Source organism: Passer domesticus, chromosome 12 (genome assembly GCF_036417665.1).
Source record: "Passer domesticus isolate bPasDom1 chromosome 12, bPasDom1.hap1, whole genome shotgun sequence".
Classification (NCBI taxonomy): domain Eukaryota; kingdom Metazoa; phylum Chordata; class Aves; order Passeriformes; family Passeridae; genus Passer; species Passer domesticus.
In genome coordinates, this window is record NC_087485.1 from 3,266,733 (window position 1) to 3,410,911 (window position 144,179).

At 42.2% G+C, this 144,179-nt stretch overlaps 1 protein-coding gene and 3 long non-coding RNA genes across 6 annotated transcripts; 3 read left to right on the forward strand and 1 right to left on the reverse strand.

The window, feature by feature from the left end:
- The first annotated feature begins 11,485 nt into the window (after positions 1 to 11,485).
- Positions 11,486 to 14,029, forward strand: LOC135279207 (uncharacterized). The gene is made up of 2 exons (XR_010346498.1): positions 11,486 to 11,579; positions 13,785 to 14,029. It is a non-coding gene; the product is annotated as an uncharacterized LOC135279207 (long non-coding RNA).
- An 895-nt stretch (positions 14,030 to 14,924) lies between these two features.
- On the reverse strand, positions 14,925 to 16,779 carry LOC135279205 (uncharacterized). The gene is made up of 2 exons (XR_010346493.1): positions 16,064 to 16,779; positions 14,925 to 15,310 (listed from the first exon to the last, which is right to left on the reverse strand). It is a non-coding gene; the product is annotated as an uncharacterized LOC135279205 (long non-coding RNA).
- MLYCD (malonyl-CoA decarboxylase) lies at positions 16,689 to 32,702 on the forward strand. The gene is made up of 5 exons (XM_064386367.1): positions 16,689 to 17,212; positions 22,633 to 22,745; positions 23,762 to 23,918; positions 24,398 to 24,547; positions 31,390 to 32,702. Exons 1-5 carry the CDS (start codon positions 16,730 to 16,732, stop codon positions 31,921 to 31,923), a joined length of 1,437 nt encoding a protein of 478 aa, XP_064242437.1. The 5' UTR covers positions 16,689 to 16,729; the 3' UTR covers positions 31,924 to 32,702.
- An 18,690-nt stretch (positions 32,703 to 51,392) lies between these two features.
- On the forward strand, positions 51,393 to 72,178 carry LOC135279206 (uncharacterized). 3 transcript variants are annotated; one of them, XR_010346495.1, is made up of 5 exons: positions 51,393 to 51,869; positions 52,580 to 52,679; positions 55,697 to 55,831; positions 59,893 to 59,960; positions 72,059 to 72,178. It is a non-coding gene; the product is annotated as an uncharacterized LOC135279206 (long non-coding RNA). The 3 variants fall into 3 exon arrangements; XR_010346494.1 differs by lacking the exon at positions 72,059 to 72,178 and adding an exon at positions 60,658 to 60,754; XR_010346496.1 differs by lacking the exons at positions 51,393 to 51,869; positions 52,580 to 52,679; positions 72,059 to 72,178 and adding exons at positions 54,705 to 54,838; positions 60,658 to 60,754.
- The last annotated feature ends 72,001 nt before the right edge of the window (positions 72,179 to 144,179 follow it).

Below are 144,179 nucleotides of genomic sequence, written 5' to 3' on the forward strand. Positions count from 1 at the left end.
CCATGTTGGATAAAAAAAATACCCATTTAATAATAACAAATGGCCAATAAGATAGGTAGGAAAGCAGCTCAAAAGTGATGATTTTAGTGGAATTTATTTTAAATGGCCCTACAGAAAACCAGATTATGGGGGTAGAAAAACAGGATTGTGCAAATCGAGAGCAATAAGTTCTTTCCCCAAAGTAACATCTGAAATAAAACTGCTCGAAGGGAAATATCCAGCCATAATTTTGCTGAAACACTGCATCTCCAGCTTCATCCTTTTATTTCAAATAAACGTGATTAAAGTTGGTGTTTATTCAAGCTTAAATATTTCAGTGTTTGAGGCATTTAAATTTTTTAAAAGTACTTAACCAGAAGTATTAGTTTTAAAAACTGCCACACAAGTTCTGAGTTTTCATGTCTGTAGAAGAATAACCTATAGAAAATATGCTGCATTTGTTCCATGCTATTGCAAAATATCACAAATACAATTAGCAAGGGAGCTGGCCTTCTGCTTTAAAGGAATAATATCATAAGATTACAACAGAAATAAACAAAAAGCCAGAGGTTGTCTGCTCCGTTGTCTGTTCTGCAAACACAACATTTTTCCTTTTATAAATCAACAGTTTGTCTTAATCTAATAGAGAAATGCCTATGGATAAATGTGTTTATCACATCACGTAAATATCACATTGTCTGCAATGTACTGCAGTATCTCTGAACTCCCAAATGCCAACGTGCAATAAATAGCAAACATTGTTACAGGAATTAATGTCTGTCACAGCCAGGAGGATTTTACACCAGATTTGTATTTTTCAGAAAGTTGCTTTCATGCAATTGTGCAGAGAAGCTTCTTATTTTATCCTGTTTTAAGATGCTCTGAACTGGAGGAGTGGTGCCTTCCTCAGATATGGCATTAACAGGGTTCAAATTGCACAGGAACCAGAGAAAGCAGCTTTGTGGGGCTGCTGGACCTACAGAGAGCAAAAACCCCAAAGCAGGGTGCAGCAGGGAACTCGCCAGTCCCATGAGAGCCCAGCAATATTTTCACAGCCCTCTGACTTCCCTGCTCTGCAGCCAATGAAAAATCTCAGATGTAATCTCTGATTAGCAAAATCTCTGACCTGCTCTGGGGTTGGGGTGAAAACCCTTCAGTTTGTGCTGCTAAAACCATGGGGTGTTGCTTTTTTGGATTTTTGCATCATTAATCATCCCATGCCACGTTCAAAAGCAATGGGAAAAAAATCCATCCAGAATCTCTCTCAGCTTTTCCTGGGAGTGCTTTTAATACCTCACTGTGGCAGTCACATTTTCTGGAAAAATCCCTTTGCCAGGATTTCTCTCCTGGGAAGATGAGAAGCCTCAGAGAAAAAGGAAAACAATAATTATTTAATTTGCTTCTCCTGTGTTTTGCTGCTTTGGAATGTGTTTGGAGATTGTTTACCCACAGGTGATTGTTTCGTTGGTTTCATGTGAATTATTTTGACTCTTTGGCCAATCAGGGCCAAGCTGTGTTGGGGTCTGGAAAGAGTCACGAGTTTCATTATTATCTCTTTAGCATTTAGTAAGTATCCTTTCTGTATTCTTTAGTATATTTTAGTTTAGTATTCTTTAATATAATATAGATCATAATAAATTAGCCTTAAGGACATGGAGTCAGATTCATCATTCCTTCCTTCATCTGGGAACCCCACAAATACAAGACCCCACTGTTTCTCCACTGCTGCTTTGTGATTCCAGATGCAGCCCCAGCATGTACTCATTTTAGGAGAATGTCATACAATCACATATTCAGGGTTCTTTCAGAGCTTTTGGGGTTCCTCTCACCCAGCACAGGCTGCAGGACATCCAAACCTCACCTATCTGCTCCTAATGCACAGCCTGAATACCTGATGGAGATTTCAAATTAACTTCCACAGGTCTTTCATCTCTGAAGGAGCCCTTGGCCTCTTTGCTCTCTTTTGACAGGGATGAAGTCAGAATCTTCTGTTTCTTCTTTGATTGGTTTTGAACTGGAACAATTTTAGGTTTTGACAAGAAAGGGGAAGAAAAAAATGTCCTTTCAAGTAGTAATTTTCTACTTCATAAGGATCAAATTCTTAAGATTCCTGCTTTAAAAGAGAGGAACACCACAGGAAAGAACAGAGGTAATGAACATTTCTGTCACTCACCTCACAAACTCATTTTTCTTCTACATTTTATTAGATGCTGCCTTGCTCTCCTTCTTAAACACAAATGACAGATTATATTAGATGCATAAATTATATGGATTATATTTCTGTCACCAGTAAATTAGCTGTTAAATTTAGTTTGCATGATGCTATTGACAGGTCTCTGATTTAAGAAGGTTTTTTCTTTTTAGTAATCTTTTTTTCCACCTTTTCTTCTTTTCTCTTTTGTCAAATTCTCCATCACAGTTTGGAAGAACCCAGGAAAAGTTTTTAATGTATGTCACAGAGTTACAAGGACAGAAAAGTTGTGTTTCTCTCACAGAGATGGGGAAATGAAGGCTTTGAGAAAATATTTAAGCCCAGGGAATTTTAGGACTTGCCATCCCTGGCAGTGTCCAAGGCCAGGCTGGATGTGCCCTGGAGCAACCTGGAACAGTGGGAGATGTCCCTGCCATGGCAGGGGGTGGAAATGGGACTTTAATGCCCCTTCCACCCCAAACCAGTCTGGGATTCTAGGATTGTATAAGTTAAATAAATATGACACAAGCATGCTGGCCAATAAATACAGCTCCCAGTGCAGTTCCATGCTTTATTGAACTCATTTTCTTACATTTTGTCCAAAATTTTCCTAAGCCCAAGGAGTGTTTCTGTCCCAAGTAGGAACCAGACACCTGACACACTTAAAGACTTGTTGAGGTTTAATCTTCACTGCTGGCTCCTCGATTTAGTTTTGTTTCCAGACCTCTCAGGAAATAAACCCTCTCCTAAGAAACCATTTGTGCAGACCACGAGCAGCTGAAAAGTTAAAGCTCAGTTCATCCAAGCTCCAGAGTTCCAAAGCTCTGCCATGCAAGGTGCAAGTCAGGTCTGATCCAGAAGGATTTTCACTGGGACTTGCCTTACAGGATCAACACATCCATCCCCATCACCACGGTTAAATGTCACAGATGCTGTTCCTATTTGTGTGATTTCTGTAACTCCTTCCAGCCTGTGAGTACTCAGCCAGAATGTCCCACCCAGAATTCCAGAGGCACAGCTCTGTCCGCATCCCAGCCCAGCTGGACAAGGGTCAAACCTCAGGCTGCTGTTTTAATAACTTATCAGGAAACAGACAAACACTTGTACAAAGAGATGTGATTCCAGATGTGCAGTTTGCTCAAGTTCAGCAACTTGGAAAAGCTGATTGTTCAAAAAATTCACAGATCCAGCTCACTCTGCACTCCTGCGTTTTCATGCCAAATCTTCAAATCACCTCCCCTTTAATTAAGTTGTTGTTGTGGAATCCCCAGGAAGTTATTGACATAATCAATGTTATTATTTTTGCAAACTAGCAGAGTTTCTACAGACACAAAATTATAACCAAAAGATCAGTTTGAAGATGAATAGTTCTTCCTGGAGTCCTCTTTATCAAAAGTCCTAAGTATTCCATCCCAGGAATTAGCCAACAGATATTTCATGCAGCTCTCTCTTCACTTGCACAGAAATATTTATTCGTCCTGGACTTTCCATGAGCTATTGCAGAGCCTGAGGGTAACTGTGATTTACAGATGCCATGAATAAATAGATGTTTTTGTGTCTGGGCTGTACTCAGCTCCAACATGCAATAACAATCTCAAGGCACTTTATGCTACCAAGTTTCTTCTCCTGGAAACAGCCACATATTCTCAAAATTTTGACAGCACTGGTATTCCTGAGCAACAAGAGCTATCAACTGCTCGTTTGATTTCTTGGTGATACTTGGAAATATTTATGCTGCTTATGGTTTTCCTAAGAAGGGAAAATCTGTGGCACAGCAGAGCAGAAAACCAAACAATTCCCCTGGTAACACAACATGAAATTGGAACTTTCAGCGTGATGATGAAGGAACTGGGCTCCAGAGCTCTTTGTGCAAGGAAGGGCAAAAATGCATCATGGAGTTCACAGGAATAAACACTGGAGGGTGAGAAGGAGCCTGGTTTGGGGCTTTCTAATGGACCTGTAAAGAACTCTGCTCTAAAGGATTGCTCAAGAAGGATTCATTTCAAAACATTTTAAAGTTGGAAGCTTAAATGTGGTTTTAGCATGAAATAAGTGCAATAAAATTTTAAAACAAAGCAGCCCAAGCACTGTTGTTCTGTTAATGCTCTCACAGATACTCCACAGACATTTGGCAGGCTCAGCTGTTTAAAGATCATCTCTTTTTAGCTTTTATGTTCTTTTTTATCAGGAGTTTTGCTTGAACTCTGAACCAGAATACAGTCTCTTGTTCCTGCACAGAAAAACAGGGGCAAACCAGCAGAACCAAGTGCTAATCAACACTTTCCCCTCGTTTAGCTTCCTGATCTTCACCGTGTTTCACTGGATAAATAAAAACCAACCCCTGAGGAAGCACCCAGAGAACCACTGGGGTTTAACCCCTGCAGCTCAACACCAATAATCATCTCACTAATTACACACATCCCTTTCAGGGCTTGGATTTTTTTATTTCAGGACTACTTGGATTTTTTTTTTTCTGGGAGCAGCTCAATCAAATGCTATTTGATTGATACGACCAGAATCAAATGGTATTTTGGCAGAGAACCAACTGAAATTATCAAAGCAGACTTCCAGACAGCCATTTCTTAAAGCCCTCAGATTTCCACATCCACTCTAATCTTCTCCCAGCAGCAATTTATAGGAAGGTTAAAAATAAAGCATGCAGAACTGTGAATTATGAGGCAGGCTCGTGGTTTTGCCTTCCCCTTTTATGCAAACATGAATTCCAAGGGGGCTGTAAGAAAAGAAGCTTTGAAGAGTTTGGCCCTAAGAGCTGATTTGAAGCACCACAATTTAAAGAGGAAAGCCAAAAGAGAATGAAAATGCCATTTCTTTTCTTGTGTGCCCACGTGGTTTGCTGTGGACAAGACGAGCTCAAAAGAAAATGTTTCAATTTTGCTGCAATTCATGAGAGATATCCCCACATCCACACTTCAGACCTCTTAAAAACGCTCATCTTTTAGGATTTAAAAAGTAAGTTTTAATCCTGGCTCTGCCAATAATCTTCTGAATGACCTTGAGCAAATCACTTTGCCTCTGTTCTTTCAGCCCGGCTGTAAAGCTGGATTAATTCTCACCCACTCGTGGTGGTGGAAAATAAAGATTGGCAGGAATTCTGAAGCACCACGACATGCAAGAGATAAGCAGGACAGACACCAGGCTTTGCATGGACTTTGCAAAGATAAGCTCAGACTCTACTGTCTGTGAGGTTGCAAGGGAAAATATCAACATTCCCTTTCAAAAAGGTTTTTCATTCCGAATGAATCCTACCTGGAACTCACCCCAATTTGATTACAATTTAAGACAGTATGTACACCTATGATTTGTGTCAATAGCAATGAAAAAATTAATTACCTTTCTTTCATATTTTATTTCCTTCCTTTCACGACATAAGGCTCTAGACATCATTAGAAGTAAGAAAACATTGAAATTGCTCAATTTTGTAAAACTGGCCGTGCAAAGGGAGCACCTGTAGCATGGCAGGACACCAAATGGTGCAGGAGGATGGCTCACACACCCACTCATCTCATTTTTCTAGCCAGCAACCAATTAATTTATGTTTTGAAACACAGTCACACACTTGTTTTGCAAAATATTCCTATTAAACGCAAAGCTATATTACCTAGCGTTCCCAATAAGAATTTTAATTAAACTGTCAGCTTTTTGAAGGCAGAATTATCTAAAGCCTGTTCTTCCTACTGCTCTCATTACAGCTGGATTTTGTTTTCATTAGTTTCTTTCTTGTGGTGCCTTTATTCTCTGCTCTCATTACAGAGAAGATTCATAGATCAAAATGACAATTTTTGCAGGAAACCCCCAATTCAGCCAAGGCCATGGTTGCTTACAAAAGATACAAATCTGCTTATCAGGAGCTGATTTCCTCTGCATAAATGAACATGGGACAATCACAGTGACCCACAGCAGTGAAATCATTAAATATCAGTCATTTGCACGGGCAGAGGAAAACTGTTCCAATGGATTGTAGAACCTCTCCAAGGTTCTGAATAATGCCCATTCCCACACAGGTTTCTGCAGGAATTTTCATGAATTCAAGGTGATCACCTTCTGCTCAGATATTGTTTGTTTCTAACAAAGAAAGCTGCAACAAATACCTGAAAACCAGCCCCAAATTCCCTGCACACGTGGGGCATGGATTGTGAACCAAAGAGTTTGAGCACATCTTCTGGGGATTTTTGAAGGAGTGTATTTCAAATGGAATTGTATTTTGAAGGAATTCAGTTGGTATTCAATGTATTTTGAGGGAATGAATTTCAAATTCCAACAACATCTCAGCACACAGGACTGCCAGAGATTCCCGTTCTGGAAACCAAGGAATTGTCTTTTCACTGAAGAATCCTCTCATAGCCACGCTTCATTCCCACTGTTTGGCTCTGTTTTGGTGTCTGTTCCCAAACCTCAGGGATGGTTTATCCACGGCAGGGCACTCTGAACACACTCAGGGTACAGCTGGGAGAGTTTGCTGAGGGACAGCATGGAAACATCTGTAAGGTGAAGAGCTTCAATCATCAGCCTTCAAACAGCTGCATCTAAAGGTCTTAAAACTACCACAGTGACTGAGCGAGATCAGTCCCTAAATTAATACAGCTTTTATTTAAAACTCCTTTAACCTGATATTTTTCTTGGGAATAACAGCACTGAAATCTCGTGAAGCTTCAGATTCTACTTGAAAGTGTTTTAAAATCTCAAGCAAGAGCAATGGCCTAGGAGGCCCCAAAAGAATGAAAAATGTATTTTTGACATCCTGTGTGCATAACAGCTTTTATGGTGGCCCTTGAGTGCAGGCACCATAAACCACTGAATACCTCACAAATTATTTATAGCCAATAAAGAGCTGTGTTGACCTGAAATGCAGCACAAACTTACGTGGTGTCCAAGCTTGCTTGCCAAAGCGCTGAAAGAGTGCTAAAAGTGGTCAAAACAATTTAAAAAAATAAATAATACAGTTTCACAAGCATTATATGAGGAACCCTATATTTTTCAGTTATATGAGTTTGCTTTGAAGCAAAACCCATGTTTTTCCTCTAGTTTTTTTTAAGCTGTGTCCTTGGGCTTGAGCAAAACCAGTCTGTGTGTCAGTGAGTTACTACAATGCCCTCATTTTTTTAGATTAGTGCAGTTAATGGTGCCTGGCAGCGTAAAAAGAATAAAAAATGATGCACATTTACCAATTGTTCTTTCCTGTGCAGCACCCAGACCATCTTCACACATTTCAGCCAGGGCCACTTCCCATGGAAAGCACCCAAAGCACCCAGGAAAATCAGACTCCAGCAGAGTTTCACCCTCCCTGGGTGAAAGGAACCCTCCTGCTGCTGTTACCATGCCCCGACACGTGGCTGGAGTGAACACCAGCCCTAATAAAATATTTAACAGCCTGGATTTCACTTGCCTGGCTGGAGGGTGCAATGAAGCTTTTGACTTGATGGAATATCCCACTTCCAGTGTGGGATGCAGGTTTAGCAGTTTTTAATTCTTCCCCAGAGCACCATGCCAGGTTTTCATGTAATTAAGTGGGTACATCCAGGCTGTTTACAACTGGGATCCCTGATGGGACTATTGTCTGAAAACTTTATGTTCTTCTCAAAACTACATAGAGGCTGTCAAGTTCCTTAATAAATTCCCTTCTAGTGGCTGTTCCAGAAAGAATTTTAAGCAATTTATGATTAAGGAAGTCAAATAGGGGTTTCTCTCCCCTGCTTTTTAATTTTTGTTTCTACTTTCTTATTTTATTCTCTGCCATGGGTTAATGGGTCTTAATTACAGGAGTAATTGAGAAAAAAGCTGAAACAGAGCTAGCTTAATTTGAGGCATAGAAATGAGCCCATTTTCAAGATATTAATCCGTGGAATAATTAAAAAGCAAAGGAGAAAACTTTAGTTCATGACTGACAGAGCTGCAGCGAGAAAATTAAGTTTGATACATTAAAAAGCCACTAAATCTGAACCAGTGTCACCAAAATACCTGTGACTGTGAGGAAATAATCTAATAGCATATGAAACAGGTCTCTCTGGTTTTTTTTTCCCCTCACAAATTCAATAAGATGGAACAGTTCCTTTATTTACAGGTCTCCATGCTTTAGCAGTCTGCTATCCCCCTGTCACGTCTCATTAGGATGCAAGCAAAAAAATCAAATGGGAAAGGGGTTTCAAATAAATATTTCATTAAGGAGAGCACAGCAGCAGTCAAGGAAGTCTGTACACAGAGCAAGTTCTGCATTTAGAAAAAAGGAAGTTACTGCCCACATTGTCCCTGTTCAGTGGCACAGCTGACCCAGCCAGGTGACATCAGGTGGATTTTCCTGCTCCCACACATTTCCTCAGCATCCACGAGGAAACAGCAACCATGGAATGAATTACACTTCAATTGCAGGTGATGAATTCACAGGCAAAGAGAGGGAAGCGGAGCAGAATACAACAAACACTTCCACTAAGCAGTAACAAAACATCCACCAGAGAATCAGAGCACTGAGCCTCCTTCCCTCCTCTGGGGCACACAAACAATGGCACGCTCTGAACTTCCAGAGAAATTCAGCAATTCCTGTTGAAACTTCAAACTCCAGCAGCTCTTCCTACAACCATCTATAGTGTAGGCATTGGCTTATTGAGTATGTTGAAGATAAAAAGTACAGTACTATTAATTTTAAAAAGATCATATAATTCATTGTTATTCGGCTACTTAATCTTTTGAGTGTTTTCTCGTCCTGAATGAGCATTATACAATGTATTACACTTCATATTTGCTTCCAACTTCCATTCTAATCTTTGTTAATCCATCCAAACTCAACTTAAACTGCTGATAAAGGCTTCTGCTTTGAAGGAAACATCAAATAGTACAGCAATTAATATGTAAAACAAGATTATTTCACTGGATCAGCCTCCAGTTCCTATCCCATAAATCACTCCTAACCAGAGCATATGGGCACACTGATCCACACACATCAAAGGTGATGTAAATATTCCAGGAAAGGGATCTCTGGGTTGCCCATGGAAGCACCTGAGCCCTGTGGACACACCCTGTCACCATGGCCTCATCAGGGACATGTGCAGCATTGTCCCTGGAAAGCTGGAAAGTTAAAATCCTGCACTGTGACTGCAGAGAAAACCCAAAATCCATCAGCCCCACCCTCTGACCCCCGGGAAAGGGAAGGGCAGTATGGGAATAAATCACACAGACTCCATTTTCTTCATGGTGGAAAAAGCCCCTTCTTTATTCACAAAACTCCTTTTTATGCAGTGTTACAGACCTGGTGTGGGACTCCAGTTGATCAGGAGCTTTCTTGCCAATTACTTTATTGGTCAGTAAAAAATTGTTATTCTGTGGTCACTCAAACTCTCAGTGTGTACATGCAGGAAAAGTTGTTTGTGAGAGATAGTTTTCATTTTTCTAAGGTGTAAAACCAGTTTATACAGGTGTAAGTTGTTTTTTTTTATCCAGGAATAGATTGTTATGTTACACACCAGGATTCTTTCATATGGCAACCTGCAAAGTGCCAGCTCGACAAGGCCAGCCACTGATTCCAGGAGAGCAGGCCTGACTTTATGAAGCTTTTCTTTATGATTTTTCTACCTTGCTGCAACAGGGAAGCACCACTGCACATCCTCAGGGATTTACACACTCATTTACAAGGGCAGAGACACAGACACACAGCAAGACTCACAAAATCAGTGCCTTCCCAAAAACCCTTTCCATTTCTGACTTTGTGTGCTGTAAATTGAGGTTGTGGCCCTCACTTATTTTATTCCATCCTTCAGAGATTTCACCAGCCACCAGTACAGTATTTGCAAAAAGCCATCTGCAGCATCAGAAAAGTCTCCTGAAGATGCTTCTCCCCTCTGATACAACTGTATTTGCTATCACATTAAATGAAATACAAATCTCCACAGTAGAGATTCTTGTGTTCCAGGCTGTGGGCAATTTCTTTGGGGTCAATAATCAATAAAAGCTTAAATGAAAACAATGAACTCTAGTCCAGCAGTATTTAGATCTCTAAGCAGTAGCAGAGCAGCACTTTCATAGATGTTAATTTAAAATTCAGAAAATTTAAAATTCAGAAAAAAAAATATTTAAATTAACATAGAGGTTAATTTAAAATTCAGATGCTATTCATCCTTAATTTAAAATCCAGAAAATATTAATTAAAAATTCAAAAAATACTCCTTCTTTCCTCACATCCCAGTGCTGCTGGATGCCAGGCTGCTCCTAAACTCTGCTCCCTGTGGAGCACAGAGCACAGGGCTCAAGGGGAAAAACTTTGTGGAAACTGGGGAGAAGCCCCAGGCATGTGCAGCTCTGAGCTGCTGCAGGAGCTCCTGGGATGGGGACAAGCTGACAGCAAATTCTTCACAGCAGCTTCTTCCCAACTCTTGGGGGCTGGCACACTGCAGCACTTCTCTGAAATGCATTTTATTAGGACATAAACTAGGGTGAGATCTGTTACTGGCAGGGAGAACAAAGCTACTAATTAAGAAAGATGGAGAGGTTTGGTAATAATTACCTCAGCAGGGCCCTGGCTGATGGCTCCACACCTCCAGTGCTGCTCAGGCTCAGGAGCTGTCCCAGAGCTAAGGGGAAGCTCTGCCCGCTCTCCATGGGCTGTGTCCTGTCCATGTCATTGTGGATTTTGGAAGAATTTCCTGCCCTGCCTGAAGGTGTAGGGGAATAAAGGCTGGCTGGTTTGCTTGGAGAACACTGACTGAGACAGCAGCACTTTCCTACACTTGGTGGGGAGAGAGGAACACGTTTTGTGACCTTCTAGAAGAAGGAACTCGTTTAGAGACCTTCTGGAAGAACCTCCTTCCTACCACTGACTGAAAACAAACCCAGAGAGATCAGCTGAATGTATTTCCCATTCACCAGGAACAGCTCCTCTGCAAACATCATTTTAAAAGGTTAGATGAACTGGCTGACAGAGCATTGATTTAATGTTTGGTGGGTTTTTTTTTAATTTCACACTTGTAGAAATGTTAAGAAACAAAACAAGGTGGAGGAAATGCACAGAAACAATCGAAATGGCCAAAATAAACATCACCTTTTTCTCACCATGATTCACTCCTGCAGAACTGTGGGGATAACGTGGAGACACCTTAGTGGTAATTGAGCTTTTAGAGGCCTTTAGAGCTGCTGACAGATTAATAGGCTGCTATCATAAATTCTGACATCCTTGCAATTTCTGCATTCCTGGATTTACACACAAACTGAACACTGTAAACACTTCAGTGCCTCAGCTGCAGCATTACACATCTGTTAAGGCTGCTGGTAACTTTATGAAATAACACCATGTCACAAAGCAAGTCAGCATTCTGCAATTAAACTGAGTCCAGGCACCACAACGATTCCAAGAGATAATTTTCCAAACTAATTGCCTCAAGGAAACTCCAGCAACACTAAAAATCAGGTCTGTTGAAGACAACAATGTAAAAACAGTACTTTCACTGCCAGCAGTATAAACACAAGAGGTTTTACAGAGTTTGTTTCCTGATTATTAAGTTGCATGCTGTGTAAAGCAATTATTACAGCTCTCGATTTCCCAATCTTTGTGTTTATTAAAACTAATGAACGCTTTTAGCATACAGGAGACTAAATAAATTTGCATAGGATTATAACAGGCAACATATACTCATCCCTGTAGGCTTAAACACGGACTGTAAAAGAAACATTTACCCAGTAAATAAGCAAACTGAAAGCTGAACTCCTCCTCCTTTAACTCAGTCCATGCCTGGAGTTGATTCGAAGTGGGCTGCAAAAATTCTGTAGTAAACTTCATAATCTGATGCAGATTTGTTTGACATAAGCCCTAAAATTGTGCTAAAATTAGTCTAGTAAGTTTTCCCATTCAATGAAAGCCTTATGGGCCAGCTTAGTTTCTGGTTTAGAAATTTCTAGAAGCTTAGAGACAGAAACATCAGATAGTACAGCAGACATCTCTAGCTCTACATCTAGAGATAGAGATGCTAGCAAAAAGCACAGAGAGGTTGGTTAGCCAGGGCAGTGCCAAGGTCTCACAGGGACAATCCAACACTGCCCAGGTGTTCCACAGAACAACATTTTCCTACAAAAACCAGGCACCGACTCCAATAAAACACCTGGATTGTCAGTGCTGCAGGTCAGTCATTTCCCTGTGCACGGCCCAGCTCTGTAACGAGCTATTCTTCCACTCCTTTGTGATGGAGAAGGTAAAGAAGAGAGCAGTGAAAAATGAAAGTTCCCTGGGGCTCTGTTCTGTTCACAGCCTGAGGCACAGCCCCAGGGAGTTCAGCCCCACAGCAGATGAACAGTTATGTCCTTTCCTAAAGAATCACAAATGTTTGGTTGAATTTCTCATCAGTTTCAGTGAGATTCCCTCCATATTTGAGTCTTGCAGCTTCCTCTTCCTCCTTGCTCTCTGTTCCAGGGTGTTTAAAAATCTAATTTTTACTGCAAGCTGGAGAACAGGGAGACAGCTTTTCACTCTTACACCCAGCCTTCCTCTTCTTTTTTCTGCAGGCTGGAAAGGAATTTCATTTAATACTTAGATGTCCAAATTCACACACACACACACACACACACACACACACACACACACACACACACACACACACACAAAATAAATCTGTCTCAGTAACGAAGGAGAAAAACTACAAACATCAGTTTGAAAAAACTGTTATAAGGAAGAATTTGCTACTATACTGAATGGGTTGTGCTATAAGCATAAAAGTTTCAGGAGAAAGTAGCTTAATATTCTGCCCTGTAAGATTCTGTCCATCTTCTATTAGAGCCAGACATAATTAAAAGTATCTGCTTAAATCTTTAGCCTCATTTTCCTCTAATGTGCCATCTAAGCCTGAACAAGAATTAATATCAAGGAGCTGAATGAGCTGGTAAATGCTAATAGAAGATATATCTAGGAATTGAATCACTAATGAAGACTTTTCCAGTGAGGAAAGTACAAAATAAGGAAAAAAGGAAGGGGATATTTGTAAAGAGGTGGTGGGGAAACAGCTCTGGCTAACATTTACCTTTTATTTTTCATACTAAAAGATAAATTAGGGGGTTTTTGCTCTTTTTCATGACACCAACATAAAGAGGGGAGGAAGAGTGGCTGGAAGCCTCTGTGGGAGCAATCTCTGTGCTAATTACAAGGATTCTGTGGTACCAAGGGGGATGTGCTCTGACTTGTAAATTCATGTACCACATTTCACTTTTATTTACTATCAACCCTCCAATGGCAAAATTGAGTATCAGACAATAAAGCAAATAAATTCAATGTTCATATGAATATTGGCATCTTTCAACATTGTATTTAGGACCCATGGCTGAAAATAAAAAAGTCTTACAAAGAGTTTAACTATGCCTTGAGATATTAGGGACATTTCTTAAAATCTCCAAGATCTTTGGTTTTCCTTAAAAAAAAATTGATAAAATGTTAGAAATGGTCCACTGTCAGTTATAAATATTCCTAAATTTGGTAGACAAAAAGGCATAGAAACCAGAGTTTTATGAAAAAAGTTCTGATTCTACAGCACCCTAAATAAAAACGCACAGGTTCATAATTATTTTAGAGAACTGCTGGATAGAAAGAGGTTAATCACTTGAAACAAATATTGCCATGATCTGATTTCAGGGGCAGACACCTCTGCTGTTCAGCACTTGGTGCCATTACCTGGAGAACAGCTCAGTGCAGGCAAATTAAACAAGAAAAACTCAGGAATGAAATCCTGAACCCAGGTAGAACTAAAGAAAACTGCGGTTGTGAGCACAGAGCTGATCCTGCTCTCATTTCAAGCCTCCTGTGCCTAAAGCCAGGTAATTCTATAAAACAATGCTGTATTTATCTAAAATTAAGATTAAAGCTGAACACTGCCTACAGCTCTGACAGTGGAATGTTGCTGTCTCATTTTAAACACCAGCTTGGGGAGCTGGAACAAAAGCACCCTCAGAAATGCCTGTTTGGAGGGGCTGAATAATTGAGGAGCAGAGCAAAAAGCTGAAAAGATCCTGCTTTTTACCCAGTAACTACAGCAAGTTTGCTTTTTCCAGTATCTTATGAGTTTTATGAACTCTTCAAAATGGGATACTCGCTCATTTAAAGTAATTTTACAAACTCTGTTCCGAGCTATTACAAAATGTGTTCAGAGCTTGCAGCTCAGCTTCCCACTCTGCAAGCCCTGTGGTGAAAACAGAACAAGAAACCTTTTATTTCCTCTTATCAGCCTGAAAAGGGCTGGTTTTCAGATGATCACATAGATAATTTTAATATTTTCTAGTAGATATTTAAAAAAAAACTTTAGTTTGAGAACTCAAAAAGAGAAAATTTTGTGTAAACTCTGTTATTACAGGAATAAGGCACCTTCAGCATAGGTAGGGTTTTGTCAGATTTTGTTTCCTGACAAATCTCCCTTGCATGAACACTTTGCAGGCACAAACACAGATTTATTGGAAATCATTGGCTCCATCTTGCTCCTTTTGAAGTGAACTGAGGCTCTCCTATTCTCTTGAATAATAGCACAGTCAGTTTCTCAGCTCAGAGTCCTGTCCTAAATACATTTTTGTGGCACTCTGCATGCAAGAGCAAATGCAGAAAAGAAACAAAACAAACCCCAAGCCACGGGACTGCCTTCATTTCCATCATGAATCAGTTTGTCTTTGCTATGGTGGCATTATTGAGCACAGAATTCAGGGCATGTATTTCATTTTTTTACCTAACATTCGAACAGATTAAAGACAAAAAAAAAATGAAAAAAAAGGATTAGATTGAGTAGGCTCAAATTGACTTTCCATCTTTTATTAGCTTGTCTTTTTGCTCAGAGACAGAATTTACAATTACTGAAGTGCAATTAGGCTCTTTCAATCTCCACTTTTCTAATAATAACATCCAGTTTTCAGAAATAAACGTTTTCAAGGATAAAGGTCCATGGTGGCAAGGCAGATCCGGGGGAGAAGGGCAGGAGTTTGGGATGAGGGGCCCCTGCAGCCTGGGCAGGGGTCTGAGAGCCCCAGGCTGAGGTGGAATGGGGCTCCTGAACCATGGAGAAGGTCCCAGGTGAGGCTGGGCAGGGCCACTGACATCTCGTGGTGCCCTCAGGTCCCGACAGCCAGAGATGTGTTTTCATTTTCCAAGCAGCAGCTGAAGCAGATAGTAAGTTTTCCCTGGGGGAAAAAAGAAAAAAAAAAAGTAAAAAAGAAATAGCAGAAGGTTTCAAAAGAAATGTCTTGCTTGACAAAGCCTTACAAGCTGCACCACAGAGGGTTCTGGGGATGAACAGCGCTGGCAGCTGGTTTTCATGGCCCCGGGTCATGCAAGAGAGCTCTGTTCTTGCAGGAATCCTACCCAAGGCCAATCTCAGAGTGCTGTCAGAATGGAAAGAACAGAAGCATTTCTATACAGGAGTTTTAAAAGGAATTGATCCTGAGAAATGCTGACCATTTTCTGGCAGGCTGGAGCGTTCATCTTTCATCACCACTCTTCCCCTGTGCTAACATCTCTATCTCAGGCTTCCTGAAATTTCAGACTCAGAAACTGAGCTGGTCCGTGAGGCTTACATTGAATAAAAAAGACTAACTAGACTAATTTTAGCACAGATTTAGGGCTTATGTCAAACAAATCTGCATCAGATTGTGATTAAGTGTATTACAGAATCATACACTGAACAAGCACAGCAGATTTAAGATCATTATTAAATATATAGAAGGAAAGTTCATTTTCTAGCTTAAAAAAATAAATAAACTCTGTCCACTCCTTTTTATAAAGCATGGCTAAAAATGTTTTTATTTTAGTTTTCAAGTAGAAAAAGCTGTACTTGTCTAATGCATCCCTATTTGAAACTGCAGAAGTGCTATTAAAAAAAAAAATCTATATTTGCATATGGAAATATCATCATGATTTTTGGTGGAAGCTCTTACCTACTCCTGTCTCCAAAGACACTGCCCTGGGAATCTGACACAGACAGAAACATTTTATCCCTGTACTGTCAAGGCTGCCCAAGGATGTGTGGGGTCACCACCCCTGGAGGTGTTTCTGTGCCCACATCTGGCATTCCTTGCTGTGGTTCAGGGGTAACGCTGCTAACTTGGACTGGATGATCCCAAAGGTCTCTTCCAATCCTGATGATTCACAGAATCACTGAATCAATTCGGTTGGAGAGGCCCTCTGAGATCATCAAGTCCAACTTCAGACCGAACTTCTCCATCAGAGCGCGGCACCAAGTGCCACCTGCAGGGAGGTGACTCCACCGCCCAAAGTCCAACCACCCTTTCTGTGAGGAAATCCCCGCTCACGTCCAACCTGGCCCTCCCCTGGCGCAGCCTGGCACTGTGTCGATACGACTCTACGGTTCCAAAGTGCAGCGCGGTGAGCTGCGAGGGCAGGGCGGTGCCGTGAGGGTACAGCCCGTGACCTCTGACCGCCACACTCAACATGGCGGCCGACACACCCCTCACACACCCCCAGCCCCGCCACGCTCTCCTCACTCCCCATTGGCCGGGCGCGCTGTCACTCCGCCGTCCGAGCCAATCAGCGCGCGCGGAGCGGCGCGGCGGGCGGCGCCGCGGCCTGCGGCGGTGTGCGGGATGAGGCGGCTGTGCCCGCTGCTCCGGGCCGCGCGCGGCCCGCGCCGCCTCTCGTCGGGCGCTCCGCCGGGCATGGAGGAGCTGCTGCGCCGCTCCGTGCCGCCGCTGCCGCCCTACGAGACCAAGGAGAAGGCGCCGCCGCCCCCCGAGCTGCGCGGCGCGGAGTTCGTGCAGTTCTACCGCGGGCTGCAGCCCGGGCCGCCCCGCGCCGAGCTCCTCACCCTCCTGGCCCGCGACTTCGGCGTGGAGCACGGGCGGGTGGCCGAGGCCGCCGCCAAGGTGCTGCAGGCCCGCGAGCAAGGCAGGGAGCCCGGGGCGCTGCTGCAGGCCGAGGACCGGCTCCGCTACTACCTGAACCCCCAGTACCGAGGGCTCTTCCAGCAGCTGGGCCGCCTGGAGGGCGGGCTGCGCTTCCTCGTGGAGCTCCGGGCCGACCTGGTGGAGGGGCTGGCGAGCAAGGCGGTGGATGGGCCGCACGTCAAGGTGAGGGCTGGCCTGGCCGGCTCCGAGGGAGTTTGGGGGATGCGGTTTGGGGCCTCGTGCTCGTGGGGCCGCGTTAGGCTGGGAGGCAGCCCCGGGAAGCCAGGTCACTGCTGGGGGCTTCGTGGTGCCTCAGTGCAGGGGGGACATGGCAGTGCTGGGTGGGTTCAGGGGACATGGCAGTGCTGGGTGGGTTCAGAGAAGGACATGGCAGTGCTGGGGTGGGTTCAGGGGACATGGCAGTGCTGGGGTGGGTTCAGAGGAGGACATGGCAGTGCTGGGTGGGTTCAGAGGACATGGCAGTGCTGGGGTGGGTTCAGAGGACATGGCAGTGCTGGGTGGGTTCAGAGGAGGACATGGCAGTGCTGGGTGGGTTCAGAGGACATGGCAGTGCTGGGGTGGGTTCAGAGGAGGACATGGCAGTGCTGGGTGGGTTCAGAGGACATGGCAGTGCTGGGGTGGGTTCAGAGCACATGGCAGTGCTGGGTGGGTTCAGGGGACATGGCAGTGCTGGGTGGGTTCAGGGGAGGAGAAGGGTCTAGAGGCCAAGTCCAGTGAAGAGCAGCTGAGGGAGCTGGGAAGGGGCTCAGCCTGGAGCAAAGGAGGCTCAGGGGGTCCCTGTGGCTCTGCACAACTCCTGCCAGGAGGGGACAGCTGGGGATCTTCTCCCAGGGCACAGGGACAGGAGGAGAGGGAACGGCCTCAGGCTGGGCCAGGGGAGGGGCAGGGTGGACATAAATAAGAATTTATTCTCTAAAGGGTGATTAAACATTGGAACAGACCCAGAGAGGTGGTGCAGTCCCCATCCCTGGAGATGTTCCACACACCACTGCTTATGGCACTTAGTGGCAGGGTGGTGATGCTAAAGGCTGGACTCGATGGACTTTTCCAACAGAAATGATTCCAGGCTCTCTGGAGGGACACAAGTGAGCCTGTGCCCAGGCCATGGCAGCAGTGGCAGCTGCCTGTGCTGACGCTCAGGAAGGAAGTGGCCCCAGCTATGAAGAAATACAGCGGCACTGGGAAGTGCTGGCACACAAAACATTGTTTTAAAAGTCAATTTGCAGTAGAGCTAGGCTTGATTATTTTTCATGGTGCTGTTTCAATTTTTGTCCTCTCTCTCTTATGTTCTTTTCATGTGTTCTGTTCCTTCTTTTCACCACAGGACATTGATTTTCCACTGTCTTTATAAACAGTTGAATTTCTGATGAGCTCTTGCAATGCACAGAGTGAAATTTGCTGCAGATCTGTTTCGTGGGTGCAGTTCTTCCTCTTGCTGTTCAGAACCCTCTCACCTGCAACATTTTACTTTTCCTGCATCAGCGTTTTCCTCTTGAGATTTGTTACTTTTTGCTTGCTTACTTCACTTTACTTATTTCAGCCCTTGAAATATGACTCTACTGAAAAATTTACAACATTATGATCTCAGGTAGAAAATCATTCAACGATTGCTTTTAAAATATTCTTCTTCTTTCCATAGGATTTAGAAAAAGTCAGTGAAAAGTTCAATTTGCTGACAAAAGATAATGAAAAAGAGAGCAATTTTGTCAAATTGATTTATCTATAAACCTCCTTCCATAATTAAGCAGTGGTTGGACTGTGTTTGTAATCTTGCTCTTGTGTTGATCTACTGGAAAAAAAAACAACAAAAAACCATCATTGTTAAAAATGTCTCCATCAAAAAGTGTTTAGTGTTTGCCTATCAAAAGTCCTGTGTAGCCATTTCATTAGTGCAGAGTTGATTTCAATTCTAACATAAAGACAAATGTGCAACAAGAGTTTTATAACCTCTGTATATTTGTGTCTGCACTGACAAGGAAGTGTGGGAATAAAATTAAACGGATCTCCGTGATGCTGGTGGAGAATTACTGAATGCATTATGTGGCCTCCTGGGATTTTGGTTTTGCTCAAACTGTCTAAAATATTTCTTAGTCAGTCCTTAGTTTTTTACTTTGTAATTGGAAAGGCTTATTAAAACCAGGATTGCCCATTGCTGTGTTGTAAATATGAAATATTTTTCTATTTTCTCAGCATTATCAGCATAAAAGCAGCTCAGACTGCTCCGATATTAGGTGATGAATGATTTCTATGTTGTGTTTGTTCAACAGATTGCAGTGAAATATCATATTTAAATCATATTTAAGTGATTAAGTCACTTGAAAGTGCTTGAGCACAATTTACTCATTGTCCAAATGAGCAGAAATGGGAGGGGGAAAGAAATAATGATTTTAATTTTAAGATGTCCAGTAATAAAAGCCACGAGAGCCAGTGCAGTTTTCAGCACTGCCATTATCACTGCAGTAATTACTATTAGCAATAAAAAAGCTGAAACCAGTCCCCTTTAATTGGTGTCACTACTGAATCCTGTTTTGCTGGTGGGAATATTCTTCGAGCATCTCACCAGGGATATTCTCTGTGTAGATTCTGAAGGTAATTTGGGGGGGAAAAATAAAAAAAAAATAAAAAAAAAAAAACAACAAAAAACCAACAGAATAAAAATCCCTGAAACCCCACCCAAAACAAACCAGATCAACCCACCCAGCACAGCCACCTGCAGATCTACTCTGATACTGCCAAGTATTTCCAAGTCCCAAATTAAATAAATCAAGTTGAAAACTTCAAACATTCCAAAAACAGGGGAAAACTCAATTCTTGTGAAGGGTATTTTATTTGGTAGTTTGAGAGGGAAAATGAAATAGTTTCCTCATCAGAGAAGTATTTCTTCTTAATAAAAAATAATTAATTGGAGGTTTTTATAAGAGTTTTCCCATTTGTTGCCCAAGAAATAGGTACTTGATGTGAAGATTAAAAAGGCTGTAATTTGCTGTCTCGTAGCAAGAACACGGAACGAGAAAAAAATAACCACAATTTATTAAACTTGGCTAGCAGAAATTGAAGTATAGCTGGTAATTTGAAATACTAATCTGAGTGTGTCTTATTGCTCAGATTTAACACTGGGATGCTGAATAATGAATGTGTTTGCTTTTCTTTTTAATGAAGTGTTGCAGATGTAATTTTTATGACTAAAAAGGCATCTGAAATGAAAATAAGAATTTACATACCACTAAATTTATAAAATAAGAGAAGCTGCCACTAAATCTGTAAAATAAGAGACCCAGACTTGAGCCTGGCCTTGTTGGGACAGGACATTTTAGGAAATGTCCTGTACATTGAGATATTAAACATAAGTAAGAATCTTGTTTAGATGACTTGAGTTAAACACAGTTTTGGATAGGGAAAGCTTTGATGTCTTTCTGCACTAAAAAGTTTTGTCAGCCCAGAATCATGGAATCCTGGAAGGGTTTGGGTTGGGAAGGACCTTAAAGCCCATCCAGTGCCACCCCTGCCCTGCCACTGTCCCAGGGTGCTCCAATCCCCAATGTCCTACCTTGGGACATCCCAGGGATGGGGCGTTCCCTGTGCCAGGGCCTCCCCACCCTCTCAGGGAGCAGTTTATTCCTAATGTCCCATCTAAACCTGCTCTCTTGCAGTCTGAAGCCACTCCCTGTGTCCTGTTCTCCAGGCCCAGCTGGGGCTGGACTCAGTGATGGTGGCAGGTCCCTTCCACCTGGAGCCATTCAAGCTCCTGCACAGTGCCCTGTTTTATAAAACTTTATTATTCACAGCTGACAGGTTGTTTGACTTGTAATTCCCCATAAACAATATTTATCATAACTGAAAGCACATGTGCTTCTGCTTTGCTTACAGCTGCATTGCTTTTGTCCAGCTGCACCCTGCAGTTAATGAAAACAGCCATTGGTGTCCCTTGCTAAGCCTTCAGAGGAGCAGAACTCATGGCTTCAGTGCTTCCCACTGTCCCATTCTCCATGCATGTCCTGAGCTCCTCCTGAGCTCGTGACTGCAGGAGATGCAGAGCAGAATGTGGGAATGCTGCCAGCGGGAGTGCTGCCATCCTTTCCCTCTGCCTGCTGCACTGCAGCTGAACTGCTGCTCAAAAAGCACGTGCATGGCAAGAGAGCCTGAAGAATCTGTTCCTTTGCCCCCACATCTCACAACTCCAGCTTGTTTTTCTGGTTTACAGTGTGGCCCTACAAAAGAAAACAAACCAAACAATCCTGGAGTGCCTGGAGACTTCCACTACACCGTGGGGTATTTGACCAGAGTGATTTATGGTTATTGTCAAAAAACTTCAGAGCTGTGCAGAAAGAAGGATTCACAGGGGAGGTACCTTAAAGTCAGAATAAACAAACCAATCAGCATATATTTGTTTAGAAAAAAGGTATTGAAAATAAGTTATCATGGAGAACAGAATTGTTCAGTGCAGATGAATGGCTGTTTCTTCTGGGTTTGAAAATCTTTTTTCTAGTATGTTAAGGAATAAACCTGTCCTTTTATTCAGTCTTGGAAAACTTGCAGCAGTTACTTTGGCCAGCAGAAACCAGCTTTGATGTTTGTTTTTTGACAAGTGGCTCTATAACCTAACTTGATTAGGTTACAATAGGAAATATTTTTACTTTTTAGGACAGTCCTGAGACTACATCTGAGCTTAGGGAAAATGTTTTAGGTTTTCTGATTAGATGTATATATTTTTCCAGTTGTTTTTCTTTAATGTAGCATGCTAAAGTACATTGGAGCTTAATTTTTATCTCTTCTTTGTGCAGCAGTAGCCATTTAATAAAGTTTGAATGGAAGATGAGGAGTTTTTGTTTTGAAGTAAATGGTTATTAAGTTAGTTTCAGGTAAGCCCAGGTTTCTATCAGGCTGTTGGTAAGTTGGTATCACATTGTGTCTTGTGTACAAGGCAAATGGAAAAAAGCAGAACAAGCTCTGGGATCTCTTTTAGGGATATTCATGCTGTGCTGAGTTCAAGAATACTTGTTAAATTCAAATAAATTTAGACAGGAAATCTTTAATAATACAGGCAGCAGGGAATTGGTAGGGAATATAAAAATCACTATTACAGTGAATCACTGTTACAATGAAAGGGTTTGACATTGCAGTTGGGTTTCATCTCATACTGTTCCAAAGCTGGTTTGATTTTCCAGTTCTATTGTCTTATGCTGCTGGGTTTTATTTTTCTTGCTCAAATATTTTCATGTTTTTAGAGAAGAAAAATTCTGTCTGCATCCTATTGAAACATATTTCCACTGTACTGAAATCTGAGCCACCGTGAGACTGCAGCCCATGGTCAAATTTGCTCAAAACCTTCTACCCATTGTCTGCTTTTTGTCCACAGTGTTTTTCCTGATCTTCCCTGTCCCTGCTTGCACTACAGACAATCCCTTCAAGGATTTTCCTGGTTCAGTCCTGGACTATTTTGTGGTTAATCTCCTCAAACAGATCTATAAGTTTCCTTTAAGCTCCCAGTGTTGTAGTTGGAGTCAATCAGGGTTATCTTCACTCACATTTCCATGTTCTGCCTTGCTTGTTCAGCAGCTCATTCCTTCTTTGTTCTGTTACAGGAAATGAATGGAGTTCTCAAGAACATGCTCTCAGAGTGGTTCTGCACAGGATTCCTCAACCTGGAGCGGGTCACGTGGCAGTCACCTTGTGAAGTGCTCCAGAAAATCAGTGAGTAAGTGCTAAAGGCTGCAAGGAGTCCCTGATGGAGAGTTTGGGACTTCTGTTTTCAAGACTCTGCTTCTCGGAGCTGAAGGCAAAGTATAATTATGAAATATTTGCATTAACATGCTGAGAGCCCAATTTAAAAACAGATTGAAGTAAAGAGTAAAGGGATCATTTGTGCCATAATTTGATCCTGTAGCTCCCACACTGCTCTGGTAGAGTGTTGTCTTTCCTTCCAACTTTCTCAGTTACTCTTCCCACATTCCCAGAGGTGCTGCAGTGGTTTTGGCTGGAGCTGGTGAGGTGCACAGGATCACCTGTAAAATACATGTGAAGAGAGCACCTTGGTTTTTATGCAGAGTGCTCTACAACATTGATTTCTGAATCTGTAACATTGATTTCTGAATCTGTAACATTGATTTCTGAACCTACAGCATTGATTTCTGAACCTGTAACTGATTTCTGAATCTGCAACATTGATTTCTGAACCTACAGCATTGATTTCTGAATCTGTAACATTGATTTCTGAACCTACAGCATTGATTTCTGGATTTATACCAAATAGTCAAAGTTGTGAAGTTGAAAATTACTACATTATGTAGTGGACTGCCTTACTGTATAAAATCTTGAAGAAAAATAATCTCTGGGATGTTCTGAAAGTACATTACTTAAGTGTTGATGAGACAAAGAGAACTCGTACAAGCTGAATATTCCAAATAAAAATAATTAGTAATATTTAATTAATATTTGAGATAATTTGGCAAACACACCAGTGAGTGGGTGTGCAATATTCCTTTACAATCCACTTTGGCCCAGCTTGCTGACAATTTTACATTATTCACAGCCTGATTCTTGTTTTTTGATTGGAAAGTTTTTGTCACTGACATCAGCGGGAAGAGCACTGGGCTTGTAGGGCAGCTGACCTCTATTTTAAGTAATAATGACAATAACAATTTTAATAACAATGATAATAATGATAATAAATTAATGATAATAGTAATTTTCTTTTTAAATTCTCTCCTTGAGTTCTGAAGCTGTGCACCCTGTCAGAAACTGGGTTGATATGAAGCGTCGAGTTGGGGCCTACAGAAGGTGCTACTTCTTCTCTCACTGTGCCATCCCAGGAGAGCCACTGATTGTCCTGCACGTGGCACTGACCAGTGACATCTCCAGCAACATCCAGGTACAGCCACTGAGGCATTTAGGTCACAGCAAAGTGCTCAAATTGCAGTGTGCTTATTTAAAAATCCACAGTTCCCTATAATTTGGCAATGTTTGCTTTTGTTTTATCTTTTTAGAGATGAGAGAATTAGCTCGTAAAAATTACAGGGATATTTTGTCTGTCTTGTGTATTATGGAAATTGAAATTTTGAGGGTTTGCTCAAGAGCAAGAAGAATAAGAAAAGATAAGAAATATATAGAGAAAATGAGACCAAAATTTCAAAGTGGTTGCAATTACTTCTGAAAACTTTAAACTATGTTACAGTTTTTCTCTTCACTTACTAATTAATAAGAAGCTGTTCCTACTTTTTTATCAGATTTTTATTGTTAATTAATAAAACAGTGGAAAAAGTGTTAATGCATTTAAAAGTTAAAAACCTCCCCATAATGCTGATGATAACTATTATTAACATTTTTTATTTTTAATCCTTCTTTTCCCAGACCATAGTGAAAGAAGTGCCACCTTTAGAGACAGAAGATCCAGACAAAATCACAACAGCCATTTTCTACTCCATCAGTTTGACCCAGCAGGGCCTGCAGGGGGTGGAACTTGGGACTCACCTCATCAAAAGAGTTGTCAAGGAGCTGCAGGTGGGTGTGCAGGGGGGCTCAGGGCCTGTTTGCCCAGCTTGGTTTAGTTCTCAGGGCTTCCTTCCCTTGGAACTTCTTCCCTGGCAGCTTTTGGAGATGTGGAGAGCTGGAAGAGCATTTCCTGCTCTTGGCTGATGTCTGCCAGATGTGGATTCTGTTCCACAGCTGGCATGGTCAGTGTGAATTCCTTGTGTGGTTGCCTAGAGTAAGGTAAGAACATTTCTGCTGGAGGTGGCTTTGGCAGAGCTCTGTTTGCTCTGATTCAATTCAGGTTCTGCTCTGATACAATTCAGTTGCCTCTCAGTTGAGTGCTATGAGCCTGATCAAGATATTCTCTCTTCAAAGTACCTGACTCTGCCTTTTCCAAAATCTTACAGCTGCTCCAGGAACAGAAATACTTCCTGTTCATTAATTAGTTAATTGCTTTGTTTGTTATACTGAATTGCCACTGGTTATTTATGCAGTGTGCATGTGTGCCCTGAATACATCTATTGAGAAAATAAACAGGAGAGAGATTTCTTTGCCCAGATCTGTCTTGCAATATAGTACAGAAAATGTCTTTAAAGAATCTTTCACTCTCTGCCAGCCAGTTCTGTGAATTTAGATAATATCATTGCAGGCTAAGGGATTATTGTTAATAGCTTTAGTACATGGAGAACCTTCTTCCAAGCAACTGGAGAAAGGAATGAAAATCCATGTACAGAGTGGTGTGAGAGAGCCAGTCACGTTCCTGCACTGAGCACACTATTTTATTTAATAGTCTTTACTACTTAAATTGCTGACAAATCTAGCACTTAAAAGTAATGATCACTACTTGTGTTTATATTCATTGTTTGACATCTGGATTAGTCATGATGTAAACTGTCTGTGATTTAGAACTTCTGTTCTACTTACAAAAATATCTTTAAATTGGATGCTCTAAACTTCTACTGCCAGAAAGTGATAGATTATTTAATTGCTGAATCATAGCTGGCTGCCCTGAAGTAGTTTTGGTTGGGTTTTCTTTTCTTTTCTTTTATTTTTAATGGATATTTTGGCTGAATTTTGTTGCTTCTTGCTTTTGGAATGGTTTTTAGATTAATTGTTGAAAGTGCAGTAGTCCAGGTATAATTAGGCCATGCCATCTGTCTGATCTTGACTGAGGGGAAATTGGAATAAATTCATGCAGTTATCTGCTTTCACATCTGAAAAATAATTTCTGGATAATTGAGTTGCTCTCATAAAATAACCCTATTGACATTGTATCTGTCCATCACTAATTGCTTGCAACACCAGCAGAGTTGTGAGTTACAAAGGCAAACAGGCACATCAGGCTTAGATAACCTAATGCAGGTTTTAAAATTCAGTGTGTCCAACAGAAGAGTGTGTTTTTTATTTCTACTTAAGCCAAAGTTTTTGTATTTCAGTGTTTGAAACCCAGCCCCTCTTTAGTGTTCATCAAAGGAAACCGCTTGCTGAGGTGCCTTTAAATACATTTTAATCATAAAATTAATCCCTCAGTCTTTAACAACTTCTTAATATTGAAAACTTGAGTGCTTTCCATGCAATGCCAAAGGTGGAGATCTTCCTCCCTACTCAAATTTCCCACACTGCTGAAAGGTGTTGTGAAAAACCTGCTGGTAGGACATTGTTGTGTGACAAATTGGACGTGGACTGAGGTGTTTGTGTGAGGTCTGTGTGCACAGGTTAAAGGTACAACAACCTCTGCATTGCCCTACACCATTCCTGTTTGGAAGGGAACCACCCTAGGGCTGAAGAAGATAGAAAGAATAACCCAGGAATATTTATTCATTGGGGATGTGGCTCTCCAATAGTTTTTTCTTCACTGTTTGATGTTCACGTTTTTCTTTCTCCTGTTCTTCACACTCCTCCATGCTTTCTCCACCTTCATTCCAAAATGTTGTCCTTGAGTTTGTCTTGAGTGGTGCAAGAACCATTTCCTACTGCACATTTTGCATCTGTGAAGTGAATTTAAATCATTTTTCTGTTCTTCCCACAATGGTTTCATGCTCTTCTACAAGGCCTCCTCGTTCAGCTTCCGCTGCAAACCTTGTGTCTCCCATCTCAGGGGACCTCACCCCTCAGAGGAGAGAGACCCTCTGCATTTCAGCTTCAAAATACTTCCACTGTGGAATTTCCACAAAGTCAGGGTTGTTCAGGCCAAAGGCAGGGCATGCAATGAGTAAATACTCTTGGCAGCCTGTTTTGCCTGGCTCCCAAAATTCTGGAAGTCCTTTTTCTGTGGATTAATTGCACACATGTGCTCCCTTTCTCTCTGCTCAGGTGCAGCAAAGGGCTTGCCAAGGTTGTCTCTATTCAGGCTGGACATAATTCTTGGGAGCAGAATTACAGTCACTTCAGGAGGGACAAATGGTGTGCAGGAGTGCTGAGTGGACTTGGTGACAGCAGCTGAAACAATCCAGCCTCAGCAAAAAACTCCTGGGTCAAAAATTACATCTCATTAAGCCAGTGTCCAGCAGCCTTTGAAAAAATAGATGGGTGAGGTCTCTGATAGGAAGAGGGTTTTTTATATCACCTTTGCATGCCTTTGCAATAAACAAACCTTTTTTTCAAGTGCTGATAAATCTACAAGTGTTCCAGGTTACAGAAGCTGAGACTCTCTCTAATTTAACTGGTAATAAAATGCATTTGAAAGGGTTGAAGATTTTGTTTTTCATTTTATTTAAATTGATGATTGAGACACTTTTATAACTTACCATTTGAGCTAACTTTTGTGGGTATCTGGTCTGCAGAATTCTGTTTGAGTTGTGCTGTCCCAAGGTGCTGCAAGCTCTTAAAACTTCTTTTATCCTCCAGTAAAAATCTTTTATCTGACTTCTACCTTAGTGTAACCTGCTCTGACACTTCTACTTGTAAGTGCCACTGTAACCTCCAGACTGAAATCCCAGCTGTCATTCTTCATGAGGAAAACTCCAAATTGGACCTGTCATGAATGTATATTAGGTCAGGAAAAGACATGTACAAAGTTAGGGTGTGCTGAGAACCCCTCTGCATCAAAGCCTTCATCTGTCAGGATTTCAAAAAACTCTACTGAAACCTTGATCTAAAGTAGAAAATGATGGCTGTAAATCTAGTTAATACCATGCTCCTTAATGTCTCATTAATGCACAATTAAAATAGAATTTAATTTTTTTTAGAAATCTTCTTGCTAATTTGCCTGAACTGGACACTGCTAAACATGAGCATGTGTGGGGCAGCACTTGTCACCTTCAAAGGATGCCAAGCACTGATTCCCTCCTGAAGGCATTCCTTAAAAATGGGTTTTTCCTAGGATTATTGGGAAAACTGGTGGGGATTTCACGTCCCAGGTCTGAGCACTGTTAGTTTGAGGCACTGAGTACAAATTGATGGCTGCTGCTTTTGAGTCTCACTAATTTAAGCAGGTGGAGGATGGATGAAGTTGAGGCACACAGTGGGGTCCTCAGTTTCCCCTCTGTGCACAGTTTGCAATTGGAATCCTTAACCTTTACCTGGACATGAAGGTTTGGCATTTGCCCCAGGAATTGTTCTGTATAGTTGGGTAAAGGGGGGATATTCTGGAGATCAGAATTGGGCCTGGTGTCACCTACAAGGGGCATCCTGGGAGAAGCTGTGCTGCTCTCAGGAGCAGATTATTCTGGTTTTGGCAGTTTCTTGACAAAAGTTTGCTGCACAGATAATATAGAAGGGGTTTGTGTACAGGCTTCTGTTGTTTCTGAGCATATCCTGTTGGGATTATTTTGGGATGAATTCATTAGGCCACTGATACCACTTTGATCCCAGTTCTCCCTGCACAAATCTGGGAATAGGCTGTGTAGGCATTCTGTGCAGTCTCTTGTTTATATTAATGTATATAAAGCAGGGAGCAGGCAACAAAAAATGATCTCTTGTATTTCTGAAATTGAAGCTTGTGTTGTTCCCAGAAATGAATTGGATTTTGAAACTATTTCAGACAACTACAAAAAAGCAAACAAACCCCAAATTGAGTGCAGGCAGATCATTTCTAGCAAGCTGATAGGTGCTGGTGAACGAGGAGGTGGATGGATTTCTCATTAGCCAGACATTTAATTCCCAATGTGTTTATAGCCACTCTAAGCAGTCTGTGGCTCTGCAGAAGGTACATCATGGCAATTCAGTCAGCAGATGACAGACACAGATAACTGTGCTGAAGCCTTTGAGAAAACTGCTTAGGATTTTATTGCCTGTGGCATTTGAGGGAGAAAACTGATAGCTGCTGTGTGACTCAATAGAATGCTCAACAATTGGTGGCAGATTTTAGCTTTCTGCTTGGGCTGTTGATAATTGCTACCTTAATTTGATCTAGGTGACCTGGGGAGATCATAATTTCCAAAACAGGCTTTGATTTCATTGATGAAAAATGTGACCTTGGACTGCAGCTTTCAGAGTGCAAGACAGTTTCAGATGAGATAGGGATAATGGGAGAAATCTGTCCTCTTCTGCAAGGAAAGGAAAAGGAAAACAACAGCAAAAAACAACGATCAAACACAGAAATCTACCCCGAACCAAAACTAGCAGCTGTTTCTTAATGGTGTGTGGGTTTCTGACAGGAAAGTAAACATTAATGGATTTCCACCAATAGCCCTAGAAACCAGCACATCAATTTAGCAAAACATAAATGTGCCCACTCCAGTGCATTTATTTATTTTTCCATTAGAAATGGGTGCCTCAGATAAGCTTCTGAATAAAGCTTTTATCAGATATGTAGTAGCTGGTACTGTCACTTCAAAATGGGGTCACTTCCCCATGTCTTATCTGTCCTGAGAAGTAAAAAACCCACAATTTGCCATTTGGTGTTTTTAATAGAGTAGGAGCTACTAACCTGTGAAGTGTTTGGGGCTGTCTTGGTGAGCAGGTCACTCCTGAAAGGGGTGATGAACAAGGAGCAGTCACTGTCCCCAGGAATCCCTGTCAATTGTTTCATTAGGAACTTGGCAGAGGTTGTTATTACCACAGGAGAGGGGAGGAAATAATTCATTGTCCCTTTTGTCATGGTGGGTGGTGCACAGGTGTCCTTGGGCTCTGCAGGCTGGGAGGTGGGATTGGAATTGGGATTGGTACCCTGTGGAAGCTCCTGAGTGAGAACCCTGTCAGCTTGTTCAGGAGCAAAACAGAAGTGTAAGAGATGGCTGTAAAGGAACTTTTTAATTTTATGAAATTCACGTGCAAGGAAACCTGATGGTTGGATTGCACAGATGGTGTTAAGGACATCAGCTTTGGAATTACTCTTAAAAATAAACTATCATCATGTCTTTTAGTGGAAACCTGGAAAAAGCTTCTATTTCTTGAATTTCACAATCTGAGTGTGGCAGTTGTAGCAGTTGTGAGCATGACCCAGTCAGGATCTCCTGGGAGCTCTGATGACAAAAATGCTGTTTTGTTCAATAAGATATAGAAATGAGTGGTTTTAGGAAATAATTTGCTTGGTTTTCTTTATCTGTTCTCTGAGATGAACTGAGGTGTTTCTTTGATAAGGTGTAACTTGATCTGCTCTTCTTTTCCTGCCTGGTCCCAGAAGAATTCTGAGGCTGACATGTCTAAATAACAAAGAGCTTCATCTCAGGGCAGGTGACCCAGCCGTGCCACCAAGCCGCAGGGCTGGCTGTGTGTCACACTGCTGGACGGCACAGGACAGCAGGGCCGTGTTTGGGAAGCTGCAGTGGCAAGGGAGGAGGTTGTGAGAATCCAGAGATGGCTGCAGCCTCCCGGAGCAGGCTGCAGGTGGCAGCTGTGCAGCTCAGCAGCAGCCAGGAGCTGCAGCTCTCACAACCTGGCAGCGCCAGCTGAGCCCTGATGGCTTTTTAATGGTTACCTCGGTAATCCTCGAGGTAGAAAAAGCGCCATTTGTAGTCATTTAAAGACAATTTTCTGCTGACATTAAGATGCTTCTGTAATGTTGATGAATGTCTTGGTTCTTACCATTTCTTCTGTTGGAACAGTAATTAAACCAGCGCTGGGGTGGTTTCAGTTCAGCTCTGTTTTCCTTCTGTTCCTGGGCTCCTCACTCCTCCAGGAGGGTTGCCTGATGCATTTCGTGTTCATTCCAAGTGACAGTGACTTTATTCTTCACACTGGTGAGCCCCAAAGCTAACACCGTTTTCCTTATGTATGTTTTGCTTTACATGATTTCATAGTTAGCAAGGTTTAATCAGAAATTAGCAGGAGTAGAGAAGAAGTTTTATGTGGTTAAAACAAGTGTTATATTTGCAGTAAAAGAAATATTCACACACTTTGTATTTCTTGCTGGTTTAGGGAATATCATTAAAGGCACATGGCCTTTATAAAGAACTTCATTCAAAACTTCAGGAAATACTTCTTTCCATAAAAATCTAAAAATAGTACCTCTTGATTTTACAATAGACTAAAATAATAAACTGCCCTTGATATATAAAAAAGTTATAGATGAAAAATAAATAGTATTTAAATGGTTTTCCAAACTTGCATGTCTATTAAAAAAATACTCTCCTCAGAATCACTTCTTTATGGCCTGTGATTTTATGTTTATTTCTGCCTGTAAAAGGATAACAGCAGAACCCAGTGGTGTTAAGTACTGCAAAAGTGCTTTTATAGAGATGGTGTGTGAGGAATGGATTCAGTCAGTGTTAAATTTTTCTGCGTGCTCCCAGTGCCTTCTCATCACTAACCTGTTACTGCCAGGGGGATTTTTTGCCATTTTTTTGTGTCCATGTGTATCAGTGGCTTCTCAGATTCCCTGGTTTTCACTTGCCAAAAACCAAAGGCCAGCAGCTGCCCCTTGACTCAAACTTCCCTGTGCCAATCATGACCCAACTCGTGATTTATTTTTTCTCTCCTTTTGCCTGCAGAAAGAACTTCCTCAGATAGAAACTTTCTCCACACTTTCACCTATCCCAGGATTCACAAAATGGCTCGTTGGTCTCCTCTCCTCCCAGACAAAAGACCAGGGAAGGAATGAACTTTTCACAGAATCTGAATGGCAGGAAATCTCTGAGCTCACAGGAGACCCCACCAGCAACACCCTAAAGAAACTCTTGAACACCAACGAGTGGGTGAGGTCAGAGAAGCTGACTGAGGTGCTGCATTCCCCCCTGATGAGGCTCTGTGCCTGGTACCTGTACGGGGAGAAGCACCGGGGCTATGCCCTCAACCCCGTGGCCAATTTCCACCTGCAGAACGGCTCGGTGCTCTGGAGGATCAACTGGATGGGGGACACCAGCCCGCGGGGCATCGGGGCCTCCTGTGGCATGATGGTCAACTACAGGTATTTCCTGGAGGAGACAGCCTCCAACAGTGCCCTGTACCTGGCCTCCAAGCAGGTCAGAGCCTCCGAGCAGGTGCTGGCCTTGGTGGCCCAGTTCCAGCAGAACAGCAAGCTCTAGGGGGACACCCTCAGCACTCACAGCGGGTGCTGCTCGCTGTGAGGAGCTGGGCTCACCTGCAGTGTCTTGCTTCACTCAGAATGTACCTTGTGGGACAAATGTGCTCAGTGTTACCTGGGTTATCAGGTATGGCTCACAAGGCTGTGTACTCCACCTGCTTGGAGTTGTGTGTTAACGGAGAGTAAAATCCTCTTCATCAGGTACAGCCCAGGGGTAAATAAAAAAAATAAATACCTGAACCGACATTATTCTGTTGGTAATAAATTGTATAAGCTGTCTTTGAAAGGAGCTGCACTTTTCTGTCAAAATGCTGCTATAGATTGTTCAGAACCAAAGTACCTGGAATAAAGGTAAATTTGGGGTCAAATATATTATCAAAACAGCAATCTACAGTTTTATTTCTATAATATCTGTCTTTTGCACCCTCCGAAAAATCTCATGTAAAACGTCCTGGTATTTTCCTGTTTAAATCTAAAACTCACTGAATCTTTGCTTTGCTGGAACGTGGAAAAGCCTTGCACTAATGTTGAAAAATCAGGATCTCAGTGCAGCAGGTATGTTATGTTAGATTTGCATGTTTTGGCTGCTAAAATTTAATGAGCAATAAGGAAGTGTTCAGACAGGAGAGAACGAGCCAGACTGTTATTGGGAATCACGTGAGGAGTTTCTAAATATGTATATTATTTGTTGGCTCTGGTAATGTTTTAAGTTGATAAAGAGCTTTTTTAATAACGAGATAGGTGTGATTTATAAACCAATAAAACAAACTTTCTCAATAAGTCATGTTTGTGGATTTCAGCATCCCCCTCCTTCACTCAGTGATCCTCCTTCACAACAGTTTCACCACACAGTGAACACTCAGGACACTCCTAATTTTAACAGTGAGCAGGGCTTGGCTCCATTCTCTTGTACTTTCTAATCTTTCTCAACTGCCTTAGAATTCAGGTTTCAAAATTTAGCTGCTTGTATAAACATAGTCAAACCATTCTTGGCTGGCAGGAATAGAGCAAGAGAACCCTCTCTTTGTTAAACTCTTCAGGTTTGAGGGAACCAGGTCACTTACTTCAAGTGAAAGAGTTCTGAAAATGCAATGATTTTGAAATATGGTTTTATTTTGAAGCAGGAGGAGCTATGAGGGCAATTAAATCTGCATCCTCCTGGCCATAGTTCAAAAAGAGCTAATGCTTCTGCTGTATTGCAGATGGAAATACAACATAATCCCATATTCTTAACAGCTGGACTCGAAGGATAATGAGTTTTTTCCACTTGGAGCCTCAGACAATTGTATGAGAATTGGTTCAGTGACATGAAATGATAGTAGCATATGAGGGAGGGAAAGCAAAGCTGCTAATGCTTGGTTAACACTTCAGTTATTTCCCAGACCTGCCTGCCTACATCTCACACAGCTCAGGGGAAGAGGGCTTCTCTCTATTTTTATTTCTACCAACCTTCAGATCAGGAGGATGGATGCTGGAATTTGGGCATGGCAAACAAATTCCCACCTGCACCCCGTGGCTGCAGTGTCACCCTCGAGCTAAGAATGACACAAGAACAGATGAGAGACTCAATTGCAAGAGGAGAAAAAAAGCTTTTATTACAAAGGATTCTTTGGTTTATATAGACTGATATGATATATTCTACTTGATTGGCTAGTTAATAAAAAACCATCTTTTTCACACACTGGCCTTGAGAAGAGCAGGGAAACAAAGTGGAAAAATGCTACCTGTAGATTGTTTAAGTTACCACATTCCTACAACTCCCTAAAACCCTCACAAGCTGCTGTGAGAAACAATTGCTGTTCCTGTCTCCCTGACCAGGCTGGCATCCCCGCTGCAGGACTGTTTTCCCAGCTGCTGACCCGTGTGGTCACAACCAGGCCATGTCCCAGTCAGCTCTGTCCCTGTCCCCTGGTGCAGCTGCCGCCTTCTCTGGGTGCTGGATGAACCACTCCCCTGCACCAGCAGCCAGTTCAGTCTGCTGCTGCTCCCAGCAGTTGTGGTGTGGGGCTGAGGACATTGCAAAGCTGCAGCAGCTTCTTCCTGGAGCTCTTGTGGACGGGTACATTTGTTAGGTGACATCTGGTCTCCATCAGAAGCGCAGCACCTGCAGAGCTGTTTCCTTTTCAGCAGTTGTGGTGGTTGTGGTTGTTGGTTGTGTTGTGCTTTCTGAGGTCACATCATCTGTTACATTGATGGGTTAGCAGTGTGAGGCCAGAGCTCCTGCAGGGAGCTCTGTGTCAGAATCACAGCGCCAGCATCAGTGCAAAAGGATCCTTTGGAGATGGAGGTGGGACAGGCTGCCCATAAAAGCCATCAGCTGTTAAGTGCTATTAGTTTTCTTTCACTGGCCATTGATTTTTGTCTTTCTGTTGCATTTTCCAGCTTGCTACTGAAGAGAGATTTTAGCATGAAAGATGCTGAGGAGAAAAAATTAAATATTCACCATCTGCACTACTTACCAGGACAATAACTGTCCCTGGAGAGGAGTGTGCTCTGTCACAGGGAATCTTCACAGCACTGAAAGGAGAGAGACACCCAGTTCCTTCCTGTCCCTGTCAGGAGTGCCACTGCAGTGCCATTTCTGAGGAGCACAGAAGGGTGGAGAGGAAAAAGAGGAGGCTGCTTTCAGTGCCTCTCCTCAGCGAGCAGTGGGAGCTGCTGTGCTGGAAGGGGCTGCCTGGAAAAGCATCTCAGGTTCACAGCTGCATCCTGCCTTTGGAAGCAAATCAATAGAAATCATGTTGCTCTGTCACTTAGGCTTGTTTAAGATCAACTGAGGCTGGTTTTTGTGTCCCAGGAGTGGGGCTGAGTGGGAGCTGTGCCCTGTGTGAGCAGTGAGAGCCCAGACACTGCTTGGCTGGGGGATGTGCAGTTTTCATTTCATTTACAGGTGCTGGGCCATCACAGTCCTGCTGAAAGAAGGAAGTGCTTGAAGCAGACAAACTTTCCATGTGTGTCTCTGCAGTTTATTTTACTTATTGACTGTCACAAGCTACCAAATGTGCTCCCTGTGGGAATTCCTCCTTGGGGAAAGGGGTACAAAGGTGTAGTAAAGATAGAGTAAGGTAAGGGCAGTGTGACTCTTCAGCCTCTTGGTGAGGAAACTCCTCTAGGAAGGAGGGATCAGGGTTATGCTCACATGCCAGGAGCAGTTAAAACACTTAGCATTGTTTTCTTTAGGAAATAAGGAATGAGCCATCACATTTATTGCCTGGTATTTTTAGTGCTTCCAAAAGCGTTTGAATCTTTTCAAGGAATTTGAACCCAAATCTTTCTCAAGTGAGGGTAACAACCACTGGGGTGTTGTATAAATGTTCACTGTGGAGTACAGTGAACTGAAAAAAGGATAAATGGACCTCAAGGGATGTCATGAGCCTGTCCAGGTGTGTTCCTGCACTTACCCAACTTTCTGGCAGGTAATTGGCAGTTTTCCACATTTTTTTCCACACAAATCTTCCATCAAGGCACCAACCACAGGTTATGGGGAAAGCTGGATTGCCTTGGTGTGTCCCTTCCAAGCTAAATGCTTACAGCCAGGGAATTAACATAGCATAGGTGGGTTATATTCAAGGTCTTTTGTAGTCAGTCTTGAGTTTTGGGTTTTACTGGATACCCAAAACTGTTCAGAAAAAAAAACAAAAACAAACAAACAAAAAAAAAAACACCCAAATCACTTTTCACCACTTATATCTAATAAATGAATGTATACTCATAAATCTGTAGCAGGGCTGGGAAATGCTGAGGCACAGCAAGATGTAACCTGACGTGCACAATAAGTTCTTAAACCAAAAAAGCAAACAAAAAAAAAATCTGCTGCTAAGGCTGTAAAGATTATGTGCAAATGCAGATTTCTGTGGTTTTTTTCCTGGAGATGCCATAATTGCCTGCAGGATGCATTAGCTCACTGCAGCAGCTCAGCATTGAAAACCAGAAGGTTGTATGGCATTTTTATATTATGTGTAATACTAATCAATATCCGTCTCTTCCTCTTTATCATCTCTTAATTGTGGGCAAAATTAACAAAGATAATCTCTGGAAGGCAGCAGCTGTAGCTGAAAGAGATCAATTAAACAGACCTGGTCAGATGGTGAGGAAATAAAAGATATTCTGTTCCCATTTTTAAGAAATGGCAAGAAAAAAGTAATTTTTACTAAAGTGTTTTAGCTAATAGGCCTTTTTTTCTTTTTAAAGAATGAAAAGTGTGAAGGAAAATTAAAGTAACTCAGTCACTGAAGCAGATTTGCAAAACTCTGAGCTAAATGTGACTTTGAAACAAGACAATTCATTAACCCAGCTACTGGGGATTGGATTGGAATTATTTACTGAATCTCAGCCAGAGTCAGAATTTGGGACTGTTGAGGGGAGTGGTGGAGAAAGAGAAAGACTGAGAATTAAAATGACACATGTTGTTTCTGCCTAATTACAAAAGAAAAGGAAATTATGCCAGAACTTTAAATAGGGAAAAAATCATTACATTATTACAGTCTGTATCTCAGAATATACTTCGATAGACTTCATGTTCCAGAACAGTATTTAAAATGCAATTTAAATATTTAAATCGTGTTTGCTTAAATTTTTAAAATAAATGTTGTGGGTTTTTTTTCAGAGAATGTTCTCCTGATGAGATGGCCTTGAAATTTCATATTTTTACTGCAACTAAAGTTCTCCTAACGAGTTATGTTGGAGTTAAGAGGATGCCTTTAGGCAAAGGATAAACTTTTAATTGGATTTTTGAATAATCATCTTTTGAGTCCTACTCAAACTTCAGATTGTGTTTGAAACACATTTTGCACCGCAGATCTTTGATGTCACACTCCAAATGTGCAGCTCTCTGCTGCATTTATGGCACAGCCACCCTGCAATGGGAGAGTGCTGGGTTTTGTAGGGAGGGACCTTAAAAAATCACCAGCTCCATCCCATCCATGGCAGGGATCCCTTCCCCTGTCCCAGGGTGCTCCCAGCCCTGGCCTGGGACACTGCCAGGGATCCGGGGGCAGCCACAGCTGCTCTGAGCAGGAAACAGTGCTGGGTTTTGCCCAGCTCTTTATTCTGTGTTTGAATCACTCCAGGCTGGATTTGCTCTCCTGACTCTCTGATCCTCCTGCACTGCCAGATCCCTTCCTGCAGGGATGCTCCCCAGCCACTCTCATCCCAATCTTTAAAATCTAAATTAAATTTTAAATAAAATCTTCTCTTTTATACCCCAAGTAAAATTCTTCATCAGGTCTGTGATTTTCATCTGTTGCTGATGTTACTCCACCACTCTCCTTGCTGCTTTTCTCTGGTTTATCTCCCATCCCCTTATGCCCCCTTTATTCTCTTGGTGAGCAGCAGCAGGACTGGTGTCACAGTTTGCTCTTACCCAGGGGAAGTTCCCAGAGCTTTACCCTGCTCTGGGTGTCAGGGACACAGCTGGAGAGGGAATTCTTGCTCAGAGCCTGCAAGCCAAGCAGTGGAGCATGCAGGGGACAGCTAAATGCTCCAAAGGATTCAGCTGTCTGATGGTATTTCCCCTGAGCCTGTGCAAGCAAAGACTTTCAGAGGCTTCAAATCAGGACAGATTTGTCCAGCTTTCACAAGAACCTGGTTATCTCCAGTTTCACCACCAAAGCACTGAGGGAAAAAGGTGCCAAAGCATCTTTGTGAAGCTGCAATAACAGCAGAGCACAGTGACACCTGATCCTCATAACTTTGTCCTCAGATAATGAATGTTTTCCTCCCTGCTGAGGTGCACAGGAGCTTTCAAGCTGAATGGACTAAATTTTGAAATAATATCAGGCTGGTCTAACTAGGGACAGCTGTCCTCTGCTTCTGCCCCACCTTTTTCCCAAGCAGCCTGTGGAGGGATTCTTGGCAGATCCACCATGGAAAAACACAGTTTATATTTGATGATGAGGAGCTGTTCTGTGAGGCACAGCAGCTTAGGTGTGTTTCTCTGGTTTTTAACATGCAGCTGATTCAGATAAGATCACTCAGAGAGCCCATAAAGCCAATAAAATGTGGTGTTGTAAACTGCAGTTCCCCAGCAGGAGCAGAAGCCTGAGCAGCGCTGGGTGAGGGAGCCTTAACAGAATGAATGATGTAGGAGTGAAAGCTTTTAAAACAGAACAAGGCTCTTCTTGCTGCTACACAGATTCATCATTTCTTTTCCTGAAGGAAATAATTCTGAGGATTTGAGTCTATTCAGTCTGACACAAGTGGCTGAGAAAGGGAGTATTGAAAGAACAGGTTTTTGATATAAAATATATTGAAGTAAGATATGTGAGAGCTTTTCCCCTGAAGTGTTCACTCCTACGCTTAGGCCATTGTTAATGTGATAAAATTTATTAATTAAGAGGAATTTATTCACTATGTTGGCACCTCTTTTGCTGTTTCTCTTCCTCCCTGGTACAGAGTGTGTCTCTACCAGTCTGTGTTCCATAGGCTTTGATGCACACATAAAGGTAGGAGGTAAGAAAACATTCATGTTGTCATGTTTATAAAAACATTCTCAATGAGAATAAGCCAGTGTTTGAGGCAAATCCATGTTTGATTCTGTTCCATGAAGCAATCAGTTCCTTTTCTTTCCTTAGCCCATACTAAACTCCAGGTTACAGGTTTATATTGGGAAAATAAATATTAGAAAAGAGAATGAATGAAATCTGAACTATTAACATGCTCCACTTCTTTTTTTCTTTTTTTTTCCCCTCAGTGAATTTATTTATTGGTATATCAGTGAGTGTAATTCCCCATAACCAAGTTCATAAAGTGAGGGAGAAAAGAGCACTAATTAGATAATCTCTGACTTTTATAGGATTAAAACCTTCCTGCCCACAGACAGACAGCTGAAATAGTGGCTCTGTTGAAATCATCATTGAAACTCCTAATGGCTTTCACAGAGGCACTGGTGATTTGTCAGCCTCTTTGCTCATTTGGACTATCTTGATTTATCTCAGGTTTGCTCTTCCTGTGTGTGTTTATGGCTCTTGATGCAGCCTATCAAGCCATGCAGCCCCCTATGATAGCTCTGTGGAGATATATTTAATTTGATTTGCTGCTGTCCCCAGGAGTTTATTCCCTGTCAAACAGCTGCCTGTTGCAGAGAAACCTCAATATAGAAGCACATAATGGTTTATGGATGGAGCATTTAACAGCCACCAGTGAGTGGCATATGTCTGGAAAATATGTCCCAAACAAAGGCATGTGCAAAGAGCATTGTTCTGCAGCATTGTGGGATCCATCCACAATGGAGAATTAGCTGACAAGTGTATTCAGGAGTTTATAAACACCTCTGCTGTCTGAATGCCTCTGTGCTGTGCATTTTAGTCCGTGACTCCTGAGCAGGTTCTTAATGGAAGGAGAAAGTCCTTCAGCATTCATTGCTGTGCTTTGGTACTCTGCCATTCTTCATCTCTCCACATCAGGGCTTGTTTCTCTTTCTTTCCTCTTCCTCCAAAGAAAAAAAAAAATAGACTGCTTAAATGTCTACTGGGCATGAAAAAAAAAAATAAAATCTGTGTTAACAGGGAATTAACTGAGGTTGCTAAAACAAGAGACACAGCAAGGCACATCATTTGCATGTGTTAATGGGAGTAAGGGAATGAAAAAAGAGAAGTGCCTGTGCTCCATCACTGCCAGAGCAGTCACTTGGAGCCACCCTGACACTGATCCACTGCCTCTGGCCCCGTGCCAGAGTACATCCAGTAAGTGAAGTCCTGCCCTTGGTGAGAGTGCCTGCGTATTCACTTCCAAGGGCCTGGCTTTCAGGCACTTCTTTTAATGGAGTGATTAATTTCTATTATTCCAATGTGTGTGTGGCTCCTCACATCCTCTCAGGATCATGCAAATGAGCAGAAAATCTGAAATAGACACACGGGGATGTCAGGTGACAATAACATCTTCCACTGGGGTTAAAAATATTATCTTAAACCTTAATGAGGCTTCATGGGAGCTGGATGCCACATTCCCTAAGAACTGCCCCACTCACCTGTTGGAGTCCTGGATGATGAGAATTTTAAACTTTCTGTGCTGAAGGGCACAGACCCACAAGAAAATTCTGTATTTGACCTGAGACGGTATAGAAGACTTCCAGAATTGATTGATAACACTGGGATTACAGGTGTGGAGTTTGATTAGAAGTGTGTAATGTCACAGGGTGGAAAACTTAGAATTTGGGGTTTTAGAACATAGTAATATATATGGGACAAGATGGAGGTTTTAGGGTGGAGGCTAAAACCTTCTTCTTCACCTTCCTCTTCATGGGTTTGGGTGATGTTTTGTAATTGGACAGGGAAGTCCACATTGCAGACTTTGAGTGATCAGCTATTGGGTTAAAAATAAAAATAATTTAGGTGTCATTTCTTAATCGGGTGGTTTAGCCTTAAAAAACCTGGTATAGGAAGATAGCCATTTTGCAGCTTGTTAGTGGAATGCTGTAGAACTCAGGACTTGTAATATAGATAAGAAATAATAAGACCTTTTTATAGGATTATTTGTTATTGTCATATTTAATTTAAGTGCAATATTTTTTCTCCTTGGCTTACCTAGAACATTTTAATTTCAAATGCTCTTTCAACCTTTTTTGCAACATTATTTAGGAGCCAGGTCAATTTTGTAGTTAGATGTGGAAAGTAAGATTCAAGTAAAAGTAAGATTCAGATTCTGGGCACTGAAGCCCCCAGAAGAAGACTACAGATCATTACAGAGTTTGCAGTCCATGGTAGCCCTTAAAATTCTCTCAGATCTGTAGATTTTTGCTGTGCACTGTAAAATAATGCTTTGCTACTCTTTAGTCATTGTTTCATACAGTACTTCAGGCAGTAAATCCTTCTGTAGATTCAGTACATCTCACTGTGTAACAGTAATGCAGTGTCATATTCTGGGAAATTATTGGCTGTATTTTAGTTCTGTGGGATGTAGGTGCCCCCTGAAGAACAAGACTCTGCTTTGTGTGTTTTCAGATGTGTTTGGTGCCTTTCTTGCTTCTTGGATAGTACAGAAACTTCAGGGAATGGCAAAGAGAAACATTTCAAAATACAAACCAAGTTATTGACAAGGAATAATAAGCAGTAGGTGAATGTAGGAGAAAACTGGATTAAAGTGAAATTATCACAGGTCTCACTTCTGCTGGGTCAGTACCAGCCTGCCCTGGATCTTCTCATGTCCTTGAAGTTTTTCTTGAGGAATTGGAAATGTTGTTTTTTTCATGCTCAAACAAGAAATGTACTTATGTATTTTTAAACAAGGTGTGTTCTGTCTGGGTGTATTGTTCTGAGGAGAATGTTGCTGTGAATTTCCAATGGGCAAAGAATCCAATTAGAGAAGCATGAGGAGGTCTGATAAATACTGAATCCTGCTTGAAGTGGGAAATCAAAAATGTCTGGAGGCACCAACCAAGCACTCTTTTGAATGCTAACAAAAAAGACATTTAATGCTTTATGGTAAACCCATCCATGTAGACAAGATGCTGGAGAGGACATGAATACATGCTCAGGTTTTCTGTGTTTGTGCAGCTCGTTAAAGGAGTGATCTGGGCTGTGTTTTGAAGCCTTTCTTGTGACTAGAGGAATGCAGAAGAACCCAATAAGTTTAGTTTATAAAAATACCAGCTGTAGAGTGAAAATCAGCCGAACCTTTAGAAGAATTAACACCTTGGGGCACTCCTCCAGCTTAACCTGGATATAGGATATAATTCCCTGAGTGCAAAAGCCACATCACAACACATGGAGATATGAAATAAAGCAGCACAAAGATGGTTCCTGCAATCCCTCTGTAAGTGACTGGGGCTTCCAGTTTTATGAGAGAGAAGGAGTTTATCTTGAACCTTGTCCGAAGGGAAGGAGAGCAGCTGAGCATGGAAATCATCAGAAGGGAACAAGTAAGGCTTGCAATCCCTAACCTCCATTTTCCTCACCAGGTTCCCCATCAGGAATCCAGGGCAGTCTGCTTCTCCACTCGTTTCTGCACCATGGTTTTGTTGGTAGCTGTGTACACTAAAAATGCCTGTTTTACCTGTTTGCAGGGGATTTACTTGTCCAGTAGTGTCTGTAATTCTTCCTAATCTACTTAAGGGATTTACCAAAGCACCACCATGAGTGAGAAGGCATAATGCTGTTATTGTGCCATGGAATAACAGGAATATCCTTCAACATGGGTAATGTCTGTGCTTCCATTCCTCAGCTGTTTCCTGCCTTTCTGCTCTTTGTTTTCCCTTTGGAAATGTGTCAGTTCTCTCCATCTCTGTTTGTTTACATCCTCAATAATCCAACACAGGATATTTCCCAAGGAAACCCCTGAGAGAGGTCCAGGTGGGACGCACCACACCGCCAAGGGATCTCTCAGAATCTTCATTTCCTCAGCTGCAGTGCCACAAGCTAAGCGTGTGTGTGCAGAGCCTTAATCCTGGGGGTGCTCCCATTTCTTTCACCTAATTACTGATTTACCCTGATGAATGATAGCTACAGCCTGTGTCAGCTGGGCATGAACTGACAGGGATCACCCCAGTGCAGGATCAGGCTCTTGGCCTGGTTAAATCCCCCTTCAGAGGCAGAAAACACATTTTTGCTCCTTTTCAGTGCCTCTACAAAAGGTTTACTATTGTCTTTGTAGTAGACAAACATGCCCAAATATTCCAAGGTTTGGTTTGACCATTGAATTTAGGAACCACCTAACTCAATCCCTCCGTCCTCCACTGAGCAGCTGGAGCAAATTTATTAAATGGCAGCTCTGTTGTGTTTGTGGCTGTCCTGCTCCCTGTACACTCCTGCTCACTCCACATCTTCCCTGTTTCCAGCAGCCCTTTCTTTATTTACTCATTATTTACACTTCAGTGCCTCCTGTTTGGTGAGATGTTTGATGCCCTGCTTCATGCAATATTACCTTTGATCTAAAGCCTGCTCTCCCCCCACGCTCCCCCCTCTTTGATATTCCTGAACTACTTTTAAAATCATAATTGCACTCCCTCCCCTGCCCCACTGCTTTGGAAAACTTCTGTTCTGATTCTGGCAGCCTGTTTTCCTGGCTGCTCACTTTCCTCTGAGGTCCCAGCCTGTGCCCTGCACATTTGGATACAAATAATCTGGGTTAGTGTTATTGCTCCCCTGTGACCCAGCTGATATTTAGAAAGCCTTCGTGCTCAGCTTTCCCCAAATAAAAGCAAGAATCAGCTTACATGGATATTTTACAGCTCCTTGAATAAAGAGTTCTTTCATATATTTGGACAAAATTAGAAAAAAGTATAACTGTGCTGTTGAATGGTTCTCCTATAGCAGAGTAAGTATGGGTGCAAGTGTGCTACTAAATATATAAACATAAATAATTCTTGCTTTCTCTCTTCTTCCAGGCAACATATTTTTCCTTTATAACTCATCCCTGGAGAAAGGTTCATGAGTGAAAAATCATTGCTAACTTCATTTTTTGCCTTCACTGTGAACTTCTTTCCTGGAGCAATGATAAGAAATAATGGATGCAATGTTTTCCTTCAGAATCCGTACTGTGCAACAAATTGTCTGGTTTATTTGTTGTTGCCATATTTAATTTAAGTGTAATAATTTTTCTCCTTGGCTTATATATTACATTTTAAGTTCAAAGGCTCTTCCAAACCTTTCTGCAACATCATTTTAAGAGCCAGATCAGTTTTGTAGTTAGATGTGGAAAGTAAGATTCAAGTCTCGAGTCTCCCACTTCCCCCCTGGATTGCAAAGCAAAATCAGTCAGAGGCTACAATCTCAACTGGCACAAGAAGAGAGGTGTTTTCTTGGTGTCCCCAAAAAGCAGGCCAGCTGAGCCACAGAAATTCAGTGTTTGCAGCTCTTTATCCCTGTATGTCTCAGTTTCCCTCTCTGTAATATCCACTTCCCAGGGAGAAATGTTCAGTTTGTTTAAAGGTGCCAAACCTGCCCCAGCTCTCAGTGGATTGCACTTGGTGGGTGCTGAGATAAGTGGTGATGTCTCCTGTTGTTGTGAGATGGTTCTGCTCAAAACAGATTTGGAGAAAAACCCTGGCTGGGCAGATTCTCTTGTCTTGCTGAGCAACTTCAGCAAATCTGAGGACAAAAGAATTTCCTCAGTTACATCTTTGTGACCCTGTTTTCTTCATTAGAGGAGACATTTGTAAGAGCACAGGGTGTGAATACCAACCTCGTGTTCACCTTTGGGTTTGTGGGTCCAATTTATTTTGTCAGGTGAGGAGTCTCATTAATTAAGGGTGGGAAAATGGAGATTAGGGACTATTAAACCTGCAGTGGCTGGGTCAGGCTTGCTGGCCCTGGTGTGTGCTGATAGTTGGTGCCCACCTGGACAGAGTGAATCCAGGTGTGTGAGGCAGTGCCAGAACTGCAGCCATCCTCATCTGGGGGTGAAGTGGCACTGGGGTGTGACACTGATCCTTGCTCTGTGTCAGTGGCACAGGACAGCCCTCTGTGCCCTTTAACTCCAGCTGGGCACCCAAACCATCCATCCTGCTGGCATCTAGGCATCCCTGTTGCTCAGAAAACATCAAAACACAGCAGATCTTTTACGTGTGTTAAAAAAACGGGTTTGTAGGAGTACAAATTACCCTTTGAGAGCTCTCTCAGACCTCTTAAAGGCAAAAAAAAAAAAAAGAAGATAACACAAAAATGTTGGTTTAAATAGTCTTTCCAGTATCTCTTTAGATGTGAAGAGGATGTATCTGTTGTCATTTTCTATTCTGCTCCTTTGGGTTTTTGAAAATACACAACTGCTTGCTCACCCACGGTAAGGGATCTGAGGGCAGGCATTCCTGATTATGCTGCAAATAACTGAGGGCCTTTCTCCCTGTCCTGGAAGGTTCAGTTTGACAGAATCTCTGTGAATACAGAATCACTGCTTGGTTGTTTCATCCAGCAAAGGGGAGCTCCCATTTCGTGGACATATTGGGCAGGGAAATGCAGATTTTGGAGCATCAGCATGGGCGTGGTGACTGCTGAGCCCTTGGCCTCCAGGTTTCTTCTGCTTGGCAGGTTGTGTTTGTTTCCTCAGTTTTTCCTGCCTAATATTTGCTGAGTGATTTTTCAGAAATAGTTTCATCTCTTTTGGCTGCTTGGCAAAGAGGGAAGGGTTCTGGTTGCTGGGATCCTGGGATTAAAGCTGTTTGTAACCTCAGAGCATCACAGTTCAGCCAAACCTGAGGCAGCACCACGGGGTGGGGATGGTGCTGCAGATGGAGACTCCCACTTTGCAAAGGGCTTTTGCTCTGCTGTTCCAGGTGTAGGTGACTTGTACAGGCCCCAGTGGATTGCTCCAAAGCTGACAATATTCCAGTGCCTCATCCGAGCAGATTCTGAATAAAGCAGGAGGATTTGAGGTCTTTATCTGCAGCATGGTGTTTAGTATAGATAATAATTTTTTTTAGTATAGTTAGTATTTTATTTCTTCTCCTTTAACTTCCATCCCAGGTGGAAAAGTTCTGCCTTGCCAGCTTGGTTTGTCTCTCCAGGTAGGTTGCACATTCCATTTTTGATGCTGGTAATTGTAGTTTATACTAAATGAGATTATTATTATACTCTGCAATCTCTTTAATTTCTAAAGATCTTCTTACAGCTGCAAATCAAAAATACTGTCTTTCTTTTCTTGTGGGAATTTGAACATGTATTTGACTGTCTGTTATTAAATGCCACTTATGTTACTCCACTTGCAGTAAGCAAAGAACAGAGCCTTTTAAAAATAATAATGATGAAAACTAACCTTCCAATCCAACCTATGTGTCATCTATCTTTATTTGTTGTGAAAATATTTGCAATAATTAAAACATTTACACATCCTGCACTTTTCTTTTTCCTGTCACCTGCAGGTATGTGAGATATTTTGTGATTTTTAAATCAGTGTATATTAGACCAACAAGCCCCCAGCTGCTCAGAGCAGGCTGGAACTGATGGTCCTGGCCTGTAGCTAACAGGGTGCTTCTCATGCACACCAGGAACAGTAAATAAAAGACAAAGAAATAACCTGGGAATACAATCAGGAGAGCAGAAAAGAACCTCCCTTAATAAAAAAAGAGATTGCATTACACAGCCATGCCTCCAAGTGCCATTAGCATGCTGGGGCTCCACTATCAGTAATTCCCAAAATATTTAATTTGCAGCTATGAGCAATCTTTAACACACAAGGAGGCAGGGCTCATGCAAAAGCAATTTGAAAGTAGCTAAATGCTCCAACTTTCAGTCTCTCTTTATTGCCTGAGATAGGGCTGCTGTACTTTAGAATAAATTTTTCACACTGCCATGTTCCTTATTTGCTTTGCTGTGTAACTTTGTCCTCTTTCCTCCTCCTTTTTTTTTTTTTTGATTTAGGTGTGCAACAATCCAGGGCTGGTGAGTTGCCATGAAGGGAAAGAGTGCAGTGCCAGAAAGGAACCCCTGTGAAAGCAGGAGCTGTCAGGGCATTAATGAGAGGGTTGGGTATGAAATCAGGGGTCCAATCCATGAACTCACCTCACCAGAAGGATGGGGAACAGGATTTTCCATCCAGCCTTTTATGTGCACAGCCATGAAGAGCTGATGCAGCCTGAAGTGCTTCATTAAACTTTTCATTCTTATTACTGCTAATAATTTTTTTTCTTTTTACCCTTTTAAAGTTTTAAACCTACTTTACGTTTCTCCTAATCCTTCCTCACAACAACAGCAAAAAATACATTAATAATTAACCAACACTAAAACCCACCACAATCATTACCACAATTATCCAAAAATCTCAAAATTAGTGAAATCTCAACAAACCAAAACCACTACACCCAACTGTGCTATCAGTGGACATCTACTGCAGATCAGGACAGTGAAATGTTCTCACAGAATTCCTGTTGGGCTAAAATATTCCAGATTTTACAAGCTTGAGTGCATGTGGAGCAGGGCACCCTTTGCAGGAGTGAGCAGGGATGTGTGAATGGGAAATACAGAATTTCCTGCTGCAGCCCAGGCAGGTTCTGTGGTTTGGTGCAATGACTGAGCCAGTTGGAGGTGTCAGCATTGAAAAATGAACATTGAAAGATTATTGTGTTTGCAGGGGCCTCCGTGGCAGGGAGGAATGATGAATCTGATCCTATGTTTTCAGAAGGTTAATTTATTATTTTATGATCTATATTATATTAAAGAATGCTATACTAAACTATACTAAAAACTATAGAAAGGATACAGACAGAATGCTAAAAAGATAATAATGAAACTTGTGAGTCTTTCCAGAGTCCTGACACAGCTCGGCACTGATTGGCCAAAGAGTGAAAACAACTCCCAGCAGAATCCAATGGAACAATCACCTGTGGGTAAACAATCTCCAAACACATTCCAAAGCAGCAAAACACAGGAGAAGCAAATGAGATAATTATTGTTTTCCTTTTTCTCTGAGGCTTCTCAGCTTCCCAGAAGAAAAATCCTGGGCGAAGGGATTTTTCCAGAGAATGTGAATGCCACAGGAAGATGTTCCAGGCTGGCCTCACTGTTGCTCGTGTCACCTGAATTACACGGATTACTCAAGCTGGGGATCAGATCCTAGGACTTGGAGGGAAGATTATTCCCCTTTGGTGATTTAGAGCCACACCAGAGCACAGCAGTGGCAGTGAGAAGCTGAATTAGCCAGAGGTGATAATTCAGGGGCACTGGCCTGAAGCTCTGCTGGGGGATTAGGGAAGAGGCTCCCTGCTCCAGGGCATCACACAAACCCTTCTGCAAGTTTTGCTGCTGGAAATAAATCTGTGCTGGGGATGTTGTGTGCTTTTAACCCTCAGAACACTGATGTGAGAAAGCAGGGGGAAGGAAAATACGGAAGTGTGCCTGTCAGAAACGTTGGTCAGTCTGTGAGGTTTATAAAACGTGCTATTGTAAAAATATACTATGGGCCATGGGTTTATGTGGCAGCTCTTAGGACAGAGCCACAGTTTTTTAAATAACTGATCCTTAAGTCATAAAGAAAATTGCATGAAGATAATTTTCTCCTGCTAAAAGGACTTCAACAAATGAAATGTTTCAGCCTCCATCGGGCAGCCTCTGATTCTGTAGGTATTTATTCATCTGCTTAACCCTGAGCTCTGAACTGTCCCATTGAGAGCCCCCCTGGTACCCTGCTTTAATATCAGTGAGTTAAGCTCAGTAACAGCAAGAAACCCTGGAGAGAGATCAGGATGCTGCTGCACAAAATGCTGCACAGACACACAATAAAAAAGACAGACTCTGCCCCACAATCTTCCAGGTAAAGCCAAGAGAAAACAGATGGGTACAGGAAGCAGGCTCAGAGGAAGTGCCAAAATGTTATGAGCAGTCTGAAAGTCCAAAGTCTACCCAGGCCTGGCTTTTGGCAAGGCTGAGCTTACAGAAGGGTTCAGAAGAAGAGGAATAAGAGGGGCGCATTAAGGGTGAAGCTGTGAGAAGACAAACACAGGCTCCCCCTGGAAAACTTTAACCAGTGGGATGAAAATGATGCATATACAGAAATCTTTGCAAGACTGGAGCCCGTGTGTTCAGGGTGATTTTTCATTTATGTGTTTGGATTGTACAGTCAAATCCTATGTGCTTGTGTGTGGGAAAATAATTTAAGATTAATGGATATGTTCAGCACAAGAAAATTCTAATTATGAATAGGCTGAGTTCTTCAGTTTAAAAAAATGTTAAGGACACATATATAGGACAATGTGAGAATAATTTCCATAGCATTGGCATTGCTTAAAGGCAAATATAACTTTCAGTATTTATGGCTCTTCTTTTGGATGGTTGCTTCAGGGATTTTTTTCTACTTTTTTGTCTGTTTTTAACAATATTTCCTAATTTCTTTCCTTTTCTTCCTATTCTCTCTATGCCATGGTTGAGGAATTACCACCATTAATATTTCATAACCTCCAGAGTATGTGCTAAAAACGTGGAAATGTAGAAACAAATCACCTTTTGGTGTTAATGCAATATTGTACAAAGGAGGGATGAGACTTTTCGGGGGGAGGAAAGGGACAGTAAAAATGTGTCTGGCGAAGCACATTGAGAGTTTTTAACCAGTTTAAACAATTTTATCACATCCTGTAGTGACTTATTAACAGTGCCTTCAACCTTTATATATTCCAATAACAACCTGATGTCTTCATCTTATCTTATGGAACTATAATTGGCTGAATCCAGGTACCAGTGCCTGGAGGCCATAGAACCTTATAGACTTTAATGGCTCATTAGATATTTATTCACTTTAACTTAAACAGCTCAGCCATTTGTGGAAAATGAGCCCTTAAAATAGAATTAGGGGTTTTGGTTTGGGCTTTTTTTTTTTTTTTAGCTAAATCTAGTGTATAACTTGAACTGCCACCGAGTTTAAATTTCCAGCTCTGCCAGTTTAATTTGGCTTCACTCTCTTCCCTTTTCAAAATGGGTTTTGGCTTTGTAATAACTTCTCATGCTGAAGGACTATGCTGGTGGTACTGAGCCCTGCTTGAATTAAACAGAATGCTTCCTTTAGTTAAAAACCAAGCCAACCCCCACTAAATGTGTGCTTAATGTCTTTTGATAACTCACACTGACAGGTGTCATCTCTGCAGGCTCCTGCAAGCCTTTAATCATCAGAAAGCAGGGACTGGAGGAGCCCTAATTAATCTGAATTTTAGCCAGGGTGGTGGGTGGTTCTACTTCACTGTTCAAAATAGCACGAGCCTGGTGCTACACACATGGTGCACCTTGGGCTGTGTCCAAAACCAGGAGGCTGGGAGAGAAGAAGGCTGCAAAAGGTGACAGAGAGTGGGGGGATGTGATGCTGAGCTCCTTTCATGGCTCCAGCTGAAGCCTCACTCGGTGTGAGGAAAAAGGCAAACAGGAAAACCCCATTCTCCTCTTTTACCCACTGATCTGCAAGGCCCAGCACAGAGAAAAATGTGGGTTTTTTTCGGAATAGAAGAAATATAGTTATGTCAATGAAAATGTACCGTAACCACAATGTTGTTGAGTGGTTTTGTTGCAAATTGATCTGCACGGAGAATTTCTCTTGGGCTTAAAGGAAGATCATTTCTATAATGGGGTGGATCATTTCTTTATGTGGCAGCTCCTGGTAGGTTCTAAGTGCCTGCAAGTTTTGCTGAATTTTACTCTTGTCCTTCACTCCCAGCAGTGCCATGTGAAGTGGGCATGAGCTTGTGAAAAAGAGAATTATGTGCAGGATGCCATGGAGTTTATGGCTGCATTTGGCTTTTTGGGTCTCTTCACAGGGTCGCTGTGGGAAAGGAGAGCTCCTGCTCCTTGGCACAGGTAGGTTGGTGATAATGACAGGTGAACATTCTGTTCTGGAGCCAAGCTGCCCAATTTTGGGCCCTAATAAATCTATTTCTTTTCCATATCATCAGGCCCAGGTTCTGCAGCCCAAGAGAAGTTTTACATCATGAATGCATAACAAAAAAATTTTTGGAAATTGCTTTTAAGCTGCTGTTTTTTCATCTTTCATTTTGTTCTTTTCCATTATTTGGAATGGTCTGAAAATGTCTGTATTTGCTCTATTTTGTTGAACAATACACTGTATATTTTGCTGGGGCAGGGTGGCTTTGTAAAGGGAAAAAATTACAGAGCTCTTAAAATACTCAGGAATGAAAATGGTGCCTTTAGTATGATCAGATTGTGATGGACTCTGAGTGCCAATGGCTGCTGAGGGCTAAAATAAAGCATTGTGAGAGTTGTGGTCTAAAGAATGAACAGAATGAAGCTGAGGAAAAGCAGGAGCTGCTTGTTCCTCCATGGAGAATTGAAGGAGCAGTAAAATACTGAAAGGCTCTGTCTGTTCCAAAGGGATCATTAAGGCGAGTTTGTTACTTTAATTCACTTCGAGTGGTGCTTAAGGACAATTTGTTCCTGATTCCCCCTGCCAGCTGAAGCAAATGGTTTTCTTTTCTCTCCCCGCTATGAGACCACAGGAGGGTTGTGAGAGGGAATGGCCGGAGACAGGAGCCTGGCTCCTGAGCCAGATCCCCTCTCCATCATCTCCTGCTTCTTTCTGCACTGAACGGGGCCCACAGCTTCTCACACCCCATTTAAATTGATTTCAAACCAGTGCCAGGGAATGCATGAGCCGTGGGGTCTTTTTATGATGGGGGCTTGGCTGCCCTTTCCTTTAATTGTGGGGTTTCTCCTGCTCTGGGGATCCCCCACTGCCCAGCACCTTCAACAAATTGTCTACATTGTCTGTGTGAAATGTCCTTTACTGTCTATGTGAAATGTTCATTATTGTCTATGTGAAATGTCCTTTATTGTCTATATGAAATGTTCATTATTGTCTGTGTCAAATGCCCTTTATGGTCTATATGAAATGTTTCTTTGAATTTTTTTTTTTTAAAAACAATATATATAGATAATTAATACAACTGGACAACTCTCAAGACTGTCCCTCACCCCCCATACCAGTGTTAAATTTAGAAAAGGTGCCTCAGCGTTTAATTCCTGCAGACTACTGGCAGTGAGAGTGGGGTCAGGCTGAGGTTCACCTCCATCCTGCCCCATCCCACACGGGATCAGACAGAACAGGCCCCACACCACACAGGGAACGGAGAAACCACAGTCCCTAAACCTCCTCTCCTTCCCTTCCATTATTTCCATTCCAATAATCTTTATTAGGAATATGATTCTTCTGGGACAAGGCACCACTAAATCAGCATTTCTTCCTAAAGAATCCTGGTGTTCCATGGAGCTCCTGAGCTGGGCCTACCCCTGCTTCGTGCACAGGAGCCGTGTTGACACAATATATTTAGACTTGTGTAATGTGTTTGACTCAGAGCTGCACAACATTCTGATTAAAACCAATTATCGCTGCACAAAATCGGCGTGGCACATACTAAACACTCCCAAAGTGCTGCATGGCAGCTTGCAGAGGGGAGCTCTAAATCTGGAACCAGCACTCAGGGGAGGTTTCCAGGTCCCTCTGGGGACTCACCATGAGTTGGGCACAGAAGATCCAGTGACATTTTGGTGGCTGCGCTGGTTTGGGCTGGGATGGAGCTTGTTCTCCTGTGTATGGAGCTCAGAGTGAGGGTGGTGTGGGCAGCACGCTGGTGGGTTTGGTTGTTGCCGAGTGGTGCTGGCCCTAAATCGAGGAGGTCCCTGTGGCTCTGCAGCGAGGAGCTGCAGGAGAGACCATGAGGGAGCACGGCTGGGACAGCTGGGCCCGACATCCCACACTTCAGAACATTGTGGGAACTGGTTCTGGACAGCTGAGCCAAATATCCCACACCTCAGAACATTTTGGGAACTGGTTCTGGGACAGCTGAGCCAAATATCCCACACCTGAGAACAGTATGGGAACTGTTTTGGGACATCTGGGCCAAACATCCCATACCTCATAACAGTGTGGGAACTGGGGAACTGGTTCTGGACAGCTGAGCCCAATATCCAGTACTTCAGAACATCCTGCCCAGTATGGGAATTGGGGGAACTGATTCTGGGGCAGCTGGGCCCAACTGGCCACGGGAACATCCCATACCTCAGAAGATCCTGCCCAGTACAGGAATTGGGGGAACTGGTTCTGGGACAGGCTGGGCATTGCTCAGAGGTTTGTGGGCAACTGTCACTTGGGCATCACTTGGTTTTGTAGGGGCTTATTTCTTTCCTTTGTACTACAATTTAATAAGTAGTAGCAGCACACTTTGCCTTGTTTCAATTATTAAAGTGTTTATCTGTCTTCATCTTGATCTGTGAACTTTTCCATCTCCTTTTCTCCCCCAGTTCTGCTGAGGCAGAGCATTGAGGGAGTGGCTCAAGGCCAACCCACCACAGCTTCCTTCTGAAAAGCTTCAGAACAACTTGCTGATGTGGAAAACTCAAGGTAATCAAGGCATTGTCCAGTTGGAAAGAAGGTTCTGATGTGCTTTGATTAAAGCCCACATGAGGGAACAGCTTGTGTGAGGCACAGCAGACATTTCCTTAATTTAACAAGCCAAGGCAGGATGAGATCCAGTTAATTTTGCTTTAACTGTAATGACTCATTCCAATTGAAGTTATGGCCCTGGAGGTCAGTGGAAAAATAACTGCCCTGTGTTGACTTTGAGCCAAAACGCAGTAACTCAGGGACTGAAGGCAGGATGGGACCTGTGGCAGAAAACTGGAGCCAGCAGAAATTCCACTCAGGCTTCAGGTGCTAAAATTCCACACACAGCCTATAGAAGAGTTTTCATTATTTCATTTTAGAATCCTTCTTGAAACCTGTCCTGGCTCCCACCACAAAACACGCTCAGGATGTTACCAAGTGATGCATTTTGATCCGGATTCTACTGGAAGACACATAGATTAAAGTAGTTTTCCCTTCTGGTATAAAAATTCCATGAAGCTGAATGAGATCACAGCCTATAATGGCAGTGTTCACTGTCTCCTAGCACCACCAGTGATTAGAAGCAGAATTATAGCGTGGTGATTTCATGTCAGAGGACAATGCTTTATTAGAGTTTGATTTACTTAGTAATTTAAGTACACTGAATCAGAGCAGGGAAAGTGCTTTAGAAGTAATTTTTTCCTTAGCTCGGTTATTTTTGCTTTGTTCTGTCTTCATTGTGACCTTCAGACTGTAAGGGCTCCTGGAAAACAGGAACAATGGTTTTTTAAGTTATGATTCACCCAAATATAACACTGGTGGACCAGCAAAGTGCCAAGGGAAGGTCTAAGGGATGGGGAAAGAAGCTGATGACCTAAATGTAAACGTGGAATGGGTCCTTTTCCTGATTCCCATGAAGATGGTAATAGCTACTCTTGATTAGTAGCTGCCCACTGTTGAGTCACGTTTAATTACTCAGGTGGGGAATTTACACCACCTGATTTTCCCATGGACGAGGTAAAACTGGTCTGATTTAGGACTGCAGGTCCAAAGGAAGGAATTAAACATCTCCAAAGATGATTCTGCTGTCATGGGCTCCTGAGGAAGGTGGGCTGACACAATTTCTGGAAATATCAGTGTTCCTACAAACAATGAGGTGCATTCTGATGCCTGGCTTTGGGACTGCAGCTGTTCAGAGCTGGCTCAGCCCTGTCCCTCTGCCTGTGGGTTCTCCTCCCCTGCTGCCCCTTCAGCAGCTCCAGCTGTTTGTGGGGCTGTGGGACAATCCCTGCCCTCACCTCTGCTCCAAGGCTGGCATGGAGGGATGGATGGATAATGGATGGATGGATAATGGATGGATGGATGGATGGATGGATGGATGGATGGGTGGATGGATGGATGGATGGATGGAAAGGGGTGGGCAATAATCACAGAATTCACAGAATGACCAGGTTGGAAGAGACTTTCAAGATTACTGAGTTCAACCCAGCCCCAACACCTCAACTCAACTCTGGCCCCCAGTGCCACAGCCAGGCTTTGTTAAACACACCCAGGGATGGTGACTCCACCACCTCCCTGGGCAGCCATCCCAGAACTTTATCACCCTTTCTGTAAAACACTTTTTCCTAATATCCAACCTGTATTTCTCTTGGCACAGCTTGAGATGAACTCAAGGTCAGAGCAAGAAGAACAGGCAAGGGTCACTGTTTAGAAAATCTTAACTTCCCATTAAGTCTAATTTATCCTTTTTTTTCCCAGGCCCAGAAGTTCCCATGCAAACACATCCTCTGCTATTGTATTTTCTGTCAAATTAACCCTCCTGCACCCCACCCTGGGGTACCACTGGTGTTCCTGGGGCACTGTGCCACCACCTCTCAGGGAATGCGTTGCCCTTGGGGCCACCAGGGGTTAGTTAAGCACTATTTCTGCATGTTTGATTACCAATTTGAGTTAATTAATGGGCTGCATGTGATCTCTATTAATTAGAGTGTGCTCAAGCCTTGATAAAGTGTGTGTCCTCTTAGCACAGCATAATGGCTTCACAAAACCCCTACAAACTGTGGCTAATTAGAAGTGCATTAGGATTTCAGTGTTTAAGGGACAAGGAAGTAAAAGATAAAAATCCTTTTTTAAATGGTTTTTAAATGGTTCTAAGGAAAGCCTTCTACGAAGTGAAGGTAAGGATGGGTTTTTTTGTAAAGATGAAATAATTTGGTGGAAACAATTTTTCCCTAATTTGACAGCTTCGCTCTGACTGTGTTATCTGTGGGAAGAGCAAGCTTAGGATGGAAAAAAAAGGCCAGGGGACACATTGTGCAGTGGAGGAGAGAAAGGCCAGTAACCTATAGTTGTTATTTCCTTAAATTTGATAATCAGCTCTACCCACCCATGTAAACTCCCAGGAGGGCTCAGCTCCCACTTCCACCAGCCCCAGCAGAAATCCTTTTTTGTCCTGTAATTAAAGTTTCCTGCTCATTGTCCTTGGTTTCAACCCATCTGATGCTGCACTTAGAGGCAAACCCTGCCCAAACCTGACAGCAGAACATTTGAAAACAGAGACAACTAATTAACCTTTCACTGGTAGAGTGTGTTTTCTTATTGTGATTTACCTGCCAATAGAGCTGAGGGCAGGATTGTCAGTTCATTCTCAGTTCGTGCCCTTTTGGCTCCTGCACTCCCACAAAGTTCCTGTGGCTGGTGTGGGGTCCAAGCAGCAGAATATTTGTGTTGCATCCATAGAAACTTCCACGTTTTTTTCTGTTTATATTGACCCAAACCTTGAAGTTCTTTGCCCTTATTCTGGCATAGCTGCCCTTACAGCCTACCAGGGTTTGGGTCAAGAACAGAGAAGGTCTTTGTTCCACTGGGTTCCATAAAACTCTTAAAAAAATAATAGCACTCAGCTCTAAAGATAAAGGTTAATATATTTATTATTTACACATATGTAAATTATACATAATATTTAATAAAATTAAATTTTCATGAGCTGTGTGGAACTGGTCATGTTCAAATGAGAGTTTTGCTTTTTCCCTCAGTTTTCTGGAGCACAGAGCCCTTCTGCACCATTGGGAATTGTGTGTTTACACTGATTCCCTACAGCACCACTTGAACTCTTCAACTCCTCCTCTCCCAAGGATGAAATCCTGTGGCATGGAAACTCCAATGCAATGGTAAGCTCAAATATAGATGTGAAATTAATATCAAAGCAGATTAGGGGGCATTTGCTCAGCTATTGTCTACCCAAGTCATTTTGCAGGACATGAAAAGCAATCAGTTCCATTTTTAGGAGAGCTGTTTCACTTAGCAAGCAGTTTGATTAAGACAGATGCAAATGCAGCTCTGGCTATGTTTAAAATGCTTGCTGATCATGATTCTTTTAATCTGGGGCCTCATTTCAAATGACTACAGGAAATGGAATCGTTGCTGGGGAAAAAGTAGCATGTGCTGTATGGACAAAGCATTTGCCTGGGTAGACAAACAGCCTTCAAAAAAAGAAAGAAAGAGGGGGACACTAGGAAAAAAACCAAACACCAAAAAGGAAGAATTAATAAAAAGCTGGGGTTGTTTAAAATGGAGAAAAGAAGACTCAGGGGTGACCTTATCACTCCCTAAAGCTCCTGAAAGGTGCCTGTGCTCAGCTGGGGCTGGGCTCTTTCTCCAGCAGCACTGACACAACCAGAGCACACAGTCTCAAGCTGTGCCAAGGGAAATATAGCATGGATATCAGGAAAAAGTTTTTCACAGTAAGGGTGATAAAATTCTGGAATGGCTGCCCGGGAAGGTGGTGCAGTCCCCATCCCTGGGTGTGTTTAACAAAGCCTGGATGTGGCACTGGGTGCCAGGTTTGAGTTGAGGTGCTGGGGCTGGGCTGAACTCAGTCTTGAAAGTCTCTTCCAACCATGTGGTTCTGGGAATTCTGTGAAAAAAAAAACAAACCCTGGCACATCAGTAGCACCTAAGATTACCCAATATTTCTTCCAACAAAGCAGAAATGTTTCCCAGCACTGTTGACCCAAAACATTGCAAAAGATGTTTTTAGTGCGTTGTAAAAGCAAGATCAACTTTTCCAGTTCCCTGCAGAAACAAGTGCCAGCCTTGAAGCACAGCAAATTCCTCCTGACCTGAGCTCTTGTCCTCAAACCTCCCTGGAGGGTGGCCACACCTCCCTGCTCACAAAACTCAGGGGTGTTCAGAGAACCTCATTCCTCTGGAGATCCAGCTGGGACACAGGGATTCCTCCCTTTTCCCTGGAATAGGAAGGGCCAAGAACTACCTAAAAAACAGAGGTCAGACAAAATTAAGGGGATAAAAAGCAGTTTATTTATATTTATTGTTGGGCTTTCAGGTACATTTAGGGCATACAAAGTCCACCCAAAATGGACAACAGTTTTTCACTTTTATAAGTTTCATCCATTTGCATATTGGGGGTTAATTTTCCAATTCCAGCTTCAGGTAATGAAGTTATTTAGTCCTGGTTTTCTCACCCAACTCACTTTTGTTTCCATCTCGAAGGGTCTGAGGCAGTGAGGTGTCCTTGATTGCCAGGCCTGGAGAGGAATTGTTGTGTCTGCCCAAAATGGGAAGGCTGCAGCTCACACTGTCCATGGAGTTCAGAGTTACACACTAATTAGTTGCAGGATCACAAATATATGAAAATATAACAGCTAAAATCTGAAGGCATCAAGGAGGGGTTAATTCTGGAGCTGAGAGCAGGAGGAGGCAGGAGCACAGAGCTGCACTTCCCAGTAGATGGCTCCGTGGTATTCCAGACCTGGCTTGGGCTCCTTTAATCAAACCCTTTAACTCCAAACAGATGCACCAAGCTTTGCCTTTTCTGTCGGGCACCGGTGTCACGCTGAGGTGTCTTTTTTTTCTTTTTCTTTTTTTTTTTTATGGTTGCTGCTTTTCCCTCTGATCATAACACCAGAAACTTCCCCAGTGGAATCCCAGGGCATGGAATAATCCAGCCCTGGGCTGAGTGGGGACCAACAGCTGATGCAGCACCACTGAATTATTGGCTGCACATCTAACCAGATAAAATTTAACACAGCCAATTAAAGCCTTCAGTCTAACACAAGGACACTTCATGAATGGTATTCCCAGCTTCAGAATGTTTGTTGTTTTGTTGTTTGGTTTTTTTTATTTTTTTTTTTTTTACAAACAGAACAATATGGGATTGATGAGTCTTGTTATTTTGCCTATAAAGAGCGGTCTTAAATGCTTACAAAAGCCTGCCAAGTGCAGCCATTCAGTTCTACACCACAGAACCAGATGAGTTTTGCTCGAGTTATAAAATGCATTAATTCAAGATTATACCCCTGTATGCTGTGGAACATATGTAGGTACAGCACAAAGCTGACAATTTGTCAGGCCCTTTTCCAAGCCCTTCTCATGAAGAATGAGGTCCCATTTGGATCAATTACAAGTGAATAGGCATTACACGCTGAAAATCATGCCTTTGTTGCTTAACAGTGCAAAATATTGTTGGGATAATTATTTTTGTGTGGTCCTCTTGCCCTGTGGCACGGAGCCAAATGTGATTCCAGCTCCACCTGGCTCTAACCCAAGACCACTCCACATCAGGCCCTCAGGATCCTAATTCTCTCATTCAACTGACTATGACCAATGTCTGTGTGGTTTTGGTTCAACACAGACTGGTACGTGCAGGGAAATCCAAATTTTCATATGCCAGTGGCATTCTTCAAAAATTGGCCACATCTGTGACATGCCAGGTCTTCTTGAGTTTCTCCTTTGTATTTGATGCTTTAAAGTTCTGTATTCCTGAGTGTCGTTGTGTGACACTATTTCTCCACTTTGGCCCCTGATATTTTTGAGGCTCTTTGATCATTCTGATTTTTAATCTCTGATTACACATGAGCAACCAAACTACCCAGCTTTGCTCAGAAATAACTTGCTAGAAATGCCTCTTCATGCTACACAACATAAACAATTGCTAAAATATGCAGATCAGGAAAACTAATGATGTGTAATGGTACAATGTTTTAAATGTCTTAATTTAGTTTATAGGCACTCAAAAAAAAAAAAAAACACACAAAAAAAAGCAAACAAAAAAAACCCCAAAAAAACCAACCCACTTAGGGAGCCAAGCATCAATAACTTGAGTCTGCTCTAGCTGAGTAATCACCTCTCGGTGATGAATTCTTAAATATTAATTTGCTGCATGCTATTCATCATGTGCAACAGTGAAGGCAAGGCAGAATCAAGGCTCCAAAAGGAGAGAGAGGGTTTTTTTTCGGCTAGGGTGCAGAGTTGCCACTCTTTATGATGCCTCGGGTTTTGGCTTTTATATTTTTCACATTCTGTGCTGCTTTAGTGTGTGGGTCTGAACTTCACATCAGGGGATGGTGAGCTCTGGGCACAGAGCAGGGAGACAAAACAATTCCTGCTCCAGCTGGGCACCAAGGACAAATGATCCAAATCTCAGCCCAAGAGCACAAACCCCGTGGGCTGCAGAGAGAAAAACAAGCAGGATGGGACTGCAGGGGCTGCAGCTGGAACTGGACACTGAACTGCAATGTGCACATGGAGCAGAGCTGATCCCAGGGAGAGACTCCGGGACCATTTTGTGACGATTTTGGGTTGTGCTGCCCAAGGTGGATCTATTGAAGCCTTTTAATAAATCCCTACTTTATTTAGCTCAGCCTAGTTAGTCTCTATTCTAGGTCAGCCTTCCCAAGGCATCATTTAGGCTGGCTTGTTCCCTCTTGCTGCCATCCATGGCTCTGACCCAGCTCCCAGAGGCTGTTTGCTGGCAGGGGAAAGCAGAGGTGACATCCCTGTGTGCCTTCTGGGGTGCAGGGACCACCTTGATGTGCTGCTGGGGGGCAGCAGGAGGTGTGACTGTCCCTCAGGTTTGTCAGTGCGCTCCTGAATTACTGCAGCATTCCCTGTGAGGCGGCCAAAGCAATGCTGAGGGGTTGAATTCTGAACTTTTGAAAGAAGTGCAGCTCCTGTTGGAGGGGTCAGGGAATATCTCTGGAATATCTCTGCACAACAGCTCCTCTGTGATCAGGGGGTGTTTGCAAAGTGCCCCAGATTAGAGGTTTAGACCCAGCTCAGTTCAGCTGAAGGAGGTCAGACACTAAAGGTATTCCAGCTGCACCCTATACAACAACCCTGTTTCATAAACTGTATGAAAAATCCCCACACTGACTCCTGAAATTTCATATTCAAAATGGATCTAAGGTGATTCCTCATCCTTTTCCTCCAGGAAAACTTGACTCCTTGGACTTCATCCCTTCCTTGTCCTATGAGTGAAGTAATCAGTACCTAAGACAGGTGAGCAGGAGGGAAAAGTCATTTATTTCATACCCCCTGAAAATAAAAGGAACTGATCTGGGGAATTTTCCCCTGTGATGAGCAGTATTTTAATGCATGGCTGCTTTCTTCTGGTCGTGCTGTGGTCACACTTTTTTGGGGTTTTGCTGTGGTTGCTGTCTTTGCAGATCTCTGGCTCGAGGGACAGGGAAAGTTCAGGCCTGGTGGAAATTTTTGTTTCTGCTAATAAGAAGTTTTCTACAAGTAGCCCAATGTGCTTACTAGACAATGCCAGTACATATTGGGGTGGAAAACATACAGAATTCTGCTTTTTCTACTTACTGGTATGGGATTATTGAGAAGTGATTTCAGCCACTCAGGGCCTCAAGGGTCTAATTAAAGTGACAAGTCTCCTCAGAGCCTGTGATGTTACAATACTTAGTGGCAGAAATAGGAATAAAAATCACTCCCTTTTCATTGTCTTCCTGTTAAAATGTGTCCATTTGACAGGAGAGAGGCATCAGGGTGGGCATTTTCACTCATTTGGAAAGCAGTGGACACCCAAAAGTGGGCAGAGAGAAGGCTCACTCCTTTTCTGTCTTTCACAAGGGTTTATCCAGCAGTAAAACAGAGATAATTCCAGCTGCATTCTCATGGGAGCTCTGTGGAGTGCAGGAGTTTTTCACAGATTTCCTGCAGAGTTTTCCATGATTTGCAGGCCCAGCTGTGAATCCGTGGGTGGGGTTGTGCAGCTCTGTACCAGGTTTTGGCTCTCCTCCCCTTCGGACTGCTGGAAAGTTGATGACAAAACTCCAGGTAAAATCTGCTGGAAAAGTTCCTCCAGATGGGCTCAGTTTTCACATCTGTGGCCTTTTCTCAGAGCATTCCTGTTCCCCTTGTGCATTCCCTGCCTGCTCATGCTTCCCATGCCCAGCAGTGAGAGCATCCAAGATTTGTGCCACAAATCCATTCCTTTATTAAGGACTTGCTGATGGAGGAGAAATCACATTCTGAATCATCAATTCCTCCAAGAGCAAAGTCTCTCAGGAACAAAGATTGCAAAATGAGGCAGCACTCTCAGACCTTCCACACTGTGCTCCCTGGGCTGGTCCCCCAGGGAACCACATTTTCCAATCCTGCATCACCCACTTGGGGAGTTGTTTACTTTTCTTTAGCACAAATTTTTTAAATGATACTTAATCACACCAAAGAGCTTTCTTTTCCTCAGACAAATTGTGTATTTACATACAATTCTCTAATTGCTTGCAACATGTTGTCTTCCAAGTGTAACACCTGCTTGGGGAGGCTGCTAATTTAGATATAACAAGATAAACAGTGGAGTTCTGGGTTTTGTAAGGAAGGCAGAAGAAAAGTAATTTAAAAAATATAATTAATCAAGATTACATAATAATAGGGATTTTTTTTTCCATATTTCATGGCAGCTTTCATAGAAAACGATTGGTTTTCCTACTGAAGAAAGGAAAATTTCTGTGAAAATTTGGCCTCATTATAGGACAGAAATGAGAAAGAAAAATCATGCCTTCTGTTTAAAAATTAAGAGCCTTTAAAGTCATGCAGTTTTAGAGCCAAAGAAGAGCCTATTTCTTGGCATAGGAGAATCCAGGAGGAAGAGCTCTCTTCTCCCACTCTCCCTTTGCCTTTCTTTCCAGCTGTGCCCACCAGAGCTGTGATGGAACTCACTGAGTTTTCCACCTCTGCTTTTTGCTTTCTGTCCCTTTCCCAGCCCTCACTGCAGAGGCCTCTCCAAATCCATTTGTCTTCCATTTGAGGAGGCTCCAGAGGCAAGGCTGGGTAATTGCTGGCAGGTAGAGCTCTGTCTGTCCCAGTGAAATCTTCCAATTTAGAGTTGCTTCCCTTATTGACAAAAGTGCGTTTCTATTGCTCTTATTCTGCTCATCTCGTTCTGCTCTGTGTGTCATAAACTAAAGGGAATATTTGCTTCTGGTTGCAAAAATGTTGGTGGAGATGAAAAACAGGGAAATGGCCTGGGCTGAGAAAATAACTTTGATTTTCACTAACAATGTCTTGTGTATTGTCTGAGAGCGTTCGTAGGAAATAACTGTGTAGGGACTATGTGTCATTTTTTTATTCCTGCCATTCAATTTCATTTGTGGCTTTTCTTCCTCCCTAGGATGTAACTTTTCTCTTCTGAGTATCTAGATGGGCTTCATAAATTATTGTTCTCTCAAGCTTGTATGCATTTAAATGTATTTTCTATCCTTTTTCTAAATGGAGGGAAAATAGGATTCCAGTCTGTCCAGGTAGACGGGTTCTGACCTCCAAGCTTAGTTTTGGTCCATTCCCAGAGTTGGAAACCCAGTTTCCTGTGGCTCCAGAAATGTTTTTCCCTTTTGCCTGAGGCCTCAATATCTATTCTTCACATTCTTTATGTGGACATCCTTATCTGTTCTTCACATCCTTGCCACAGCACAGACTCCTGGCCGTGCTGTAAATCCCTTGCCTCCCATCCCTCAACCCCCAGAGCATTCCCAGCAGCATCCAGCTGTGCCCATCCCCTCCCACTCCCACAGCTCACCTCAGTTGCTTTCAAAGGAGATGTGACAAAACCTGATACCCAAACTCAGCCACCACAGAAGGGGTTTAACTGATCTCTGTGGACTCACATATGAGAACTCGGATCTGGTGTTTTCAGCATTTGCTTCCACCATGGAGAGCTCCTGTGCCTGTAAAGAGCAGAACTCAGATATTTTGTTTTCAGCATTTGCCTGTAAAGATGGCTCTGTTAAATTCACTGCAGTGCCTTTGACAACTGTGCTGTGACAAATTTTGGTTATGCCAATTGAGGGCTCTGATTGTATTTTAAAAATATTTACAGAATTGTTTAAAGTCACTTCATATATTATTTATTTTTTTCCCCTTGAGGAAGGTATTTCATTTTACATCTGGGTCTGGCTAAATCCTAAATGAATACATATGGAAGGTGCAGGAGGGGGCTGTGGGATAACAGAGGCTTTTTCTTTGCACTTGGAGCCCATCCTGTGCTGTAAGCAAGCAAACAGCTTTGCCACCTGCAGCTATTTGCAAGCCAAAATGAAATGAGCTGATGTTCTCTGTCCTATTCCAAGCATCCAGGTGTCCACTGGATGGGAATTGTTATTGCCATTGGCAGGGCTGGTACAGCCCAGCACAGAACCCAAATGGCTCTGTCTGGAAATTGCCCTTTGCTCTGCTCTGGGGTGCCAGGCTGTGCCTCGTTACCAGGGACAATTTCTGTTTGAATGTCCCTGCTTCAGCAATGAATATGATTCAGAGTTCATTAAATCACTGAGCTCTGTTTATTGAATTCAAAAGCCTTTAAACAAGGTCTTGGAGTCCTTTTTAGGAAGATACAGAGCTTCATTTCCAGGGTATGCCAGACTCCCTCCATCCTCACCCATCTTCTGGTCTCTGACAGTGTTGTTACCTACATTTTTAGAACAATAGAGTGGTTTGGGCTGGAAGAGACTTTTAAATGTCCCAACTCCCTGTAATCAGCTTGGAAATTTTCCACTGGATCAGGCTGCTCAGAGCCAACCTGCCCTGGAATGTTCCCAGGGCTGGGGCATCCAACGCCTCTCTGAGTAGCCAGGGCCTCACCATCCTCACAAAAAACTCCTTCCTTATATCCACGCAGCACAAACTGCTGGAAGTTTGCTGTGGAAAAAAAAATGCAGCTGTTGAAATGAAGACTTCTTTTGGAGAAGGTGTTTCCTAGTTTTGACAGGAAAAATTTCAGGTGTAAAGCTGAATTTCATTGGTGTGTTCAGCCTATTCAGAAAAGGAGGCAAGGCAGTGATCGCAGGAGGTTTCCATGCTGACAGGACACAAAGTTTTATTCATTAGTGATTAATTATAAGCATATTCATGGACCAGAATAATCTGCTTTTCCTCCTTTTTATTGTCTGCAAGATTCTAAATAATTTCCAATTACTTACTGCCCTCTACCTTACTCTAAAATCTTGGACTCTTGCTACTGTTATTATATTTTTTTGAAACTTCGGGTTAGTTACTGAATTCAGCTCTGAAAGTGAGATTTTAGAAGTCTTATAACTCTTCTCATACTGTTATTAAATCTGGAGAATGGTGACTATCATTTCAGCTGCTGTTCTTTTACTTTTGTTGTTGGCTTCTGAGCAGGACTGGAGAGAGGGCACAGACAGAAAGCAGCAGTTGAGATTCCCCTCCACCTGAAAGGTGGTGCAGGTCAGAGGTGAGAGAACTGGAAGCAGAGGCAATGCAGCAGCAGGGGAATCAGCAAAATAACAAAGCCTGGCTGAGGCAAGAGAGAAAAAACCACCAGCCATGCAAATCAAGAGAGATATGCAGGAGAAAAACACACATTGAGGCCCTGGTGTTAACAGGGACTCACAAAAATTAGGTTACCTTTGGGTTGGGGACCCTATCAAATGCACTTGGCAGAAGGAATTTATTTAGAAATAGCTTCAGAAATCCCACCAAGGATGCATTGTGACACATGAGCACTCTGCATTGTTTCCCAGCAGCCAGGGGCTTTGGGGTGCCACATGCTGCACAGCAGATGACTTCTCTGTCCCTTTTCTGTGCTCACTGGGACTCCGACAGTCCAAAAGGTCTGGGAAATGCTGCTTGCCTGATGCTTGTGCTGTGAAGTGAGCATTTCAAACAGAATATCTGGGTTGTTTTCACTGGCCATTCAAGGGTAGTTCAGCTGGCTTACTGCTACCTGCTTTTATTCCCATAAAACCACTTAATATAATTGTGGGGACTGAGCCATGGCCAAATGAGCCACCATTCTGTTGACATCACTGCCCAGTTTTGGTCCTTGGTACAGATTTCATTAGCTCAGAATGCACAAGCACGAGTCTGAAGCAGCAATCAATACTTCAGCAGCACTCCCTGAAGCCCCACATCAAACATTTCCATAAGTGATTAAAACTTGTGCTGTGCTAAATCAGAATGTGCACCAACAATGCTGCACAGGGCATTTGTCAGCACTGCCTGAGCATTGCTGAAAATCAAACAGGGCTCAAGAAACTGCAGCAAAACAGAGCCCCTAAGCAGGAACTTTTGCCTGTAGTGAGAGGATTTTATTCCAAGGTTTTTTTTTTTAAATTTTATTTTTATTTTTATTTGTTTCTACTTTAAGGGATGACGGTGATTGTGAAAACAAGCAACCCCCTTGTCAGCTGTACCCTTTTCTGTGAGACCCTTAGAGTTTACTTACTCAGAACAGTTCTTTTGGAAGACCATAACTCTGGTTATTGAAATAGTATAGTGAAATTTATTAGCATTTTAAAATATATAGAAATAGTATAGTGAAATATATAAGTATGGTATATAAAGTATACTTCACTTAGTTTATGGTATGTAAACTATACTTCACTATACTATATGAAGTATAGTGTATATAGTAAGGTATAAAGTGAAATAACTCTGGTTATTTCAGTGGTTATTGAAAGAATATAGTGAAATGTATTAGTATATTAATATATATAGAAATAATATAGTGAAATATATGAAGTATAGTATATATAGTATAGTATATAGTGAAAAAACTGATTTTTTCAGTGGTTATTGAAAGAATATAGTGAAATGTATTAGTATATTAATATATATAGAAATAATATAGTGAAATATATGAAGTATAGTGTATATAGTATAATATATAATGAAATAACTGTGGTTATTTCAGTGATTTCAATCTGTGTGGGACATGGCTGCTGTGCTCCTGACCCACAGAGATATCTGGGACTCAAACTTGTCCATTTGTGATGTGATCATTGTGGCCTCATGGTCCTGTGGTCTGGGTGACACTGTTGAGATGGGTCACATGGGACATCACCAAATCCATGGAAACAGAACTACAGCTCTCTGCACAAATTTCAGCAGGATTTGGATCAGCTCCTCAAAAAAAAAAAAAAAAGTGTTTTTTCATCTGCATGCAGAGTCCCCATCTCCCAAGCTGTGCAGCATCCCGTGGAAGGATTTGTAAACACTTCAGCACTTTCATTGCTATGCTGCTCTCTGTCCAGTCCTTCACAGAAATCCATCCTGATTTCCCATTTCTGCAGGGATGTTTGCTTATCTTCTTTCAGCTGTCTTGGCCTTCAGGAAATTGAAACAGAAGGGCTCAGACCCCCTGCCAGAGATTTTGTTTCACAGTGCTCTGGTGCTCTTTATGGCTGAGTGATGAATACCAATTTAATTATACTTGGGAGCCCTGGCTGAGTTTTCTTTTGTTAAGTCAGAAGTGTGGAAATGAGTTCCAGCTACTGTTAAAGAATTGTTACAGTGCTACCATAAAATACAGAATTTCCACTGTACACGGCTTGTTCTACAGCCCTTCTAAATTGAACTCAATTAAGCTGCATGTCTCCTCCACTGTCAGAGATATAAAACTGCTCCAGTCACATGTGGGATGTGGTAATGCATTAAATCAGGAGATTGTCAATTCCTCCACACCACGTCCTAAGGTGCCCTTTGCTGAAGCTCCTTTTAAATTAGTGTGAATGGCTGCAGGTGTAATAAACACATCTCTATATTCAGGATATTTATGATGGGAGGGAACCAAGGGTACACCATGATTTTGCTGCTTTAAGGCTGGTGAGGAATGTTTGTGAGCAGAGGTGGATAAATGAGTATGATCACTGTGAAATTCCTGCTGTGGAACGGGTGAGGATCCTTTATGTGGACAGATTTTGTTTGAATTTTGTCTTTCTGTAGAAATATTACAGACAACATATGCTTCTGAAATAAGCTGGTGCATTTCCAGAGATTTCAGTGAAGTTTCATCCCTTAACATTGGCAGAAAATTCGAACTTGTTTTGGGAAAAGCAAAACAACAGAGCAAAACATGCAAGAACCTGATGCAAAATACCTTTAAATTCTCAGTAACCTGAGGGTACTTCATGAAGCACTAACATTATTCAAATATCTGGTTTTGAGTACTTTTCTCTCTCTTATTGCTGCTTCTTTCCCCACACGCCTTCAAATTTACTAAGCAACACTTGTACTGAAATGGTATTTCCTAATGTATGTGTTCTGGCTGACAAAATGTCAGCAGACTGTTCAACAAAAAAAACCAAAAAAGAGGAAATTTTATTTATTTCTCCCTGCAGAAGTGGGAGGAGATGAAAAGCCCCATTGTCAGCCACCTCTCAGAGTAGGCAATTAAGGAGCAGCAGTGTACTATTCACATTCAGAGCATAATTCAATAAATACATACTGCATGCTTACATTCCACAACTGGTAATTACACACAGATGCAATCAACAGGTCTTTTTCAACATTTTTACAAACCTCACTGAACTGCTAAGAAACCTCAAAGGGCAGCACACCCACCCCAGACACTCTCTGCTCTAAATCTAACCCTAAATAAATTAATAAATAGAAAAAAAACCCCAGAAAAAACAGTGGACGGAAAGGATTTATCTAAGGAGAGAATCAAAAATTCAACATGATTTCAATTATGAAATGGAAAGTTCCTCAGATGTCACCTTTTAAAGCAGTGCCCATCACTTCCCATGGGGTGTGGGAATGTTTGGGGTCACTCCGTGATGCAGAGTTGTGAGGTAATGCCTTGGGAAGGCTGCCCTAGAGCAGAGGCTGGGCAGAGCTAAAGAATAAAGCAGGGATTTATTCAAAGGATCTCCTCAATGGATCCACCTTGGGCAGCACAAGATCCCAGCCAGGGCTGCACCCAAGACAAACCAAAATGAACCCAAGATGAACCCAAATGTTCCCAAAATGCACGAGCGCTGCCGGGGTCTCTCCCTGGGCTCAGCTCTGCTCCATGTGCACATTGCAGTTCAGTGTCCAGTTCCAGCTGCAGCCCCTGCAGTCCCATCCTGCTTGTTTTTCTCTCTCCAGCCCACGGGGTTTGTGCTCTTGGGGCTGAGATTTGGATCATTTGTCCTTGGTGCCCAGCTGGAGCAGGAATTGTTTTGTGTCCCTGCTCTGTGCACAGAGCTCACCATCCCCTGATGTGAAGCTCAGACCCACACACTAAAGCAGCACAGAATGTGAAAAATAGAAAAGCCAAAACCTGAGGCATCAAAGGCAGAGCATCCCTGTGCTCAGGCTGCTCTGCACTCACAACACCCAGGGGGTGAAAGTGCTGTGGAGGAGGAGACGTGCCAAAGGAGGTTTCCTTCCTCCTCCTCTTGCCTTCAAAGTTCTCGCTCAGAAATGCCATTATTTGCTTGAAGTGTGGGAGCAGCAATGCCTGTGCAAACCAAAATATTATTTTCATGCATTTTAACAGCTGTTGAAACACAACCAACAATTGTGGTTCCAGCCATACTTTTCCCTCTGCGCTCTCAGACAGCATCAAACATGAAATTGTGATTACAAGACGTGTTGTTTGCTTTTCTGAGTGGTGCAGAGCTCTCAAATCCCTCATGATCAGGAGAAAATGAAAGATCTAAGAAGTCCTGGTGTCTCTGGGCAGACCATGAGGGAATGATCTGGGGGGGAATTAATGTTTTGCTGCGGTTTTCCTTCCCATAGTTCTGAAAGTTTGTAGCTTCCTTATCACTTTCTTGGTTCCAAGGAGAGCAGGGAATTTTCTCACCCTCTAGTTCATTTGCTGTGAAATTGATAAAAAGTTGTAGCTAATGGGAGTCTGTGGAACACAGATGGATGAGGCACTGGGAGAGGCATCAGGAGCTCTAACACTGATTTATGGGACAAGTGGCTTGGGCTCAAGTGGCAGTAAACCACTTGAGCATTGTTCACAATCTTTAAATTACATCCCCAAAGAATTCCAGCCGAGTGCTGGAGTCACCAGGCTGTGCTTTCTGCTGCTCCCATTCCTCACTGAATCCCAAACCCCTCTCTGCACGAGGCCCAGATTTAGGGGGACATTTGGAGAGTAGTATTCATTTTGTGACAGTCTTTCCTCTGAAATCCACATTTCCATACCCTTGCCCAGTCTATAGGATACTTTTTTTCTGGGAAAACTCACTGGACTACATCTTTAGGAGAAAAGCCCTTGGGGTGATCAGCTGGAATGTTGATAGACACCTTATTTCTGCACCTGGTCATGCTGGGTTGTGAGTGGGAGCTGTTCCTGGGCCAGGGACTGGAAATTTTATTTTTCCCAAACTCTAGGTAAGGATGGTGTTAGAAACTCATGGGAAGATGGGACATAATGTATCCCACAGGGCAAAGCTGGTACCAATTTAGTGATAAGTAGAATTATCACCCTCTGCAAGGCAGAGGAAAAGGGACCAGCTTGCACCAAGTTAAAAATGGTGCTGAATGCTGTGTTTGTAATTGTGTGTGAGTTGTTCAGCCTGAACTAGGAACAAGAAATGTGTTCCTCTTAAAAAAAAAAAAAAAAAAAAAGAGATGATTCTGCACCATATGCTATGAAATGGAATTTTCAGGTACTCAGTGAAATTTTGAGTAAAAGCTGCATTACCTCTGTGAAGGATGGTCCTGAAGGACAGCAGGAGGGAGCAGGAGTGCACTTTGTGGTACTCACAGTCTGCTTCAGCTTCATTTCATAATCCCCCATAATTGGATGTCGTTTTTCCCCACGTCTTGAGCGCTCGTTTACCTTTGGAAAGGGTTTTGTGCTCAATAGGTGGAAGGTGTTAATTAAGCACGAAGCATCACTTTGTTTAGCTGCTGATTGAGCTGAGGGCCTTGCACAGGTTTATAGCAGAGCATAAACCAAGGCAGAGAGAAAGAAACAATCCTTCAGTTCAATTAGAGATGGAGAGAGGAGCAGCTTTGCTGCTGAGTCACTCGAGCTCCACAGAATGTACCTCATTTTCTACCTCTCTGCTATCAGAGCAAGGACTGATGTTGTTTTCTTCACATCTAAAATAAACCAGCCTCAGAGACTACTCTAGCCCCCTTCATTCCAACCATCCCAAGGTCTTTTGAGGCTTTGTAGGGGAATCATTCCCTGTGGGACGGATGGTAGCTCACTGTGAGCATTCTGCGCTGTCTGAGGCCCAGAATCTGTTACCAAAGGGCAAAACTGGGCCCATTGTTCAGAACTAAAGGTCGGGACTTCTTTAGTGTTGTTTAAAGAGATCTTTGCAGGTGTGACAGGGATTTGTTTCTGGGTGATACCCACCAGACCAGCCAGAAGAGTGTGAAACTCTCCAAGGTGTTTGTGGCACATGGTCTGGTTTCAAACCGGAGCACCAAGCCAGCTGTAGAGCAAGGACAATTCCCTGAATTGCTGCAGGCCAGGCACCTAATGTTTTTTCCATAAAATTGTTTCTGAACTGAGCAGTGATCCTGTTCTCCTCACCCTGGCTGTGTGGCCACTGAGCCACTGGCCTTTAATTCACCAGAGCTCATCCATCCCTGCCACATCTGCACATTCAGCTGATGCCTTGTGAAGGCTGAGCTAGAGCAGAGACCAGACTGAGTTAAAGAATAAAGTAGGGATTTATTAAAAGGATCTCCTCAATGGATCCACCTTGGGCAGCACAAGAGCCCAGCCAGGGCTGCACCCAGGATGAACCCAAATGGTCCCAAAATGCACGAGCGCTCCCGGGGTCTCTCCCTGGGATCAGCTCTGCTCCATGTGCACATTGCAGTTCAGTGTCCAGTTCCAGCTGCAGCCCCTGCAGTCCCATTGTTCTTGTTTTTCTCTCTCCAGCCCACGGGGTTTGTGCTCTTGGGCTGAGATTTGGATCATTTGTCCTTGGTGCCCAGCTGGAGCAGGAATTGTTTTGTCTCTCTGCTCTGTGCAGAGAGCTCACCATGCCCTGATGTGAAGCTCAGACCCACACACTGAAGCAGCACAGAATGTGAAAAAGATAAAATCTAAAACTGAGGCATCATATCCAGCAGGCCGAAGTTTCCTCATTTCACTTTGTTTCCCTAAAAGCAGCCAGCCATGAGCTCACTGGCTCGCACAGACTCTTTTAAGGAACCCCCCACCTCTGCTGTCTCTATATTCAGGCAGACACAAGGGTCAGTAGTTTTCCACGCCCCCATTTCCTCCTCATCTCCTGCTCTGCTTCTTCCAGCCTGGGCCCATTTTTCATTAAGGAGAGCTCAGCAGTAGAAAGAACACACGAGGCAGCAAAGGCAGAGTGGTTTATTCCCTTTCCCACTGCCATATGATTCTTTATTTTGAAATGTAAGCACAACATGGGGCATGCTGTTCTTCAAGCCACTGAATTGGTGACTCTCCTCTCCGTGTGTTGTCACCAGCAATCAGGGATAGGGGAAAGGCAATCTCTCCCAGTACTGATCCTTCCTGGGCAAAGGTAATGGAAGCCTGAAATATTATTCATCCCCTTATTCTCAAACAGTCTCATATGGTGATTTTTTTTTAATTAGAATACAAAAATATTTAAAATTTGCACCATCAGGAGGCTGTCTAAGCACTGCAGTTTATTTAATGCCTTTAAATCAGAGCTGCATTAATCAAAATATTTGCCTTGGAATTGAGCAACCACTTTACTGGTTAGCCTGGGCTGTTCCCTGGAATGCTCACGTGTGGGCTAAATGAAAAGTAGAGCCCCAGGGTTTGATTTGTTCCTGCAGACTTTAATTCTTCCCTGTGTGAGGATGGTCAATGCTAATCCTTAACTGGGGACATTTCTTTCAAGAAATCAAGTGTGTTGTTTGCAATCCCTGGGGCTGGAGAGGCTCTCTGGGCCTGGCCAGGGGATCAGGGGGGATTGCATCCCCAGCAGGGCTGTGATGTGCAGCTGGGGTGGTTCTGGCTGAGGAGCACCAGCCTGGCCTCCTGTGATCCTCTGCCCATGCCCCTGCTCGTGCTGGGGGTGCAGAGCTGAAAGCTTCATTTGGTCCTGGGTGTCTGAAATGTCAGGTGTGGCAATACGACACAAAATGAACGACACTCACACGCTGAGATGTCTAAGGTAAAAAAGGCACGTTTATTTTTGGATTTCCACATTTATAGAATTCTAAAAGTGGCTATGGGGATGAAATTGCCACTTCTCCAACCACACTGGTCAAACCAACAGCCCATCAATTCTCTCCTCCTCCAGAAAGGAATGAAAACAATCATTGTTTACATGAAAAGTGAATGAGAAACTCCAGTACAAAAATGTAAACATCAAAATGTTTTAGAAGAACAGAGCAACAGTCAGGAGGGAATTCTGGTTCTTTCCACACAGAGCAAGGGTCACTCTGGATTGTGGTGAGTGGCCACCCTCAGTCTGTGGCACAAGAGGGAGACACATCTGGAAAGGATCTACAGTGGGATGAAGCCCTGAATTAATCACATTTTGGGAATGCACAGCTGAACCAGGCTGAGAGGCAGCCCAGAGCCTGAAAATCCTAATTTCAATCCAGAGATGTCAAATCACCCCTCACACACTCTGCTTGGCCTCCTGGAGAACACCCTCCCAGAAGGAGATGCTGCCATGGGAACAGCAGAAGGAGCCCTTTAATATTCTGTGCATTGAGCAGGCTTGCTATCAATATGCTTTTGGGATGGCAGCATTGCTGAGTTTGATGATTAAAGATGCAAAAGTGCAGTTCGGTTCTGTACTTCCCAATGAAAATTAGACCCTCCAGAGATTATGGATAAATGACTACATATCCCAGAAAGTAATTTGAGCAAGTTCCAGATCACTGACCAGAAGAAAATTCAACTACGGAACACAAAGACATGTTTGCAGCCATGAACACTATCTGACAGGGTAACTAGATTATGTCAGATTCTGCTTACAGGCAACTGAAAATAAATAAACCTGAAAAATTACTTCACAGTGTGTGACTGTAGGTGGTGAAAAATACCACTCATGAAGAATTATGATCCAAACCAGAATTACGTTTATGTTCCTAATCTGCTCTCAAGGCTTTCTTTTTGTCTTTAAAATAATAATAATAATAATAAAAAAAAAAGCCACAACCTTAATATTTCTTGCATGTCAGCTCAGACCCCCTTGGGTTAATACATTCCACAGTCTTGTTGTTTACTTCTCATTAAGCTAAATGTTTTATGCAAATCATCTGACATAAAGCCAGACGACCAATCTAGAAAGGCTGTAATTCCATCTGATGAGTTCATTCAACTGAAATCTGTACTTAATTTCCATAATTATACTACCCTATTCTCATAATGTGAACTGATTGCTGCAAAAACACAAAATAACTGAAATGCGTTCAGATTTAAAATATGAAAATGATATGTCCCTTTGGGCACAAGAGTTATGTTTTACAAACAGTTTCTCTATTTTCTTTATTTTCTCCAACAAAATATCTCTTTATTTAAGGCTTTGCCAGCCTCATTTAAAGACTATTAAAATGATAAGAGCTAGTTCTAATGCAGTGTTGCCTTGCTAGTAAAAAAAAAAAAAAAAAAGAAAATTAAAAACATGAAAAAAGCAGGGGAAAAGAGAGGAAAATTGAGGGAACAACACACCAGGACATTAATAATTATATTAATGCATTATGCTCAAAAGCCTGAAGATTGCTGTCTTGTCATGGAGCTTAAACCCAGAACAAACTGGCTGTGCTCTTGCTGACAAGTCTAAGTATCTTCTTAATTATAGAATCAGGAAAATGAAGTTGCTGCTGCACCAAGAAAAGTCTGAGCGTAGTTTGGCTTGGAGGAGCTGCCAAGGGCCTGAACTTGCCTTGGGAACTCAAGCTTTCCAAAAGTCAGGCTCAAATATCTGCTTTGGAGGCTCGGAACCAGGAAGGAAAGCTGTGCTGCAGCTTTGGGTTGGGTTTATGGAGGTACTTGGAAGAATCTGGTTTATGGAACAGTGATAATTTTCAGCATGCCCCTAAAAATTAAGTCACCAAGTGACGAGAAGACCAGGCTTTTTATCTTTTCTCTTTTTATTTGTTTTTTTCCTTCTTCCTGGTTGTATAACCACAGTTGTCTTATTGCCAGCAACAATTACAAAAAGTTGTACTGAAATGGAGCAACACCCAGGACACCTGATGGGAAGGGCAGGATGCAGACGAGGTGTTTGAAGAGGTTAAATGACATCAACCTGATGGTGTCACCAACCCCTCCCTCTCACCTGTAGAAAGGTGACTTGGATAAAAGAGTGCATTTTATTATTTTTCTGTCTCTTGCATAGAACAAACCAAATATTTTCTTGGATTACTCAGAGAAGCAGTGGCTATTTTTATGTACACGTCACTGATCCCTGCCTCAGGTTGACCCAAGAATTGCAGTTTCCTTCTCCAGTGTTGCCCTGGTTCAGGGCAATTTTGGGAGAAAAACCTTTAAAGGGGTTTCCTCTAGAAAAGTAAATTCAAGTGGCCCTTCCCCCAGCTGTTTCAGGTAAAAGATTTCCTTGGAGAAAAGTGGAAAAAAACCCTGTTTATTTAACAGGCAAAGCATTCACCAGCACAAAAATGAACAAATTAAATTGGGGGGTTCTTGAATATATCACAATTTATGCCCAGCCATTTGTCTGTCCCCATGGATTTGTGTTACCAAACCAATTTTCTAATCTAGGTGTAACTCTCTCTTTAGGAAGCGGTGCTGCAGCAGTTCAGATCTGCTAATGATAATTGTAACACTGCTTTGAAACCCTCCCTCCTTCTCTGTGGGGGGAAAAAGGCAAAATTGCAGCAGTTTTATTTCTGTTGTATTTTTAATCACTTTTTCTGAGGAGTTTCTGAACTTTTCTGGGCGGTAGCTGGTTTCAGGCTCTGCCTGAACTCTGTGTGCTCTTGCAAGGAGCTGAAAAATGCAGCTTGATTTTTTTAAACCTTGCAGAGGTTTGAGTGTGCAGCAGACAGTTCTGCATGATGGATGGTGGAACCAGTTAAATGTGCCACACTGCTGTGAGCCTGGGCAATAACACTGCTGCAGGAATTCTATAGAATGCAGATAATTCTGCTCTCACCACGATGACCTTTCTGGGGAAAAAAAAAAAATAAAGACAGCAGAATCACTTTACAGCTTTCTAATAAAAATAAGAAGTAATCCTGTTAAATTCAAGCTCATCCAGCTAAATCACTTAAGCTTTCTCATATCCCTGCTTTAAATATCCTCAGCTGACTTTGCTGAAATGAGAAACACTCCTGGATAAACAGCAGCTGGCCCTGCTGGCTGGGGAGAGGGGTGGCAGCACATCTGTCAGTGCTGGGAGATGCAGAATTGCACTCTGGGGTCAGAGGGAAGCTTCTGGGGCCTGGAATTTGGGAATTTCTTAAAGAACTGGGGCAAGCTTGGGAGTTCTGTGAAGTTGCCCAAATCTCCCCTCCGTGGTTTGCTGTTTGTGCATTCAGCAGAGCCCCTTGCTGGGGCTCTCAGAAGGAAGAGTGTCACTTGCTTAATTGCCACTATCACTTCCTAGAGCAACTGGTTATTCTGGTGGAATGAATGCTCATTTGTTTAATTAGTTTAATGGCCTGGAAGTGTCTAAACCCAAAAAGCTCGTTCCAGCTAACTGGAAAGCTCCATGTGCTGAAAACAAAGGTTGCTCATAGTCTCATGGATTATTAAGTTTACATTTTTTTAATCAGAACTCAGAAAAAAAAAAATTATTCCATAAGCGAAGTCCTAGGAATTTTACAGTTGAAAGAAGTCCCTTTAAGAAACTAAATTGCATTTTGCTTGTCTGCAGGAAAGGCTAATGAGGCCAATTTAAAGGGATTTCATTTGTTCTGAAAAGTGTTGGCCATTGTAGATTCCTTCATCTGTTGGAGGGAAGGACCTGATTTTACTCCAGATGAGCCTGCTTTGGATCCAGCAGTTTGGATTTGTGTGCACTGAATGATTCTGCTTTTACTGGGCTTATTTGCATGAAGCAATTTGGATGGAATTTGGCCATAAAAAGACTCTTGCCTGTATTTTCCTGCAGTTTTTTAAGTCATAAACTATAGTATTTATTTAATGAGGAGCATAGGAATATTTTTTCATTGTCAGTAGTATTTACCTGAATCAATCTCAGTGTTTTATTGCAACAATGTTCACCAAATACATATTTTTGTTTATATCTCTCGCCCCTTCCATTTCCTGCCACTCCAAATTACAATAATTCAGATGGGTTGGGTTTACATTACACAAAATTTCCACGGATTACAGCACAGATTTGCACTCCAGGTGAGCAGAGTAAACCATTAATGGCATTTTTATTGGAGTTACAGGTGCTAACATTTCAATTTACCACACAAATAGCACTGATTTTACTTTTATCTTGAATTTTGTCTTCCTGAGATATCTGTGTGCCTCCCAGAGCTGTTGGTTTGTGATCTGGGGAGTGGAGGGGATGAAGCTGCTGAGATCATTCTCTTGTCACCACAGCTCTTCTCCTTCCAGTCCTGTTCCCACCTGGCTGCTCTGCCTGGAAATTCTTATTTCTTGTTTATTTAATGTTTATTCTTGTTTATGTAATGTGCAAAGTGCCTATTTAAAAAAATATCCAACATATAATAACAGAGAATGTGATTCTTATCTGCATATCTTCTAAATATCAGGCATTGGGAGCAGAGGGAGTTGAAAAATCATCAAGAAAATGCCTTAGATAAGGATTTTCAGATTTTCAATTAGGCACATGCTTCTGCCTCTTCACAGTCCAACAGGGCTTTAAACCCATCCCTTAAAAAGGAGTTTTTAATGTTGTCTGCACCAGGTGGAACCAAAATAGTTAGGATGAAATAAAGGACTAAAGAGAGATTTGGGGGATAGAGAAGTACCATTACATAGAGGGAAATTTTTAGTAGGAAAATAAGTACTTAGGAATATCTGCAAATAGTATTGTATTTTACATGAAGCTCCTCTGGTAACAGCTTCATGTTTTTCTAGGCTAAAGGGAAATTCACTGGTAGAATCTCTGATTTGCTGGATGATCTTTCTGTGAGAAGTGGCTCAGGGTGGAGAAGGAGGAGGGAAATAGAGCTGTCTCTGGGGAGGGAAAAGGGATTAAATTGAGGTGTGTGGGTGGAAATCTCCTCTGCAGTCTTACATCAATTTTACAAACCCACAAATTAATTGAAGTGGTTCAGGACAGCTTAAACCATTGGAAGGTTTTACTCACTCCTGGTCTGAAAGGTTTCAATGAAAATTTACTCTGAATACTGGCTCAGTAATTGGAATTCATGTACTGGCTACCAACTGAATGCCTAATCAGAATCTATTACTGCAGCTCCTCCTAACAAAAAAATATATGTTCTGGAGTGTAATTCCACTCAAATTATCTGCCATGTCTATAGATTCAGCCCCCCTAATCTTCTGAGAAACAATTGTGCAGAGCAAATATTGGCACATCTTGTGCACGTCACGCTGCCATCTCCATTGTTCTGGGTTTTGCATTGCATTTGGAAAATAAACTTGATTTTCATTTTTCTCCAAACATCGCGTGATAATCCCTGCACGTTTGCTTTACAAAGATGCTGTCTAATTAGTAGAATTCTAATTAAGTTCATATGCAAAATGGTTCTATCAGGTGCCCATTTCAAGCATTAGAACCTTTGGAGCTCCCAGAGTTTCTCATGGCCTCGAGTGACATTCCCATTTTCATGAAGCAAACATGTTTTAAAGCCCTTTAAGTTCATGTGCTCCTGCCTAATGGATTTAGTGACAGATCTTGCAGTGCTGGTACAAGCGGAGCCTGGAGAAGCCTGATCGGGTTAAGCTGCCCAAGATCCTTGGGATCATCTCCAGGGTCTCCATCTGGCTGCAAATTAACTGACACAACCAACCCCACACACAGGACTTTAAAGCTTTATTGTACAGGTGAAGTCAAACACTTGTGTGAGAAAAACAATGCTCACTTCCAAGAATTTAAAAGGCTTATAAAAACCTTATCTAAAACACAACAGAAGACTGAATAGAGAAAATATTACGGCGCCAGGAGCAGAGGATTTTTGGATTTTTACCACCATGTGCTCACCCACAAAACGGAGATTTCACCTTTTAACCCTTTAGCCCCTCTCAAAGTTCTGTCCATCGAATCCTTCATTGTCCAGTGGTGGAGTTAATTTCTTTAAATATTTTCTGGAGCGTGGCATTCACATTCTCTGGAAAAATCCCTTTGAACAGGATTTTTATCCTGGAAAGCTGAGAAGCCTCAGAGAAAAGGGAAACAATTCTTATCTCATTTACTTCTCCTGTGTTGTGCTCATGTGGAATGTGGTTGGAGATTGTTTACCCACAGGTGATTGTTTCACTGGATTCTGCTGTGAGTTGTTTTCACTCTTTGGCCAATCAGGGCCAAGCTGTGTCAGGGCTCTGGAGAGAGTCACGAGTCTTCATTATTATCTTTTTAGCATTCAGTAAGTGTTCTTTCTGTATTCTTTAGTATAGTTTAGTATAGTGTTCTTTAATATAATGTAGTATTATAAAGTAATAAATTAGCCCTCTGAGAACATGCAGTCAGATTCATCATTCCTGTCTTTGTTGGGGCATTCCCTGCAAACACAATACTGGAGTTCAGGTGCTGCCATAGTAACGAGCTGACCCTCCCAAATGTCCCAAACCCAGGCCACCCCCTGATAACAACAGAAGGGGGGTAAAACATAAGCATAAACCTATAAAACTTCTCTTAACAAATGTACATGATATTTGCCTTTGAATTGTGAGTCAAGCATCCCACACCTCTCACACCTGCCCAGAAGTCACAGTCCTGGGCACTGTGCTGAGGATGAGATGGGAATGAGGCATTCTGTGTTTTCCTGCTGCTGGGGCAGCACGAGGAGCAGTGCAGAGAGGAGCACAAGGAGCTCAGCAGAGCTGTGCACGGGGTCCCTGGGGGAGAGCAGCCCTGCTGCCACATCCTGCTGCTGCCATCCCTGTGCTAATGCCTAATCCTGCCTGCTCACCCTGCCCCACTGAAACACCTCCCAGCAGCTTCCCAGGTCAGAGCTGGCTCTGCCTGCACTGCCTGCAGCTGTACACGAGCCTGCATTGTGCAGAGAGAAGGAATAAACCCATTATCTGCTTAGTCCCACTGCTGACAGTATGGCCATGAATAATGAGAGCAGAATTTGGTCGTTAATCCTTCATGTGCAATTAATTTCTCTTTCAAGTACATGTTCAGTGCCTCCTTGAGCCCATGTAAATTACTGGCATCTGTAGCATCCTTTTGCAATTGTTTCCCAGGCCTGCTGTGTGTGGTGGGAGGAATTACCTCTTTTCAGGAGTGGGGAACGTGCTCCTGGCCATTTATTCCACGTCCCTGTTTTTCCATGGATGCAGTAGTGAACAGTCAGTGAGAAGTTATTGCCTCTCCAGCCTTTCAAATTTGGCACACTCCTGTCATATCCCACCAAATGATTCTCATCCTAGGCTGAGCAGTCCCAACTTATTCTATTATTGCTTTTATGGAGAGTTATTAGACAGCCTAGTTTCCACTTTCTGAATTTTTTCCACTTGCAATATACTTCTTTTGAGATAGCCCTATACCCAGTATCCAAAGTCTTTCTGAGATGTGGTGCACAGGGCTGTGGCTTCCCTTTTCTCAGGGCTGAGATATTCAGGTCCTGGGATGTCCCTCTCAAGGGCTTTTAGACTTGCTTTGGCTTCTAAACTATCTCTTTTATTTTTCCTTTATTTCTTTGCCTTTCATAGGCAACCCAAGAATATTTCAGAAATATTGTTTTTCTCTTCACACAATTTGTCTCTATGCTTTTTGTGGTGTGTGCCCTTTACCAAGTAATTCTTATCAAGAGGAATCATGAAATAATTAGAGCCAGCACTTCCCCCCTTCTGGAATTGCTGAGGAACGTGGTTACTTGGAAGCCAGTTGTGTCTCTGGAGCTTTCCTTATTCTTTTTATTCACTGAAGAGCAAAAAAATAATGAAAACATGAAATCTGAAACTTTGTTATCAACATGAACCTTGGATCTCTCTCTACTGCTACCCAGTCCTTGTTGTGCATGAAATCCAACATCATCTAAATTCCAGCTCATCTAAATTTGCAGAAGCAGATGGATTGGAGGAACATTCTCCTTCATTTTAACTGGTAGTTCCTGGATATTCAGCTGCCACTGGCACAGATAGTTGTGCACCAGCATGTAAAGCAGAAATGATTCCCTCCTTGTGAGGTGTCCCTTCTATTGTATTTGCGGGGTTCCCAGGTGAAGGAAGGAATGATGAATCTGACTCCATGTTCTTGGAAGGCTAATTTGTTATTTTATTATACTATATTATATTAAAGAATTCTATACTAAACTATACTAAATGCAGAAAGGGTATTTACCGAATGCTAAAAAGATAATAATGAAAACTTGTGACTCTCTCCAGAGCCCCTACATGGCTTGGCCCTGATTGGCCAAAGAGTGAAAACAATTCACATGAAACCAATGAAACAACAACCTGTGGGTAAACAATCTCCAAACACGTTCCAAAGCAGCAAAACACAGGAGAAGCAAATGAGATAAAATTGTTTTCCTTTTTTTCTGAGGCTTCTCAGCTTCCCAGGAGAAAAATCCTGTTCAAAGGGATTTTTCCAGAAACTATGACTGTGACCCCCTCCAGATGAGCTTTGTTCTGGTTCCCAGTGAGCCTCCCCTCCCTTTGTGCAGGAATGTTCACCTGTGAGGCCGTAATGAGCACGGTGTCAAAGCCAGGAATATTTCACTTGGATCCTCTGAAGGGATGACAAGCTCCCTGCATTATCGGAATGGCTTGGCCAACCAACCTCAGCAGGAGCTTATTTTCTACTTCTAGCTCGTTTATAATCCATACAATATTTCACTGTTCTTCCTCTAAGGATACAGCTTCACTTTTATATATATTTTATATGGACTTTACCTTATGGCTTCTTAGATGAGAGTCTTAATGTGAGATCATGCATACATTACCCACATACAAATAAATTATACATGTTCTATTAATTCTCCTTCTCCTTCCTCACCTCTCATGTACAAGCTGAGTTACAAAAATGTCTATTAAGTGCCTGCTTAGGGCATTCCCACTTTTCTGATACATTGATTACTTCTGTTTATTGGACTAGAACGGAGATTAAAATTGGAAAAGATATTTTCATAGTTTGCCTACTTTGGGAGAGAAATCAAACAGAACAAACAGATTACTGCATCAATGGAGACACAGATTTAGTGTTAGATTGCAGGAGAGACTGCTTGGAAAGAGGAATGAATTGGGTTGGTAGCTTACATTCATGATGGATTATAAACCACAGTGATTTACTATTTAATGCAGGGGGAAGAACTGTGGCATTTCTAAGCTTTGATTCAGGGAAGGAATGAAATATTCACAGAGTTCTCAGCACACAAGTGGCCCGTGTTATTCTAATAAAAGTCCCCACAGGTTGTAAGTCAGGCACCAGCCTTGGCAGCAGGCAGGGCTTTGTAGCAACCTGACTTTTTAATAGCAGCCACTGGAGGAAGGACTAGAGGGAATTAAGGATGCTGAAGTGAATCATCGTTTGAATGGCTGGGTAATTAAGTGCCCTGTTTCTGAACACAATATTCTGGAGGACTTGGAGACATCAGAAGGGCTTGCTGCAAAAAGAAGAGTGGCAGAAATGGCTGGGAGCTGTGATGAGCTGTAAGCAAAATAGTGAGAATCTTGGTTGTTTTCTGCTGCTCAGGGAGAAAATGAAAGAGGTAACTACCCACAGATCCCAGGTCAGCATTTCCTGCTGGAGCAATCCTCTCACAGCAGCAACTGGCCATCATGGAATATGGCAAGTGCAGGATGACTGTCTCTCCCTGGAAGATGCATTTCAGGTTGTTAATTAGAATTCCTTGGTGAAGTGCAGCTACACTGGAAAATATTTACCCTCGCAATGTGTGTGCTGGGGTTTGGATCAAGTACTTTGGGGGAAATAGCATGATTTTTGAGGAAAATAGCAGGATTTTTGAGGAAAATAGTAGGATTTTTGAGGAAAATAGCGTGATTTTGGTGCCTCACTGTGCAGTGGCTGGACTGAAAGCTGGTGGAATACTTTTCATTCCCCACTCCCACCATCCCTCTTGAGGCCTTTTTTAAGATCTGAATAGAACTTCCATCAAAATTGAGTTCAGTCCTTCTCCAGACTTCATTTCTCGTGAGTCTCCCACCAAGCAATTTTTAATCACAATTGCCAACCTAAGAGTAATTTTAACAGAAGGCACATTTGTAACTGTCAGTGTTCATTCCAGAAACCTTGATCTAGATGTTAAATGTGGGGAAACACAAACATACAATAAATTCCATGCATGCAGCCAAAACAATTTATATTCTTCATACTGAATATTTGTAAGTGAACACCCAGCCAATAACTATTCAAATGAATTTATTGGAGCTGAAATAACGTCAGAAACTCAGGGGCTGCTCATGTACAATTCAGCACAAGGAAAGAGGTGAAATAATGTACAATTGTAGCTTGAAATTTCTATACCAAGACATTCTGGCTCGCTCTCGTTTTCTCTGTCTGCCTCCATCAGCAGCAGAATCCTTTCTGGAGAGGTTTTCTCAGTGCTGCAGTGTGTGATAATATGCTGAGACTTTACTCATAAGAGATCAAAATGACTCCTTAGATCCAATTCCTCAGCATTCCAACTGATCTGAGTCGTGTGTCTGGCGTAAACAAATTCATTTTCACTCCCTCCCTCTGGAGATGGCTTGGATCATGATGGGAGAGGAATCCAAAGCAGTGAGGGTTCCTCCTCGGTGGCTGTTTGCCATTTCATTTCCAGCACCAGCTGTGACTCAGAGGAGCAGGAGGTGTTTGGGGGAGCAGGTTCTGCTCCAATCTCTCCCCCAGGCCTGTTCCCTGATGGCTCTGGGTTGTGCACAGCCAGGGTGGTGCTGGAGGCTCAAACCAGGCTCACACTTCAGGGAGTTTCAAGCACAGCTTTCACTCCTTCTTGGTTGAGACAGCCACACCACACCAGCACTCACCTCCTGTTCCTGAACTGCACCATGGCACTGTGGGTCTCCTCCAAATGCACTGCCTCCTGAGGTTTTGGGAATGAGCTCACACAGTGGTGATGTAAATGGGAAAAAATTGCATTTCTATGGAAAATGCTGCGGATAGAAAATGCATTTCCTTCTTGCAGTGCCATTCAGTAAGAAAATGGTCTCCCATGGTGGTCTCCCAGTGATGCCTTGAGAAGGCTGAGCTAGAACAGAGGCTGGGCAGAGCTAAAGAATAAAGCAGGGATTTATTGAAAGGATCTCCTCAATGGATCCACCTTGGGCAGCACAAGAGCCCAGCCAAGGCTGCACCCAAGATGAACCCAAATGAACCCAAGATGAACCAAAATGGTCCCAAAATGTTCGAGCGCTGCCGGGGTCTCTCCCTGGGCTCAGCTCTGCTCCATGTGCACATTGCAGTTCAGTGTCCAGTTCCAGCTGCAGCCCCTGCAGTCCCATCCTGCTTGTTTTTCTCTCTCCAGCCCACGGGGTTTGTGCTCATGGGGCTGTGATTTACTTCCACTAATCATTAGCACAAATTGAGAAGCAGGGTGAGTAGAGAAAAGCTGTTGTGCTGCCTCCCTTTGGAAGATGAAAAAAGAAATGAAGGGGACCTGGGACAATCTCCTCTTGGATTTAGTGTCCAACAGCAAAATGTGAACAGCCTTGGCAGGGAGAAGGATTCTTGTCTCTCCATATTTTAGCCTTGAGCCAAAAAGAGAGCACTGGAGAGCATTGGCAGAGCAGGAGTGGAAGCCACCTCATTGCAGTAGGCAAGAAAATCTTTAATTAGGGAAAGAAGACATTTATGAGATGAGAAAGTTGCAGAAGGTCTTGTACAGGGTCTGAAGACAAAGAAAAAAGATACAGCCTTTGCTGTTTATGTGAAAATAGGTCTTTTCTTTGGTTGGAAATGTAATTTTTGGACTGTGTGGCACTAAACATCACACTTCTCACATCCTCCTTCTAACACAGATATTGCAGGTGGGGTTTGTCTGCTAGAGCAGTGTCCATCCCTAAAGGGAACTATTGGCAAAAAGATGGGCAGGGTGGAAGCTCCTGCAGGGTTGGACCTGACCTGTGCCTGCACCTGGCCTCTACTGATCCAAACTTTCCAAGAAAACAAAATATCATGGATTTCCTCCACGCTGCTCTTGCTGAGGAGTGTTTTACTAGAATCCTTTCTGTGCAGGCACATCCAGACTGAATCTGAAAAAAAAAAAGAAGAGTGTTTGACTTTTTTTGGGCCTCTATTCCTTTCCCTTATCTTCCTGTCTTTTATTCCACCAGATGAAATAAAAACTAGAGGACATGGCATTTTTATCTCCTCCTTCATCCTGAGACGCCTCTTTTCTTTGCCACGATAAGGTAAATGGAGTGAGCCTTTAAGCACCCCATTGTAAAGCATCTGTTTGACTGCAAGAGTTTCTCTATCAGAGTGTTCAGGAGGAGATAAAAATCACATTTCTGCTCCTGCTCACATTGCCTCTGTTTATATAAAGATTTCATTAGTGCTTTTTGTTGCAGCATCATCCTGGAAGCTCATCCATTCAGCTCCAAAGCCACTCAGAGCAGAAAATCTTTTTGGAGTAATTCATTTCCAGGCTATAAATCCTGTGTGATTGGGATAGGCAGGGCCAGCATTCCTTGTGTTTGTTGCTTTTCCCTGTCTCCAAGTGTCCTTTGCTTGAATTCCCCCAATTTACCAAGCAGTTTTGTTCAGGTTTTTACCAATTTTTCTCTCAAGCAGCAGCTAGAGCAGCCACCAATTTTCTCAATAGTGATTTTATATTTAATTCTGGATCACTGATGAAAGATTGAATTCTAGGAGGCAGTGATGCACTAAAATTCCATTTTTCCATGACAACTTTCCTTGAAAACAGGTTTGTAAAATCTGCCATATGGTTGGTTATTGATGCGCTTAATGTTTATATGAAGATGGTAAAATACTAAATTTAAACAGAATATTGTAAATTATACTGCTGTAACATTACATTTACAGGAATTTAAGGGTTTTACCTCTATAAACTGCACTTGTAATTCTACCAGGATATGAAATTAGGTTAGTCTGGCAAATCTTTCTTCCACAGAAGAAAGTGACTCACAGTCCCTTTCAATTCTTTATCAGATCAATTCCTTTTCATATTTTTGATGCTAAGCAAACAAGCTCTGGCTGAGTCATTTCACTGAGTCAGTCTTCCTGGCTCAACATTTCCAGTCTTGCATTTTTCCAAAAATTTTTGGTGGTTTGCTTGAAGAATTGAGATATCTCCTAAGCCTGTTCCCATCAAACTCTTGCAAGATTTCTTTCTGATTTTTGATATTCTGATGGATTCTATTGAACATGCTCTTGGAAAGAATCTAAGCTCTATGACTAGAAAGCACCTCTAAGTTTCTTTCACTACTGCATAAAAATCTCTTAGAAATCTTAGAATCTTAGAAATAAGATTTAAATCAAAAGCCAGTCACTTGTTGTTGAATCTCCCTTGCACTTTGTTCTCTTTCTTTTTCCTGACCAATTAAAGCAAAAATATAAGCATTTGTTTTGCTGAAAGAACCCTTCTGTCTCTCAGGCTTTCCTCCTGCTTGTAAAATTCTGCAATACTTGTTTAGAAAGACTTTTGGGGCATGCTAATTTCAGTAAATTCAGTTTATATCTGTAGTCTTTGAGCTGAAGTCAGCTGAGCACTGGGAATTTAAAAGAAAAGCCATAGGAACAAAACAGTTTGTGAAGGAAGGGAGAAAAAAAACTCCTTTACAAGCAGAGAGTTCTTTTTCTGCTTTTCCCTGGATACATTTAATGAGAGGAAAAGGACTCTTGCAGTGACACCTAATTGCTTTTGTTCCTGTGTATTCCCCCTGCAAAATATTAGAAGCTGCAGATCTTTTAGTGGATTTGAGGACAGTTGTCAATCACTCTTCACTGACAAAAAGACAAAGAAAGGATCACCAGCCCCCTTAGGCATTGAAAATCTTATATTTGCTGGATTTTCTGGCATGGTATTTTTTCATTTTTCTGTACCAGGCTCATTTCATAGCTCGTGTTCCCTCCATCACCTGTAGGACTTGCACCACTGGGCCAAAAAATGCCACACGTTGGACATTTCTGAATTTGCACAGTTCCATTTCTAACAGGGTGAAAAATATCAAACATCACGCTTTTCCTTTTTAAGTGGAAGGGCAATTTAGATCACAGACATCTCCAAGCCTGTGTATTAGGGATGTGTGACCTGGTGGAGAAGATAAAATAGGAGCCAGATGTGGCAGCAGATGTGGCAGAGGATGGTCTTGCCCATCTCAGAGTGAGCAGCAAACCCTCCCAGCTCCCCAGATAACAGGATGCCTCTGCCCCTAAATCTGAGCAGGGTGGACAAAACCATCTCTTCAAGCTTTAGTATTGCTCTGGGATTGAGAGGAAAACTGGTTACTTTCTAATTGCCCTACTTATTTGGGGTTTGATCTCATCCCCGTGGAATCTTCTCCAAGCAGCTGCTCCAGAAAGGGAAGTGACAGCACTTCACACTGCTCCAGCACAAATCTGTCACTCAGACAGGCAGCTGGCTGCAAACACATGAAAACAGCCTCGTTCCTCCATCAGAAACCTCGCTGCTCCCAGGTCCAAACTGGAGATAATTGTTTGGAGAACTCGCTCTGCTGCAATTCCGACCTCGTCCCGCCGAGGAAGAATTGAGGTTTTATGGAGCTGGGAAAAACTAATGTTCAAACAAATTGCTTGTAATTTATAAAGTGCCAAATGGCACTTGTGGCACGTTCATTATGCCTTGTTTCATTATCCCTGTGTTGGAGGGGGCAGTTCTGATGCACAGATTTCACTTGTGCCTGCTCTAAGGCAATGCAGGGACAATGCAGGGACACAGAGGCAGCTGCTGCTTGCAGCGATTTCTGCCACAGGGGCACACCTGGATGATCCTCTGAGGGAGCTCTTTTTGATATGCAGGGCTCTGAGAGGAGTTCTGGAATGCTTTGGAATTTACTTGAATGCTGCTTATTATTTTGTGGGAATGAACCCCCTGCCATTCAGCAGGAATGGGTTCCTGTGCTCCTAAGGATGCCACGGTGCACTGCAGCTCAGGAAAGGGCTGCAGGCAAATCAGAGCCTGCAGGGACACTGCCAGAGAGGCAAACAGAGCCCACAGCACCATCATCCTGTGAGCCATTGCTGCTTTTCTTGTAGAGCCTGAGCTTCATCCATTTCAGGTTCACAGTTCCTCTCCAATCTGTAATTCTGTTCTGCAAATAGCAAATCTCTCCAGTCCTTGTGAGGAGAGGGGCCCAGCCATTGCAGAGACAAATTCACCACCCTGGTGTCACCCCTGTGGCAGTCTCTGGTGTGTCACTGCTGCACCAGTCAAGCTGCAGGGTTTGGGTTTGGAAGTCAGAGCTGTGGTGGGCACAACCACCGTGAGCCCAGCAGGAGCAGAAGCAAGGCAAGAGCTCAGGGGGAGCCTGGTGGTGCCAAGGAACCTGCAGCAAATCTGCCACTTTACTGGGCCAGGAATTCTGACAGGAGCTCGTTAGGCTGGAAGGGTGTGCTTGGGGCCAAAATAAATAAATAAGTAAATGAATAAATAAATAATTTTGAAATTCAGTCAGTGAAGAGCTTTGCCCACCAAATTGAGACAGAGGACACAGCCTTGAGCTGCAGCAGGGAAATATAGGTTGGATATTAGGAGGAAGTTTTTCACAGAGTGATAAAACATTGGAATGGCCTTTCCAGGGAGGTGGTGGAGTCACCATCCCTGGTGTGTTTAACAAAGCCTGGCTGTGGCACTGGGTGCCAGGGTTTAGTTGAGGTGTTGGGGCTGGGCTGGACTCGTTGATCTTGAAGGTCTCTTCCAGCCTTGTGATTCTGTGATTCTGTGAGATGGTGTTGGGTGTGCTGCAGGAACTGTGCAGTTCAAGTGGTTCTTTACCCCAGCCTGGCCTTGCCCAGCCCACTGTGCATTATTTTGCTCTGCAGGCAGCTGGGTGAGAGTGTTCTGGAAGCTGGTTGCAGTTCTGTGCCTCTATTTGAAGGATTCCACTGCTGGCTGTCCTAACCCAGCTCAGTTTAACCTGATTTACACCCAGCTCAAGAGGAAAAGCAGCACTCAGTCCTTGCCCAGCCCTGGGGGTTGTAGTGAGCTCCCTCCTCAATCCCTCCCTTCCCCAAACATTCCTTTTATTTGCAGAATTGAGTTGAAATGTCAGTGCTTCACGCTGACACGCTCCAGTCTCTGATGGATTCATTTCTCCTCCGCTTCTCTCTATTTCTTTTCATTTGTTCTGTATGAGGAAAAGGTAATAACTAAATCAGATTTCCAGGGTTAACCTCTTGTGTGTAATTTATAATTTGAAGGACCTTATGTGGTGCTAAATGGGAATAACCCTTTGGGCAGTTTGAAAAGGTTCTCTCATAGAACTTTTTATGACTGTTTCCTTTGGTTGCTGTTGGGATTTCTTAGGCAATCACTTTTTTCTTCTTTTTTAACATATATTAGCAAGAGATACTGATTTTTTTTCTGAATCCTTTCACTTTCCTGCTACTGAGAGACGTCTCCCTTTTTTTAAAAAGAAGCCCCAAAACTATTAGAGTAATAAGAAACAAAAATAGTCCCTTTTTTTTTGTTTTGGCTTTTTATTTTTTTAATTTTTATTCTTAACTGCCTTCCAGCATCTCCACAGCTGTGCAGCCTCATTTCAATAATGGGCCTTGAAGCCATTCAATGAAAGGTGCTCCAAGAGGGCAAATTATAAAGAAGCTGCAATTTGCAAAGCTACACTGGCACCAAGTATTAATTCACTGTGTGAAGAGTTGGGGCCTCAGCAAAATGAGATGAAGAACAGTCCTCATAAGTTTCTTTGTACTTTTAAAATTATGTCTCTATTCTAAAATTTATTTTCCAATAGCATCTTATGCATGCCTTAGAGTGTATTGCCAGGATCCTTTGTTTGCTATTAGAAATTACCCAGGCTTTATTTTCCCCACAGTTCAGTTCCATGGAGCAGCTGTAGGAGGCATTGATTCTCTGTGATTTACAGAAGAGATGTTTGGGGGGTTTTCAGCCAAAATTCTCCCATTGTTAATCAATAGGTAATAGCAAGGACAAAGCATTCTCATATTCCTCCAGTTCCTTTAGAATTCTTCAGTGGTTCTGCCCTGCATTTCATTAAATCATTAAAAACCTGTAAATTTTAGGCATAATGGGGAGAAGAGAATATTTTTCTCATTTGCTCTGGGCCTGTCACATACAAATGATTTATTTGGACTTGCACAGTTCCACTTCCAACAGGGTAAAAAATATCGACCACATTACACATTTCCCTTTCAAGCAGAAGGAGAATTTAGATTACACAATTCCCCAAGCTTGTATTATGGATATGTGACCTGGTGAAGAAGACAAAAGAGGAGCCCAACTCTTCCTGGAATGTGAGATGGATCTGGGAGAACAGGTTTAAAACTGCTCAAAGATCTTGCCAGCATTCACTCCCTCACAATCCTCTGTTTCCTCCTTCTGTGAATGGCAAGGGAGCTATTTTTGGGAGCTGCTTAGCACTTGCAACCTCCTCTGTATTTCCTGGGTTCGAAGCTGAAAAGTGAAATTCACCTGTACACTGAAAGCAGCACTTCTTTTATCCTATTTAATGGGTCTCCTGTATAGGAGTGGAAAAAAAAAGCACAAAAAATGTCAGATTAACTTTTCAGTAATGTGTATTAGAAATAGCACAAGGAAATCTGCTTATCCTAAGGTAGAAAGGTACAATTTCAAAATATTTTTAAATTTTTTATGAGAATTCCAGCCAAGCTCAGTATCCCCAAGATCTCTTCCTAATTTATCCACAGTCTAAAGTTCTATAAAGAGTAATTATAAAGATTTCATGAATATGATCCCACAGACTCCCACATCCTGAGCAGGGAAAAGTCTCAGGACAGGTCTCAGGCCTGAATAACCCATGATATAGAGATGGCCCTTCAAATCCAGTCTTTCCATAAAATTTATCCTTAACTGGACTGTAAATTGTTGTTATTAGCCACCAATCAAATAAACTGACACATAGCCAGCTTGTCATAGTTTAAAAAATTATTATTATCTCCTTTTGTGCTGACTGAGCCCTGCAATCCTCACTCCCCTCATCCTTGGACACAGAGACAGTCAGGAGTTCTTCATCCTTGGACCCAGGGGCAGTCAGGAATTCTGCTCTCCTGGCAGAAGAATGCTGGGCAATCTGATTCATGGCTGCCAAAAAAATGGCACTTTCAGTATTATTTCCTGCACAAACAGAGCACAAGGGTGTACCATCTTTGCCTGCCTTGAAATTTCATTCAGACAATTTAAAAAGGTGCAAAAATGTAATCAAGAGCTGCCAACCCCCAGTAAATTATTCAGGTTCTCGATTAGAAGGGGGATGTGAAGAAATAAGATTTGTTAGTGTTTCTAGTTTGTGTTGTCTTGCTGTGACAATTATACTTTCAAATACGATGTGCCTGCGTCTGCAGGGATTCTGTGCATCACTGATTGACTGGAGGAGCTGTGGATGAGCTGCCTGTGCTAATTTGGGCCAGGGAGAAGGTTCTGGAACAGCCCCAGGCTGGGGTGCCCATGGCTCATGTTTGGGGTGAGGGTAGAGCTCCGTGCCCTCTGACAGATTTGGATTTATTTTAATCAGCTTATCCTAAGGAGCTGTTGCTGGTATTAAACCAGCTGGACTTCTTCAGGCATTTTTTTAATTATTATTTTATTTCATATCTTGTCATGAGGGGACAGCCTCTGCCTTGGGTCCCTTTGCCTTTTGTCCTTCATGAAAATGCACCAAGAGAACCCCAAAAGGGCTTTACAAATCCTGGAGTTAGGGCTGGACAGAAGGGAGCCTGGAACTGAGAGCTTTTAGAAACAGAGAAAAGGTCTGGATGAGACAGCAGCAAGGTGAAAAACTCACCCCCTGTGTTCCTACCTCACATATCTTGTGGCTTTTCAGGTGCACTGTCAGCCCAGCAGTCTCCAGTAGCTTCCTGGACTGCCTTTCACACCTTGATTTTTATCCCTTTCCATCTAAAACTTGTTTTGAGTCTCCTCTCTTCTTTTTTTTTTTTATTTTTTTTTTCAGCCCTCTCCTTCTGCAGAAGTTGCAGCTCCTTGCTTCCCGTGTCTCTCTTTCCCTGCCCACACCATCCTGCACTGCTCTGTGAGGTTTCCCTTGTTTCCTCTCAGAGAAGGCGCTGTGATCTCCCCAGAGCCAGCACAAAGTGAACACCAAACCTTTCTTCTCCGTGTCCAAGGAAATTTCCTTGGCAAGGAAACTGCACAGAGTGTAAACATTTGCTGTGGGCAGCCGAGTTCAGTCATTGCACACTCTGCTGCCAGCAGTGCTCAGTGTCACCTCAGCACTGCCCAGCCCAGGGGGACTGCTGGGGTCACAGCACAGCCACTGCCATCCCTCTCAGGGGTTCAGCATTTGGAGATGGAGTTTACCAGAAAAATGAGGAAGAAGGGAAGAAAGAAAGGAGAAAAGAAGGAGAAAATTTTTTTTAAAAAGCTGTTTTTTGTAGTAAAGCTTCAGAAAAAGTGGCACAGCTTAAGAAGTGGCCTTGCTTGGGAAAAAATGATTGTGTGTGGGTGGTTTGTGCTCAACCTCCACCCATTCTGAGCCTTCCCCCTTCCCTGCTTTCCTTTCCTCCACTGTAATCACTGCATACGTTTATTTTCTCAGGGATGCAATTTAATGCCAGGCACGCTTCATTTTGTCCTTAAAAAAGTCTATAAATCCTGGCTGAGTATCAGGACACCTCTTCAGTTTGGTGAGAACGTGGAACTGGAACACACACTCACATTCCATGTATATCTCTCTTCCTTTATGGGTGTCCAAGGATATTCTGCAAGGAGCAGCCGCGGATGCTTCTGTCCAAACACACAGGTACAGAGTTTTTGGATGCTGAGGGGAGCTAAACCAGCTCCTCCAGAGTAATTTACCAGTTTAGCACCTCTGTTAGAGCTCAGGCTGTCTGCCTCCTGCTGTTCCATTACTGTCCCAAACAGGTATCTCCTGTGCCCTGCATGGAGCACAGCTAACACCTGATGATTTGTGCACGGCCAAATCCAGCTCTTTCTGGAGATGTGGCCACAGTTCCATTCACAGTCACAAAAAAAAGGGAGTTTAGCCCATCATATCTTTCCTTAGGAACAAATCACAGCCTGGCTCTTGCTCCTCCTTGATGGATTTATTTCCTTTTCTGGCGGGTCAGGAGCAGAATTAGGATTTAATGAACACAAATGGGTTTACGCATTGAGGCTGCTGGACACAGACAGACTCCTCTTTTCCACCTGGCTGTTCCAGCTGCCACAGCTCTGGTTTGTGTCAGCACTTGGAACATCCATCCTGGGGCAGCAGCCACCACACTTTCAGCTTCCTGGAGAATGTGGCTTGTCCCTTAGCACTGCTGTTCATGCTTGTTTGAGGGGATTTAGCATTTTACACTGGTTTGGTTTGGTTGTTTTTTTTTCCCCCTTCTCTCAAACTGTCAGAGATCCTCTTAATAGAAGTGGGAAATTAATTTCTGCTTCAGAAGTTGCTTTGAAATAGACAATATACTGCAATGTGATTTTTGGCATAACATCTTTCCTACATACTGAACTCATACCTCTTCAGTAATTTTGCCATTATAAAAACAATGGATAGTACAGTTTATCCACCCCCTCCCTCCCCCCAAATCTATTTAAAACTTAGAAAATAGCCTAAGGAGTTTGTTCTTCATACCCAGCATTTAGAATCATTATCATCAAATCCTTTACAGGCTGGACATTATCTTGTCTTAGCATCACTTCCCAAGATATAAAGCACTGGGGGGTTAAGGAATGACTTGCCAGAGCTCATGGACAGAGCAGTTAAATGACTCTGTTATATCCCTCATAAAAAGAGATTTTCATGCATTACTCCCAGCACACTGAGACATGAATGTCTGGCTGTCTACATCTTAAGGTGTCCTTGAGAAATCTCCCTGTGACAAGAATGATTTGTTCCAAGAGCTTCAGAGATTGACTTCCAGGAAAAAAGGCAGCAGCAAGGAACACACCAGAGACAGCAAATGGGGCTGGTGTTTTCAGGGGTGCTCCCTTTTCAAGGGGGCAAAGCAGAGAAGTCAGGGATGGAGAGTTTCCCCTTTGGTATCACTCCTTCTTCCTCAGCCCTGAGCACTTCAAAGCCAAGGCTCAGCTTCTGTGCCTCAGGGGAGCAACAGGACTTGCATATTTTAAGGGTGAACTCGTAATGGACTCTTCTCAAGGCTCCTGAAGAGCACTTGGTGGTGTGCACAGAAGGAGAATAATTTTTGGTGCTTCTCAAGCTGCAGCTGGCTCTAAGGAACTTAAAACACTGTGATAGCTCCTGGTACTTCTCTTTCCTTGAGACATAGGCAAGGATTTTCAGTATTTGTGAGGAGGAGAGCCAAAAGTGATAGAGAAAGCAAAAGGAACAAATCAAATCCAAGAGCTCACGTTCTGTAGCATCCTTGTGGCTGGGACAGCAGTGGAAAAGGTTGCTCTGAAACCAGAGCTGTCCTTTAGGCAGACAGAATTTGTAGGATTCATACCCAAAATGAGACAAATCCAAGGGGAAATCTGAATCCTATGGGAAATTCTGTCGTGGCTGTCATGGGTGGCCCTGAGTCAAAGCGGGCAGTTCCTTGCAATGCCTTGGAAAGGAATATTGTGGTGCTTAGAAAAAGAAGAGGAGCATGAGAGTAAAGCAATGACATTTTTACCTTCAGTTTTAAAAAAGACTGGTTGAAAACCTTAACCTCAGGAAAAAAAAATGGAATAAGGGAATCTAATTAAAGAGCTCAAACCTTGTAATGGTAGAGCTAATGTCAGCATTATTCATACCTCAACGTGGAAAATTTGACAAAAGAGCACAAATGGAATTTAAATTGAAATAAAGACACAGGGGAGCATCTTCTCTGTCTGAAAGTAATAAATGTTTGGGGTGAACTACCTGTCAAGGTTTGGGAGGTGATGACACCCAGGGCATTTTCAGGAAGCACCTGACTTTTACTGTGTGGAAACAAGGCAGGAATACGGATGAGCTCAGGTGAGCCAAGGGTTCCCAGGAGTTTGCTGCCAGCCCCTCTGAGCACAGAGTGACAGTGGGACACCAGCACTGATTGACTGGAGGAGCTGTGCATGAGCTGCCTGTGCTGATCTGGGCCAGGGAGAAGGTTCTGGAACCGCCCCAGGCTGGGTACCCATGGCTCATGTTTGGGGTGAGGGTAGAGCTCCGTGCCCTGTGACAGATTTGAATTTATTTTTATCAGTTTATCCTAAGTTGCTTGTGGTGGGAAGGAAGTTCTTGCTGGTGTTAAACCAGTTGGACTTCTTGAGGCATTTTAAAAAATTATTATTTTATTTCATGACTTGTCATTAGACAAGGCTCATGCTGCTGGCATGGGCCAGGCCTTGCAGTGGAGAGAATTTCCTTGGATTTTTGAGATCTTTGCTGTGATCTTTGTGAAAATGCTTTTCTCCCTGGGGGTGGACTGTTTTCCTGACCATAAAAATACCCCAGAAATATTTGGCAGCCAAGGCAAAAACTGTTTAATTTTTTTTCTCTTGCCACAGAGCTAAAATAGGTCATTTGTTATTTGTTCATAAAAATGAAGAAGGAAAGAAGAGGAGAATGGTTTGGGGTCAGCTTTACAAAAAGATCATTTAAAGATGAATTTTACCTTTTGCTGGCCCTTATTAACACCTTTTCTCACGTGTCAGAATTCATAACCAGGTGAAATGTTGCCCATATTGGCATTTGGGCCATCTCCTGAATTATCTGTTTCATATCTTAGTACTTCCCTGATGAATTCTCTTCTGCTTTAGATTGTTTTTATACTCATTCAGGCCACTGCTAAAATTTTAGGAGGCTTAGTGAGGAGTTTAATTCCATATAATGACATGGTGGAGGTTGTTTTGACAGCTCTTTATAGATTCTGTGTAAACACAGTTGTTCTACAGGAATTACAGCTTCATTTTCTTTCACGAATTCGGTGGAAATTAAAAAAAAAAAAAAAAGAATCTTCAATCCACTATCACTGGCCATTATGAGGTTCCAAGAGAAAAGGAGTGCAAGGACCTTTTTTGGGATTTAGGGACAGACGGCCAAGCCTGGTGAAGTCAAGTGGAGTCTTTCAATCTTTTTTCACAGTCTGAGAGTGAGACCTGTTTCCAGTTGGATAAATTGATCTCTTCTTTTTCTCACACAGCTCCAAATTAATGAAATTCCTTCTGTAAACATATACTGATTGCAGTACTTTGAATTTCTCATTTATTTTTAGAGGACTCTTGCATACTTCAGTAAATATTTGCTCATTCACAGAAAGTTTTGTGAGAATCTCCAGTGCTTATTTCAGGGCAATTGAGGCATTCACAATGGCAGTCTTTTTGGCAAAAAAAAAAAAAAAATTGCCATACAAGTGGAATACACAAGGTTGTTTCCTCAGCTGCCAGTAAAATCATCATTGCATCCATCTGTGAGTGTTTGTCAACATGATTTGTTTCAAACAGGCCAATTTAGAGGCTGTTTGGAAGCCCAGACTCATCTGACACCCATCTGGTGAGGATGCACCCACACAAACAGAGCTCAGGACTTTCAGGGACCATTCTTCATCGTTTCCCACAAAACCCAGCCAGGAATCTGCAGATCCCAAACCCAGAATCTCCTGCAGCTCCTGGAAGAAATTCAGGTGGGTTTTAGTTGGGTTATCAAGGAGATTTATTTGGTTGCTCATCATGTTGGTGTCAGCTGAATTGCATTTGTTGTGCTCTCAAATGCTGTTCTCTTATTGGAGAAATTCTCCTTGTCCCTAAACACAAAGTTTAATTGTTTTTTTGTCCTTGGAGTTTGTGTGAAATTTCATTACTTCCATAAGTTTGGTCCTTTACTAATTCCTTTAGATTGCTCAAGAGAGCAGGAGGCAAGATTGTTTAGAAAACAACAATTTTATTATTATTATTTTAATTTTATTTCTTATTTGTTGAGCAGGCAAAACATGCAGAAGTCTATCTTCCAGAAAAAACAAATTAAGTACCTATGGAAAAATAAAATGTTGTGAAAAAGAAGCTGCAAATACAACAGAAGAATAACTTCCTGTGGCTGATTGCTATTTTTAGCAGATTCCTACTTTTGGTTGGCAACAATGAACTGTCAGCTAATGCAGTGCTTTAAATTTAATCACCTTAATTTATTCACACTGACCAGAAACAGAAATACAGGGTCCTTTTAATTAAATAACAGTCCCTCAGAATGCAGGAAAAAAAAAAAAAAAAGAGATATCCATAGGGGATTATTATTCCAAGTTTTCTGCTTTCAATAAGGACTTTCAAAACCCTCAAGAGTCACTTATGGTCCTTTCCCATTAATGAAATGATTAATAGAATATCTTAATTACTCTTTAACAAGGCAAGACACACTTCCCTCAGAGTCAAAGGGAAAAGTGAAACAAGGATAATCCTAAAAAATTTGGTCAAACAACTGAGAGGTAAAGAGGAAAATAAAAATCAAGCAAACAAACTAAAGCAAAAAACCCACAAAACCCCAAAACCAACCGAAAACCCGAGCCCTCTTTAACTGAAATATTGGATCTTTAAATTCTTCCTTTGCAATTCCACCTGAAGGCAATGTCCTCATGCAACTCCTATTTCTGCAGGGTGATAAGAGTTATACTGACTGAGGAATTAAATGTTAGCATTTACTGGAAATTGAGACATTTCCCTGCTCTTTCACCTCCATTTTATTTGTTCCTTTTCTTATTAAAACCAGGCTACATGAGTATTTAAACCCAAGAATAAGCAATGAATCAGAGCTTTAAAACGATGCTCAGACATCACTGGAACAGAGTGCCAAGAGTTTGAAATGCCCTTTTCCTGGGCAGGGTGCTCTGGATGCTCAGGGCAGGGCAGATCCCTGGATCCAGCCTGGCAGTGGGATGTGCTGGGCTCAGGGCAGGACTGAGGAGCCTTCAGGAATCAGACAAATTCACTTTCTGACTCTCTGTATCATTTCAGGGCAAGCCACTTAACCCCTTCTGGCTGCTTTTGTCACCTGCTGGCTGCTGGTTGATGGTGTAAAATAAAAAATTCCAGTGAAAAGAATAGTATTGAAAAGAACAAGGGAAGAGCCAGAAGCCCCCACATTTCATGTCTCTGACTCCTGGGTGGTGCCCTCCAAAAATACCATCTCTGATAGGCAGGGTGTCTGCAGGAGTCACAAATTACTCCAGTTAGAATGGATTATAAATCTCAAGTAAAGCCCAGTCAATTCTACAAGTGATATATTTCTTTTATTACTGACCCTTTATTGCTTCTCTCTCACACACACATCTATCTTTATCTATCTTTTGTTCTTGGGCACAGGGGGTGTTGTGCTGCATTAATATTCCTCTCTGCAGCTTTTCTAGCCAGCCCCATTTTCTTTCCTTCTTGCATCAAGAAATTTTTTAAAAATATTTTAATTTTTTTTTTGCTGGACCTTGCTTGGTTATAAAACAAAATATAGGGATATGAGAATTATTTAAAAAAGCATCCTGGGGAATTTGCACATTTAAACCCCTCCCTTTATTGCCAGAATACAGGGGGTCACTTATTCTCGCTACTTTTTTCTGGAGGAGGGGAGGGAATAAAATATTCATTTGAGTTTAATTTGGCATCAGAAAGACAAATTTTAGATTAGGGAACATTCATTTAATCAGTCTGGGGTAACATTATGGGAATGAGATGATTTGCTGCTTCCAAATAAACATTGCTGGAAAGGCAATTCCCTGAAATGTTTTTCCTGTTCTGGTTTTTGTCTTGGCCCACACTGGGGGGATGCCCAGGGCTGCTGGCTGCTCAGGGGGCTCTGGGATGGGGCCAGATCCAAACTGGGATTGGGAGGGGAACTGGGATGGGAGGGGATGGGATGGGGACTGGGATTTGGATGGAATGGGGACTGGATGAGATGGGGATGGAGATGATGGAGATGGAGGGAAGGGAAGGGAAGGGAAGGGAAGGGAAGGGAAGGGAAGGGAAGGGAAGGGAAGGGAAGGGAAGGGAAGGGAAGGGAAGGGAAGGGAAGGGAAGGGAAGGGAAGGGAAGGGAAGGGAAGGGAAGGGAAGGGAAGGGAAGGGAAGGGAAGGGAGAGGAGAGGAGAGGAGAGGAGAGGAGAGGAGAGGAGAGGAGAAGAGAAGAGAAGAGAAGAGAAGAGAAGAGAAGAGAAGAGAAGAGAAGAGAAGAGAAGAGAAGAGAAGAGAAGAGAAGAGAAGAGAAGAGAAGAGAAGAGAAGAGAAGAGAAGAGAAGAGAAGAGAAGAGAAGAGAAGAGAAGAGAAGAGAAGAGAAGAGAAGAGAAGAGAGAAGAGCTCTCTGTGCTCATGAGCAATAACCCCAGAGTTCTGCAGAGCTGCTTCAAAGCCAGGTTGGACCTTCCAGCCTGAGCAACCAGAAAAGGCCAAATTAAACCCACACGGACACCGAGAGAACATATGAGGTCAAGTCTGGACCACAGAGAAACAGGAGAGATAAACCTCCCATGCCACGTTCAGGACACTGAGGGACACCATGGACCTTTTATTTTACACCAGAAATTCTTGTCCCACTCCTGGCAGCGAAGAGGAAAGTTCAGATCTCCAAGTCCACACCATTGTGATGCCTGAATGTGAAAATCTCTTGGAACAAATACACAGAACGGAGAGAGACAAATCTCTCATCTACCCTCAGGGACCAAATGCAACTTACAACTGCTGAGTGAATAATTAGTGTTAATTAGCAGTAGAAATTGATGCCTTTGGAGATAGTCTGCCAAGTTTTTAAGCACTTTAATACTAATGGATTTTTTTTTCTCTGGGATAAATCTTTATAGAGGAAGCGAGTGCAAATTGATTTTTAAAGAGCCTGTCCAATGCTGAATTTATCTTAGGAAAACATTGGGTTTAAAAACAATTACATTTACTTTCAGTGTATTTTAATGCTTTTTCCAGTGGATTAATTCCTCTTTAAATATTTTTGCTATCATTTTTTTGCCTAGTTTCTTGGAAAAGGAGAATGTGGAGTACATTTGCATGTTTGGAAGTTGTTAGGATAAAATATGCCACCATGTCAGGCTACTTAGTTCCTAAATCATTCTTCAATTATGAAGAAGTATTCAGCTGTAATGATAATGGCAGTCTAATGACACTTTGAATCACAAGAGTAAAGTTCACTGAGCAGAGGCAAAGACCTAAGAGTTAAGAAAATTTTCCAAGCAATTTCATGTTCTCTTTGTTCAAACAGTTGCTGTCTGAGCACAGAATCCTTATTTAGGTCTATTTTCACATCCTTCAAGCTAAAATCAAGCAATAAGGCCAATAGGATTTGGAGTAAGGCTTTAAGCCGCCCTTCTGACTCAGATAGCTTTTGGGATTTGGGCATTTCCATGGGGAAATCAACATTTCAGGGATTCAGGGCTGGCTGGCACACAGACCCTGGCACATCAGTGGCACTGCCCTGCTGGCTCTGGGCAGGGGCAGCAGAATCAAGCTGAAAAGTCAAAGATAAACAAAATATCTTAATTTCCAGAAGTTTTTGGTCACCTTGATTTTTCCCTGAAGTTTCTGAGAGAGATGTTAATTCAAGACATCAAAACTGTGATGGAGAAAGCTTAGAGACGTTTGCAGGCAGTTGATATGGAAAACTCTAAACCAGCACAGAATAAAAGCTGTTCCTTGCATTATACTGCAGCCAGGAGTCAGAGAAGTAAATCAGTGCAGCAATTTCTTTGTTGTTATTGCCAGAAACACATCGAGGACTTTCTGGAGAAATCAGAGCTGAGAGGAAGGTTTGAAGCAGATACGTGTTCAATATTAAGCACATTAATTCCCACAAAAGTGTGGAACTTTTCCAACAGGTGCTGTAGCAGTTCCAGGTTCCATGAAAAGTCTGCTATATTTTTTTCTAACACTGTTCAAAATGTGCAGGCAATATACAAACCAAATTCATTTCCTGCAGCAAGAAAGAAGGACCAGTTTAGATTTACAGGGGAAAATGATTTTTTTTTGCCACTGCTTGAGATCTCCGAGTATTTGTTCACAGAGGTACAAATATGAGAGTCACAAAATGAGAATTATTTAGAATAATTTTTGTATTTTATATTATTTTCTATTCTATTTTTATTACATTAATTATTGTAGTTTATATATTTGTATTATATTATATACATTTGTCTGTTATATATAAATTTATCTGCTATATATAAATTTATACATAAATATATGTATATATAATGTATAATAGATTATTATGTTATTGTATTGTTTATTATTATATTTTATTGGTTATATAATATTTTATATTATTTTGTATAATTTTATATTATTTATATTTATAGAATGATTTAGAATATTTTCTTATAGGTCATGATCCAAAGCCAGCTCAAATCCATGAAATACCTCCAGTGGTTTCCATAGCATTTGGATAAGGCTTTATTTGAAAATCACTGGGTACTCCACAAGAGCAGATAATTCTGTGACCCTACAGGGAACCTCTGAGGACAGGTTTCATTTGCCTTAATGACAAATTGAAATTTTGTTCATGATGTGCATAAAAGGGAGACAAGGCACAGGATTTATCTGGTGCATCCCATCAATGGTGAATTAAAACCTTGAATTCAAACCTGTCACCAAAGCCCACAGACCATTTTTGCAGCCTAGTTTCTAATCACACTGCATCTATAAATTGGAGATTTTTTTTTTAAACATGTTTTTATGTTTGTCTTCCAGATCAATATGTGGTGCACCTGTTCTGCATGGGCTTCCATGCAAAATTAAAGATCTGTGGGCCACAAAGTGCCTGTGGCAGGGCAAGAGTGTGAGACCTGGCAGCACGGGTGATGTGGAGCTGGCCCAGCCCCTGAGTGCTGTCACTGCTGGAAAAGCCCATTCAAGCACAAACTTTTCTCAAGAGAAGCCTTTCACATATTTACAGAAAAGTAATTTTCAGGTACACCGAGATTCTGTACATTTTTAAATCCTGAGGCACCAAAATCCTTAGAGGGAATAGGTGTTGTTTTGGGTTGTGTGTATACTTTAGAGCACCACTTATTAAGTTTATTTTCCTTCTTAATACCAGAGACAGCAGTGACTTGAGTTTAGGGTGAATAAAAAGTAATTATTGTATAAGATATTTTACCCAAATAATCCCGACTTTGGTTTGTACACAGATTTTAGTGATAAAAATCCTCTCCACACACCCCTTGTGCCTCCGCTGTGATTTTTATCAGGAGGTGTTTCAGACACACAGCTCTGAAGATGTGCATTCATGCTTGGCTGGGCTCAGGCTCTGGGAAGTTGTTTGGTTGTGAACAAAACATGAAAGGAGACAAGCAGTGGGTATTGAATTATTTTTGTTTATACCAGCTAACACCAGAGGCTTTGGGGATCACAAATATGTTGTGTGCTGGTATTAGGGAATTCACCACTTTATCAAAATGCTGGGCTTACAGGCCCCTGGAGAGTGACAATTTTTCCTGTTTTTCAGTGAAAATGAAAACATTGGTGTGAGCCAACACTCTGTGCTCACACCTTTCCCTGCCTGCACCTCCTCCTCCCCTGCTCAATAAAGTCCTTTTCCCTCTGGGTACATTAAATACACCTTGATGACTCTCGAGATTATTTTCTCCTTTTTTTATTGCTTTTGACTCTTTATTACTGCTCATTAGAATGTTATTAACTTGGTTTGGGTTATCACAATCCTCAACAGCTGCCTCACATAACAAATCATTTCCTTCCCTGGGCCTGCAGTGATTCCCTTTGGCTGAGCTGAAGGAAGCAGCAGAGAGCAGCTCCTTGGTTTGTTTTTGTTGTTTTTTTTACCACCCATCTCTTGCCCCTCTTCATTCAAAATAATGTGATTCTTAGTCACAATAATGTAATTATTAGTCATAATAAGGTGAGAGGCTTTTAATTTGTGCCTCATCAAGGATCCTGCTGTTAATGACCTGAGGTGTGTTTCCCACCCTGGCGCTGGTGATTATTTTGGGACAGTTGGTGATGGGAGTGGGGTTTCAGTGGGAAAAGAGGCAGGGTTGGCTCTGCTGTGAGCTGAAGTGGATTTTCCTGTGGAAAATCTCCCTGGAGAGAGCACAGACAGGGGCTGGGCTTGACTGGAGCGTCCCAAAGGCCCCCAGTGCTCTGCAGCCCTGCTTGGGTTTTGCTTCCCCCACGGCCAGCCTAGCACAGAAAGGTCACTGCCTCTCTCCACTCAGAGAACACCAAGCTAAAATCAGGATTTCTCTTTTTATGAGAAATATTCCTCAACCTGAGCCTACTAAATGATGGCAAAGCAGAGAGCTGTGTGAGGAAAGGAAAAACATGGAAGAAATGGAGGGTATCAGGTGAGGCGATGCTGTGACAACACCTGGTACCTGAGAACTGAGGAAAGTTGCATTTTTTGGGGTCTGTAATGCACAGAAATGCTTCCCCACCTCTCTCTGTATAGCTCAAAAATTAAATTCATTTAATTACAGCTAAATTAAATTATAAATTACCATTTTAATTATATAAAATATACATGCTTTATATATAATTTATTACATAAAGTGTGTATATACATATAATATATAATATACTGTACATACATATATTTTATATTATAGATTACATATGTATATCACATATTATAATATATTATAATATATGTTATATATTATAATATATTTAATATATTATATAGATCATAGTATATTACATAAGGTATATAATGTATGTAATATACTATATTTATATACCATACTTTATTACATACATTAGAAATTTCTTAAATTATAAATTTAATTGCAGCTCACAAATAAAGCACACAAGTGTTTTCAGGCTTCCTCCTTTTCCCTTTAATCTGAGTTTTTCTGTTTTCAAGGCTGGAGTGAAATCACAGCAACATCCCCAGAGAGGACAATGAGGGCAGGGGATCAGGGCAGGATATAAACTTATCCACACAATTTAGATTTTGTTTTTACTGAATTATGCAGCACCAGAGCTCTCAAACCTCATGCACTGATAATCCCAAACCAGTGCTGTGAATTTGTGAGGAAATATGAAGAACTTGAAAGTCTATTTTTACCAACACGAGATGCAGGCAGTTGGAGTGCAAAGTTGTAATAAAAAAAAATTTCATAGTCCTTTTTGAGCATTAAAATTAGCCATTCACTGAAAGAGTTTTGGATCAGATCTGAGCTCCAGCACATACAAAACTCCTGTGTCTTTTTATTTTTATTGCTGCTCTGTTCCAGAACTCTTTTGATCTGAGGAGACCTATATTTATTCCCAAGCTTTCCACTGTGGGTTTGTTTCTTGTTTGGTTTTTGTTTTCCTTTGAAATAAAATATTGACTTGAGTTCAAACATGCAAATAATGGATTTCTAAATGTATTGTTTGATATCATAAAAGTAGAAAGAAAAAGGGGATTTGATTGCCTTCTAAGAAGGCCATGTTGTTAGAGGAAAATCAACATTTCCTTGGTAAAGTGAAAATGTATCATTAAAGTCATTGTAGTTTATCTGCTTTATCTTAAAGCAATTATACAAATCTTAACTAATCAACATTTCTAATGGAAAAATCATTCTGAATTGAAAATTCACCCATATTTTCTGAAAAATGCAGCCACTGAATATGTATATGTTTTTAGCATTCAGAGTGCAGTTTATGCAAGAAAAAAAAAGCTCAAAATTAGTGGTTGTTGGATGTCGTTGTGTCAGTTTGTACCCAACTGCAGGACTGGTTTATTGCTTGTCTGTTGATGTCCTGGGAATGGGAGCACAAGGAATTCAGGATTTCTTTCCCTGGGTGTGTACTGGGAGTGGAGGAGCTCTTTGGAGCTGTAAAATTTTGATTTTACACCAAGTTCTGAGCAGCTTTTAATCATCCCACTGCTGGTGGAGGCACTCATTGTGTAGAGGTGTAAGATTATAAAAAATCAGGGGTTTTTTTGATAGCCTGAACTGTGGCCCAATCTGCCCAGATATCTTGATGTCTGAAGTGGGGAAATACTGAAGGCAGAATATTTCAAGGCCAGCAGAAAGTGACCTTGGGCAGAATCTGCTTGTGGCTGCTCTAAATGTCACACATGGCACCCAGAATCCCTCCAGCCCTGCACTATTTTCTGTTCCACTCCAAAGGGAAAGGAGAAGGAATTTTCCAGTGACCAGCCCAGGGTGAGCTGTGCTGGAGTCACCTCTGTACCTGTGTTAGCCAATTTAACCAATATTTGTCCATCTGAACTGAAAAGGAATTAACATTTTCAGCTTTTCAAACACAATTCTTTCCCCCATTTGATACCCTTTTGTATTTTTTTTGTATCTCCTGATAGTAATGGAAATTTCTGTGCCCAGTTTTCTTTGCATTGCTCACCACCCAACTCTTGCCCCTCTTCATTCACATTAATGTGATTATTAGTCACAATAATGTGATTATTAGTCCCAAAAAGGGCTGGAGCAAGTGATTGTGCTGCAAGAATTGAAGCTCTACCTATTTGTCTTTAATGAGCTGCTTTTTTTTGTCTTTTTTCTTCTCAAGGCTATAAGGCAGCCATGAAATAGCAGTGAGACAGCAGAAGGTCATAATTTGGGAAAGCTTTTTATTTTTAAAGAAATATTGATACAGTGGAATTGATTGTTTTGAAGATAAATGAGGTGACAGGCACTTTTGTTTCTTTCTCTATGAATTTTCTGTCTCAGCATAACAGCGACCCTTTTTTACCTCAGAAAATAAAAAGTGACTTTTTCAGCTTGAAATGCTTTGAGGCAGGTGGCTTCAAAAATAAAACTGATGTCTGTGGAAGTAAATTTTTTGAGTGGGGAGACAAATGGAATCATTATGTGATATTGTTAATGAGTAAATTTGGGAAAAAGAGAGATAGCTGAATTTTAAATTTGGAACATAGCAAGAATTTGGCAGAGCCTGGTGGTGAACCCCAGAAAGCCCCAAGTGCCACATCCACATGGATTTTAAATCCCTCCAGGAATGGTGACTCCATTTTCCTTGGGCTGCCAGTCCAGGTGAAAAAATTTCTCCTAATATCCAACTTGAGGTTGTGGTTGTTATTATTAGGGATAATTCTGTGTCTCAGCATGGCTGAACCCTGCTGAGCCGCCCAGTAAAACAGAATTGATGATTTTTTTACTCACTTGAGCATGAACAGAAGCCTTCAAGTAGCAAAAATATCAAAAGGCCAACTGGGGATTGTGTTTTTTCTACATGATTAAACTGGCCAGCCACAGGATGATAATTAGGTGGAGAATAAGTCACACTTTAAAATCACTTGTTGCTCTCCTTAGCAAAAGAAAAAATCATGGACTCACACACGGTGAGAGTAAGGGATTTAATCTGATAAATATCACCCCTTCAGCCACAGGGAAATGCAGCAATTGGCCAATAAACCACGTGTGTCCCCATGATTGATACATGAAAGGCTGAAAGTCCCTAAATATTTCTTAAGAAAAGAGGAAAAAACCATTAAATTTGTGTTCTGTGAGGCGTGCAGTCCAGGCTGGATAATAAACAGCTGTCACTCTCAAGTGCTTGAGCACATTAAAGGAATATTTTATTGCCATTCAATTAGAATGGAATTGCACTTTTTCCTGTGTGTCTGGTTCCTATATTGACAGATAGATTTGTGCTTGATTGGGGAAATCTTTCCTGGTTTTCCCAAATGTCCTGTACCTTATGGCAGAGGAACAAAAGGACACCCAGCAGATGCTGTTCATTGTTATTTTTGTATTTTATCTTTGGCTGGGTGTTTCTTTGGGGACTATGTGATATAGTGATGTTATTTTTAATTGGTTTCAATAATTACAGTACATCATAAAGCCATCCTGGTTTTCCATACTGTCCTACAATGAAATACTTATTTTTGAAGTTCATGATTGCATCAGAGATGAGTGATGTAGAAAGCCCAAATGCTCTTTATTGGGGACAGACTTGAGTGGCTCATCCAGGATTTTGTCCACCCTGTTCTCTGCTTCCTGGGCTTTCCAGACCCAAGAAATGAGTGCAGATTTTTGAGGGCTGCCAGCCCCAGGTGACACACAGCTGACACTTTTTTGCCATTCAGGACACTGCTGTCCTGTCTGTGCAGTTGCCTTTTTTTAGTTCATATTTCTTTGAGGAAATAATTGGTTTTCTGCATATTTCTAAACCAAGCAAAGAGTACTACGCAGACCAGAAGGCTTTGTTAATCAGTGTGGAATGTGGAATGGAAAAGTGTTTGCCAGCTTTTGCTCCTGGAAAATCAGAAGCCTGACAGAATTATGCCATAACTACAGTCTGGACAATTTTATTTCTTCTCTTTTTTATGTGTTTCATTAGGCTTCACATTATACAGACATGCAGAACAAACCAGGGAAATGGGTGAAATGAAGATAAATGTTCTCTTTATTCTCTACAAAGACACACAAAAAAGGAAGATCTTAAAGATTGGATTTTGTTAACATCTTTTTTCCTCTCACTTTTCCTTTGCTTCTTTGTTTCCCTTCTCATTCCACGAAGAAATTGATTTCTTTTGTTGCCATTTTGGGGGGTTTCTTTTGTTTGCTCGATTTTTATGTTTTAGCTAGAAATATGTCTGCACACAGCTTTGTGTTCACACACAGACAACTCCCCCCACACCTTCATCAAATCATTTTCTCCTGCCATGTGAATATTTCCTAATGCCATTTGCTGCAGTGATCAGAGTACAATAATGCTTTCCCTGTAGAAATGTTTATGGCAAACTCTATTATTGTTACAGAAACAATCACTCTCTTTTGATTCCTGTGAAAAATTGACATATTTCCCGCAGACTTTATTTTCATTTTCCTCAGATATCATGGAAGTCAAATCAAATCAAATAAACCCCAATTTATTACAACATTTAACACCACTCACTTGTTGGGAGCTGCTTTTTAAAACATAGCTCAGTCCCTTCCCTACCTCCTCCTTTGAATAAAGCAGGAACCAGAAAAAAGCCAAGGATTCCAGGATAGGAGGATAATTTGAAATTCTGCTGCCTGAAAAATGGCTGGAATTTAATTTAAATTTTAGGTTTTTTTAATTTTAATTACTTTTTAAAAAAAATTTAATTGCCTGAAAATTAGCAGGAATTGGAGTCTTCCCAGTGCCATTGGGAGCTCTGGGTCACACCTGAATTTTCTGGAAAATTCCATCTCCACTGAGCTGCATTTCCATGGCCCAGCTTCATTTACTGCACCTTAACCATATTATTTGTCAAGCTTGCTGTTTTTTTCCCCCACAACTTGAAGTGTTTATCAGACAAAATCACAAATTAAGTTTTATCAGTCTTTCAAATGCCAAGACTTTTTGTGCTTTTTCTGCACAAGGATCCAGAATAAAACTACTGCAGAGAGCAGGGCTGGGAGAGGAGCCAGAATTTGGCTTTGATTAATACTTTGGGCACATTCCTAGATTAAATATATATATGTGTGTGTACAAATATATATATATGAAAACATTTAATAATAACCTTTTTCCTGGCTGAGATGCCGTGCTTGGCATTTTATTCTCATCCATTTCTGGTTTGATTCCTGAGTCAGGGCTGGTTTGGTTGCTGCATTTCTCAGGCCACACAAATGTGGGCTTTTATTTGAGCTGATGAGCTGCAGGAAAATCTCTTTGCAGCTGTAGCAGAATGGTTCTGGCAGCAGCACAGGTTATTATCCCTCAGGTGCTGAGGTGGTAAAATGTCTCTAAATTAGTGGGCAGCAATCCTTTCTGCCAAGGCAGGTAGCTCAGAGACACTAAAAACTCCCTGCAAAAATAATATTTAATATCTTGCAGCGACTAATCTCCCTTGCATGCCTTGCAGCAGCACTGCAGCTGATCTGGGCTGGATTTGCCGCTGAAATTCTGATTTAATGTGGCTTTGTGCTGAGGGAACCATGCTGGGTGAGGGAGCTCTGGCACAGGAATCAGCTGCCATGGATGGATCCAAACAGGAGATCAGTTGTTGTGTGAGAATGTCCTTAGAGCAGAAATGATCACATTTCCTGGGCACAGTTTGAGCAGGGAACCTGCAAGTACAGTGGGTTAAATCGGTGAGCTAAATTGAGCTACAGTGAGTTAAATTGTTAAATTGGCATTGCCTCAGCACAGGGCCAGGCTGGAGAGAATTCCCAGCTCTGAGTGTGGAGTCAGAGCCTTCCTTGGAGCTGGAATATCAGCTGTGACAGGCTCTCAGCAGAGTGACAGGGCAGCAAGGCCATCACCTGGGATATCAATGTTTTCATATTTCTATTGCACTACAGTTTCTTTCTTACTCTGGCTGAGCAGGGTTGCTGTCTTTTAATAAACCCAACTAATTAATGTCACAGAGAGTTTGTGCACAGCTGCCCAGCCAGCTGTGACCCAGGGGACTTGGGGACATTGTGCTGGCAGCACACAAACTGTACACCTTCAGTTCTGCAACTTTGGAAATGTAAAAATGCCAGACAAATCCAGGCAACTCAAGGAGCTCACAGATTTATTAGGGAGCCAGAAACACTCGAGAGAAAGAAACCTTAACAATATTATTTCTTCACTGATAAGATCCCCAAATCCCTTGCAGTTCAAAAATTACAGAGGATTTAAAAGGCTTCATGCTCCAGGTTATAAACTGACAGTGAGCCAGTCAGAGTGAGAAGTTCTGTCTTACACAACCACTATTACTTGGAGCTTTCTAATTCTCTGCACCCTGAGCCTTGACAGGTGGCTGTGAAGAGAAGCCAGAAATGTCACTTGTCCCACCCCCTATCATGGCTGAGTTATTTACTTGAATGCTTCCCACACCATCCTCCCAGAGAGGATGGAAATCAAAAGGAAATCTGTCCTGAGAGCTCAGGGAGCTGCTCCTGATCCACTGAGGCACCAGGGGACTCCCGAGGGACACAAACACTCTGGATGCTGCAATGGGGAAATCAGAACAAAAGGGGTGCTCTGCTGAGGTAGCACAGGTTTGGGGAAGGGCAAACAGATATTTATTCATTTATCCATCCATCCATCCATCCATCCATCCATCCATCCATCCATCCATCCATCCATCCATCCATCCATCCATCCCTCTATCCAGGGATGGGCCACTAAAACTTGGCACTAAAGGACAGCTCTGTCAAGATCTCCTGCTGCACTTCTGCCCACTAGACCTTGGGTACCCAGGGAGGTGGGCAGTGTGGGCATCCATAAAATCAGAGGGTTTTGGGAAAGCTGCAAAAGGCAGCAGAGCTGGGATTGGGGCTAAGCAGCAGCCGTAAGATTGGTCAGCAGAAAAATTATGTAAAAAGTAGAAAAGTAAGGACAAATGGAACAGTGGTCTGTGTATTAATGCTTGTCTAGAATAACTCCCTAAGCTGCAGAAAAGTCTGTCTAGAGAGATGTTAGGAAGTTGTAAGCTTAATAATGGAGCTCTGTGCATTGTGTTTTAAGGCTTACAAGCAGGTGTTGTATTTGAAATAAGCAAGGATTGTTTTAACCAAAGGTACATGTGCTTATAGTGGTTGGATGGAACTACTGTCAATGTGCTTTTGTTTTGTGTGATTGATCAAAAAACTTATAAAGTGAGTTGTAGCATTAAGTTCTTTGTCTGCTGCCCAATCTTACGGCTGCTGCTTAGCCCCAATCCCAGCTCTGCTGCCTTCTGCAGCTTCACCAAAACCCTCTGATTTTATGGATTCCCACACTGCCCACCTCCCTGGGTACCCAAGGTCTAGTGGGCAGAAGTGCAGCAGGAGATCTTGACAGAGCTGTCCTTTAGTGCCAAGTTTTAGTGGCCCATCCCTGGATAGAGGGATGGATAAATGAATAAATATCTGTTTGCCCTTCCCATTGTCATAGCCATGTAATGAGACTGATGCTGGAAATAAAACAGCTCAAGGCCCATTCCTAACAGTCCTGTCCTCTTTGTGATTTGTACACAGCTCCTGGCTGGTGATAGGCAGGAATTCCAGGAAAATTCCAGGATAGACCTTAATTCCATGAAAAAACCCCACTTTTCCTGGAGGCAGCCCAGGAAGGGGGGCTGGGATGGTTTGTTCTGAGCTGCAGTCCCTAAAGCACAGCAGATCTCCTGGGTGTGTTCAGGAAGGAACAACTTAATGGGGCAAAACTGCTGAATCCTGCTTTTATGGAGAAGGGAATGCTAATTTAATGAGTGTGAGTGTCTTGGGTAACTGGTTCCCTCCATGTTTTTATCTGTTGATATTAGTTACACTCCAGCTGCCTTCCTGAGCTCACTCTTTTTCCATCAGGGTGGTTCTCTTCATAAACGTTTTGCATTTAGCTATTTCATAAGTATAGAGAAAACAAATACAGGCCTCCCCTGAGGGAAATAAGAGAATTATTTTGTCTAAAATAATCTTTTTCCACATGAACTACAACCCACAACAACAGTTCATGGATTCCACATTTTGAGAAGGGTTTCCAGCACACTCCATAAGAGTAAGGGCTTTGTAGCCCTGAATTAAGGCCCCTAAAAAGTGTTTTTCCCTAAGGTAGAACACCTGGATCAGGCCCCTGAGGTCAGTGGATATTTTGTGGAGGGCAGTGGTCCTGGGGTAGTTTACAGGCTGCAGGTGTAACTCCAGGCTGGGGCTGTTGTGGCAGGATGGGAGAGCTGCAAACCTGGAAAGAAAAGGTTTGCTGAGGATTTTTCTCATAAAAACACTTTTTTTTGTGAACAGTTTTGTGCTGTTCTGGGACTGCACCCTCCTGTTTCCTGCTGCAGGAGGCCTTGAGTGATGAAGCAGGCTGGGGTGTGGATTTCCTGCCCATCTCTCTGTTACAGGTAAGATGTGAACTCATAATTTTACATATTCCCAATCTATATTTGATCACCAAAATCATAAATTTGGGAGTGTGGAGCAAAATGCAGCTTAGTCCTTTAACTCTCTGCAGGGCTTATTTTTTTTTTTCTTCTCATTTCCCTCATCTTTTTTTGTAATTTTATTTTCTTTCCTTGAGAGTAGAGAAAATTAAGTTACTTATGGGTAATGCATGAGCTAGAGACTGAAAATTTGGATTAAATATTTAAGATTTTTTCTAAACAGTTTAATGAAATGAGCAAATACTGTATAGTTATTTTTCTTCCACATGTCAATCATTCTCAAATTATCTTAGCTCCTTAAATTCTTTTTACATGTTAATGACATCTCATTATTCTATTAATGGTCTGCAGCAGGATTATCTGTATTTGTTTTCCATTAGTGCTTATGCATCTTGGTGTGCCTGAAAAAGCATTAGAAAGTCAAACTTCCTCTTCCCTTGGAAACCTGGGAGAAGTGAAATTTCTCACAGTATGGATATCTGAATGTTAATTTTTATTTGCTTTTTTTTCTCTGTAAGCTTTATTCTTTTGGTTCTCAATCCCTGAGTGACTGAGCAGTGGCAGTAAGAGCTGCCCTGGTGTCCCACAGCAGATTCCAGGGCAGAATTTGGGAAGTGCCATGGATGGAGTCCCCTCCCCTGCTCCCTGGAGCTCTGCCTGTGCTGGAGAAGGATGTGCACCCACAGCTCTCTAAACACCCTGCAGTCCTTAGATCCTGTAAAACAACTTCTCTAATCCCACAGAACAGACTCAGGCTGAGTAATTCACTCTTTCACTAAGGTCTGAATTTCCTTTGTGCACATCAGGGTTAGATCAAGGCAAGCTGATGGATTTCCTGGTAATGTTTGCATCCAATCTGTGCCTAATTTACCTCCAAGAAAGTGAATATTTCCTTCCCTGCAGCATTATATCAGGAGGTTCTAGGGCTTGAATTTTCCTGCCAGCTTGACCAGAGTTTTGTTTGCTATCTGATTTTGGGTTTGGTGGTGGCTGCTTTTAGAACCCAACTCTCCACCATGAGGCGAGGTTTTAGTGGCATTCAATGGAAATGTTGGCAGAATGGAAAATAAACATTCCTGTGGGAGGTGTCAGCTGTGCCAGAATTTACAAATCTATCTCCTGATATGTTCCAAAATCTGCTGTTTTCCCAGGTTTGGTTCCCCCACCTGCCCACTTTCCTGTAGGTGTTCTGCTGGTGCAGCAGGAAGGTGTCAAAAATTCAAGTGCATCAAAACAAACTCAAAAATTCAACTGCATCAAAACAAATTCTCAAAAAATCAACTGCATCAAAATAAATTCTGCCATGAAAAGCTGCAAAAACTTTGGTTTGCTTTGAATCAGATTTTAAAGTCACCCAAAAGTTGCCTTGTTTACTTCCAAACTACAAAATAAGTCTTACAAGCAGCACCTCCTGCATCCCAGAATGGTTTCAGACAGAGGTGGCAACTGTGAATGCCCAGCCTGAGCTCTCTTGAATTGCAATAAATCAGCAGAGGAGAAATAAATACGTATTTAATGTAGAAATTTAAAAAGTGCTTTCCTGGCCAAAAAAAGTTGACACTTTGTCACTGTCCCACACGTGCACCAGCTGAGTTGCTGCTCCCAGAGATATCCAGAGGATCTGGTTTCTATTTTTCCCTCTCCCAGGTGAATTCACAAACCTTGCTCCCAGTCCCCTTGTAGGAAACTGTGCTTGAAAACTCAAGAAAATTCCTGGAACTGTGTTCCCTCGGTGCCACATCTGAATGACTTTTCTTGGCTACAGTGGCAAACAAACTCAGATTTATTGCACATTCCAAAAGCACTCCTCGCAGAGCTTTGCAGCACTCATTTTTTTTCCAGCATCAGCAATCAGTTGTGCCACAAATTCATCAACAATTTCACCTTTTCTTTCTCTGGCTCTGCTCTGCCTCCCTGCATGGCATTTGCTGGGAGGTGATTTTTACCCATCAGTTTGCAGAAGGTCCCACACAAGTTGTAAATAAGGAGCTGGCCAGAGGGAATTATTGTGGAATTATTCTACCTTTGCCTCCTGAGTAAGGAAGCCAGCCTAATTAATGACTTCCCTCCAAGTGGAGAGGTGCAGAATGGGAATTTGGAGATGGCAAAGCTGGGATTTATTGTCAGCTCAGAAGGCTGTGAGTGCCAGCTCTGCAGTTCTCTCCACCTCAACTCACAACTGGGATCAATACTGCAGCTCCACTTGTATTTTTTATTTATGGAACACATATTTTGAAACTTTTTTCCCCCCTCTGTTGTTTTTAAAGAGTTAGTGATGCTTTGATTTAGGCTAGCCAGGATTTATTTTGCTTTCTTTGGAAAGTGGTACAACAGCTGCTGGTGATGGTGTTTGGGGTGCTCCTTTGCTCCTGGAGGTACAGGGAACCCGTCAGTCTCAATTCCATTTCATTTAATTTCTCCTTCAGCCTCTCCTGGCAGTGCTTTTGTCATGAACACATCCCATGGCCAGCAGGATGGGATATAAAAAAATATAGTGATATATAATGACATACAAAAAATATAAGGATAATTTAAAAAACACAAAATCCAACCCTGGAACCCGTTTGATCCTGCATGTAGACTTTGTCTGCAAAATTTTTCCATCAGAGATCTGTTCATATTGACTGTGATGATCACAACATTTCTGTGCTATAAAACCACTTCTCTAACCCCACAGAACACCAAGACTCAATCTGAGTAATTAAGTCTTTCATTAAGGTCTGAATTTCCTTTGTACACATCGCAGTTAGATGTACCTTTTTAAAAATTTCTACATTAAATACGTGTTTATTTCTCCCCTGCTGATTTATTGCAATTAAAGAGAGCTCAGGGAGCTCAGGCTGTGCATTCACACTTTGTCCCTCTCTGAAACCACTCTGGGATGCAGGAGGTGCTGCTTGTAGGACACGTCAGACCTTTGGTGAGTGTGAGAAAAGTGCTTTGAACAGCTCTGGAGAATTGCAGGGAGCTTTGTGAGCAGAGAGGGCAGAGGTTTGTCTAAGCAAGGTCCCAGCTCTGAATGCCCCTCTCCCCTGAGCTGAGGGCAGCACCTCTGCTCCAACAGCTCTCCCTCCCGTGTGCTCACACTCACAGCTGTCCGGGATGCTCTGCTAACAGGAAATGAGCATTAAATGGGAATTGCTGCTTCCAAACCCTCCACACGCACTCTGTGTATGAGTATTTATAAAATATACAGAGATAAACTTTGGGTAGACACTGGAGGTGCCCAGGTTCAAGGCTCTTTTGGAGTTTTCCACTTCTCAACCTTAATTTTGCCTTTAAAAAGAAGAATCATGCAATTAATGACTATCTAATAAGACCATTTGCAGAAGGGTGTTTTGTATTTTATGTTAGCTGGATTCCCATATTGCTTTTGTTCTGTGCGCCCTGGTTATTGAGCTCTACTAAATATCTGTGAATTTGAACTTTCTTTCTTTTTTTGATCAAGAAAAGAGCAATATCAACTGGACAAAATGGTGATCAGGCAGTTGCAATTTTCCTCCTTTGCAGCTGAAGCATTCCCACTCTCTGGATTTTGTGACTCTCTTCAGGCCAGTTGTGAAATCCCTAAATCTCAGGGCTTCAGGAAAAACTTAAGCTTTAAAAAATCCTTTAATTCAATCCCTCTTTTTGCCACCAGCCAAGCACTCTGCCCCCACCCCTGAGGGGTATATTTTGGTTTTCTGTTCTATAAAAGCACAGCCTAAAATGCACCATGATGGAAGCCTGGCTGTAGCTTTGATATATTGCAGGAAGGCTGCACTCATGAATTGTGAATAAGAGCAACAATTTCTCAAATATATATTGTCAAAGCCGTTTTCTCTCCAATAACACTGCCCATAAAATGTAACAAGTGTAATGGCTGTTTTACTCACAGTTAAAAAGTGCATACAATTGTAATATATCAGTCGTTGTTAAAATGACATCTGGGAATACAGGAAGATTTTTCTTGCCCTTTTTCCAGCTTCTTTACTACCAGTGTTTCCTGGTAAAGGTATTAATATTAAGGAATTGCTAGATAGGATAGCACCTACATACTCATGTGTATATTCAGATAAATATATATATATATTTATTTGTCGAAATGGATGTTATTGGCTGTTGAGTGACACAATAATTTCCCAGTAGGTCAAATAATGGAGCTCTCTGTGTACTTTCACTCACATCTGTCAGTCCAGGGTGGCTGCAGCTGGCCCATGGCCACCTCAAAAGCTGGATGTTCCCAAATCCCATGGGAGGAAAGGGTTGGTGCTCCAAAGATCACAAAGCTGAAAGGGATGGTCTTGATTTGACTGATTCAGTTGCAGTCAAATTAATTCTTCAACTGCACTTGTAAAGCAGGTTTTTAAGAGCTCAGAAGGTCTGAAGAGGAGTGCAAAGTGACTTGTGAAGGAGGATTTCTGTGCTCGGGGCAGCCAGGCTGCAATCCTCCCCCAGCTGGGGACAAGCACAGAGCTCCCTTCCTCTGGGGCAGGATTTCATCCACACCCTGGGATTTTGGGGTGCTTCTCAGCAATGCTTGAAATCTTTAACAGGAGTAGCAATGTTGAAAATCCCTCTCAACTCACAGAGCCTCGTGTTCCCTCCCCAGACCCTCCCACAAATCGCTGCTTAAACCCAAACCCCCATTCCCACACCGTCCTTCATCCTGCAGGGGGGGCTTCCTCACAGAACTCATGGCAGAATCAGTCCTAGGGACTCCTTTCTGCTTTGGAATGTGATGATTTATTTGTGGGGAATTTCAGAAGGAATTTGAGATGGGACTTTGGAATTGTTTTGGATGATGTGGTTTATTTTTTAATTTTCTACATAGGTAGGAAGGGTGAATTCAGCTCAGGTGGTTATAGTATGGTTTAGAAGGTTACAAGACCCTTAGTTACAAGTTCTTTTAAGGAGTTGTTGACTAATAAAACATAAGGATAATAAGGATATTTGTGGTTTTGATCTAATCCTTAAATATTTTGTTTTATGGACTTATGCTACAGTGTCAGCTTTTTAAGTTAATCATCTTATGATACAAACTTGCAGTATTGTATTCTATTACCACATCCTCACTTCTAGTATTTAAGTTTGGAAGATCTCAAATCAAATTTTGTGTTTAATTCTGAGCTTTGGCTTACAGCCCTAAAATTCTGAGAGTCCTTTGAATTTTGGATTCTAACACTGGGCCAAGGGTTTAGAAGGCAAATCCTTGGGAGTAGGAAACTCCATTAATTCGTTTGGAAGCTGTAAAGCTCCTCACCTTGGTGTGTGAGCTGTGGCCTGGGCGTGCTGGATTACCTGGAGGCATTTCCTCCAAACTTCCATTACATGACAGGCAGTCCGGATTAGCCAGCACAGGGTGCCTTTCAAAGCCTGGCAAGGAGGAAGATGAAAACAAGACTCTGTTGTGAAAGTTAATACAGTTAAATATTCCTGCTCAGTCTCAAGTGGCTGCTTTGTCCTTCTGCCTTCATTTCCTGAGAGCTTTGATGCTGCAGCTTGTGCTTTATAAAGCTCTACCCTGAGCTGGTTACCTCATTCATGTTTATTTAGTGAGTAATTGCATACTAAATATATAAATCAAAACAAAAACTGTATCCAGTCATCCTTTTGTTTCGGGGAATGATTTGAAAAGCACTCAGAGGAGGTGTGAAGTACTTTTGTCATGGCAGGACAGAGGGAACGACAGTCCTAAAAATAAATGCTAGATGAATATTTTATTATACAGTGTGTCACTCAGTATTTGTAGACAGAAATTGCTAATCCATTGTTCCTCAGTTTCTAATATGGTATTTGACAACAGGCTATAAGTAAAAAGTATATTAAAAAAAAGAAAAAGTGAGTGCTTTTCCTGGTTGTGTTGAACCGAAGTTGACTTTCACAGCATTCAGTCCTCCCAAGAGAGAAGGTGACACAATACTGAGTCAGGGATATGCCACAGGACAGAATTCTTTAGGTTTAATACCAGCCATTGCTAATATAATCATGTGAAGTTCTGGAAAGATGGAGCAAAGCTGTGATCAAAGGCCTGTGAGCTCCTTAGCAGATTCTAGGCTACTTTGGATAATAAATTAATACATGCTTCTGTCAAAAGGAGAAGTTGCTATTGTTTTGTGGGATGTAATTTTACTGGTGCCACCTAAAAAATGAAGTTCTGCTGCTGAAATACCAATTGTGAACAGTGTTTCCCATGCTCCAATGCATCTCCCAGAGATGGGAAGTGCTCAGGGGTTAACCTTGCCCAGTGTGTTTGTCTAAATTCTAACGGCAAGCTCAAGAAAAATGGTCCATAAATTCTAAATGTAATAAACCCCAGCATGTGCTGATCCCAACTAAAGTGCTTGGTGGCATGGAAATGCTGCTCTAGCCTGGTTCCTGTGCTGAGGGAGCCCCTGGCAGGGTCCAAGGTCCCGTGTGCCTGAATTCATCTTTTTCAGGGTCATTTGTGGACATTTCAGTGTCCCTGTGGCTCATTTCTGTCACTGTTGCAGCCAGTGCATGTCCCCAGCTGTTTGTACAAAACCACTGGGTTTTCTGACATCAGGGGCAATGGCACGAGCAAAATCTGGATGCCAGTGGGCTGAGCAGGGTGAGCATTAATGAAACATGCCCGGAGTGCCAGCCCAGGTCACAGGAGCCTCTGGAAAGGAAAGCAGAATATTTCCTTGCTGTAGGGGCAGCTGCTGGCTTGGAGAGAAAAATCCAGGCAGGAACCAGTATTCTACACTGGAAAGGTGGTGTGGTGTTACTTGCAGAAAATGAAACCTCTGAACTATTTTTTTTTTCCTGTCGTTGTATTATTAAAAAAAAAAAAACAACCAACCAAACAAAAAAACCACAAAAAACCCCAAAAACAAAACGAAAAAACCCCCACAAAACAAACACACAAAACCCCCCAGAAAACAAAGAAAAAACCAAAAAAACCCAAAAATGGTGACGCCTGTTCCTGGGCAAATGTCAGGCAAACCATGAAGGTGGCAGAACTTCCAGGAGCTTTGGAATTCTGCACAGCAGCTTTTTTTCCCTCACCACCCTCTAGTAGCTTGTGTTGATTCTCCAGAAATGTCTTGCTTATAGGATCAGTGCTCTCCAGCATTTAGTACTGGAGTAGAAAATCCCATTTAAGTATTTAATGGCATGTCCTGGACCATCTGAAAATAAATGTCAAAGTTTCCTGTTCAAGGTTTATTCAGTTCTTGTTCAATGGAAAGTTTGGGCTCTGGGAAAAAAAAAAAAATCTCAAGATGAGGGAAAATATCTGAGCAGCACAGAAATCACTGCTGGTGTGAAAAGAAGAGCCATGAGAGCCTTAAGGAAAGAGTTTGTGCTTTGAAAATTTGTAATGGCAGTTGAATAAGCAGTTCTTTCATATCTACTTTCAGAAGCTGAGTGGTAAAGGGAGACACAGGTGTTGTGTTGAGCAGTGAATTAATAGATCATGGTGTGTTAATATGAATGTCCTGGGTTGTTAGTATTGGAAATTTGAAACAAGTTATTATTCCGCATTTTTTACTTCTGGTTTTGATTTTTGTTTGTTTGGGGGTTTTTTTCTTTCCTTTTTTTTTTTTTTTTGGTGTGTGTGATTTCAATCCATCTTCTTTTCCACCTTGCCATTTTGATACATGGGAGGAGAAAAAAGGCCATGGAAAATAACAAAAATCTTGAGGAAGAAATGAAACTCTTCAAAAGCATTCCGAAGGGAAAAAAAAAAAAATTCTTTTTCATCTTACTGTAAGTAAAAGAACTGAGCTGGTATGAAGCTGGCTCATCCTCGCTTTACTGAGAATCCCTGTCATGGTATCAGGAGCTAATGATTCCTCTTTACCTATTGAGATAGTGGCAAATTCTATTTACTGTTGTGCCTGGAACAGCTAGGGCAGGAGGGGATGAGAGAGGCCGGGATAATCCCTTGAAGGCAGCGTTTAACACCTGTCTGGGAGGAGATAATTGCTGCATTCCGGGGGGATTAGACTCGGGAACTTTTTCAGAGCCGAGAGAAGCCTTGCTGGCTATCTCTGCCCAGGTGGATGTCAGGAAACACCGAGAGTGAATAAAGGGAATAAAGCACGGTGTGTGCAGATGAAATGTGCCTTGTGCCTGAAAACTGGAGAGAGGTTTTTCATTCTCAGCGCTCTCCTGGTTCAGAGGGGCTTGGGAACACTTGGGAATGACTGAAGTGGAGGAGGAAGAGTGGTTGTACAGGAGACAAATGCTCTGCCACTGAAAAGAAACTGCAGAGTTTCACTGCAGGGTGGGTTTGGGATGGATTGGCCCCAAAAAACAACCTCAGCTGCAGCAAAATCTGTAGAGTTTCACAACTTTGGGATGGATTGACCCCAAAAAACAACCTCAGCATCAACAAAAGCTGCAGTTTCTCAGCAGTGTGGCTTTGGTATGGATTGGGCCCAAAAGCAGCCTCAGTCAGAAGCTTTTATTTTGTTTTTGACACTATTTGCAGTACAGAATTATTTTAACAATAGACCTGATTTTAAGTGTTTAATAACTTTCACTCTGCTTAACAGCAGAAAGTCACTGAGAGATTTGTGACAGACACACAATTTTAGGAGCGAGGAAGAGTTTTGTAGTTTTCTGAAGAATAATCCCAGAAAAACACATTGCCTGGCACAACATTGCAGTTTATGAGTGAAATAAAGCCCCAGTGAGATTTGCAATTTCTGCTGTAGCCCCGTGACCACTGCCAGTATTTACAGCACTGTGAGAGCACAGTGTTCCTGACCTGCTGGGAGGACACAGGACCTGAACTTCTGCATCATTTCACCCTGCAAGGAGCAGGGGCTGCACTCAGTGATCCCCATGGGTCCCTTCCAAGCTGGGATGTGGCACTCAGTGCCATGCTCTGGCTGTCAGGGTGGTGTTGGGCCATGGGTTGGACTTGATGATCTCAAAGGTCTTTTCTAAGCCAGTTAATTCTGTGATTCTGTGACTCTCTGGTGTTGTTTGTCTAATTGGAAGCCAACAGCTCACCTTGGTGGACTTTATCCAGATTTTCACCTACTCTTTACTCCCCAATACTTTTTATTTTATCCCCAATACTTAATATTTTATCATGCTGTAGTGATCCTCGTTGAATGAACACAAATCTCTTGCTGCAACAACACCTCAAGATGAGAAATTACATTTTGTAATATGGATGCAATGTTTCTAAATGCTGTCTCAGATGAAATTGCAAATATCGTTGAAAATGTCTCAGGAATGATAATAATTCTGAATTCTCCTCATCCTGGCATCCTTTGGAAATTGTCTCCCACCTTGCTGCTGAGCTGGGAATTGCCTCTTGTTTAGCAGGTAAGTCGTGACCCAACAAACCACTGTGGTCTGATTGCAGAATAAAGATTTAATCAGAGCGTGGAGGCAGAAAATGAACTGTTTATGTTCCAGTTGCTTTCCTGTCACACCGTGTGAGTGGTGTTAATAGAGGGGGGACCAGAGCTACCAAAGGTGTTTGCAGCTGATGTGCCCTGCTCTGCATTTGGAATTTGGAACAGGCAGCAAAAAATGCTGATTGCGTTCTGACTAAATACAGCTTTGTCTGGGCATCACCTGAGTTTGCCATTGCCACACGGGCAGAGAAAAGACCTATGACTTCACCTGATTTAAATGTTTTGGGATTTTTTTTTTTTTTTTTTTTTTTAATTTTTAAAACCACTCCATTCACGCTGGAAACATTCTGCACCAGCACTAATTTCCGGTGAAACCAAAGGCTCAGAAAACAGGGAATGACCTGGCAATCAGAAGCAGAAGTGGAGTTTAATTCATTTTCCTGGAGAGCTCTTGCCAACACTGTCATGGAGAGCTCGCTGCTGCTCCAAAAGTCACTTGTGCTTATAATAATTAGAGTTCCAATGATCTGGAACTGCTTGATTCAGCTAAAGTTTTGGCAGGTGGTTGACACAAAGAAGACTATTAAAATACTGTGCTAGCCTTGAAAAAGTAGTTTCAAATTATTTGTGTGCCTGTAATACTGTTACAGTCATCAAAAAAAAAAAAAAAACAACCCAAAAAAACCCAACCAAAATGATCAATCTATTAGCTATGGATGTGTGGTTATCGTTTTCTGTCACATAAAACACGTGAATTACGGATTTTGTGGAATAAATGGATCGAGAAAGTTCACTTGGTTAGCTGCATTAAACGTTTTGCTGTTATAAATTAAATTGCTCCTCTCTATATTTTGATATATGATAGCTCAAGCTCACTTGGCACTCTTAGTAATCCTTCCTATCTGGAACTGTGCCTGATGAGCAGGTCTAAATGTGGAATTGCCCAAAAATGCATGAAAAGTATGTCCTTCCTCTTCCAATTAAAAAAAAAATAATATCCACCTATGAAAAGCTCATAATAAATCCTTGATTTCATTTTTGAACCTGCTCAGATTTGCAAAGCCCCATACATCAGAAAATGCCAAATTTGCCACCAGATGTCAGCTAAGACTTAAGGAGCTGCTGTTTTCCTGGGCCCAAAGGAGCTTTTGAAAAAGTGCAGCCCCTATCAGTTCTTAACAACTGCTAATGGACTTCCAGGGTTATTTTTGACTGAGCATTACCTTATCTTTTAAATGAAATATATGAACACATCCTTTGTCATCACTGACCATTCAGTTACCTGCTTTTGTCTCTGTGTCTGGGTAAGGTTGTCTCACACAAGCTTTGAGGGTTTGCTTGACCTTCTGAGATTTTTTTTTTTTTTGCTAATATGGTGAAAAGATGAAACAGGACTTTGTTCTTAATGTGCACCCCAGAACTTCCCTCAGAAGTTTTATCTGGGAATGTGAAATAGCCTCTGACCAGCATGAATTCCACATCCAAGTGTAGGATTTTTATGGACATTACCTCACTGCTCAGAGAGAGAGAGTCAGATAAACTTTCCCAGGCATTGCTCTGGGAAGTTTTGAGAAGCTCAAAGAAGGAATTAAGACAATCCTGCAGGTGGTTTTTTGAACTTGTTACCTGTAAGATGTTTACAAGAAGGGTGTTGTTCCTAATTAGCCAAAGGTGTGAGGGGTGTTGATTAAGGACCAAGCAGATCTAACCTTCTTGGGACTGTCTATAAAAAGAATGTGTATAAATATAATGTATATTTATTCTATAAAAGAATGAGTCTAAAAAACTCAGGTTTTTCCTTCTGAGAACACATAGGAGTCATGTCACTTCATTCACCTGTCTTTAACACAGCAGTGACACATTCTACCTCCACTATTCTCTGAAAGAGAAGTCACTTTTTCTCTGCCACTGCTCCAGCCCCAGAAGGAAGGAAATGCAAATCAAGTTTCAGTAATAAATAAGGTAGAACTTGGCCCAGGAAGAACCGGCAATGAGGCTTGAAAATGAGGTTGGGAAATCTGCATCTGCACGGATGTGTGTGGTGAGATCTGTGCACATAAAATGTCAGGCTCCACGTTACATGAGCCCATTTGCAGCTTTTACAAATAAAGCACCAGCAGGCTCTGCAGTGTGAGGAAATGGGGCTGGGATCTTTTCTCCTGCCAGGATTCATCCCAGCCTTAATATTCAGATGTGAGTGCACCCGAGCCACTCCGTGCACTCAGTGCTACGTGTGCAGGTAGCTGTAGGAGAATCTCTTTGAATATTCAGCCCTTAATGTGTAACATTTAATCATAAAATCCTGAGTTCAACTCAAACTGTTTTGATGATGATGGAATGATTAATAAAGTGGTCTGAAATGTAGTTCAGAGCTTCTCTCTAGGGAGTCTTCCTTTGCCAATTTTGGCAAGATGGCCTCCTGCAGCAACAGAATCAGAAATGCCAATGGTAATTGAAATTTTTAATTACATTTCCTGCTTTATTTCAAGGTAATAATCGTCTGGGTCGGTGGTGTTTTATTTTTCCTTCTCTTTGAGTGTTGATAGTGCTGAGTGTGTACAGGCTTCCTGTGTGCCCTTGGCTTTCTAAAGATGATAAAGGATGAGTACAAAGGCAAAACGAGTCCCTTCCAGAGATAACCACAGTGTTTTGCAAGCCTTTCCAAAGCCCTGCCAGGCATGCTGCAAGTTTACTTAAATAAAGTCCTCAAATTTCACGTGGCATTAGAGGGAGATTTCAGAGAGAGCAGTGTGCAGGGGCTCCAGCCCTCATAGCCCGACCCATTCCTCAAATCATAAATCATGAAAAAAGGGTAGAAGGAGACAAAACCCGAGCAGGGATTTCTCAGTGAGACAATTTCTTTGCCTCTTGCAGAAGGTAAACGCTGCCATCATCCTCATCAGCACAAAGGAGGGCTCTGGGAGGGTGGGTGGTGTTACCAGGGACAGCCCAGAGAGAGGATAAAATAATTCACCCTGAAGATGAAGATACCATGGTCAGCAAGGGCTGCCCTCAGAGTGCCCTGGGCTGCTCTGTCATAACATCCTCTTTATTCCAATTTATTCTGATGAGGCTGTTTGGGATTTGTGCAGGCTGGAACAGAAATAGTGCAGTAAAACCTGGGAGCCATCTCCCCATGTTCTACCTCCTGTTGCCTGTTCAGCCCACCTGCAGCTCAAGTTCTTTGGTTTCAGGCAGTTGCTTTTGGCCAGGATGGTTTTTTATGTGTCTAACTGATTTTTTAATGTCTTAATGACTTGAAAAGGCCAGCAGGTATCATTGTCCCTGCTAGAAATGAAGGGATGGGACTATTTTGAAGCTAAGAGTGATTTATTGCTCAGATAAACATCAGTCTCAGGGGCTGTGAGATTTTAGAGGAGCAAGCATTCGGCCATAGCTCAAGAGCAGTCACAAATTCTTTGTCACAAGACAATACAGAACTTTCTAACCCAGTAAATAGATGCCACAAGGTTTATTTTGCTTTTCTGACCTATCATTTTTACTTAATTTTGCTGTACTGTGGATACTTTTGCCCAATGGGCTTCTAACTCACAGGCACACACACAGGCTTCTGTTGTAATTTCTAAACTCTCAGCTCATTCCATGCAACCACACCCTTACACTATAAACCCTTCACCCTCTTATCAATGCAGTTTCTTATTTAAGGCATATTCTCACCTCCAACTATAGAAATATAAGTTTATGATTTTTCTGCTTAATGTCTGTGTGTTGTATTTTCACATCAATCCAAGCGTCTTCTAGGGCTGCAGATCAAACTCTTCAGTGTCTGTGGAAGTTTCTGTTTTTTCTGATCCCTGCAAGCAAGGAGAAAATAAAACAAGTTGGAGTTTTGCCATGGAGTGGGCATTCAGTATTGACTGTTGATGCCATGGCATTACCCCAGAGACCCCATCACACAGAGACCCCAGTGTCTGTGTTTGCTGCTGGGATATTTTGTCTTTGAGGTGGGTTTAGCTCCAATTTTCCTGCGGAAATAGAGTGAGTTACACTGAGGCTCTGGCCTCAAGACCTATTGCTTGACACTTTTTACATTTCATTTTTAAACACAATTTCTTATTCTTATTCTTATTCTTATTCTTATTCTTATTCTTATTCTTATTCTTATTCTTATTCTTATTCTTATTCTTATTCTTATTCATATCCTTCTGACAGAACTTTTGGTGCATAATGTTACTCCACGTCCTCCTGAAGAACTCCTGTTTGGTATTTCTATTGGCCATGGCTTTCAAACTCGAATACCTGAATTTTTTCCTTCTGGAAAGGCACTGAAAAGCCTCACTTCTGCGCTGGTTTTGTCTGTTTGTGATAAAGCTGATGGCAATATTTCTTAGACACAGCAGGGTCAAATTCCTCCTTCATGTGCCTTTTTACCTCAGAGATGTTACAGCAGAAATCTCCTTCAGGCTGTGTTGTCAAAAGATCTCATCTCCTGCTTGAGAACCAAAGTTGCCCAGTTTTCAGAATATATCAACACATCAAGGACGTTTTTGACACAGAGTTTCAGTGAAAACACCCTGAGTTTATGCAATGTTTTTTGTTGTTTTTCTTTTCTTAGATAGATAAATTGTAGCCGAGATTTTTAGAAAATCTTGTCCTGGCAACAGAGCTGACAATGTTAAAATCCAGGTTTGAGCATCCTGTAAATTAAGCTCTGTTAATGTTAATCTAACAAAGAAAATAGCTGGTTATTACATTAGAGGTTCCTGTATATATATGCCAATTTAAACATCTCATTTAGAAATAGAAATCAGGAATTTCAATAAACTGTTAGTGTTCTTTTGCAGGATTTCCATAATACTGTAATTTTGCATTTTTTTTAAATTTCAAATTTAATGCGCCTATTTAATTTTTAAATTTCAAGAAACTATCTAAAAATTGTTTAAGATTCAGAGAGAGAACTTCAAATTCTTAATTTTCAGCTCATGGGGAGAGAAAGCACAAATCCATTTTCAAATGGAAATTCTAATATGGAAGTAAAATTGACTTTTGAGCCATTAACTTGCTTTTAACTCTGCTGTGTCTGAAAATAACTGGAAAAATTAGTGCTCATTTAAGAGTGAATTTGTATAACCAGCATTTTAGCAGGTTATATGGCAAATATGTTGATTTTTTATTTTTCTGGGGACTTGAATTACAAGTTTGTTTTGTTGTGGATTTTTTTTAGTAGAACTACAGCTTTTAATTAATTTATTTATTTATTCTGCCTTGGTTTGTGCTGTGCTTTTGGCTTCACTGAGATGCCAGCTGCAGCTGAGGCCCCGGGGTGCTCTCTCTGTGTTTTGTTGGTGCTTGTTTTACAAAAACTGCCTCGTGCACAGGGAAGGTTTGGGTTGAGGCGATGGAAATTCTGTCCCTGGAGAGGTGGGCACTGAGTCACCGGAAAACAAAAACCCTCCAACAACATTTCTAGTGTCAGAGAATTAAAGCATTGCTGCCTAGAGGTTGTTCTGGCCAGGATGTGCCACTGAAATAATTTCATCCACACACTGCTGGGGTTCTGCAGAGAGATCATTCCATCCCACATGATCTTTATTTGATTTTCCCCATATTTCTGCAGCCAAAAGCAGAGGAATTCACTGGTTCCATGTTTACTGGTCCCAAATGATGCAGTCCTTTGGTTTCCTTTGATTATTGATCCCTTCACCTTGGATATTGATTAGGTTCTCATTTTTAGTTCCTTATGGATGTTTTCCCAGAGCAGTGTCTCTGACCATGCCAGGGGTGATGTTTGGAGATGATGCTCATTAATTATTATATTAATAATATAATATTATCTAACAATTCGTAATAATAATAATGATATAATCATTATAATGACCATTAATTAATGGTCATTATCTTTTGTGTATCTTCTGTGCTAGTCCCAGTTTGCTGAAATGTTAAACTCCTCACACCCCCAGTGCTGAAACAATCCTGTGAGCAGGAACTTCACTTCCTTTCATCTGGGCAAAGGAGAACAAACCCCCTGACCAAAGTTACACAAAAAAATGTTAAACTTGGTGTTGTTTCCAACATTGCTGCTGTTCCTAAAGCTGGGATGTGAAATCCCAGGGACACCCACGGGCTGGCCCTGCCCTGGCACAACTGTCAATAATTCCCCTCCTTTTCTCTATTTCATGTCTGGGAACATTGCTTTCTGCCTCTTTAGTGTCTAATGAGGAATTTCCTATTTTCCAATACCAATTTCCTCTGGAGACGAATGAGAACTCAGCTACCAGCTTCTTCCCTCCTTGATGAAGCAGTACAGGAATATTCATCAGGCAGCCCGAATTGTCTTTATTTACTCCTGTTCCCCTTTCCCCAGAGCTTCTCGTGCCTCACTTGTGCTGGCTGCAAAATTATTCTTCATATTGAAATGAAAAACTGACTTTAAGATGTTTTTTTTTAATGTGAACACAACCCTCCATCCCAAGGCAACACTTGCAGATTCAAATTTAATTGTGAATTAATGGAAAAGGGAGAGTAAGAGGCTGTACATTGTAAGGGAAACGTAGTGCTTGTTGCAATAATGAATGTTTTAGAGATTTTTAAAATATTTTTCTTTAGTTCTTGTAGTCATGCTCAGCTTGAATGCTCAGATTCTTTCTCTGGAATAGACAGCTGTTCCTTGCAGCCAACATTCACCAGGAGATTTCTACAGAATCTCTAGCAACATCCTTTATTTTCACTTGGCACTCGCGCTTGAATCCATTCTTTCCAAGGATTCCTTTCCTTTATCTGCTCCTTGGGCCGTGTCTCTGCTCTCTCTTTGCATTCCTTCTGTGCCTCTTCCTTTATCACATCCAGCCCAGTCTCCCAGGTTCACTTCTCACATTTCCAGCCTCTCTTTGCCTGAGCCCTCATCTCAGGGCTGGTCCCCAAAGCCAGCCCCACATCTGATGTCTCCCACCCCTTAACCTGATGGGCAAACAGCTTCCAGCTTTCCCCTCATCACTGGGGAAGAGATTCCTGTGCTCACCACAGAGCCACGGCTTGGTTCTCTTTAAATTCCTCTTTTAAAACAAATTTCTCTTCTAAAACTTGCTTTCCTGCAATGCCTCCAGAGCTGCTGTGTGGCTCTGCTGCTGCTGAGACAGAAGGGCTGCCATGGGATGTGGGGTTAGCACAGCCCTGCTCTTATTTCTGCTCCTTTTTTGCACAGGAATATATCCTTTTTATCAGAGAAATCGTGTTCTGGAGGGTTAATTTATTTTTTTTATTTTGGTTGCATATGTAGGTCATCCAAAACAAGTCATAAATTAATATTGCATCTGTAAAAGTGTCTCTTGTCTTGACAGGGAAAAGGTTGAGATCAATTCTGAAAAATTGAGAGAAGATATATTTTGACAGTTTTTAGATTTATATTTTTAAGTGACAGCTCTTGCAATAGATTTTCTTTTTTTAAATGCAAGTGTAACAACTGGGAAACAAAACCAAATCATATTTCAAACTGAATGACGTGTGCTAGGAACTAAATGCTCTGAGTTTGGGGCTCATTTAAGGGTAGGAGAAGTTCTTTGGCCTTTAGGAGATGTAAGAACCTTCTCCTGATTAGAGTGGAAAACTTGTGGGAATTGTCCAAATTTGATACAAAATCTTTGTCTGCCAGTCCACACAATAGGATGTGTCTAAGTAATTGTGGACCTTGAAGAGTTTTTAAAATATCCTGCTCTTCTATATTTTTTTTCTCCATCAGGGTCAATGGATTATATTATATTATATTATATTAGTATATTATATTTTCAAGTATATTGTATTTCTAGGATCTGTCAGACTCTGCAGCTTCCCAAGTCACTTTTCTAGTACTTTGCTTAGTCTGGGAAGGTATTTCTTGGTGCCTAATGTGATTTTTGTTGCCTCAGTTTAAATGCCTTTGTTTGTCACACACAAACCCTTCCCTCCTGAATCAGTTTCTGATTTTTTCTCAGGCTTCACTGCCACGTTTGTCCTCTAAGGAAAGTTGGGATGTATTCTTGAGACCTCTGAGCCTCATCAGAAGCTCCTATAGATGTTTTTCCCTGGTTTTACTTCATCTCCTGAGCTTGTATGAGACTTCACTCTCCCTTTTCTGCTTTGAAGACATAAACACACTTGAATAATGTGCAGCTTTACAGAAGTTTCCATGTCTTCTCTTTCATGAGAAGAACAAAAGACAAATAAAAGATAAAAATTTGATTTCAATATGCAAACCCAAGGACTTTTCCAAGCCCTGCACTCCTGGATGGGGAGGATTTCACAGAGGAGAAGAGTTTCTGCAGCAGGGCCAATGGGTGATTGAATAATTAGTGAGGAATTCAATCACTGCATAGATTCTCAGTGGGCCTTAATTACACTCTTCCATGCATGATCCCTCAAGCCTTATGCAAGTGAATTTTCATTAAAGCTGAAGAGAGATTTTCATTGCCTGAAAATTAGAATTTTAGGCTGTTGGCATGTTTGGATTTGCCTGTTTATTTTGTGTGCTTTGGATGGATACCCAATACTGGACTTTTTCAAGCTCTGTATTTCAAACATCTAGATCTCTGTGGTGAGGGAGGACAAAGCTGTGCTTTGCAGAGCAGTGAGGTGGAAAGAAAGAAATAAATTCTGCTGAGCATCTTTTTGTCTGCAGAAAAAAGAGTTTGTGTCTGCAAAAACCAAAAAATCTACTTGGAAGAATATGGCTTCCTCTTTTTCCAGAAAATTCCTCTGATGGACAGAGGCAGTAAAGCAGCTACAGGAAAATAATGGGCAAGATTCTGCATGGGAATAAAGGCAATAAAATCCTAACAAAATCAGGTTGCAGGGCTGGAGCAGAATGTGTGTATTGTTGGAAAGTCTTGCTGGTCTTCATCCAGGAGCCCTGGAGTAGTGGAAAACCTTGGTAAATATTCATCCTCAGAGGGATTCCCTGCCATGAATATCTGCATGGAACCAGCTGACAAGATTCCTTTGGAGCCTTATACAGAGCTGGGGAAAATCGTTTGGAAAATATATTTTCAAAGGTACTATGCTAAAAACCTCAAGTTTTCTGTATTGTAGCACAGCTTCATTTTTTTTCTGTCACAATGTAAAAGTGGCTTTATTGTCTTAAAATGCTGAGGAAAAAATTATCAAAATTTCACTGTGTCCACTCCCCCTGGTGACAAAGGGGGATATTCTGAATAATCCCTATACAAGTAGGAGAGCTTGTGTGGGGGAGATGACATTTTTAGACTGAATTCCCAAATCTTCAGGCTCAGTGACTTGGCTCTGGGATTATTGCAGGGTGTGCAGTCAGGACTGGAGAGGAAGGGTTAGGTCTGGACGAGATGTTTCTGTTTCAGATTTCCAATGTAGATATTTCAATTTTCGGCAGTAACAAATGACATTCAAGTGTCATTTGTGGTGGTCTGGTCAGAGTTCACTGCCTGTTCTAGGGATGGATTGCACATCCTGCAGCATTTGCAAGGGAAATACTTTGGAAATTATTCACATAATTAACATTTGAATAATTGTGTATAATGGAATGGGTTCAGCATGGTTAGAGTTGGGTGATTTGGGAAGGAGGAAGGAGAGGAAGAGGGATGAAGGTTTTTCTGTGAGATGTGTGATCCTCACACAGCTTTTGCTTCATGGGAAGGAACCCAAGAAGAAAGGTGCAGGCACTGGCCACACAAATCTGTGGTTCTGGATTCTGCACTGCTGGGAGAACGTGGTTCTGCTTTGGGGCTTGGGAAAACTCTTCTGTTCCCCCACGTTGTGAGATTCCCCCTCACCTTCTGAGAACAAAGGCTTCATGTGAGGAGGGGGAAAATTTCCTGTGTTCATTTTTAATTGATTTTCAAGCTAGATCTTTGGGGACAACAGAACAAATGTTTCTTATATACCAAGAAGAAAACACTTTTTTATTTTTTATCCATTAGGTCAAACATCAAAGAGGAGGACAAAACCTTGATGTTTCTTTTCTCATTATTTTTTAAGTTACTTTTCTGATCTTTGTGGGGACACAGCTGCCTCTGTCCCAGACCTCTGACATTTCCTAGGCTGTCACTGGTGCTTGGGCAGTGAGATTTAAACCACAGAGGTTTAAACCACAGAGCTCCGGGCACAGAGGGACATTCCATGGCAAAACCTGACTTCTTTTTTGTTCTAACTACTCCTGGAAAAGACTGAAAGTAGGTGTAAAGTAGGTCACTGGTCTCTCTTGAGGGTTATTCATTAATCCAACTCCTCCAAAATCTCAGGAGAGATTTGGCTCTGGGTGAAACCTTGCAGAGTATTTACTGATTGCTGGAAAAGGTCCTGATCCAGTGTTAGATCAGGCTGGCTCTGACACATCTGCTTTATTTGTGGTTACAGCCATTGACAATTACTTTGGTAACTATAACTACAGACTAATTAGGAAAAAGCACTATTTAAATGCTAAATAGATAAGGGAACTAGAATTCTTTTAGCTTGTCAAATTGATCCATTAAATCTCTGTGTGTTGTACCTGTAATTTCAAAGCTCCAATTATCATACACTTAGCGAAAGGAGTGATAACGTTTTCTGGAGCAGAAAGTGATAAGAGATAAAAGTGAAAAGTTGCCTAATAATAACTTTCACTAAAAGCTATCAACAGCAAATGTAGACCTCTGATAAGAAGCAGAAGGTAAGAACTTTAAATCCTGATAGCTGCAAGCAAACAAAGTGAGGGAGAGCACAAGCTGGGGGGAAATGGTTCAGTCAGGATTTCGAACAATCCTCTCCTGGTGAGAGAAATTCCATGTTACCCAGGAGAGTCGTCTGCCAAAAAGCCGCAAGAGGATGGAGGATCTGAGCCCTGGTGGCTTTCCTGGTCCTCTGTGGGATTGCTTTTGGCTGTAACCATCCCTGGAGACGGGCAGCAGCTCCTGGGGGTGCTCAGAGGTTGTTTGGGAAATTGTGGTGCCTCACATCTTCTCTTGAAAATCTTGGAGGCGAAGGTGGAGAGGAATGACCCAAATGCAGATGAGAATTCAGGTGAAGGTTGGAGTTTATGTAGAGGAGAGGAGAATTGGAGGTTCTTCTCTTTCTAATCCACAATGCAGGGAGGTTGAATGAAGTCTGTCCTGTCTCTGTTTCTGTTCATCTGAATCCTTGAAGCGGGAGCTGGAGAGGTTTTTAGAAAGCCTGAAATCAATTTTTGAAAGGGTTTAAAGGTGAGAGATTGTGTGAGGGACAAATAATTTTGAGAAAAAGATAAAAAGGAGGAGAAAGGTGGCCTTAAGAAATGGTGAGGTAGGAAGGATTGTTCTTGTTAAGCAGAAGTTACCTCACAGAAAACAATGCAGAACTGGCTGCTGTTTGTGAGAAGGGGAAAGAAAAAAAAGAATCATTCTTTTTTGAGAACCCAAGAGGCTTTATTTCATTTTGAAACCAATTCTTTGTAGCATAGTGGCGAGAGAGCATATGTATTCTAAATGGCACTTCAACCCCTCTTCAAAAACAGTCATCAGTGTTAAAACACTCATCCTTACTCTGTGGTGTTGCTTCCTTGCTTTCTTTTTCTGTTGGTGGATTGGAAAGGCTCAGCCTAACTTCTAATTGGTTTTAGAGACACTGCTGGTGAAGTTTTGCATAGAAAGCTGAATTTTTTTCAGCTCCTGACAATAGAGAAAAAATGAGAAACATGCAGGTAAAAGACAAGAAAAGAATGATGGTTTTTGCTTTTAGAGTCTCTTTGGAAGTTTGACTTTACATGAAGGAATGTTGTCATTTGAATGGCTGAGATAAAACAATTAAAAGGCTTTGCCTCTGAGAAATAAAAATGTTTGCTTCAGGAGGGGGAATGCTGATGTTCAGATGGTTGAAATGCACTTTTAAAGCCTCCTTGAGCTGAAGTGCATCCCCTGAACCAGAGGCACCCACACATGAAATGGGTTTGTAGGCAAGTGGCAGGAGAAAGGGAGCACTGGGGAAGAAGGAAGGAAGAATATGTGGTGAGATTCTTGAATTTTCCAGCTGTGTAAAGGAATCAGCACAAGATTTCTTCAGGTTTGGTTTTGCAGAACCTTACTCTGAAAGGGATTTGTTTTCTGAACACTTTTATATTTTGTGACAAGGGTTAGGAAGGAGGCAGGAAGCAGCACTGGCCTCCAGTCAATTAGAAATTTACCTGCATTCATGGCAGGACCACTGCAACAGCAGCAGCCCTAAAACTGTGCTTCAGTTGTCACAATATTTGCCTTTCTTATGAATATACCAATTTTTTCCAAAGGCTATTAGTAACAGAACAGGTTAATAATTATTATTGGTGGTGAGAACAGTGAAACCTTAAATTTAGCTGTGCTTCCTTAAGTGTTGGGAAAATGTGGTTGTGTTTGACAGACTGCTGGTGTCCAATCTGACAGGACAAAGAGGAATGACACAGATTTAAACACTTCGTTAGACTTTTTCTATGTCTTGGGACAATAAATAAATTGAAGGAATTGAAGTGCTGATAGAAGGGGTGGGTGGTGAGAACTGGCTGAGTCTTCTTGGCAGTGTGAAAATCACCTCAAAGAACTCTTAGTAAAAATTGTCCAAATCCACTCACCCCAAAAGCAGTTTGGCACTGGGGAAAGGTGCAAGGTGGAACTGTTCCAATATTGGCCTGACAGGGAGCTTTTCACATGGAATAACCTCTGAACTTCAATGTGAACAGAAATAACCAAGCAATATCTCCATGCCTGCTGAAAGAAAACAAGTAATTTATTTCAGTAATTGTAAAATAAGGATTTTTTGGTGTTTCCTTCCTCACTGTGGGCCTCAACACCTCAAACTTCTGAGCAATTTATCAGCACCAGGGACTCTGCTGCTGGTTCATGGGATCTGTGAGTGCTGACTGCCCTTCCATCTGCAGGAAATCATTTATTTCTTTATATGTTTAGAGATTCTGTGTGATAAAATGCAAGAACTTCATAATAACAACAATAATAATACCTGAAAGGCTATAAGGGTCACTGGAGACTTAGATTTTTATTAGTTAACACGTATTAAGTGTGAATTAAAAACTAAACACTGCATCAAAGGTCTGCAGTGACACTGCAACAAACACTGGCAGGATAAAATAATCCATCTTGACCAATTTTCAAATTGAAGCAGCTTAGATTTAAATCTAAACCCTTTGCACTTTTTTGAGCGACACTTTTTTTTTTTTTTCCTTTGGGATTATGGATGACTTTTGACCACACAAAGGGGTCTCTTGAGGGAAATCAGAGATTCTTGGAAAGGGAAATCAGAGATTCTTGGAAAGGGAAATCAGAGATTCTACAAAATCCCTTCTCGGGGCTGCAGGAGGAGAGCCCCAGCCCATTGTGTCATGCAGAGTGTTCCCAGCAGGAGGAGAGCCAGGAACCTGGGCTGACATGATGGATTCCCCCTTCACCTGCTGCCTCCATCTCATTAGACCGCAGTGATTAAAGAGTTATCAAAATTTCATACTTCAAAATGACTGCACAAAAGCATCTTCTCCCCACGAGGAGGCATCATTAGAGGCTGTCACTCACCTGCACAGAATTCTTCCCACAAATCTCTTCCTCTGGGCACTCCCTCCCCCACCTGCACACTCAGCCCTCAAATTTATGAGGAAGTGGTGAAACCTTTAGCCAGCAAGAGCCACTCCTGAGGATAAATATGGGCTCTAAATTATTTCAGCCCATCGGGCACATTGGTTATTAAACTTTGCCTGGTGCAAGGGGGCAGATGGATGTGCTGTGTCACCGCCAGCTGTATTAATTGCATGCTAAAGATTTTCAATTATTTAGGTAGAAATATGGATTGGAATTATACCAGGATTATTCAGGTGACTCTGACAAGCTGCAGCTTGAGAGATATATGGAAACAAATTAGGTGCAGCTCAGTTTGATCAGGCATTGACTGTTGTCCCCTTGCTGCTGTTTTCTTTTCCTTCATCGTTTCCTTTATTGTTTCCTTCATCTTTTCCTTCGCCTTTTCCTTCATCTTTTCCTTCAATCTTCTCCTTCTCTTCCTTTGTCTCTTCCTTTTTCTCCTCTTCCTTCTTCTCTTCCTTCTTCTCTTCCTTCTTCTCCTCCTTCTCCTTTCCTCCTTCTTTCCTCCTACTTTTTCTTCTTTTCCTCATTTCTTTTCCTCCTTTCTTTTCCTCCTTTCTTTCCCTTCTTTCCCATGCACTCCATGCACAGATGAGGTTAGCCAGAAGAACATTATCTGGTTGTAAACCAATTCACTCCTGGCATTTTCCCATCAGTGTATCTGCAATAATCCTGTTCCCACCCTCATTACTCAAGAGGAGATGCTAAGAAGCTGAGTGACTCGCCCAAAGCCACTCAAAGAAAGGTGACAGCTGTACTCTGTTTGTCTTGGATCCAACCCATGGCTGGATCCCTAAGCTGTTTCCCTGGATAAAACCCCCTGACATGACCAAACACCTTCAGAGCGTGGTGCCTGGGCTGGGGATCTGCACAGACCAAGCCCAGGGCTCTGTGGAGCCTGGAGAGGTTCTTTTCTTGGAGCTCTCTGCATGAAGCTGCAAAATGGGTTGAAAAAGTGGAGCAAAAAAAAAAAAAAAATCTTTGGAGCCTCTAATTCATCAAGTTTGGCTGCAGTTGACATGAAATGAATTTTCTTTTCTGGATAGCGATGGATTCTGTGAATTGTGATAGATTCTGTGAATTGTGATGGAGTGCCTGGCAAAATTCAGCTGTGCAAGGTGGGTGCAGATAAGGCTGGCAGTCCGTGTGGAATGGGATCCCTCAGTAGCTGTGTTTGGATATATAACGTTTTCATGGAGTTCCTTCATGTAAGAAGTTGAAAAATTCATGCAGAAATCCAGAAGTAAACAAAAATCACAGCACAGGAAAGTCTTGAACTGCTGGAAGTCAGTTTAAAGTTCCACAAATTAATTACCTGATATGCTGCTGCTTTTGCTCCAGTTTATACCCTGGTATAAAAAAAAAATCCAAATTTTTGTGGTCATTTTTCTATGTGCACTGGCTCTATGTTCTCACAGATTAGCTTTAAGGAAAAAGAAGCAATTGTATAATACATGTAAGTTTAGAAGAAAAGGATTATTTAGAAAAAATAATTAATCTGCAATCTGCCTCCCATCAGAGACTTGGTATAGCAGCTCATTCTTCAGCATCAGGCAGGAAGGGTCATACCTCTGCTTTTATATAGATTATTTACTCCCTAAATGTTATATTTAGCTCTTAATTTCCAGTATATTAGCATGTCCCCTTGGCTGCCTCTGTGAGTTACCTATGTCAGAAGGTTAGGGCCAGAGCACATAAATGTTAATTTAGGAGGTGCAGTAGCTTTTGCAGCACTGAGCTCACACGTCAAAAATTTCTAATATAATTTTCAGAGCATGGAGGAGTGTGAAAGATGCAGGGGTTCAGGGGTCAGAGGGAGCACAGGGTAGAAATGGCTGGGGGATAACTGAAGGATGCAAAAACTTGTAGTGTGGTGTGGTTTTGACCAGGTGGGGGTGGAAAAAACCCTCCCCACCTTCAATACCTTATGTCAGCTTACACTAGAAATGTGAATGATAGCAGAGGTGCAAACAGGGGAATGGAGCTCCTGTGTTCTTCATCTCTCACTAAAACCACAGCTCTGAGCAGCCTGCACTGAGCAGTGGGAGGTGGAAAACACTGCGGAGGCAATAGTAACATCTAAAATAGCGTATGAGAGATGATGAGTTTATTTCCAGGCAAGCTCTTCAATGGTTTTCATGATCTCTCCATGATCTCTCCATATCCCCAGTGGTTTATTATTATTTTTCTAATTGATTGCACTTATTGGTGGTGCAGGTTTAAGTGGCCATCAGAACAAGGTGCCCTAGCATTGACCACATTCAGTTTCACAGAGACACACTCAAACCAGTGCAGCTCACTTGCTGCAGCTGCAAAGAGGAGGAGTTTTACTGGTTTATGCATAAATCCCTTTAATGCTGCTCTGGAAGCAGAGGGGATCTTGGCTGTGAGTACAAACAACATTGCACAGCACCCTGCACCAACATGCAAACTCACCCTTAGGGAAGTGTAGCTTGAGGAGCTCCCAAAGGTTGATATTTTCTAAAGACAATTACAAGAGGTGCCCCAGCTGGCCACCAAGAGCTTTGTGCAGTGCAGGAATTGCCAGTTGCCTGTAACTTGTTTTTCTCTGGCCAAAGCCAAGGATGTTGCTGCAAACTCTGGGTGTCCTGATGGAGCTGCTGGCTGCAGAAATGAGAGTTGCAGCAATAAGGAGCTGCACGGAAGCAGGAGTGGTAATGGCAGCATGAATATGCAAGCAGCGCTCACTGCCAGCATCATCAGCACAGATGTTCTCCTGCATCTGGGGTCCACACACGATTCATCCATTCTGCACATGTTCAGCCAGCTACTCTGAACATTCCCACCCAACGGGGGACGGCTGACTGCTCAGCCTTTGTCATATTCTCCTCAGGTTTACCCTGGTAACATCTGTGTGCAGCCATTACAGAGCTGGCACTTGCTCTGTGCTGGTGCTGATTTCCTCTTCTGGTGACAGCAACGCTCTCATTTTCCACCCCATTGAACATGGGAAATAAAGGAACTGGTGCTGTCAGACACCGCCAGGCTGCACTTACCCCACCCAGCCCTGGGAGTGCTGAGCCCTCCTCTCACTTCTGGGATAAGTGTGGAGCTGATGGAAGCCCCTCTTCCACCAGGACACCTGGGCTGGGCTCCCCTGCAGCCAGAACGTTCTCTTAGCTCTGAGTGTGTGACACACTCCACCACCCACCCATCAGATTTTGCACCTTCCCTTCATTTTTTGTCACATTAAAAACCAAAAGAGTAACCAGCACATTTATCAAATGGTTACAGAGCCCTCCTGGGCTGTGGGTTTGGTGGAGTCAATCCCATTTTCAGTAAGGAAGGCCTAGAATCCTCTTGCCCTTTTTTGAACATTGATTAGTGATTTATCTGTAAGGTACCGTCCAAAATTTATTTGCTGCTTCTTCCACATTAAAGAGAGAGGGGAGTGTAATAACTGTCAGCTCAGCATGACTTTATCGTCCCCATATTTGACTTTTCACCTGCCCATATCTGAGTTTTCATCACCTCCAGTCACGTTACAGAAGTCAGCCTTTTTCCTGATAACCAAATCCACCACAAAAACAGGGCTTTCAAGACTTTTTCTAAGCACAGAAATGTTGAGCACTCAGATAAAGATCCCACTTTATTATTTTTTTCCCTTGCAGTGCCTCAAAAGAATAGTTTGGGTGGAAAAGGACTCTCAGATCATCTCATTCCATCCCCTTGCCATGGACAGGGAACTTTCTAGCAGGCCAGGCTGCTCCAAGCCTTGTCCAACCTGGCTTTGAATGTTTCCACTGGAGTTAGTAAGTCATGTGCAAGTTCAGAAAATCGCCATAAACACAAGATTTGCAGCATTCCCTCAGGTGTTCACTGTGTTTCTTCATCTGGGAAAACACAGGAATTGTTGCAATGAGGGAGCAAAGGGCTTTGTGAGTTCCCAGTTCCTAGGAGCAGGCTTGGGGTGAGGTTATTAAGAACATATCGTAGTTTGGTTACCAAATGTGCTTGCAGGAGTTGGGTTGTTCTTGGTTTGCTCGTTAGCAGTGTGTGCTCTCCGTGAGCAATAATTGAGATTAAACATCCTCTGGGGAAGGAAGTAATTTATTTTGTAGTAAACTGATATCTGTTGATATTTTAACGTTTCCTTACATTATTTATCGGTAGATTTGCATCCGTGAACTGGAAAATATAATCTTTTATTGGGTAAGAAAAGTAATTTAATGTTAAAATTAAATAAAATATTAATTACCTATGAAAAGGCTTATGTAGCACAGACCACGTACTACATATTATTACAAATTGTTCATGCTGAATAAATTGCTTTGCAGAGGAAAGGGGAATACATTAGCAGAAAATAGAAGCACTGGAAGGTGGCTGCTCACTTCCCTAGATTGGTTGGTATGGTTGAGCAGGTTGCACATGTGGATTCATCTCCTGAAGACAGGAAAGACGGAGAGGAATTGGGGGATGGCAGCTGTCTATCCTTGGGTCTGGAAAGGCACTATAATTCTGCAGTGTGTAATTGGTTTATGTCTCCTTTTCCTCTCCTGTTTGAGAACCTGCAGCTGGGAAATTTGGGGCTTCCACACCGCAGTTTTCCAGTTCATCAGAGCCCTAATGATTCAAGGAGCTATGTAATTGGGCAAAGAGCTGGATTAATGATGTGACAATTAATTTAGGGCTTTAATTCATGTCAGGCAGAGGGCAAGCTTGAGGAGAATGGTTAAATGGTGGTGGGGAAAGCATTTCATTTCATCCACAACATCAATATTCTCTATTAACACCAGATCTCAGTGCAGCACACAATTATCCCTGGATTGTACATTAATTTCGGTGTTGAGTCTTGGCCTCATTTAGTGTTTTATGTGCTGAACCAACTGATGTCTGAAGCAGGGAGCTGCTTGCTTAGATGGATAATGTCCTGGCAGTGAGGGCAGCACCTCTGAAAGTTGCTGGAACAATGTGCTTGGTCTCAGGCTGGAAAACCTTCCTGAGTTCCACATGGTTAAGAAAAGTCCTGGCTTTGAACTCAGCGCTGCTTTGGGTCAGGATGATTTATTCTGAGGGACCAGCCTCACCTGCTGCCCTCTGACCTGGCAGAGCTGCTTCCACTGCACCTGCACAGCCTCTCCTGCAGCAGAGCTGCAAGGTCACCTCTTTGTAGGAGCTGTGACAAAGATGAAAGTTCTCTCCAAGCCTTTTTCCTGAGAGCTAAATCCACCACAAAACCAGGCCTTTCGAGACTTTTTCTAAGCACGGAAATGTTGAGCACTAAGACAAAGACCCCACCTTATTATTTTTTTCCTTGCAGCCACCTCAATAGGCATCTGTGTTAAATTCACAGACACTCTGCACCCGTTTGGGAGTATCCTGCAACTCCCATCCCTTGTCTACCACCTCTGTAATACTCAGCTAATTTGAGTAGTTTTTGTTCCTATATAAGCTGTGTGTTTCTGTGGGCTTGCTGTTGAGTGATTATTAATTAATGCTTGTGTAATTTCACCTGAATATCTCAAAGCTCACAATTAGGTTTTTTCCTTCACAGTGCTGGGTTTTCAAATGCTAGTAAAACTTTGTGCATGCAAATTAATTGCCAGATTTATGGAATGAGGCCTGAATACTTGGGTTACAGCTATCTGTATTTTAACAATATAGTTATTATATGTAGTTATAATAACTCCACCAAGTGATACAATAATCTAAATATTCAGTGTGTGCAACAGTCAGTGCATGTCCATCCTTCATGTTTTCCTTATCTAAGGGCTTTTACATCAAAGGCCCTCTTTGGTGCATGCAGTCATGCATGCATTTAAAATCACCGCAGTGAGATGATTTTCCTGGCATTCCTTTGCACATTTGATGATAAAATTCTAGCACACTGCTCAGTTGTGACGCAGGATGATTCCTGCTCTGTTGTCTCTCAAAGCTATCAGTGCATTTCATCTGTATTTCCACCTTGTGTCTCTGAGCGCACAAGAGCAGTGATGAATTCCACTCTTTAAAATGTGCAACACAGACACAAAAAGCAGCCTTAAGTACCCAGAACATCCAGAGTTTGAGGAGAGTGCTCAGGGCAGCTGTGCTGCAAACAGCATTTGCCCTTTCACAGCTGCTGGATGGATCCTGAGTTGGAAACAGGAATCCCTCCACTCTAACAGGTGCTCTCATGAACATATTAAATTAATATACAGCCCTGAATCAGGGTGTGTGGATGTTTCCTCGCAGGAATGCTGTTGGGAGTCTATTGCCTGTCATAACATTGATGCAGGCAGTCAGCTCCAATGGATTTGTTAAACGGGTTTTTACATCAGCACATAAAGCCAGGGATTGATGGCTCGCCATAAGGCACACAAAGTGAGATTTCAGCTCCCTGTGGTGCTCAGAGCATCACACATCAGGAATGTCACTGTTCCTTTAGCATCTATTACTCCAACCTGCTGCTAAAATGCAATTCCAGGCTGTGCCTCATGTATTCCAGGAGATGGGCTAAGACAGCAAGATGGATAAATTGCTGTGGGGTGGTGGCACAGAGGTGGTAAAACCTATCCTTCTCTGAAACTTTCTGTGATGTTATTTCTGAAGGTCATCCTCTCTAACCCCACTTTTAATAACCCTGACAGTTCAGATGACCACTGACAGGATGGATTAATTGAAAACACAGTAAAATCAAAGCGATGGAATTAAAAAATTCAGCTTAATGATGAATTGTCAGTCTAAAATGAACTTTTTCAGGCCGACAAACTCCTCTGCAGGCTCCATTTGTGTACAGCAGCTGATGCTAATTGCTGCTAGCAGTGCTGCTGGGGCTCTCCTCCAGTGCCTCTCTGCTGAAGGGCCTCTTTCAGTTCTGAAGAGCAATTTTTGTCCCCCGTGCAGCCAGCAGCAGTTACCCAGCAAGTCCTCATAGTGCTTCAAAAGCTGCTGCCAAGACTTTCCAGCTTGCTTTCCATCCACTCATGATCTCCAGACTCAGTGGCAATAGCAATTATCACCAGAGAGGCACATTATGGGTGAGTTTTGTCTCTAGAAATAGCTCACACCTTTAAAACAATGAAGTGCTTCACAGCAGCCACGAGCTTCCAAAAACAGCTGCTCCAGGTAGGCTGAGGTGGAAGGGAACCTTTTGAGGTCAAAAGGAACCTTTGAGGTGGAAGGGAACCTTGAGGTCAAAGGGAACATTTTGAGGTTAAACGGAACCTTTTGAGTTCAAAGGGAACCTTTTGTTCTCTTCAGAGAGGTGCAGAATCTACTGCTGGTGATACTTTGCTCTGGCAGGCATAAACTCCCTCTTGCAGATTTTAATTACATGTGATCTTAATTACCTTTTCTGTGAGTTGAAGCTCCAAATGTATCTTCACATGGATGCAGCGAGCCCCTGAGCTGACTCCTGTTTGTGCTGGGTGAATTTCAGCCTTGTTTTATTTTCATTTCATGCACCAGTGTACAAATTTCTTATCAGCTTCTTGCCAGAGAAATGTGTGTCCCATGCTGGGCAGCTGGATGTCAGGGCAGTGTAAAAATAAAATTGTTTTCCATTGGCTGGGCTTTGGGCATGGAGAGTGAACTGAAAAGCCAGCTACATCCCAGCCTCCATTTCATACATTTCTCAGGTAAATAGTGACCACCATCAAACAGTTTCTTGCTGGCTGCTTGATACCTGGTAAGAGGAGGAAGAATGGCACTGACAGCTGCCAAGTGCTGTGCTCTTCACAGATAGGATCATCTCTGTCCTTGGAGCCACTGATCCATGGGGGATGAGGGGTGTCAGGGTGGATCTGAGATGTGATACTCACTCACACAGGCACACTGCTCCAGGAAATTGCCACTCAGCCCCTCTCCCATCACATCCCACCTCAGGCTCAGTCTCCTCTCCTTCCCCGTGCTCTGATGTGGCTCTGGAGCAGGGGGTGGTGGAGGATGGCCACGGGTGCTGCTGTCAGAGCTCCCTGGGGTCTCCCAATAGCAGAAATCTGCTCTCTCTCTCTCAGGATGCTCAGACCCCTCCTTTTTCTCTGACAATCCAGATTTTAGCTGCGTTGGAGCAGGGCTGGACTTTGTGCCCTCTCCTGGAGTGAGTCCTCTCGGTGCTGCTCTCAGTGAATGGACAGGAAAAGAGGAGCTCCAGGAGGGGATGCACTGCCAGAGGCTGAGAGCCAGAGTTCCACTTGAGCTCAAACTGCTCCCTGCAAAAGTTTGGTCAGAAATCTCCAGCAGGGACCTGCATGGGTAGAGAATATAAGGAATCCTGACTTCCCATGTGTTTGGGTCTATGGTTCACTGATCTAGATGACTTTCTTCTTTTATTTTAAATGTTTCATTGTGGTCACAGCCCTGATCAGACATCAGAGTCTGCTTGGAGCAAATTCTTGGGGTGCTTTAGATGGTCCATTGGAGGTGAAAGAAGCTTTAAGAGTAGATGACCTGGAGTCCAAGAGAGGTCTGGCTCAGAGTGGAGCCTTTTTCTCAGTGGATAACCTGCATAACCTCTCTCTCTTTCTGCTTCTTCTTATAAAGCTTGCAGGTATTCTGTATCTTTTAAACTTTTCCCCTTCAAATTTGACTGAAACCTGATGGACAGGCTGAAAAGCTGATGAGTGAAAGAAAGACAAGCTGTACACTCCTTCATGTATCTTATTCCCTGATAAGACACCAGGCTGGTATCTATAAATTATGAAAGAGCTGGCCTAAATTTCACAAGATAGGCTTTACCACGAGGAGGAAGAAAGGAAACAAAAAAAAAATTGTTTATTCCCTGGGTAATGTTTCAGCCATCATTATTCTTGGAACCCTGTAGCTTGCCACATCAAGCGAAGCATCAGTTTCTAGACACCCTGCTGACCACAGGAGGAAGGATGCCAAGTCCTTCCCAAGCCCAGGACAAACAGATGTGCTGCCTGCAGTGCTGAGCCATGAGCAGAAAGGTTGGATCAGCTTCCAGGAAATTAACATTATTCAGCCTTTAGCAGAGAAATCCCATCTCGGGTACTCTTTTTAATAATTTTTCTCATTGTCTTTGTTTCATTTGTATAAATTCCTCCATGCCACTGGTAAGTTTTTGTATCTGCACAGAATCCATTGCAGAGGATCAAACAGCAGAGGCTGAAAAAGCAAACACATGAGCCTGGGTGATATGGCACAGGGGTGCAGGCTCCTCTCTCTGCTGGCTGCTGCTCCCAGCACAACAAAGAAAATTGCTTTCCAAATGCAATATCTGTCTGAAGGCCATTCACACCAGAGCAGGACAAACCTCAGAAGGGCCCCAGGTTCTGCTTGGCTCAGATAAGCTTCACAAAGGATCCAAGTGTTTTGATGATTATCGGGAAATCTTGCATCTGCCAGACTGGACTGCAAAACTTGTCAGAAGCTCCCAGCTTTCTTATTAATTTTTTTTTTGCTGCTACCTGCTTTCAGGCAGATGCACCTCTGGAAGGGGCTCAGTGGTGGGGATGAGTGGCACACAGAAAGAATTCAAAGGGCCAGAAGTGTTCCAAGGAATGTGGAGCTTCGTTCTCTGATTCCAGCTGGGCAGGGATGATAGAGAAGTGGGTGCAAAGGAGGAACAGCCATTGCCTTTCAGATCCCAGCAGCAACAATAACATTTCCACTCTTCTGGTTCCAAGAATTTTCATTTTTGGGCCAGTTTCCAAATAATTCTTGGAATTTTTCATTTTTGTACGTCTCATGCAGACCAGGACAGAGTGGGAGCTACATGGCAGCACTGACAGAGCCAGGGCACAGAGTCTCAAGCTGTGCCAAGGGAAATACAGGTTAGATAATAAGAAAAAGGTTTTAAAGAAAAGGTAATAAAGTTCTGGAATGGCTGCCCAGGGAGGTGGTGGAGTCACCATCCCTGGGTGTGTTTAACAAAGCCTGGATGTGGCACTGGGTGCCAGGGTTGAGTTGAGGTGTTGGGGTTTGGTTGGACTTGATGATCTTGAAGGTCTCTTCCAACCCAGTCATTGTGTGAATTCTGTGGAGTTCCTCCTGCCATCTCTATAATTTTAGGTGGAACAACCCACAATTCTGGCTAACAATGTGACAAAATACAGATTATCATCAGTATGTGCTGCTCATTTGGCTGCCCTCTCTTTCTCTCTTCAGGTTCTGGTGATGGTGTTGAGATCCTGTTCCCATCCCTTGGGTTTGTGTTGATCCTGTTGTTTCCTGTTTGCCACCACCCCTTCCAGGGAAGCATCAAGAGGAGCTGACAAGGTAGAAGTCTGAGTGTTAGTAAAAAGAGCATCCTTTGAAGAAAATACACCAAAATATCCTTATTGTGGGGATTCTGAACCTGCTGCAGAATTTGTCTGTGGGGGTTGAGCTTATGCCTGTTCTTGTTCCCATTTCTGAAATGTGCACAAGTTCTGAGCTGCAGATCCATGGGTGGTGAGAGTGTTCTTTTCAAATAAATGCCTGTAAATGGCAATTTTGGGATGCTGACATCCCCAAACCTTCAGAACAGCTTTCTTAAATGACTTGGGGAAAAAAAAAAAAAATACCAGGATCCATTAAGAGTAAAACCTTTATGTTAAAGCTCAAATTTCCCTTTGAAAAAGGTTAAAGAAGGATTAATCAGCAGCTACCAGGCCTTATTACATGTGGAGGAACTTCAGACCAGCCTAGAGCTGAGGAAGAGGCTGACGTGAAAGCACAAGGCTGGGATGGTTTTACACTTGGAAATTCCTCTGGCCTTGCCTGTGAGGGAGCTGATTCTAAAGGATTCTTTGCACTGTAGGCTGATAAAGCCATTTTGAGACCCCAATTCCTGAAACATAATGAATGAACAACCACGAAGCATAATGGTTGT

Coding starts and splice junctions, on each gene's coding strand:
- MLYCD (XM_064386367.1), top strand. CDS start 16,730: ATGAGGCGGCTGTGCCCGCTGCTCCGGGCCGCGCGCGGCCCGCGCCGC. Junction 22,746..23,761: donor GTGCTCCAGAAAATCAGTGA/GTAAGTGCTAAA, acceptor TCTCTCCTTGAG/TTCTGAAGCTGTGCACCCTG. Junction 24,548..31,389: donor GAGTTGTCAAGGAGCTGCAG/GTGGGTGTGCAG, acceptor TTTTGCCTGCAG/AAAGAACTTCCTCAGATAGA.